This window comes from Abramis brama (genome assembly GCF_963993115.1).
Source record: "Abramis brama genome assembly, chromosome: 1".
Classification (NCBI taxonomy): Eukaryota; Metazoa; Chordata; class Actinopteri; order Cypriniformes; family Leuciscidae; genus Abramis; species Abramis brama.
In genome coordinates, this window is record NC_139963.1 from 46,748,154 (window position 1) to 46,892,332 (window position 144,179).

Consider the following 144,179-nt stretch of genomic DNA (forward strand, 5'->3'; position numbering starts at 1 on the left):
AAAAGGAATGTATACATTTATTAATATTGCTGTACCCTTTGTATATTCAAATAAAACGATAGCCCATAAAAAAAAAAATAATAGTGATGGATTTATGAGATAAAATTCACCTCAAAAGAAAATGACATTCATTTACAAAAATAAAGCATTTTAGGATCAAGGTGTGTTTGTATTTGACATTAATTTCAGTCAAGCATCTGGACATTTTACTTTTTGAAACATTTTGCTTCCCATTATTCACATTGACACATGATCATTAAAGCTTTCCAAAATAAACATGTAGTTTGTAAAATGAGGTTCGTTATGAATTTTAATTTTTTTCTGAACCCCATATTTCAATCTATTGTATTGTTTTTTCTGGATTAGACCAAAAACAATATTATATAGTGGCATCCAACATCTATAATAGGGACCATTTACATTTATAACACACAAAACATAAAAAAACAGCAGCACAAACAATTATATACAGCTGTACGTCACTTTCAGATATTATTGACACACTGACATGGATCAGAGTTTGAAGCAGTTGACAAGATGTCTTCGCAATGCACCTTATAAGAAAAAAAAAAACAGCAGCAACAAAGATTATTATTTATTATTGTGAGCATAACTTATCTAAAGCTAAAGAATTTTATGATCATTATTTCAATTCATCTATTCATTACTATTTATTCATATTAAATCAAAATTTAATATGAAAATTGTACATTTGGCACAATGTTGGCACAAAAATTGTACAATTGTTACAAAACAATTGGCTTACTTCATGGCCGACATGCATAAGTCAAGGCCAGGTATTTATAAGTTCCAACACAAGGTTCACCGAAAACTGTGTTTGATGCATGAAGAACACAACTCTTTCTTCCATTGCACCTGAATCATAGACAGAAAATAGGTACTTAGGAATAGCTTTAATGTTCCATAGACATAAGAAATATATTTCTTGTTCTTGTAAAATACTTAAATGAAATCGTGAACATTAACATATTTTACTGTTATCTGTCAATCTTACCGACGGGAAACCGTATTAGTGACTGTTCTTTTGCAGCGCGTGTTTGAGGTATGATAATATGGTATCCCTCCAACACATGTTGTGCGGTCAGTCCGTCCATAGTTGGCTTCAATAACCCTTATTGTTCCAAACGAACCTGACACACATAAAAACAAAGCAAATTGTAAGATTTAAGCACACACATGTTCAGAATTCTCCCCCACTGCTTCATGTCTCTCAAAAAAAAACAAAAAACTGAGATACTCACCACATCTGAGGGTGCCAAACCCTCCTTCACAGATCACACCTGCTTCTATTCCTGCAGAGATTATATAGTAAAATAACTTGAAATAAAATATTGTAGTTTAATAAAGTTTATAATAAAGTTTTTTTATATATATATATTTAAAACTAAATCATACATATAAATAAGTCAATTGGCATTCTTACCATGTTGACACAGAAACAACAGCACTGAAAATCAAAGTCAAACAGAAACAAGCTAAAACACTGAATTGAAGAGTTAAAATCATGTCAGTTCAGCCAATTTTAAATCATTACTTACATATGATCCAGCTTAGCTTTTGCACCAGCATGTTGAATGTGTGAACCAAAGGGAAACTCTGGAATTCTCTTAAGGAGGCACATGTGTGCATGGTTTTTATAACAAACACAGACTCATTATCATCTGTTTACTGTTGATAACCAATGCGGAAATGGGAGTTAACAATCTTGGAAATTTCGAAACAAGCAAGATTATAAAAAACAAAACTTATTTTTCTGCTAACGATTGCATGGATTTGTGACAATATTATTGTGACAATATTGCGGCAAGCGCTGAATTCCATCACAACACCATTAAAGATAAAAACCTTAAAGTCAAGCTTTATAAATCCATTTATAGAAATAAAAAACTACATGAGGAAATGGTGACAAATATTCGATTAATCTTTTGTTGATCGTTAACTTGGCTGATTGCACTAGCAATCTTTTATGATTCTATTGCAACCTATTTTACTGCTTTGTTTTGATCACGTTCAGTCACCTTCATGACCCAATTGAGAGTCCTGAAAATTTCCGGAAAAGTTGTTCCTGTTGTGGGATTGCAAATAACGTTTCTGTGCTAACATTTTGGGAACATTACTAAAGACCAGGCAACTCTGAATGACATTCTAATAATGTTACTGGAAATAAAACAGGTCAGATATTTTAAAGTTTGAGTTTTAAACACACTGTAGGAAAAATAACTGCTGCAATGAAAGCCATGAGTTTTAGGCTGTGGTGGCTCCCAGCATGTTTTGCGGCATGAATCGTGTCATATGATTCATGTGCTGATTCTTAATGCAGTTATGTCTAAAGATTTTTTTTTTTTATCCCACAGTGTAGGCTATTTAAAAATCCAAATTCAGAATGTCTGGGGCCATATTCACAAAACATATTGTAATATGTTGTCCAAGATGGCGGAGTAGAGGCACAGTCGCTCACAGCTCTCCCTGACTAAATTGCTAAAACAGCAAATCAAGATTTTCAAGCGCAGAACCTGTTTCAGGGTTTTCAAATTTTTTGCTCTTGTGACTTTAATCATGCCTGGGAAAAGGGGAAACACAAAAGAGTCGGCGAATTTATAGGCTGAAAACACTGACACCACCTCGTGCGGCGGACTCGGGGCGTCTCTGGAAGAAACTCTGCAAAAAAATGTTGCCGAAGCCGACAAAAATGCCAGAGATCGCTTTGAACGTTTGGAAAATCAGCTGGATTCTATCAAAATGACACTTGATCAACATTCCAAAGACTTGGATTCTCAGCGCAAGATTACAACCTCTCTACAAAAACGAAAGAAGCGAGTAGAGGAAGCTACTACTGAACATAATGACACCATGGAGAAACTTCAACATAAACTAGCTTCGATGGAAGACCGGAGTAGGAGGAACAATCTCCGAATTCTAAACTTGAAAGAAGGAGTGGCAGAAGATCAGGCCTTGGCTTACCTGGTGCATAGCCTTCCCAAATGGTTCCCTGAATTGGACAGTATATCCCCCGGAGCTCATGCAAGCACATTGCATTGGCCCTCCGCGCAAGGCTTCTGTTCCTCCGCGGACCATGATCCTGAACTGTCTTCGCTTCACCGACAGAGATCGGATTTTGGGATTTGCAAGGAAGTCACCGGTGACAGTAGACGGCCAAGCAATTCGCTTCACTGCTGACTATAGCGATGCCACCGCTCGGCGCAGACGTCCGTGCTTCCCTATAATGAATAGGGCTCGCACCTTGGGATTTCAAGCTTTCCTACTATATCCAGCCACCATCAAGTTGACACGCGGATCCGACCAAAACCTGTTTACTGAGCCAAGTGAGGCATCTAAGTTTATCAACTCCTTTGATTCACTCAACTTGGATGATGAGACTTAATTTTCGCCATGACTGTGTCACCACGGTTACGCTATCATGCTTGTTTTTGTTTACTTTACTTTCGTATGTACGGTATGATGCGATACGGTATGATTCCGTTCAAGGATAAGAGACGTCTACAGGTACAAGCTGATTTTGATTTTATGATTTTCTGATGAATTATCTGCCTTTTTACAGCTGGGAGGCTTGGCAATTTTTGGTTGGTAATAGTATGCTGTTTTGTTGTTCTATCACACTGAGATTTAACTTGTAAAATCCTTTGTGTATCTCCTTTATCTAGTAAAATGTAATAAAGTAATATGATTGATTAAGCTCAGCAGTGCTATTTTCAGGGGAGCGAGCAAAGGACACTTATTTGATTTGTTGACATTTTTGTTTTGTTTCAAAGCAAGATCTTATTTTATTTTATTCTTTTTTGTTTGTTTGTGTGTGTGTGTGTGCGTGTGTGTGTGCGTGCGGTTTGAATGTTGGTTTGCTCTCATATTCACCTTACCCCAATCACTACCATTATTGTAAATCAATAATGAAGTGCCTCTGGCATGGAAGTGTACCAAAGTCATTCCATTGTATAAAGGAGGGGACACCCAAAACATGAACAATTATAGACCTATCTCAATGATTAATAGTATTGTGAAATTTTTTGAGAAAATTATCTTCGATCAATTATCTAACTATCTTTCTCATAACATTTTACTATCTCAATGCCAGTCAGGTTTCAGGAAACACTTCTCAACTACCACTGCTCTTTTGAAATGTACAAATGATATTTTTTCTAGTTTTGATAACAATATGTGTACTGGTGCCATCTTCTTAGATCTTACAAAAGCATTTGATTTAGTTGATCATTACCTGCTCCTGGATAAATTATACTCAATTGGCCTTTCCCCTTCATCTCTTCTTTGGTTTAACTCATATTTCCATCACCGCCGCCAGTGTGTGTCCTTCAGGGGCAGTCAGTCGAATTTTACAGGTGTAGATAAAGGCATACCCCAGGGTTCTTTGCTTGGGCCTTTGTTATTTTCCATTTTTATAAATGACCTGCCACTCTGCTGTTCAGAATGTGATATTCATCTTTATGCAGATGATACAATTATATATTGCTCCTAAACCAAATATTCTCAACATAAATCATTCTTTACAACATGACTTTGATTCTGTACAGCAGTGGCTGTCATTTAATAAACTCCTGCTGAATAAATCAAAATCTTATTGCTTTTCCAGAAGATAGATGTAATAATCTTAATCTGCATTTTCTGGATTCTTCTCCTCTAGAGCCAACCGAAAAAATTAAATACCTCGGTGTTTGGCTGGAAACTGATCTTTCATTCAAAGCTCATGTACACGCTCTTACCAACAAACTTGACGTCTTAAAACATTATATCAATCGATAGATGGTTTTAACTTTCAGGTAAGGAGAAGAATAGTCTCTCAGTTGTTGCTACCTATTCTGGACTATGCAGATATTATATATTCTAACACTACTGCCACTTGTCTACACTCTCTTGATGTTGTATACAACAGCCTGTGCCGATTCGTCCTTCGCTGCCCCTATAGGACACATCATTGTGTGATGTATGAACAGCTGTCCTGGCATGGACCCTCAGCCAGAAGACAATATCACTGGCTACAGCTCATGTATGAGTAATGTATTCACTTTCAATATCCATATTATTTATCGCAATATTTAGTTCCTTACAGTTCACAATATAGTCTTCGTCACAACAAACGTATCTTCTTTACTGTCCCTAGAGTTAGGAGAGAAATTGGGAAATATGCTTTCTGTGTTAGGGCCCCTCGTGACTGGAACAACCTTCCAGCCTCCATTCGCTCACTTATGTCTTTTCCTCTGTTTCGAACTGCTCTGTTAACACATCTTCAGAATACTTGTCTATGTTTCTAGCATTTCATATTTAGCATCAATATATATTATGTATGTGTGTATATATTAATGTGTTTATATAATATATGTACATATATAGAGATGTTAATTTTGTCAGTTATATTTACTGTGTTATATGGCAATATGTTACACCAGTGGTTCTCAAACATCTCACACCAAGTACCCCTCCTAAAACGTGTGACCTCCATAGCACCTTCATGCTGAGTCCTAGACTAAAAATGTTTACTTAAGAAGGGTATAAAATGTGTCTAGTGGTATACATACCACATTTTGGGAACCACTGTGGCGTACTATACTCCATCTATGATGGGTGGGGAGGGGAATAGCGAGAGCTTGTGTGTGTGTGGGTGCGTGCGTGCGTGTGCATGAATGTGTGTGAGTGTGTGCGCTAAGGTTTTGTTGTATTATTTTTTATTATTATGATTTTTTTGTTTTATTTGATTGTATCTATGCTGCTGTTCTATGTTCTTTGGACATGATCCTGAGGACCCCCTTGAAACTCGATCATTGAGCCATTGCAACTCGATTTCTGTACACTAACGAATGCTTTCATCATAACTAACAGTGCAAACACAATGTAAATAAAAGATTAGTTGATTATTACGAGTCGATTGTCGCGTGAACTCGGCAATCGACTACTTTGGACTTCGACCGAAAACAGGATGTAAATACAGGTATGTGCGCTGGCTTAAATAACATCATTTTTATTCATATCTTTCACATCTACTGCAGTCAGATTCACCGTGTTCACTCTGAAGGAATCACTCACAATGGCTGGGCACTTGTAATGACACATCAAGGATGTTAAGAGGCTAAAAGCAGGTTTAAAACTTGCCCCATTGAAGTCAACAGGGTGCAGATTTTAAAAAGAGGATAACACGGTGTAGGCAACACCGATTTTTGTCGTTGTTCTCTGTATTGACAGCACTCCAAATTGACAAAAAAATGAGCTCAATGTTAAAATTGACCGGAGTTCTCCTTTAAGCTTAAACAAGGAAAAATATCTGCCAGTGGGGTCAGAAAAATAAACTTAATTCAAAGGGAAAACAAGATTATTTTTCTGACCCCGTTGAGAGATATTATCTCTTTTAACTGTAGTCACATAATTGTGATTTGGCTTCTCAAGTATCTTGATTTAAGGATGTTTAGATATTTGTACTGGAAATCAAGACAAAAGTACTGAGGAAGAAATTAATTTCATTTAATTCACAGATGGTCTGTAAATTATCAGTGTGTCAGACTGACTTCTGACTGAATTCTGTTGCACCAATCCTGATGTAAAAGCCCAGAAAGCTGTTGAAAACAGGGTGTTTCAGCCTCACACATTTTTGTTACCTTTTTAGCTTTATTTTAATAAACTGGTTTCTGGGATGGCAGATTTAAAGCGTCACAATCAAGTGTTTGTAATTTCAATGTGACATCAAACAGCCAACATCACCTGATCTCATTTTCTCATGGCTTTATTGCTAAAACAATTGTGCTTTATAAACACAAAATTATAGCAACCAGAGAAAATTTTATATTAAAAAGTCAAGGGTCAAGAGTCCAACTAAAGCAAACGCTAACCGCCATCATGGTGACTTTAAAATACAAAATATGATTTCTTTAAACCGGAAATTAAATAAAGTAAATCTGGTTAGTTTTAAGTGAAGCTGGTAATAAGTGTACGGCCATGCATTTCACCTTTTTGTTTGGCAAAATGACATCAGCAGAGGTCAAAATCTTGACATCAAATTGACATTGACACTTTGACGTCAGTATGACTTTCATTTTTGACCTATTTCGTGACGTCATTTTGACATCAAGGTGCCCGCTGGGAATTTATCATTTGTGTCAGACTGACTTCTGACTGAATTCTGTTGCACCAATCCTGATGGAAAAGCCCAGAAAGCTGTTGAAAACAGGGTGTTTCAGCCTCACACATTTTTGTTTCCTTTTTAGCTTTATTTTAATAAACTGGTTTCTGGGATGGCAGATTTAAAGCGTCACAATCAAGTGTTTGTAATTTCATCTATAAGCAAACAACTTTCTTTTGAATAAAGTGTATATACTATAGCAGAAAGGTGTCATGTGGATATTGTTTAACTCGTGTGTCTCCTCCTGAACACAGAATGAGGCCGTGTCTGATGAAACGCCACATAACCCATCAAACCAGAACCAGAATGCAGCAGAATCGCTTGAGTTGAGACCGATGTTAGACGCTCAAGAACAAGAGGCTCGAGACAGAGAGACACAGCCTGATTCTGTCCAACAATCAGTGCAATGAAGAGTGAATCTGACAGATTTATCCACTGTTTACTCCTCAGACATTCAGGGGTCAAGCCGAGGGATCAACTTTAAAATGTCTGAATGTCATTGCATTTCAAAAAGATATCAAATCAAGTATTATTTATTGTAAAGAGATGGACAAACTCACTTTACAATCCAAACACTAGACAGACAGAAGCTTTACTCTTAAAGGGATAGTTTACCCAAAAATGAACATTTGTGTCATCATTTACTCACCCTCATGTTGTTCCAAACCTGTACGAGTTTCTTTCTTCTGTTGAACACAAAAGAAGATTCTTTGAAGAATGCTGATAAGACGGTAGCCATTGACTTTCATAATAGGACAAAAATACTATGGAAGTCAATGACTCCTGTCAGCTGTCTGGTTACTAACATAATTTATATAATCTTATATTCTTTTATATACTTTATATTTATACAATATTGGGTTCATACTGTACAGTGTTTTCTTGATAAGGTGCTGGCATGGACGGCATTAATATGTCTCATGGTTGGAGTTTTCCTCACGTTGCTCTTCGGATCTTTATTTGAGTGTGTTACTCATTAACCTGCAGACCACGTTTCTGAACACGGAAATAAATATTACATACAGAAATCCAAGAATGTGCCATTGTTGAAGTTTACTTTCAGTAAATGCTGGACTGGAGCAAAAGTATTGAGTTGTGATTGTGTTCATAGCACATTAAAATCAACGAGATATATATATATACACTGCTCAAAAAAATTAAAGGAACACTTTGAAAACACATCAGATCTCAATGGGGAAAAATATCACGCTGGATATCTATACTAATATGGACTGGGTAATGTGTTATGAACGAAAGGATGCCACATCGTTTGATGGAAATGAAAATAATCAACCTACAGAGGATTGAATTCAAAGACACCCCGGAAATCTAAGTGAAAAAATGATGCAGCAGGCTTGTCAATTTTGCTGAAATTTCATTGCAGCAACTCAAAATGGTTCTCAGTAGTTTGTATGGCCCCCACGTGCTTGTATGCATGCCTGACAACGTCGGGACATGCTCCTACTGAGACGACGGATGGTGTCCTGGGGTATTTCCTCCCAGATCTGGACCAGCGCATCACTGAGCTCCTGGACAGTCTGAGGTGCAACCAGGTGATGTCAGATGGACCGAAACACAATGTCCCAGAGGTGTTCTATTGGATGTAGGTCAGGTGAGCGTGGTGGCCCTTCAATGGTATCATTCCTTCATCCTCCAGGAACTGCCTGCATGCTCTCGCCACATGAGGCCGGGCATTGTTGTGCACCAGGAGGAACCCAGGACCCACTGCACCAGCATAGGGTCTGACAATGGATCCAAGGATTTCATCCCGATACCTAATGGCAGTCAGGGTGCCATTGTCTAGCCTGCAGAGGTCTGTGCGTCCCTCCATGGATATGCCTCCCCAGACCCTCACTGACCCACCACCAAACCGGTCATGCTGAACGATGTTACAGGCAGCATAACATTCTCCACGGCTTCTCCAGACCCTTTCCTGTCTGTCACGTGCTCAGGGTGAACCTGCTCTCATTTGTGAAAACCACAGGGCACCAGTGGCGGACCTGCCAATTCTGGTGTTCAATGGGAAATGCCAATCGAGCTCCCTGGTGCTGGGCAGTGAGCACAGGGCCCACTAGAAGACGTCGGGCCCTCAGGCCACCCTCATGAAGTCTGTTTCTGATTGTTTGGTCAGAGACATTCACACCAGTGGCCTGCTGGAGGTCATTTTGTAGGGTTCTGGCAGTGCTCATCATGTTCCTCCTCGCACAAAGGAGCAGATACCGGTCCTGCTGATGGGTTAAGGACCTTCTACGGCCCTGTCCAGCTCTCCTAGAGTAGCTGTCTGTCTTCCTGGAATCTCCTCCATGCTCTTGAGACTGTGCTGGGAGACACAGCAAACCTTCTGGCAATGGCACGTATTGATGAGCCATCCTGAAGGAGCTGGACTGCCTGCGCAACCTCTGTAGGGTCCAGGTATCGCCTCATGCTACCAGTAGTGACACTGACCCTAGCCAAATGCAAAACTGGTGAAAAACAGTCTGAAAAGATGAGTAGGGAAAAAATGTCAGTGGCCTCCACCTGTAAAACCATTCCTGTTTTGGGGGTTGTCCCACTGTTGCCCATCTAGTGCACCTGCTGTTAATTTCATTAACACTAAAGCAGCTGAAACTGATTACCAACCCCCTCTGTTACTTAACTGACCAGATCAATATCCCAGGAGTTTAACTGACTTGATGCTATTCTCTGATTAAAAAGTGTTCCCTTTATTTTTTTGAGCAGTGTATATATATATAGAGTGAGAGAGAGAGAGAGAGAGAGAGAGAGAGAGAGAGAGAGAGAGAGAGAGAGAGAGAGAGAGAGAGAGATTTTATTTTACATAATAAATTGTATTTAAGTTTGTTGCAAATGTTAATGGTGCAAACCTAATGTTTTTGTTGTTGTTGTTGTTTTTTTGTCCCATGAATAAATGACTGCAAAAGTTTCATTGTGTTAACTTGCATTGATTTGTTTGTTTGGATATGTTGGTGTTTTAACACTGATGACAGAACTGATGCTGAAGATAAGTGAGTTCATTTCTGTTATAAAGAGAGTATATTTGCATATATGCATTTGGATAATGATTCATAATAAATATTTGTATTTTAATTCCCCAGTGAATGGCGAGTGTACAGTTGGTGATCTGAGAATCGTCTTTCATTTCAGTCTCATTTGCATCTAGTGAGTATAAAACTGGTTTTAGTACAATACAATATTGTCAGAGATACTATTATAGTGTTTGTTAATATGTTAAGCTAGATTTTGTTTTTATATTTTCTGTTTCATTTTAATTGTAGATAAAAGTTTTAGTAATTTTGATGTGTTTGTCATTTGTTATTATTTGTGTTAAAACAGAATAAGTGATTCAGTTTTAACACAAAATGTACAATTTGCTTTTGTTATATGCTAAATAGTATGCATGAGTATTCATGTTCATAATTCAAAAATAAAGACACAGAAGAAGAAAAAAAACTATATTCAATTGCCAAAGCATTGAAAGAAAAATAAATAATACAATTGCAGTGCTACGGTTGTAAAGACCCATTTAGGTGATGTGCTGAACCTGAGCTATTTTTGTCATTGTTTAATGTCTTTTTAATGTCTTTATATACATATATATATATATATATTTTTTTTTTTTAAGTTTTAGTTTATTCTGTTTTAGTTATTTTAGTACTTCAATATTGCGTTTCTCGTAAATTAGAAATGCTGGCTTGACAACTAGATGAAATAAAAGTTTTTTTTTAATATTTTTTTTTAATTTCAGGTAGTGTTTTTTGTTGTTGTTTTTTTTTTTGCTGAAAATGCATAAACATGTTTTTAACGATTTCTAAACAGTACACATGCATACATTTATAGATATGCATCCAGTTTGATAGCTGCTTCTGAAAACTCCATTCAAAACAAATATTCTGAATAAATCTAAACACACAGTATAAATTATAATGTGCTTTTAATAATGTGCTAAACATCTTTTGTGTTTCACAGAGAGAGAAAGTCATAGAGATTTCAGAAAAGTCAGAGTCATCATGCCATCTTTCTGTAAAGAATATAATCCACAGAATAAGAGAGGAATGCAGTGAAGAAAACCGCACGTCTGGATCTGGACAGGTTTGTGTTGTGCTTCATGTCCTGTGCTGGCTGATCAGAGAGCAGTGTTACAGTGTTCAGGCCAGTGTTTCCTCAGCTCTGTGTTCATGTAGTAATAGATCCACGTGATGAAGGGAAACACAGTGATTCCCACAGCAGTGCAGATCCTCACCGAGCCGACAGAACTCCTGCAGGACACACATGAAGATTCACTACAGAAACCAGATCACAGATCAGTCTGATAAAGGTAAAGTACACTGTGTTAAACACAATCTTTGAACATTAAAATATAAAACTTTATCAGATGGTTTATAGTACCTTCCTGAATGTCTGCACAGCAGAAGCCAGAAAACCACCAGCAGGAGTCCACAACATTCCCTAAGAGACGAGATTACACTCGGGATGAAGGTTTATTTCCGGGTGAATTATTAATTTATTTAAACACTATCATGTTGTTCCAAACCTGTAAAACTTTTATGATATTTTAAAGAAGCTTCATGACTTTCAAGCTCCAAATTGATGATAGTTAGATAGATAGTGTAGATAGATAGACAGAAAACACCATAAAGTTATATTCATAAATCCATGTTCAGTCATACTTTTATGTTCTGCAGCAGAAGAAAGAAACTCGTACAAGTTTTGAATGACATGAGGGGTGAGCAAAAGATGAAAGTGTGAACATGAAATTAACTTTTACTTCAAGACCAACAAAAATGAAGTGAAAAATGAAATCCTTTTTTATGTTGTTACCTTCCTTCTTCTTGCTGGAAAATATCTGTAATTCCCTCCTTACAAAGTTTCCAGCCCAGAATGAGTCCAAACGTAGAGGCTATCAGCACATGCATATCAGCGATTCTCCTCCATAATAATGACTCTGGAAAAGCACATAGCGGAAGGAGAATCTTCAACACTTTCAGCCCCTTTGATGATGTTTTCATTTACCGAAAATCTCACATTCAACCTGTTATTGTATATATTCACATGAATATTTTCCGGAAGTTCGCGCACGTGACACCATAGTATTACACTAGGTAAATTGTCAGTTAATAACCACTTAAATCTTGACCGAGGAAAATCAAAAGTGTTTCTGGTGACTTGAGGGTGAGTATAAAATATTTTTTCCTAATTATTATTATTTTGGACCAATGAAATGTATTTTCTGCTTCACTGCACTAGAGGGCAGCATCGCGTCTTACTGTGATCAATGGAAAACACTGTTTACCTGTTATTTGTTGATGACAGCAAATCGAAAAGCATAATCCAGCTGGAATAGCATAACCAACCTGCAAAATCATTATGAAAAAAACCCACATTAAAACACTTGTTTGTTTTATAGAAGTTTAACATGTTTCTCGGTTAAAGTGAATTCTTACCATCCACAAAACGGAATCTGGATCATTTATCTGACACAAACAAGAAGTTAATCTGATAATTAAATGGCCATCTTTATTACATTAATCAAGATTCATATTTAAAGATCATCTGCAGTTAAAACTCTTGTTTACCTGCACGTAAGTTGCCAACGAGAAAAACATTGACATGAATAAATTGCAAACTCTCCAGACGAGCTGAGAAGACGAGACACTGATCTTGTTCGTCATTGTTTATTCATTCCAATGAATTTATCTCCACATTTCTCTGAAACTAAACACATTTGAACTTTATATCATTTCCAGGATATGACGCGCAGCGGTGCTCGTAGAGCATTGTGGGAAATGTAGTTTACATCACACGCGACTCGTTAAATTTCAGGAAAGAGATTTCAGTTTCAGTCATTCAATAAGGCCATTTTATTTATTTTTTAAATATGGTTTCGCATTGAACTAGTAGTCTAATTCTAATCATACAGATTGCTTTTAAAAATAGATTCAACTCAAGATTTCACCAGCCTATTTCTAACATTTCTATTTGTGTAAAAACATAGGCCTTTTTACTCAGGCCTAAATTCATAATACTTTTAAAATGTAGCTGTTAATATTCTTGGGGTTTATAATACGACGACTGTACATTTTCTACACAGAGCTGTGCAATAGGCTATTATTAAATGTAATATTTGAAAAATGAAATCTTCTGTCTTGTAATGTAATTGATCACCAGCAGATGGAGACTCCAGCTCTCTTTGTCTTTTACAGCAAGAACAAAAGCCACTTAACGAAAGTTTTAAAGGACATTCATTCATTTTATTAGTGTGTATTTTTAGACATTGGTTGTATGTTATAGCAATAAGATGTAAAAAGATGTAAACATTGCATTTTTTACATTTGGAGTTTTGTACTAACAAAATCTGCATTGCCTTCTTGTAGGCTATAGGCTAGATACTTTTTACAGTAAGCAAAAACACTGTATCACATGACATTATATGGCGAGACTCTATTACAGACAGTTAAGCGGCACTTGATTTTTCAGATTTAGATTTTTATTTCATCATATTTGCTGGATGTTTTAGAGATTTACCTGTGTAAGGTCTGATTTCAGACACCAGACCCGGTGTCACATTTCACTGTTTGCTTCAATAGAGAGTTAAGTGGGGATTTGTGTTGTAAAGACACTCAAAAAAACACACACAATGGACTCCTGCGTCTGCTTACACACACCCACACCTACACACACACACACTCTCTCTCTCTCTCTCTCTCTCTCTCTCTCTCTCTCTCTCTCTCTCTCTCTCTCTCTCTCACACACACACACACACACACACACACACACACACACACACACACACACACTTTTAGATTATCCAAAACATGATTCAGTAGTTTTATTTAAAGAGCATTTCAAAAGCTGTAGAAGGGAAATCACAATATTTCAACACAATGGTCTGTGCGCCGAAGACTAATGCTTGTGATGATTTGAGGTGTGTCATGTTGTGCATTTGCATGAATTACATGTCAATCACAGAACACCTGCGGGTTCTATTCATGAATTATGCATGTCCATTTAGTCTATTATTAACAGACCCAACCGTTCTGCATTTCTATCTGTTCAGTGTTATACAGGAGGACAACATTAAAACCTCTCTTGAGAAACATATTAAACACTCTTACAAATAAAGGTTCCAGAAGGATTTTTTTTTTTTTTTTTTTTTTGCAGTGATGCCATAGAAAAAACATTTCTGGTTCCCCAAAGAACCTTTCAGTGATCAATTCTTATAAATTAACCCTTTTTTTTCTTAGTATGAAGAACATTTTAAAATTCAAAGAATCTTTTGTGGAATGGAAAGGTTCCGTAGATGTTAAAGGTTCTTAATGGAACAATCGATGCCAATGAAGGGCCTTTGTTTTTAAGAGTGAACCAGGTCATATTTCCTAGATCATAACTCATCTTATCGGTAAAAGCAAACAGGAAGATAAATAGTTTGGACTTTCCATGAAAAGAGTGCAAACGTTTAAAACATGGCAGAATGCGTATGCAAATTTACCCTGAATTAATCAGTAGTGGGGACCAAATGTTGTTTTGCAGTTGCAAAATATATTCAATAATCGCTACTTAAATTACAGCATTATAAAAAAAACATAACATATTAGATCAAAGTAGCGCCGAATCATCTTTGCGTTGCTGTCTGCGATCGCGTCAAGGATCAGACAAATTTCCATGTGCATCTAGAAAAGCGGTTGTTTTGGAATGTGCTGCGGCAAGTTTTTCCGTTTTTCTTCCATCTAGTGGTTTAGAGGAAAATAAAATCAAAGGTGCCTTTTACCCCGGTGCGCCTGTAACCCCGTTGTCCTCTACAAGTCCTGAGTACACACCAATCATCCTTTCTGCTGTCCTAACAGTCCATTGCTTTTCAGTTGACGAAGGAAGTACAACCTTTGCTGGGCCTTTTTGACAATGGAGTCAATAGGCTTTCGCACTGGGTAGTTCTGGGAACTAATGGTTCCAAGAGGAACATTTTCCTGGTTGCGTTCACACCGCCAGTAGGAACTCTGAAGTGACGTAAGCCCCGCTTGTTGTTGTGACTTTTATTTTGACGGTGCGGCGGACCTTTATTTTGACATCGCTGAAAACGCCAGTGCTCGCATTCTCAGTGTTCATTAGTTTACGATCTGTCTAACAACTCTGTCTAATACGTTATTACTGTTATACATAGAAAGTAGACAGTAATGAAAAGTTATAGCGTATGTCGTGTGGCTGATGTCCAATGTCGCTAGCTGAGCAGAAATGTTTCTCTTGGTCTCCTCAAAGTTGCGTTAGATTTTCTACTCAGTGTAAAGGTTAAGAGGTCAATCTATCACGGTTTTCCAAGTTCGTACAGTTAGTTTGTTGAGTAAATATTTAGGTTATAATCTGTGTGTTTACACAGCCTTTTTAAAAACGGCGGTTGCTGGTGTTTTGCATGCGATCGGCCAATCAGCGTACACTAACGGCACTGGTAGTTCCTATAGTGCTGGTTTAGACCGACTCTGAAGTAGGAGTAAAGTAGTTCCTCCAAAAGGAGTTCCTAGAACTAAAATCGTAGAACTAAAAAGCCCCAAATGTGATTGTCCCACTTCAGATCCTGGGGGATGGTGGTGCCCAGAAACCTGAAGCATGATGCTGAGCTGGAATAATGCTGGGCTGTTTCTCTGAAAGTCCACGATCATCTCCACTGTTTTGGAGTGTGTTCAGCTCCAGGTTGTTGCAACTCTTTATACTCCTGTCTGTAAGAAGACTCATCGCTGTCCTGGACGAGGCCGATGACTGTGGTGTCGTCTGCAAACTTCAGGAGCTCGACAGAGGGGTCTTTGGAGGAGCAGTCATTTGTGTAGAGAGAGACGAGCAATGTCCTTGTTGTGTCTCTCAATAGACCTCATGACCACAGATGTTTGGCTTTCCTTATCTTCTGTTTCCAGAAGACCTGGCACACATCCTCCTCACAGATCTGAAGTTCAGGCTGAGAAGCAGTAGGAAGGAGGTATTGATGGTTGTGTGGAGAGGCAGTCAAAGCGGGTCTGGGGTGTGAGATCTGGCTGTTAACCTGCATTAAACACATTCAGGTCATCGGCCAGGTGTTGATTCTCCACACTGCTGGGATAGGGATGAAAACCAGGAGGTCCAGATGGTTTTCATCTCCATCTGTGTGTTTATGGACTTTAGAGATGTTTCTGTGTTTGAGATCATAAACACACACCGAATGAAACTTGATTTGCATCTTGTGTGAGTCGGCGTATTCGTCTGTACAATCTGAGCTTTCCAGCTATTGTGAGACACCTGGGATTGAATGCAGAGGAATGTATATCGAGCAGATGTTCGGAGCGGGACGGTGAGGTCCGGGTTTCCTTCTCAAGTGCAGCTGTGTTTTCTGAATCTCTCCCGGGAGAGTTTGAGTCGGTCAGGACTTCAATGATAAATAATCATCAGAACATGAACTCTGAGGAATAATCCAGCTGTCATCTGAAAACTCATGATCTGTAAATAGTGTTTAAAATGGGCAAATATAAAGGAGAAACACCCTCATTGTGAACATGGTGTTGCACAATTCACTTCTCAGTTGTTTAGTTTATATCAGCTTAGTCTCAGACGTTTCTCCTAAAATTCCTTAAGAAAAATGTAAACATGAAAAAGTGTAAATCGACATCTTGTAAGAGTCTAGAGCTCTGAAATGAATATGGAGCTGCTCAGGTCATTTGATGAGAAATGTTTGAGATCAGATTGAGACTTTTGATTGCAGACTTTATCCTGAGCAAATCTGAGCTCAGTTTGAGATCTCTTCTGAAACTCTAGAGGAGAAACATGTGAGCATGGAAGCCCATTTTTGGCATTTATCGAAATTATGAGATCAAAAATCATAATTATGACATAAACATAACAATGACATAAGAAGTCTAGATTAATACAAAAGACAACATTCAAATTAAAATTAATTTAAAAAAAAATTATCCCATAATTATGGCTTATCATTTTGACTCATAATTTCAACTTTTTTATCTAATTATTACTAATCTCATAATTATGATTTTGTCTTATAATTAAGGCTTAGTATCTCAAAAAATACTGTTATCTTATAATTATGACTTTGTCTTATAATTATGGTTTAGTATCTCAAAATTAAATGTCTCATAATTATGTCATAATTTCAACTTTTTATCACTTAACTATGACTTTGTCTTGTAATTATGGCTATCTCAAAATTGCAATTTTATTCTGATAATTATAACTTATCTAATAATTTTGACTGTCATAATTTTGACTTTTTATCTCATGACTGTCTTATAATTATAGCTTAGTATCTCAAAATTTAAATGTTTTCTCTTATAATTATGTTTAGTATAAATAATATATTTATGAATATCAAAAATGAGATCAAAAGACATTATGACATAAAAAGTCTAAATGAATACAAAAGACAAAATGTAGATGTCATAATTTTAAACTTTTTGTCTCGATCATAATGGGTTAGTATCTCATAAATATGATTTACCAAAGCAATCAGTTTTTTTCTTATGTATCAGAAATGGGCTTCCAGATGACTATAAGCGGCTCAGCAATAACCAAAACTCTCAGTTTGATCTCCATTTAGTGTCATTACTAAAAGAAACTATTAAGATATTAAAGAGATCTCATTGTTGAACCTGTTTAAACAGACTATGAGAAATGATTCAGCTGTACATAGTCAAAAACGTGATATAAAATATGCATTTCCTAAATATATTGTGTTAATTTCAGTAATTTTGTGCTTGCTTTCATTAAACTCTCTAGATTCAGCATCGGCCATTGATTGATTGACCATTGCTTGAAACTACAGTGTGCGGAGCTGAAGAACTGGCCGCATGTGTGTGTGTGTGTTCACTGAAGCGAGGTAAATACACACTCACATCCACAGAAAGAGCCCACATGTGAAGGCATCAATGTTTCATGCACTAAACTGCCTCCTCCAGTGTCGAGCTTCATTAAAAGCTCTTTCAATAACGAACTCTTTCCTTGTCTTGTGTCTCGTCTCAGTGAATAACGTCGATCAGGAAGGTCCTGATGAAGATGATGATGATGAAGGTCTGTGCTGGTCCAGTCCTGTATGCAGCTGATGGACGCTTGTTGTGTATGAATGATTTACAGGACGTTCGCAGCACTTACAGCTATAAAATGGAGCAGGGCATCCCGTCCTGAAGCTCTTGAAAGCACTTTTGATTTTTTTTTTCTTGTAGTGTCCAGCTCAGAAATTCTCACTGTGATGGGAATGGAGTAGCCACACAAAACCCATTTCATTTCTGTGAATTCTCTGTCTTTTCTGGGCACTGCATGCTTGTCATCTTGTATTCGATCTGACAATGCTCTTAAATATTTCAGGGTGACCATTTACTTTGTGAAAATGCGCCTGAGAAGATCCTCACAGGCCGAACTGAGTTCCTTCCCAAACTCGCAGTCCCAGTCGGTTGAGCGGTTTTTCTCATAGTTATTTTTTTGAAGCCGTCGCATCGTTCTCATGTGGCATTTCCATTGTCCCGTTCACTTCTGGCTGTCTGGAGATATGGAAAGAAAACAATAAGCCTGTAATGAGCTCTGTTTCCAGCTCCCTACCTAGATGGCATTACCATACATAGTGCATCAGGACAGTCTGCTCTAAAAATAATATGTTACTGTATAAGATTTCATCTTCTAAAGCACATGCGTTTTTCATAGTGTAAGCAAATCAGAATGCATTGCATTGAGCTTGGTGACAAAAAAAAAACAATAACAAAAAAACAAAACAAAAACATCCAAAATGGTGGACGATTGTGTTTGGTTCATTTTAATGCTCTTTTGAGTAGCACATTGTTAGTTTTAGAACATTTAACTCTGTTGGAATCATATATTTTTTGCTTCACATGAGAGGAGCATGATTTATTTTGACATGCTGCCAATGTAGTGTGTTTCAAATCAGTCACTTATTAGGGTCTAGAGTTATTTCCATATATTTTAATATATAAATCTATCATTTTTAGAAGTATTTTACAATTCAAATATTAATATTAATACACTTAATATATTATACTATATTTTATATGTAATCTTTAATATACTTTATATCTATATAAAATATTAATTTAATTCATATATTATAATATATGCATGTATTTGTATAATTAATATCAAATATGTATTAATACATTCACTTTTTTCTTTTTAAATGTATGTGTACCTCCTGCACTCAATGCATTGTTGATTTTAGGATCTCCTTTTATGGCCCCCATTTTGAAAGATTTGAACATTTGGATCATATTTGTCTCTTATTTTACAATATTAAGTGATGTTATTAAGAAAAGATCATTGCATGAAATTAACTGTTTGACTAAAGACAAATGTGCAATTTTGCCTTTAACTGAATCCCCCGGACTACATTATTAGGTTACATCAATCGCAGTATAGGTCTTAAGGGTCAGATTAGGTAGACATGGCTCCTTTTACATAACAACAGCACATTTTAACACCATCACCTGTGCCGTATTTTGTTCTGATCGTACAGAGAATGCTGTGGACTCACGGTTTGACGCGGTTGGTGAAAATCTGTCGCAGCATGAGAGCGATGGTGGTCAGGACCATGATGGTGGTGCACATGACGTCTGTACTACAGTGAAACTCAGCGAACACAAATAAACAACCCTCAGGATTCTCACCGGGCAGAGGAAGTGAACAGGGGTCACACACACACACACACTTTCACCATGCCCTGCACGTGAGTGAGATTATGTGTCTGGATTAGCGCTAATCTTAGCCAGTATGAGTCGTGTTGGGGGGGGGCACCTGCTGCTGTTGATCAAGCGCTGACACAGCAGATTACATGATCACAATCAGACCAAAGTACTCTACACATGCAACAAAACCACAGCAACATGCAGAAATTTAGTCTTTACATTTCACTGTGTTGATAGTGTTCCAGAGAGTTGCTAGGGTGTTTTGGGTTGCTAGGGTGGTTTGGGTGGCTGCCAGAATATTGCTAGGAGGTTCTTGGTGAAATCTGGGTTGTTAGGTGTGTCAATAGGAGGTTGCTAGGTTATTTTGAAAGGATGCCAGAGTGTTGCCAGGAGGTTGTTAGGGTGTTCCGGGTTGCTAGGAGGTTGTTATGGTGGTTTGGGTTGCTAGGAGGTTGCTAGGGTGTTTGGGGGTAGTTGCCACAATGTTGCTAGGAGATTTCTATTAGGTTTTGGATTGCTAGGGGGTTGCTAGGGTTTGTTGGTGGCTGCCAGAATGTTGCTAGGAGGTTCTTGGTGTGGCTTGGGTTGTTAGATGTGTTACTAGGAAGTTGCTAGGGTATTTTAGATGGATGCCACAGTGTTGCTAGGAGGTTGTTAGGGTGTTCTGGGTTGCTAAGAGTTTGTTAGGGTTGTTTGGGTTGCTAGGAGGTTGCTTGGGTGGTTGTCACAATGTTGCTAAGAGGTTCTTATGATGTTTTAGATTGCTAGGGGTTTGCAAGGGTGTATAGGTGGCTGTCAAAGTGTTTCTAGGAGGTTGTTTGGAGGTTTTTGGTCAAGTCAAGTCACCTTTATTGATAGTGCTTTTTACAATACAGATTGTTTCAAAGCAACTTTGGGTTGTTAGGATGTTTGGGGTGGTTGGTTGCCACAGTGTTGCTAGGAGGTTCCTGGAATGTTTTGGATTGTTAGGGGGTTGCTAAGGGTTTGTGGGTGGCTGCCAGAGTGTTTCTAGGAAGTTGCTAGGAGATTCTTAGTTTGGTTTGGATTGCTAGGGTGTTCGAGGTGGTTCCCAGAGTGTTGCTAGGGAGGTTCCTATGAAGTTTTGAGTGGCTGCCAAGTTGTTGACATGGAATTAATAGGGATTTTTTTAGATATGCGTATAATAATCAGAGTGTTTCTAGGAAGTTTCTAGGATGTTCCTATGATATTTTGGGTTGCTAGGGTGTTTTGGGCGGCTGCCAGAGTGTTTATATGTGGTAATGGATTTGTTTTTGCTATGCAGATAATACATTAGATTACTTTATGCTGTCACCACAAATTATGACCCAGATGCAGCTTTTGTCCTTCTGCCTTATTTCCTTCCTGAGTTATTGCATGTCAAATAAGAAAGATATGTAGTGTATATATATATATATATATATATATATATATATATATATATATATAAATTGTTATTATTATTTTATTTTATTTTTTTGTCTTTTATCTGCAGTTTCTCAGCAGGAGAATGTCCAAATGTAACGTAATTTATAAGTGTTCTGTCAAACAATACCTACCTGTTGACTCTTCTTACTGTAGTTTTGGAGTTATGAGGCTTTAATTATGTGTGTGTCACTCAGAAAAAACAACAACTCTAAAACTGCCTTCAGGGCTTAAAGGGTTAAGCAACCGCATAGAAATCAATCACAATTTCTGAAGAAAACCTTGAGATCATGTTTAGTGTTACGTGACTGATTTCATGGGATCAGGGATAAAGTGAACTGCGCATTCATCAAACATGGGGCACGTTCAAGTTCAAAACGGTGCGCAACGTTTTGCTACGGTTTCCGGGTTGAACGTCATGTTTCCTGGAAACGGCGTGCACCGGTGTGCAACGGGGTTTGAGATACGTTTTCTCTTGTTTGGTGGGTGTGTCAGAACTGCAGTCTAATCAGCAGCAACATGTATATAAAGCATGCGGTATTAAAGTGAACTCGCACAATGGGTTCAAGGAAAGTAATTTACAAATGTGTTCGATGCAGCTCGGTATACACAACAACTGAGGATATTAGAAGACATGTTTGTCGAAAGTTTTATTGTAAAAATATAGGATATCAACATAATGATGTAGTTGTTTATATTTTTAGCTTCATTGCAAGTGTATGACATTTGGTATAGAAATAAACAATGGTAAGTGCTTTTCCTAAAAATGAGAAAGAAAATACAGGGTATTAAAACAGTATGAACTACAAATAAAGTGAGTATGTGAGGCTAAATAGATGTGTTTTAGTCTGAATTAGGTAAAATGTGTGCTTCCATTTCAGTTTCAGCAAGTGCAGTAACTGGGCGGCAAGTGCAGTAACTGTAACATTGGGCATATTTTGTAGTATTAAACACATATTTATACCGACTTCATCAGGCTCCGAAAATTCTTCACAAAGAACACAAAGAATGGCCTTCTCAGCTGCCATAGTTGTAACTCTTGCGTCATCAGAACAGTGTGTTCAACGCATCACCGTTTCTGTTTAAAAAACGTTGTGCAACGTTTTGTCGGGGCTGAACGCAGCCATGGTGTCAAGTCACAGTGACTCATGAAGCAGCGCAGATCGATCACATGATCAGATGTTTGAGGGGAAATGTGTCTGTCATTCATTTATCATTTGAATGACAATAACCTTCAAACCAGAGACGTTTCTCCAGACTCACCTGAGCTTCAGGCCACATTTACACATAGCTGGGTATTTAGAGAAACAAATATTCCCCCCCTACGTTTTCAATAATAACATCGTGCACACAACATCGTTTTCAAAAAAGTTGTCATTTACATCAACCCGCCGTCGAGGGCCATCATAATTATGCCAAACCTATGGGCGGAAGTGTAGGGAGAAGGATAAAGCCATGCAAGCCAATCCTCAGAATCGACAACAACGAATAACACGAGCGAATAAAAATAAAAATAATTTTTAATAAATTAAAAATAATCGTTTTCTGTGATAAAAACGGGGTTTTCGTGTAAATGAGAGGCCAAACCGCAGGGAAATATCTGTCTTCCCTTCGTGTAAATGGGGCCTCAGAAGAGATCTCAACAGTGTCTCAAACAGACCTCAGATTCGCCAACATATGAGGGAATGTTTCCAAGACAACAATGCGCTTAAAACGGATACGTTTTTCCTTTCAGTTTTCCGCGTACAGACAACACCATTGTCAAAACGATCCCCATTCACACGGATCCGCGAAAACGACTAAAAACGCTGTATTCTGCTGCCAGGCCAGTAGATGGTGATGAAACACTATAGACTGAACACGTAAAACGCATGTGCGTGACGTCATCGTCTTCAGAGATTCGCGTTTTTGTTGTTTACACAGAGACCGTTTTCAAAAACTTGCACTTTGAAACCCGTTTTCAAAAATTTGCGTTTTCTCACACCCAAAACGCTGTTGTCGTGTAAACGAGCGGCCAAAACGCATAAAAAGTTTTATGTTTTTAGTTGAAAACGGCGTGGTGTAAACCAGCCATCTCAATATAGACACAAACATTTATTTTCATTCACCTCACAGCTCTGACTCTTACTGGATGATGATAATGATGATGGTGGTGATTATGATGATAATGATGATTGTTGACCCAAATGTTGTTATTTCTCAGAAAAATCTGAGACTCAGTTTTGCTGAGTCAGCTTCACATGTTTGCTCACCAATCCCATACTGCCATTGTGTCAGAGTGTATACCATTACTCTTCTAACGTGCTGAATAAAGAATCAAACACACCTGAATTTAATTTTTCACATCATCTTGAATGTGCTTGTATGGTTCGGGTTTGATGGGGGTTGGAACTCAAATCTGCAGTACAGTCACTGTTGTTTTAGCTTAGTATTTAATAATAATTTGAAATTTACTTATATTTTTATATTTTCAGTTTTCATTTTAGTAGTTTTGTGCTTTTTTCATTTTTTTTAATACATTGTTGTTGTTTTTTTATATATAGTAGGCTATATAGTTTTTAAAAAGTTATTTCTATATAGTAATTTTTCTATTCAACAGTCTTTAATATTTTTAAACTTCAGTTTCAGTAATTTTAGCACATGAACTTAAATTGTATTTTATTTAAAATAAAATAAAAAGCAAACATTTCTAATTTTTGCTTATGTTTTTTTTAAGTTTAAGTTTTGTGTATGTGAGTTCAACTCGTTGTTTCTCTCTCTCTCTCTCTCTCTCTCTCTCTCTCTCTCTCTCTCTCTCTCTCTCTCTCTCTCTCTCTCTCTCTCTCTCTCTCTCTCTCTCTCTCTCTCTCTCATATGAAAGCTCTTCACACAGCGTACAGGGTAACATGCCATTCCTGGAGCAAAAATGGGAGTTTTTGGAATTGTATGTTCATGAAACAGGGAAGAATGTGGGGTGTGTGAAGAGGTTTCTTCTGTTTCTTCTGGAGTGTGTGAGACTCAGACTCGAACTGTCTGTCTGAAAGTGTTTGTGTGTTTTGAGTTACTCTCAGATTTCAGATGCTACAGGCCGTTTCTACATCTGTGTAAACACACACACACACACACACACACACACACACACACACACACACACACACACACACACACACACACACACACACACACACACACACACACACACACACACACACACACACACACACACACACACACACACACACACACACAGACACAGGTTTATAATGACATTTGTCCCACAAAGATCCGCTCATTTATCCGGCTCGTGGTTTATCTCTCTCTAACGCTCCTCTAATCACTCCGCTCTTGATAATGAAGTTTTCTCTCTTCCTTTGTAAAGTTTGTTGAGGTCAGAGGCTGAATGTGTGTGTGATTAGAGCCGTTCCTGTGGTTCGCTGTGGATTATCACACACGGACACATGCTGCAGGTTAACACACTGATAAAATGACTGAATTTAATAGAGATTTAATCACGTTCAGCTCACAGTAAACAGTGCTTGCTTTCAAAACTTGATCATGGTTACCATAGCATCCGTCAAAACACCACGTGTGCTTCAGTTCATGAACTTCCTGTGAAAACAATCCATGTTTGGTGGCTTTCAGTGCATGTCTGGTGCAAATACAATTAAATCAATACAATTAAAACATTCAAATGAAAATAAAATTATATAAAATACAATTATACATTTAAATATTTAGTTATATAATAATAATAAAAGTAAAAATGTAAATGTTAACATTTTAATAAAATAATATGTATGTTATTATGATGTGTATATATGTAGCCTATACAGTTAACAATGTAAATATTAAATATATTTTTATATAATAATATTACAAATTAAAATGGTTACAGTTTAATAATAATCTAATAACAATAATAAAACTAAGAATTGAAATGGTAACATTTTAATAAAATATGTTATTAAAATATTATGTATATATTTAAAGTTAATTATTGTATATATATAAAAAAACATTAATGTAAATTATAAATATTGTTATGGTTTTCTAAAATAAAAAGTGTATGACCAAAAAAAGTGCGAGACTCAGAGTTTATTTCTCTAATGTTTCAGAGTTTATTTCTGAATCAGTGATTATATCACAGATACAAAACATTTGGAGAAGTACAAAAAGAAAAGAGCTGATCTGCTTCAGTTCCACAGTCCTTGTTATTCATTTTGATCAGTTTTTTACACTGAGGAAGCGACCGTTACAAAAGCACTCGTCTCTTTCAAAAACATCCGCTGCAGATGAACTGGATATTTATCTGAAACCTCCAGCAGAGTTTATTTATAAGACTGAGAGATGTTTCATCAGAATTGCACATTTTTGTATCTGGCGGAGATGGTGTTTGTGTACGAGGCCATGGTTCATCTGGAGTATGTGTAAATATTTAATGGGAGCCGGACCGCCGAGAGCTTGAGATTTTCTGCACTGATTTATACGAGTGTTTGTTATCTGAGCTGAATAACAGTTGCTAGGGATCTGACATCGATAAAGTCCAGATAAAATAGCATGTGGGTCCATAAACATTTGTAAAGTTCACTCTCTCTGGGTTCTTTAGTTTAATGGTGTTTTGGTTCCTGATGATAATTAGTCTCGCTGGTTGTTCATTAGTTCCTGCACCTGTTGTGTTTCACCTTTATTACTCCACCTGTGTATTCAAGCTCTCAGTTTCCTTTGGTTGTGTGTTAGTTTGCTCCTGCGATCTCCTGTATGTTACTTTGTGGATTAATAAAGAATAGGGATGCACCGATATGAAAATTTTGGCCGATACCGATAACCGATAATTCTTTATATTTGAAAGCCGATAACCAATAAATTGGCCGATAAATCTAAATCCAAATTTTAATATAATTTTTGAGAGCCTGATTATAAAAACAAAAGTCTCACTAATAAAAGCCACGTCCCAAACACACAATTACGATGTTTTCATTATAATTGTACGTAGCCGATATGACAGACTTGCGCTGTACATGTTGCACTTTACTGTATTTACTGTATTTTCCTTTTCAAAGTGATTCCAATCATATTTCAAGCAATTCAGATCCATCATGGTGAACCTGAAGTGTCTCAGCTGAAGGAAATAATCCATTATTTATCGGTTTTAATGTATCGGGCGATAACATTAATAATTAACATATATCGCCCGATAACATTAATAATGAACATATCGGCCGATAACTTTAATAATGAACATAAATCGGCCGATAACTTTAATAATGAACATATATCGGGCCGATACCGATAACATTAATAATGAATATGTATCGCCCGATACCGATATGACGACCGATATATTGTGCACCCCTAATAAAGAAGTGTTTGTTTGGATTCTCCAGCGTCGTGCGATTTACAACAGCCACTGGTTATAGCTGTTTATATTCTACTTGTGCTCTTTTTCTTCCAATATTTCGAATATAGAAAGGAATCAAATATACATGTCAAATCTGCAGTAATCTTTGGTGTGAGTTATACAATTCTGCATGAATTCTCTCCTTCACTTTGCAGAGTTTTTGATGGATTCCCAGCCGACTTCAGCGTAAACGTTGTTCATCTGCCAGTACAGGACGCCCAAGAGTTTAGACCACGCCCCCTGCACCGAGGCTGGACTGAAGGATTGTGGGAAAGCTTCCACCAGCACCTCCAGGATCACTCCGGCCAGAATCTGCAGAAATGAGTTTGGGGTCAGTAAAACGATTAATACTTTTACTCAGTAAAAACACATGATCAAATATGAAGAAGCACAACTGTTTTCAACACTGATAATATTGGCATATTGGAATGATTTCTGAAGGATCATGTGACACTGAAGACTGGAGTAATGATGCAGAAAATTCAGCTTTGATCACAGGAATAAATTACATTTTAAAATATATTCACATAGAAAACAGCTATTTCAAATTGTAATAATATTTCACAATATTACTGTTTTTACTGTATTCTTTACTAAATGAATGCAGCCTTGGTGAGCAGAAGAGACTTCTTTTAAAAACACTTAATTTCAGTAGTCCACTTTAGATATTATTCTGACTAAGTAACTTCACAACTATGTCAACCAGGGTTCGGTTGCACCATATTGTAATTGCTAAATTGTAAGTTGCAATTTAGCCAAGTTATAACTTACGCACTACTAAATATTTTTGCATTGCACCATTAAACTTAGTTGAAGTGTAACTCTACGTATAAACTAAATATTTACGGCAGCCTCCGATCAGGAGTAACGGTTGGAATAAAATAGCAGACTGACTGAACTGCGTCAATAAGCTCTTCGTTTACGCAACGGACTTCAGTCCCTTAGAAATATATGATAATGCTAACATTTACACTCACTTACATTTTAAGAGAGAGAACATTATGTGAATAGATAGTTATTTTAGTTTAGCTCCAACTCACTTGCTTGGAAGTGTCTGGTAATCCTGAAACCTTACTATAAAAAAATGTGTTTGTGCTAATTTTATTTTAAGTTCAGCCAACTTGAAATGTGAATCTGTACTAAGTGACAACTTGGATATTTGAGTTGACTAAACTTACTTACTTACTTACGAACACTTACTTTTTAAGGGGCTTTTTACACAACATCGTTTTCAACTAAACACATATAACTTTTTATTTAGGTCCTTTTAGGTCCTTCAAGGTCGCATGGAGAGGCAAGCTATCCAGATCGCATCAGCTGACCACAGGGGTTCCCCAGGGTTCAGTTCTTGGACCCCTCCTCTTCTCCATCTACACCACATCACTGGGACACATCATACAAGCGCACGGCTTCTCCTACCACTGCTATGCTGATGACACACAGCTCTTCCTCTCGTTTCAACCAGATGATCCCACAGTAGCTGCACGGGTCTCAAGCTGTCTGGCGGACATCTCGGCATGGATGAAGGAACATCACCTACAGCTCAACCTGCCAAAGACTGAGCTTCTCGTCCTCCCTGCCAATCCGTCTCTACAGCACGACTTCACTATCCAGCTAGATTCATCTTCAATCACCCCATCAAGGACGGTCAGAAATCTTGGAGTAACATTTGATGACCAGCTGACCTTCACAGATCACATTTCAAAGACAGCTCGATCATGCAGGTTTGCACTGCACAACATCAGGAAGATCAGGCCTTTCCTAACTGAGCATGCAACACAACTTCTCGTCCAGGCCCTGGTCATTTCTAGGCTTGACTACTGCAATGCTCTTCTGGCCGGTCTTCCTTCAAGTGCAACTAAACCTCTACAGATGATCCAGAATGCTGCAGCTCGTCTTGTCTTCAACGAGCCCAAGAGGGCCCACGTCACTCCTCTGTTCATCTCTCTGCACTGGCTACCTCTCGCTGCTCGCATCAAGTTCAAGGCATTGACGCTTGCTTACCGATCTATCACAGGCTCAGCTCCCTCCTACTTTAACTCATTCCTACGAGTCTACATCCCTACCAGACGCCTACGATCAGTCAACGAGCGACGTCTCGTGGTTCCATCGCAGAGAGCCACAAAATCACTTTCCAGAACATTCTCATTCACAGTTCCATGCTGGTGGAACACTCTCCCCTCCCTCATCCGGAATGCTGAATCCCTGACAACCTTCAAAAAGCATCTGAAAACCCATCTCTTCCGTGAGCACTTAACCACATAAAAAAAAAAAAAAAAAAAAAAAAAAAAAAACCCTCCCCTTTCCCTCTAAAAACCTCACTTATCGGGCTTATGCTACTCTGAATAATGCCTGAACTTTGTATCTTGAGCACTCCTTGCGTAGCTTTGGTTTTTGCCTCTTCATGATGATTCGCTTAATCTAGTCCTGCTTTGTAAGTCGCTTTGGATAAAAGCGTCTGCCAAATGACTAAATGTAAAATGTAAATGTAAATGTTATGCGTTTTGGCTGTTCGTTTACACGACAACGGTGTTTTGGGTGCTTTTGGGTGGGGAGTTTTGAAAACGGGTTTCAAAGTGCACGTTTTTGAAAACGGTCTCCATGTAGACAACAAAAACCTCTGAAGACGATGACGTCATGCATTTGTGTATTACGTGTTCAGTCTAAAGTGTTTCATCGCCATCTAATGGCCTTGCAGTAGAATACAGCGTTTTAGTCATTTTTGTGGAGCGGTGTGAATAATGGGGATCGTTTTGACAATGTATGTCTGTACACGTGGAAAACTCAAAGGAAGAACTTTTCCATTTTAAGCATATCGTTGTCATCTAAACTTACCCTAAGTTGACACAACACTTTTTTAAAGTGTGGATCAGATGTTTTTAATTAGGGTTGGAGGAGCTAAACTCTGCAAGGCTGAGACCACTGTGACTTATAATGAGAGTTACTTAACAAGTAGTTGCAAAGTTACTCATAGTTAGTAGAATTCCTAAAGTGGACTATCGAAATAAAGTGTAACCCTTCTTTCCAAAACATTTAAAAATCTCCCCGAGCCAAGATTTGATGTTGTTTGTTTCCTCATACTCACTTTGAAGTAAACGGGATCCACCTTGTGTCTGAGCGCGTGTGATTTGCCCATCTGCTTGAAGATGGTGTTGAGTTTGTCTGCGTCGCGCAGGTTTTCCACCATCGAGTTGAGGGCGGTCATGACCCGCAGGGCGTGTTTCTTCAGCTGGACGCTCTGCCGCATCTCCTCGGGATCCTGCATGTCGCGGAACTGACTGAAGTACTTCTTTGCCGACGGGAAGTTCCCGAAGAACCTGGAGGAAACACATTTAGTTATGTTTACAACAAACATTTCCTTTCATCTGGACCTGCCATAAGATTCAAAGAGGGCATGTTATGCCCCTTTTCAAAGTCTTGATGTTGTTTTTGGCCTCTACTAGAACAGGTTTTCATGCTTGAATGTTCAAAAAACACATTATTGTCCTCATATTCTCCATTGTTGCAGCTCCTCTCTTCCCAGTCTGCCAGTAACGCTCTGTTTAGTTCCTGTCTCTATGAAGCCCCTCCTTCTGAAAAGCTCACTGTGCTCTGATTGGTCGGCTGGAGCAGTGTGTTGTGATTGGTCAAGCACTTTGAGCGTGTTTGGGAAAAGTCCCGCCCCTAATTACCATAACGGCCAGTTTCAACACAATACTAACTAACTCAACCAGGCTCCACCCCTTTATTCTGCGTATCAATTATTTAAATGAGGAATATTGTGACGTGTTCGTTCCCGGAAGAAACTCACGACTACAATGGAGGTGTTTCAGGGAGTTCAGAAACACTGACTCTGATATAGAGAATAACTCCCGCTGGAGGGACTTTACAGAGTTTTTTCATGCTCAAACAGCAACATTACACACTAAAGAAAGATGAACATGTACAAAAAGCATAATAGGTCCTCTTTAAAGTGATAGATTTACTCGTTCCAAACCTGTAGGATTATCTTTCTTTCTTCTAAATGTTTTTCTTGTACAATATAGTCAATGGGCAATTTTATTTTGTTCCTCAAGTTCGTCAAAATATCACCTTTTATGTTCCACAGATGAAAAAAAATTCATACAGATTTGGAACGGCATGATTTTTGGGTGAACTGCCCCTTTAAGAGACCCCAATAAAATGATCATGAATTAAAAATATAATTTTGTATTATTGCTCTGAAATAATGTGATTGTTTTTCATTTTTAGTTTTTAAGTGGTCCTGAATTGATTTAACAGACCTGTGTAAGTGCAAACACAGAAGCATTTCTAATCAGACTGGAACAGAAGATCCTCGTCATCATGTGATCAAAACAAAGTTGCAAATCTTCATTAATTTATGATTGTTTATGCATTTGATTTACTATAATAATCTCTATGTCTAGCTTTGTGATGTCACATTCACATTAGCAGCATCTTTGTTTATAGTGGACCATAAAACGGTTAAAAGCCAAAACCAAGTTTTGTTGGTTTAAAATGTTAGATACATTTATAAATTAAAGATTTGATTTAATTGTGATCAAATGTGTATTGAGAAGAATGTTAAATATATTTGACTTGAATAAAACCGAGTTAATTTTTCAGTGTACATTTAGCAGATATTTTAAATAAATGAAAATAACAAAGGCAGTGGATGATTAAGTTTCAGATTGAGGATCCAAACTTCCTTTTTTAACAAGAAATACATCAAAGCAGGGCTGTGCAACCGTTTCATGAGCTTCCTACAGATAAACCTATAAAAAGTGAGTGTGTGAGAAAGTGTATTTGGACCCAGCTGGACAGATAACCGTTCCTGAGATAATATTTAACCAACATTGCTGAAATTCTCCTCCACTTACTGCAATAAAAATCAGGGAATGTTTTTTTTTTTTTTACTCAGTTTTGTAATGAATGAAATGAGTTCAGACGCAGTTAAAGGGAGGTTTTGCACTCTTGACCCTATAGTGTGTGTGACTACCATGTCTGACCGTATGACAGGAGTTGTGTTTGTGACTCTGGTGTCTGTGTGTTGTTCCTCTTGTTCAGCAGAAGCAGCTCAAATACTCTATAATGTTTAATGTTTCTGGCTGTATGATTCTGTGTTTACAATCACCTAAACACATCAATCTCTCTCTCCATCACATTCAGGTGTGTGTTTCTGCCTTGACTTGATATTTTAGTATTGTGTATTTAGTTTTATAGTATTTATTAATATTTCAAATTAGCTTTTTGTGTAATGTGCAGTAGATAAAAAGAGAAAATAACCATATGTTTGACACTGCTGATGCTGAGTGTTATGGGTGGTTGCCAGGGTGTTGCCATGCAGTCACTAAGGTGTTCCTATTGGTTGTTAGCATGTTGTTATGCGGTTGCTAGGCAGTTCTAGGTGTTTGCAAGGTGGTTGTTTACTAAAAAGAATATGTAAGCATGAGTTAACAGTTCTGTGTCTCAGATAAAAGAGATAAATAATTCAGCTCCAAACATTTCTAAATATAAGGATCTGAAACATCACTAATATTCCCAGTGTTAGGTGACCTCTAGTCTTGAAGGCTAATGTAAGTGTTTGTTCTGGTGTAACACACTTCAGATGGTGGTCACTTGAAGGTTTCTGATCATGTATTTTCATCTACAGGCCTCAAACATGATGGCTTATTTTCCCAATAAGAGGCTGATCATAAATCCTTCAATCCTGAAGTTTAAAATGTCCTCAGGAAGCGAGTTACAACACCACTGCTGAAGTGTGCGATTGTCCTCAGGAGTGTTTGTTATGATTATGCGTGTAACGGTACGTCCTGTCCTTTTTAAACACACAGATTACTGTGTCATCGCCTTCAATTTCTTTTAAAGTGAATTAATATGTCTGAACTTGCATTATCTGACGCTCGCGGCACATCCCACATGTCTGAGATCCCTGTTACTAATGTAAGTGGTTGACGTGCGGTTAGATATCTGACATCTGATCATGATTTATGCATCTGAGATATTAGTCCTAGTGGCTGTTAGATTACAGCAGAACAAGAGTGGACTGGTTAACCCTCTTAAAAAACATTTCAGAAAGAACCAAATGATTTCATAGGAGGGTTGTTTCAAGTTGCTCAACAAAAGGGTGCATTGAGTTGTTATGAATGATTTAATGTTGGGTTCCAGATTTCAGACTCCTGCATCAAATTTGCCTGAATGATAAAAAAAGTATTTGAATGAAGCCCTTTTTGTGTTTTGTGTTGATCTTGTGTTGATCTAGTCCCACCGGCCCCTTCAACTGTATTTCACCTCAGAACTGAACCTTAAACCAAACCGCAACAGGACAGGAAGATCCGTCCCCTTAATTAGACACAGAGTCGAGTAAATGCCCACAGAAGAGACTCATCCTCACATGTCGAAGTCAAACAGCAGACAAAGGGAGCCGGTGTCTGCGCTGTCCTCCTAATGTGTGTCATTACTCATGTTTGAGTACACCAGCTCTTAACCCTTTGCTATGTGTCAGCGGCTGGACGACGAACAAAGGCACTTCAAATTCCCTGGAAAACAATCGTGGGGATCATAAACGGAGCTCGAGTTATGAAGACACTCTTAGTCCATATGCATGTGATAAGACAACTTTAAAGAGCCAGATCACCCATTACAATGATCATTACAAACCACACTGTGCGACACAGTGATGGGTATTGAATCGTATCCTTCAACGCAAGTAATAGAGGAATAAAACGTCATCAGCATGCGCTAGTGGTAAACAAATAGAGCAAGATGAATCGCACTTTAATTGGCAATTGTGTTTTAAATGCGCTGATAAAAAGTGGAGGAAGTTTGCAAATGGATCTTGAGGTAAGTAGTTTTACGTTTTAGTGCCATGTCGTGTTGATCAATACGTCATTTCATGTTGCATTTTTATTGGCTAGTCAGTCGACGTAGGTCGTAGCAGCAACAAACACACTGTGAGATGATCATGCTAAATTACTGACACTGTCTGAAAATTATCACAGGCTATCTATCTTTGGTCGCAAGACTGTGGCATTGGCCGTCTTTGAACCTCTCTCACATGACCACAGAAATCACCGCGACTGGTCATCTTTCGTCTGGGACAGCCCACAATCGTACAGTGTGTACCGGGCGTAAGGCACATTTATAAAAGCTGCTTAAATGTGCTGATTGAACTAAGGCCTAATCCTGGCTTAATCTAAACCCCGTCTGTGAAACCAGGCCTTAATGTCATTATTTAAGTGTAGATTGAATCATATGGTTTAATTTGGCTAGATTTGTCAAAATATCTCTGTTTTGTGTTAAAATACTAACAAATGAGTTTGGAAAAAGTATTATTTGAATAGTATTTATATGCTGTTTTAGTTTAAGTTTGATTTTGTCATTTTTTTAAAATGTTTCTAATAGCTTTAATTTATTTTATTTTATTTATTTTTCTCTTTGTGATTTTTGCCTTGTCGTCATGCTGCCCACGAGGCTATCGGCGCTGACTTGTGTTTCAGTTTCAGTACTTCAACTTTTTTAATTCCATCATTTCTAATTTTCAGTTAAGTTTTTCCCATAATATTCATACTTTATAATTTTTTTTAATTCAATTTTTTATCATTTTACTCAACAATAACAACACTGTTTGGGATGAAGTGAAGTGAAGGTGTGTTAATTATAACAATAACTATGATGTTGTAGTCTGTTGGTGTAGACCAGGGGTGCCCAATCCTGCTCCTGCCGATCGACTGTCCTGCACAGTTCATCTCCAACCCTAATCAAATACACCTGAAGCAACCAATTAAGGTCTTCAGGATCGCTTGAAAATTAAAGGCAGGTGTGTTTGATTAGGGTTGGAGATGAACTGTGCAGGACAGTCGATCGGCAGGAGCAGGACTGGGCACCCCTGGTGTAGGTTTAGTATGTCGGTGTGGATATAGTTATTGTCTGTTGGTGTGGACACTAACATAGTTAAGGTGGTTATCGTTGTTGGTGTGAATGAGTCTTAAATTGTAACAGTTTTATTTAAATAAGTTTTATTTTGGGGTTAAGACACACAGTTAAAGTGTGTCTGCTTAAGTGAGGTGTTTTGCCGTTTGCAACTACTTCCTGGCTGCGATCTGGTGCTTTTTGTCACCAACTATAGTCACGGACATGAAAGGGAAAGGGTGTCTTCTAGAGCTTCAGCATGCACTTGGGTTTATATAAATGGCTGATAACATCTGATTTATTCCACACTGACCTGCTAAATTAAAGCATCACAGAGCTTCCGTTTAAAGCACGTTCCCTCTGAGAAATGAGTCTAATTTCACGAGCTGAAAGAGTTTAATTATAAATCTTTATTGCAGCCCTTCAGGTGTGATCTCAGAGAAGATGTGAGCCGTTATCTTTAGAGAGAAACGACTGCAGTCTTCAAACACTGTTACAGATGAGCACAGGTCAGGAATGAAGAAATATGAGCTTCACGTGAGGCTTTCATGTGGTTTCATGATTCGCTCAAATTCCTGAACTTAAGAAGAAGAGCAGGATGTTCTTTACAAGGAGGAACAAGAGATGTAATAAAATACAAATGATGAGCAATAAAAGTCATTAAATCATAATTGCATTTTTTGGGGGGTGTGGTACTTGCACTAGTAGATCTAGTGATTGTCATGCAAACTAAGGTTAATAGGTTTTATAATATATTGATTCGCTTTAATTGATTGCTCTTTCTTTTGTTTAATGTTCATGGTTTATTTATTCCAGCTGTATTATAAATGATATTGAACTCTTTCGCTGTATTACAATCTTTTATAGTTGTGCCAGTAGATCTATAAGAGAGATAGAGTTGGCGGTGAAGTACATCGAATCAGTCTCTGATGAACTGATTTAAAGTGAAATAACAAACTATCGTGACTCAATAGATTAAGTTTCAGATATCTGGCCTGAATTCTCTTTGATTTGCTAATTTATTTTTAACTCAACATCTGTTGCTCACAAATGCATGTTAGTTTACTGAACTTTCTGCATTTGATCGTGTCATCCAAACACACTTTTTATCACGGAGAAATGCTGTCCAAGATAAATGTCCCGTGATTCCTGATTCAAGAATTTGTGATTTACTCTGATACACTGAGACTTGGGTTGGGAATACATAAACACAATGCATGAAGTAAATAATATTATAGCTTTGTTTGGGATAGTCTGCAGCATCAACATTAACTGTAATTTAATTAATGAAAACGTTAAGTGTAATAAAGCTTTGAACTGAATTTTTTGAAAAAGTTATTCGAAATATTTTAGTTTTAGATGATATCAACATGGCTGTCCTGATTTAGATATGTGTGTATGTGTGTGTGTGTGTGTGTATGTGTGTGTGTGTGTGTGTGTACTTGTACAACTATCTTTGTGAGGACCAGTTTGAGTTTTAGACCATTGGAGTGAGGACAAAGAGAGTAAAGTGTGGACATTTTGGCCGGTCCTCTCTTTCTGAGAGCCTTTAAAGGCCTGTTTGAGGGTCAAGACCTGGTTTTAGGGATAAGGTTATAATGAGGTTAAGGGTCGGTTTAGGGTCAGGGTTCGGGTTAGGCACTTAGTTGTGATGGGTAAAGTTAGGGTAAGCAGCTAGAGATTGCATTGTGTCAATGAAAGTCCTCATAAAGATAGATGTACAAGAATATGTGTGTGTGTGTGTGTGTGTGTGTGTGTGTGTTCACATGTAATGAAGAGTTTGTTGAAGATCACAAGTGTGAAGGAAGCAAGATAAGTTTTTTCACTAAAGCTGTGATCTCTGAACCCATGAAGAGCAGCTGGAGACCTCAACAAGGTCAGTATGTTTATCGAATCCCAGTCACACCTCAGCGCTACCCACAATCCCCCTGCATCCAATTTAACTTATTCTTTTCCATACAACATTAGTCTTTATTTATGGTAACATAAGCAGTGCCAGTGGGATTCGTTTTCACTTTCATGGGATGTCGCCATAGAGTTGGTCCTCCTGGAGTCACCTGACGTTCAGTGTTTTCATCACCAACACTAGGACGGTTCACCACTCGCTTTTTGGAGGGATTGAACCAGCAAACTTCAGATGACCAGCTCTGAACCTCTACAGCACATGTGGAAACGACTCGACTCTCCAAAAGCTGAAAGGTTTGTTTGAGAGTTTATCATCATCAGCTCAGTATGAAAACAATAGAGATCGATGGGAATTGATACCATAGACTTACTGTGGGAATACCATAGTACTTTGAAATATATCATGCTACTGTACTGAATGAGTGCCATTCAAAGTATACCTTGATATTACCATGGTAAAAAACATAGTGTTACTATGTACATAACCATGAAAGCACGTTGTTACCTGTCCCAAAACACTGTATTACCAAGGTACATGTTCAAAAAACATCATGTACTACCATAGTGCATATCAAAAACTAAGTATGGTGAATATATCCAAACATCCATATTATTACCATGGTACATGTTAAATTTTTTTATAATAATGTTAATAATAAATTGAACGATTATTGGTTCAAAGTAACTGCGTAAGCTTCAAGCTTTACACAACCATAGTATTTACTATGATACAAGTTAAAAAAAAAATATTTTACCAATAATACAGAATTACCAATTATAAATGCCAAAACACTGTGGTATTATCATGGTAAATGTTCAAGAACACTGTAATAACATGGTATGTTCAAAAAACAATGGTACATGCTCAAAAAAGGCAAAACATGGTTTTACTACAGTCTATATATAAAAATGGCATAACTATAGTAAAAGTATTACCTTGGTACATGTTAAAAAAAATTTGTGCAAACTATGGCATAACCATGGTAAATGTTCAACAACTATAGTATTACCATAGTACAAGTTAGTACATTTCCAAAAACTACAGAATTACAAATTATAAATGCCAAAACACAGTGGTATTATCATGGCAAATGTTCACAAACATGGTAGTAGTACCATGGTAAATGTTCAAATAAAATGATACTTCCATGGTCTATTTAAAAAAACAATGGCATAACTATGGTAAAAATGTCCAGAAAAACAGTATTACATATTACATACATTTATATATGATAAATGATCAAACAACTATAATATTACCATTGTACATTTGGTACATTTCCAAAAACTACTGAATTACAAATTATAAATACCAAAACACAGTGGTATTTTCATGGTAAATGTTCAAATAAAATGATATTTCCGTGGTCTATTTTAAAAAACAATGGCATAACTATGGTACACGTCCAAAAACTATATTATCACCATGATACAAGTCAAAAACACTGTGGTATTACTATAGTACATGTCTAAAAAGCCTCGGATAACCCAAGTAGAAAACTACAGTTGAAAGTGTTTTTGTGAATGACTGATGTATGCACCGGCGTACCTGATGAGCACAGCGACTCCAGCGTTCTCTCGGTTCTCATAGACGGGTCTCCACGTGTCCTGGATCACACACACGTCGTCCTCCGTGAGAGTCTCGGGACTCAGTGTGAGCTCCACTCGTCCGTCTCCCTCCATCCAGACGCTCGCTGAGAAACACTTGAGAGAGAGAGAGTGAGAGAGATGTGTTTTCTCCTCCTGCTGAGCTCTTTATTCTGCCTGTCTCTTCAAGAGTCTGATGGAGAGTTTCTGCTGAATGAAGGAGATCCTCCCACCCTCAACCCTTTATCTCTCTCTCTCTCTCTCTCTCTCTCTCTCTCTCTCTCTCTCTCTCTCTCTCTCTCTCTCTCTCTCTCACTCACTCACTCACACACAGTGTTTTTTTCTCTTAACTCACAATCACACCTTCCCCCTTCAGTTTACTTGATTTTTCTCACACTCCTGTATCCGTCTGTTGCCCGCCCACAGGAAAGACATTTGTTTCTCCTGGGCAGCGAGGAGATTAGATGAAGAGCAAACAGAGGCTTTTGCTTCTCAGATGTTTCGATCCCCTGTAGAGTTTCAGGCGAGATCTCGACTCAAATAACAAAGCCTGCAAACACATTGTTCTACAGTTTTGTTTGGTTTTATATAGTGGTAAAACATCTAAACATCCTTAAAACAAGATACTGAGAACTGAGAATCAAAAGTTCTTCCAAAAAAGTATTTACTTATTTCGTTCCAAACCTGTCGGACTTTCTTTCTTCTGTGGAACACAAAATTTGGATGTTTTTGAGGGTTTTTGAGAGTCAATGGAGATTTTTTTGGACCTCAATGTTCTTCCAAAAATAATTTGTGTTGCACAGAAGAAAGAACGTCTTACATTTCCAGGTATGGATGGATGAAGTGTTTCTTTATGGCGTTTATCTGGGCTTTGTAAGAGTCCACTGCTTTTGAACAGTACTGTATGTATTGAGTAAAGATGTGTGCAAGTGATTGCTCCACATTCATTCATCCCTCTGTACTCTTACTGGAGGGCAACTAGGGACTCATTTCGGTTCGTTCTTAGGAGAAACATCTGAGACGAAACACAATGGAGAATTCAGGTAATTCCTTCGTTTTTATCTTGAACAAACACGAGCACTTTGAGAGTGCAACTGACAGACTGCGTCTGTCACAGCTCAGATGAACAGCTGCTCATCCACTAGACTGTTTTATTACTCAGATTTTGCTCTTTTTTCAACTTTTCTGTAATGATTTATTAGAGTACAAACATTGTCTCAGATGTTTCTCCTTAAAGGTCCATCAGGAGGAATACAAACAGGCTCAAATGAGTTAATAGTTGAGAGTAAAGAGCAAGAGTAAAATGAGATCAGAAATGTTTGAGTTCATATGTACTGAGTTAGCATGATGAAGCTGTTTCTTTAGTGTTTATGAACTTTTAACTATAGACTGGTGGGTTAGTGGTGGGTGAGTGTGTACGTGTGTGTGTGTGTATGTGTGTGTACGTGCATGTGTGTGTGTGTATGTGTGTGTGTGTGTGTGTCACAGCAGGTCATACTCTTCACACACTTTCACTCTGATGTAATCTCAGAGGGAGGGAGAGATGCAACTGAGTTCAACAGGACAGAAAGACTGGTTTAATGGCAAGATGGATAGATAGAACGATAGATTTCTAAGAAAGGTTTAGTCAGATGTTGCTCATTTCTGGAGAACACCACACACACACACACACACACACACACACACACACAGAGAGAGAGAGCAGCTGTGTGTTTTGTGGGGTCGTCGGTTTAGTTTGACACCTGTCTGTCTATCTTTCTGTCTATCTATCTATCTATCTATCTATCTATCTATCTATCTATCTATCTATCTATCTATCTATCTATCTATCTATCTATCTATCTATCTATCTATCTATCTATCTATCTATCTATCTATCTATCTATCTGTCTGTCTGTCTGTCTGATTATCAGTTCTGTGTATTTGAGTGACTTCAGTAGTTTCCATACATTGCTTTGAACCTTCAGGCTCTGCTGTGAGTTTCTGTATCGGTCAGATGATGTGTGTCACACACATGCAATGTTAACAAAATGTCCAAAACACGGTCATTGTAAACCATGATTTTTTTTCCGAAGTACCACACAGTACTATGTAAATACCCTGGTTTCTTTATATTGCAGTCATTACAGTTTTTCTCAGTCGCTTTGGTACATTTCTCGAATCATCCTCGACATTTGCAAAACAGTAAGTGCATTTCTCAAAACAATTCGTACAAATAGCAAAACACCATGGATTACCTGCAAAAGCCAGTCTCTTGCTCAAAATCCTTAGTTCATCTCTCAAAAGTAAATATCTGTGTCACTGAACATGTCAGTGCCATCAGAATGGTAAGTCCTTGTGTCATTGTGTACGGATAAGACAGTCAAATTGCTTAGTCATGTTGTCAATAAAACACTGGACTCTGTTAGTGTTACCTGATGTAAACTATGGCAACAGTTTGGATGACAGTTACTGTATTGAAATGTACAAAACTGCGCTTCTTCTGTATGCCATATATCCATTTCAAAAGAAAAAATTGACACACTACTGGATATGATTCACAGTTACACATTTACTAGTGGTCTGACAAAAAAACACAAAATATTATTGTGATATAGAAAAGAAAAAGAAATAGGGGCACAAAGGCAAAAAATACAACATTAGAAAGACATGAGATGCAACTTTGAGCTATTTCAGAGAACTGGTTCCTCATTGATTGATCTACATTCTCTTCATTAGTTAAAGTCAAGATTCACCTGCACCATTCATCAATTCATGGCACATTTACAAAAAGTCTAATAGATTGTGTAGAAAATATGCTTGACAGTTTATGACAACTAGATCAACCATTTTGCATTCAATGACTTATACGATGAACTAATGACTAGATGTTTCGAGGGGTAAGACTATTGCACAGAGAACTATTTAATACATTTTGAGCAACATGGCATTAGCAACTGATAATGTAGGACACCGCAGACAGTTGTACATAATCAATTGCATGAATGTACCAAAGCAATCACAATTTGTTCAAAAGAATGAGAAACTGCTTTTATGATGTGCACAGGTGACTAGATGATGTGGAGGTTGAACAAGTCGTTTTGAGAATTTCATTTCTGATCTGAGAAATGCACCAAAGCGACTGTGAAAAACTGTAAAAACTATTGATATACTGATGTTAAAAAGTTTTGGGCTGGTAAGATCTTTGGTAAGAAAAGTGTATTTTCTGCTCAACAAGACAGCAATTATTTGATCAAAAATACAGTAATATTATGAAATATTATTACAATTTGAAATAAGTGTTTTCTATGTGGATATAAGTTAAAATATATCTTATTCCTGTGATCAAAGCTACATTTTCAGCATCATTACTCCGGTCTTCAGTGTCACATGATCCTTCAGAAATGACTCTAATATGAAGATTTGATGCTCAAGAAAACAGTTGTGCTGATTCTTTTTTTTTTTTTTTTTTTTTGTGGAAAACATGATACATATTATTTTCAGGATTCTTTGATGGATAGGAACATTTTGTAACATCATATGGTATTTACTGTCATCTTTGATGAATTAAAAAAAAAAAAAAAGTCTTACCCCAAGATTTGAACAAATTAGATTTTTAAATTATAATTTTAATAAATCCTCTTAGATATGAAAAAGCAACATCTGAGCAATACAATTATAAGGTCTTCATCTCAATCTGAACAGCTTAAAGTATGAATATCCTCACTGAACATAAACAACACAGAGAGAAATGTTGCATGAGATCATTGTTGAAAACTCACTCAAATGTAACGCTGGCCAAAATATTTCACATACATCACATATCATTTCTGAGGGCTTTGCTTTACTGAAACGTGTGTATGTGTGGGTGAATAAGGTCAGGAATAATGAAAGGCAGATGTGAGTTTGTTGAAGACACATCCCAGCCCTGAAGCATGTGACCCATTATTACAGATTCTTTACAGTATTTAAAATAATCCTTCTTTTCATACTCAGCTTCTGAATAGCAATTATACAGTCAGTCATATTTATGCTGAATATCTGGTTGTACAGCATGTTCTCCCCTGTGTCTGTGTGGGTTTCCTCCGGTGCTCCGGTTTACCCCACAAAACAAAGACATGCAACATAAGTCAACTCTAATAAGGATAAAGTGGTTTGGATGATGGATGGATAGACGGATGTTGTTGTACTTTGCCATTACATTTAAGTGCACTTGGCAGAACAAACTGAAAGGTGTTTAGTTATAATTGCATTTGCGTTATGTAAAATATTAGGTCCGCTTACAGCTATGTTTGAGTGGATTCAATTCAGCCTGTAAATATAAATTGTTCATGTAATAACTGCCTTCAATTTGCTGCTACTGCTGCCCTCTGGTGGAAGCTGGATGCAGTTGCACATGAGAGACATGCAGTGTGTCATTTTCATTATAAATTGCACTCATTCCTGTTGGGTGTCCTTAAAGTGGGTGTTGGTCTGAGGAGGAGTGGAGATATCTCTGATATTTTGAATTTGGACTGCACTACCTATTTTGACCACTAGCTGTCATTCTTACAGACTGCTCCTTTAACCCATATTAACCAGTACTTTCTTGGGTAAGTACACTTTAAGTACACAAACTGTAAAATATGAAATGAAAATGAAAAAAATCTTTATTTGAAACTATTGAAAAAGAAAGAAACACACAAATGAAATACAAACGAGTAAAAAAGAAAAGAAAAAATATAACAAAATAAACTAAACAAAATTTCAACATAATACTCAACCCGTTCAAAAAGGATATGTTGAAGCCCTATTATTAGGTCCTACCCCCAGTACTTTTAAAGACTGTTCCCTCAATTTAGAAATCTCAGAGTAGGCCTAATGATAAATAGGGAATGAATTATAAACTGTTAATAATTTATTAAAACACCTTTTCACTGTAAAAAAAAAAAAAAAAAAAAAACTGTTAAAAAACGGTCAGTGAGCTACGGTAGCCAAACAAAACCCGTAAAATTAAAGTAAAATATCCTCATTTAAATAAAGTGCAATAAACTTTAACAAAAACTTTTCTTATATGTTTTACAGAAAAACGTTGTTATTTTACAGATATTTCCTGAATTATTATGATCAAAAACAGTAAAATGATTGTAAAATATCCTAATTTAAATAAAGTGCAAAAAAAACTCCTACAGATATTTTCATTAAACTTTTTGACAGAAAAAGTTATTTTACCGATATTTCCTGAATTTTACTAACAAATATTCACTGGCGGTCATTTTGTTCAAAGACACAGGCGTGGCAGCCATCTTGTTCAAAGAGACATGGCGGCCATCTTGTTCGAGGACTCCTATCTATCTAAATGGCGGCCATGATGGCTGGAGACTCTGTTGAATGTCACATTCCTCCTCCACAATACCCACCGTAAAAGCAGAGCTGCTTACCGTTAGGGCATAATCCAGTAACTCACTCAGTGACCCTCGAGGACAGTTACAGATGAGTTTGGATTGTAAGTGGTTGCTGAATCCGTAGCAAAAAAAATTAATCAAAGCAAAGTCCGGGAGGTCAGTGATGTTAGCAATGTTCAAAAAGTCTCAGATGAGTCCCTTGGCGTAGTTGGATAAGGGTGACAGCAGGATCCATCTGTGGTCTGGTGTTCTGTGGTCAGATTGTTTCAGAAACAAGGAAGAGGAGGATCGTACTCGGTTACTAATGTAACCTCGGTTCTCTCTAGAAGAGGGAACGAGTATTGCGTAAGTAGCTTACGCATCGGGAAAGTCTTCTTTCTTCGAGATCTGAAGCCAAAAAATTATCCTTAATTTTGTATTCATTGTCAACGCAGTGCAGCAGCCGACAGACCTAGGCAGGCTAAATAAGCGTGCTCATTGGCTGCTCGGCTGCAACTGCTTAAGCCTATCGGTGAGCGCTCTGAACGCGGCAACCAATGAGGGCGCTTCGCGCCCTCCACACCCTTCTAACCGTCAGAATGGGCGTGGCCAGCGTGTATATATTCAGCGCTCACAGGCTAAAATTCTGGTTTTCGCAGTCTGAAGCGCAAAAGCTCGTGGCGCGACACGGCAGGTTACGCAATACTCGTTCCCTCTTCTAGAGAGAACCGAGGTTACATTAGTAACCGAGTACGTTCTCTTACGAGAGGTTCTCTCGTATTGCGTAAGTAGCTTACGCATCGGGAACCCTTTGTCAACGCCGTGTGCGCCGAGCATCCAGCCCATGAATCCCAGGGGAACCGGGGAAAACACTCTGCTGGGAAATGTGGCCGGTCGGAGAGACGGGCCAGCGCAGTACATGCACTTCATGCAGCATATGAAATAGAGCGGCGCGGCCGGTCTATAAACATAACAGTACAAACAGTAGGGCCGGCGGAGCGAGCCCATACAGTACATAAGCACTCATAAGGGTAGGAGAAAACGACATAGTCGGTCTCACATGAAGAGAAAAATTCCCGCGCGGCAGAGAATAATGCGGGCGGCCAGCAGCGCGGGCCAGCACCGATAACAGCGCGTAACGGGAAATAGGAAACAGAACGGATCAGCCGGTCTGAGTCAAACACTTCACCCTGAGTAGTTACCAGAATAGCGCCAGCATATGAACGTAGTCTGCACACGGGAGCTGGGCAGAGCATACATGTCACTTATACTGACAATATTTTTGCCTGTAGGGCAGGAACTTCCAGGTTATAAAACCTCACGAATGTTGACGGGGAGGCCCAGCTCGCCGCCATACAAATGTCGTGGATAGAAATTCCGCTGGACCAGGCCCACGACGAGGCCATGCCTCTAGTGGAATGGGCTCTGATGCCCAGAGGGCACTGCAGGTGTTTGGAGGCATAAGCTGCTGCTATCGCATCCACTATCCACCTGGACAAGCTCTGCCTCGAGGCGGCAAGACCTTTGGTGCGCCCGCCGAAGGAAACAAAGAGCTGCTTTGAACGCCTGAAAGCGGCGGAGCACGTGATGTAAACTCTCAGCGCCCGGACAGGGCATAGGAGGTTATCACTGTCCCCACTATCGGATGCTGGCAGAGCCGAGAGGGAAATAACTTGTGCCCTAAACAGGGTTCCAATCGCTTTGGGGATGTAACCGTGCCTCGGTCGGAGAATGACTTTCGAGTCATTCGGCCCGAACTCGAGACATGCAGGGCTAACAGATAGCGCGTGCAAATCACCCACTCGTTTGACTGAAGACAGAGCTATCAGAAAAACGGTTTTAAGCGACAGATACTTTAAATCCGCGGATTCAAGCGGTTCAAAGGGAAAAGCCTTTAGGGCCGCCAGGACCAAGGACAGATCCCACGAGGGAACCGAGGGGGGCCGCGGGGGATTCATCCGTCTAGCTCCTCTGAGGAAGCGGATAATGAGCTCATTCCTTCCCATTTCCCGGCCGCGCGTCGTCTCAGCGAACGCTGTAATAGCGGCTACATATACTTTGAGCGTGGAAGGGGATCTGCCCTTTTCCAACAGCTCTTGTAAGAAGGAGAGCACCCGCGGGACCCCGCATGCGCGCGGATCCAGGTTTTGAGTAGCGCACCATTTAGAAAACACCGACCATTTAGACGCATAGAGCCGTCTCGTGGAGGGGGCTCTCGACTGTGTGATCGTGTTCACGACCCCTTCTGACAGGTCAACGGGTATCCGTTGATCACCCATGCATGCAGCGACCAGCGCTCTGGATGGGGATGCCAGATCGATCCAGCGGCTTGGGAGAGGAGATCCTTTCTCACCGGGATCGGCCACGGGGGTGAGTGCGACAGCCTCACTAGCTCTGGGTACCAAGTTTGGTTTTCCCATCGCGGGGCTATAAGCAGCACTGAGTGGTGCGTTTCTCTGATCCTCGAAATGACCTGTGGCAACAGGGAGATCGGAGGAAAAGCATACAGCGGGAGGCTGGGCCATGTCTGGGACAGCGCGTCCTCGCTCTTCAAATTAAAACTTCAGGCATTGAGCATTGTCTTTCGACGCAAAGAGGTCGATTTCCGCTCTGCCGAATAGGCGCCAGAGAAACTGGACTGTCTGGAGGTGCAGAGACCATTCTCCCGGGGGAATGTTGTCCCTGGACAGTCTGTCTGGACCGACATTCAGGTGGCCCGGTACGTGCGCGGCTTTCAGCGAGCGGTAAGCCCACACGAGAAGGCGTTCTGTCAGCCTGCACAGATTCCTGGATCTGACACCGCCCTGTCGGTTCACATAGGATACCACGGACATGTTGTCCGAGCGGACTAGCACATGGTGATCCCGTATGAATGGGAGGAAGCGCCTGAGCGCGTTCTCGACCGCTATCATCTCCAAACAGTTTATGTGGAGGCATTTTTCCCGGTCTGACCATAGGCCAAAAGCCGGTTTGCCCTCGAACAGAGCGCCCCAGCCTGAGGTGGAAGCGTCCGTCGAGATAATTTTGCGGTGTGAGATAGCTCCCATTGTCACTCCCCGCTGGTACCAGTCGACCGCTAACCAGGGCTTCAGAGCTGAAACGCAGCTCTGAGTCACTCTGATGCGAATACCGCCGGAAGCCCATGCTCTGTGAGGCACTCGGGCATTCAGCCAGCGTTGCAGCGGGCGCATTCGTAAAAGACCCAGCCGAAGCACTGCTGCGGCTGAGGCCATACAACCCAGTAGCCTCTGAAATGTTTTGAGAGGTACGTTGCTGCCCGGCCGGAGGGACGCGGCCAGGCGTCGAATGCAGCGCGCGCGCTGTGTCGACAGGTGGGCCGTGTACTGATATACCTGACCGTCGAAGGCGAATCTCAAGAATGGCCTGTGACGGGGTATTATCAGGATCTGAAAAGCACGCGTCTTTTAGATCGAGAGATATAAACCAGTCCCTCGGGCGAATTTGCGCGAGAATTTGTCTGGTTGTGAGCATTTTGAACGGTCTTCTCATAAGAGCCTCGTTCAAACGTCTCAGATCCAAAATTGGTCTGAGTGCTCCGTCCTTCTTGGGAACGAGGAAATAACGGCTGTAAAAGCCCGACTCGCTCATGGAAGGGGAAACCGGTTCCATAGCCCTTTTGCACAGAAGTGTAGCTATTTCTGCTCGAAGTAGATGTGCTACTTCCCCATTCACTCTGGTCTCGATACGCGCTTGAAAGCGCGGAGGGCGGCGAGCGAACTGCAGAGTATAGCCCTGTTTTACTGTGCTTAGCACCCGTTCTGATGCGCCTGGAATAGTTTCCCACGCTTTTGCGTGTGCAGCCAGGGGCAGAATGGCCTCCGGGCTCCGATCGCCGCGCATCGCGGGCTCGAGAGCTCGAAACGGAGGGGCGGGCGCGGCGCGCGCGCTCTTGGTGCTTAGATACGGCAGATCGCACGCAGCGATAGCTGGCCGTTTTACACACAGTGTCCCGGTGGCTTTAGACGGGGAACATAAAGTGTGAGGCGCGACGCGCGATGGCGGCGTCGGGGCGAAAATGTTCGTTAGTATGTGTGAGCGCTCGAGGGCGGGCACAGGAGTTACATTCAGGGGCGGGCGCGGCGCGCGCGCTCTTGGTGGTTAGATACGGCGGATCGCACGTAGCGATAGCTGGCCGTTTTACACACAGTGTCCCGGTGGCTTTGAACGGGGAACATATAGTGTGAGGCGCGAAAATGTATGTGTGAGCGCTCGAGGGCGGGCACAGGACTCACATTTAAAACATGACCGGTCGTGCGAGGCCGTGTGACAGAGCGGGCAGTGAGTAGGTGTGGGCACGGAGAAGTGGACACGTGACCTACTTTTAACACTAAAGCGGCTTTTGCCTGCTTCATGAGAGTGGGCTCTGTGAGAGACACGGGATGTATAGTGCTTGTGTACAGGGGTGAGCACAGAACGTGGGCACATTCACTGTACTAGAAACACATACGGCGTCAGCCGTGCAACCAGACATTATGCTCTTTTGACATTTTTCTGGGTTGCCGTGAGAACGGCGGATGCGCGCAGGCGAGCGGGTAGATACCGGCTCGTTGACTGCGGGGTAAACAGCTGCAGTAGCCGTGGCAACGGGGACTGACAGAGCGTTAAGCTTCGACGGTGGTCCAGCCGCAGGGCTGCGGGATTTAACCGTCTTTTCTTCTCTCGTGTTTAGACGCTCAAAAAATACTCGAGCACCCTGAGAAGGTGTGGTGCGAGGGGCGGGTTCGCTTTCTGTAAGTAAGAAAGACTGGCCGCGAGCTCGGAGAAGCAAGCAGCATAAATTTTATTTTCCCCGAGAGCTGGGCTCGAACGCGGGTCTCTCGCATGAAAGCGTATGATTCTGCCACTGAGCCACAGGGGAATCACATAGGCTTTAAGTTAGCGCGAGCATATAAAAAGCGACCTCATGTGTCGCGTCGGCGTTCGTTTGCAGGCGAGCGTGTGTTTAAAACAGGCTCGTTTACTGCAATAGTAATATTTCCAGTCGCCTGAACTTAAGAGGGGACTGAGAAATGTGTGAGAATTGGCGGTTGTCCAGCCGTTGCGAGACTAACACACTCTCTTCTCTTTTCGCCGGTGAGTGAGGCGCGTACGCTGAACGCTGCTCGTGACCGTCCGCTTTGTCATCCCTTGAACGGCGCAATCTGCGCGGCCCAACGAGGGAGAGAGCGGGCTTGTTTTCTGTATGTAAGAAAAACTGGCCGCGAGCTCGGAGAAGCGAACAGCATAAACTTAACTGCCGCGAGAGCGGGGACCGAACTCCGGTCTCTTGCTTGACAGTCTAGGATTCCGCCACTGAGCCACAGGGGAGAATACATTAGTATCATGTCTTGTGACGGCTTTGCTTGCAGGCGAGCGTGTATTATAACAGGCTCGTATACTGCAATAGTAACAATTCCAGTCGCCTGAACTTAAGAGGGGACTGAGAAATGTGTGAGAATGGAGGTTATAGTCCAGGCCACGGCGGGACGAAAACACTCTGTTCCCCTTTCACCAGTGACGCGCGAGGACGGAGTAGCTTTCTTGTAACGTAAAGAGAGCTCAGACCGTCCGCTCCTGCCATCCCTTGTGAGCGGCGCAGTTTGCGCGGCTCGAACAGAGGAAGAGGAAACTCGCTCCGAGACCGTCCGCTCCTGCCATCCCTCGTGAGCGGCGTATTGCACGGCTCGAACAGAGGGAGAGGAAACTCGCTCCGGGACCGTCCGCTTCTGCCATCCCTTGTGAGCGGCGTACTGCACGGCTCGAACAGAGGGAGAGTACGGGTATCTATCACATTCTCCTCATCTCCTGACGCGGCGGCGGCGCGGGCAGAGCCGGCGGTAGAGCGGCCGGGAGGGAGAGGGCGAGAGAGAGCTCGAGGGAGAGGTTCCGGCGAGCTCCTCAGTCACAACAGTCTCCGGTGGTCGCTGCGAGCGGCGCTTCTTATTGCGCGGCCCGGCAGGGACAGGCGGAGCGACAGCTTGGTCGAAAGCTTCAAGTCGAGCCCGCAGGGTCGACATTGAAAGCTCTTCGCACTCGGAGAGTGCGGTGGCGGCGTGCCCGCGGCCCAGGCGGAGAGCGCAGAGAGGTGGCGGTCTCCGTTGCTGAGCGGGGCGCGGCACGAGCCGCAAAAACGAGGCGTTTTACAAAAACGCCTCGTGCTCTTTAGAGTACACACAGAAACAGTAATAATGTAAAGGATATGTCGCCGGATAGCGTAGCAGGCACGGATGGCTGAAGGCGGCGAAGACGGCCGGCTTCCTCAGGCGCTGTCCTAAGCTTGCTGGTCGCTGGTTTCAACGGCGGCGGCTCTCAAGATCCAGCGATGCGAAGAGCGTCGCTGAAGACAAGAAAATCAGAATTTTAGCCTGTGAGCGCTGAATATATACACGCTGGCCACGCCCATTCTGACGGTTAGAAGGGTGTGGAGGGCGCGAAGCGCCCTCATTGGTTGCCGCGTTCAGAGCGCTCACCGATAGGCTTAAGCAGTTGCAGCCGAGCAGCCAATGAGCACGCTTATTTAGCCTGCCTAGGTCTGTCGGCTGCTGCACTGCGTTGACAATGAATACAAAATTAAGGATAATTTTTTGGCTTCAGATCTCGAAGAAAGAAGACTTTCCCGATGCGTAAGCTACTTACGCAATACGAGAGAACCTCTCGTAAGAGAACCAAGTGCAGTATAGCAGTTTATTAACAAAATAACACAAAAACATCCAAGCAACAGGGGGCAGGCAAAAACCAGAGTAAACTCAAACAAGGGGTAAAACTAGGGATGGGTAGTTCGACATCCAGTGTTGACACAAGTCTCAAGTTTTTGACACACTAGTGCATCGAAACTGTCTTCCGGAGCATTGCTTGAAATGAGGCTGTCACATGACCTGTGGAAATGAAGCTTCGTACCTCACTGACACGTCACGCCAGGCTCAAAAACAAAGCGCGTCGATTGCACTGTCCCATACCCGCTATCCATTTAGTGCAATATTATAATTATATCCCTCATGCCTATATGAATGTAGCTTTTTTTAATGTGGTGCATTGTTCAAGTCAATTCACATTTATTTGTATAGCGCTTTTCACAATACAGATCATTTCAAAGCAGCTTTACAGAAAATGCATGAGTCCACATTACAATTGTTGTTTATTATTCTTGAACAGAAATATGCAATTGCATTTGTATTTGTATTTGTGCATTATTCATTGTTTGTGTTGTTTTGTACACTGAAAAAAATTATTCGTTAATTTTAATCAATTTTTTTGGTAAGTGGTTGCACACAATTGATTTTAGCTACATTTAAACAAATGCATTTAGTTGAACTAAAATGTATTAAGTTAAACTTAATGCATTTGTTTAAATGTAACTAAAATCAATTGTGTGCAACCACTTACTAATTTTTTTTAAATTAAATTCAACAAATCATTTTTTTCAGTGCAATTAAAAGACATTTCAAATTGGAAAGGCAAGTTGAAATAGCAAAGAGCTGCATTAAACCCCCTCGATTTGTTGAAGTTCTCAAAGCTGACATGACATCTGCAGGAAAATATGTAATTGAGGTAGATGTAGAGCCGTCTTTCAAATACTGTCAAGACTTTGCCTTTAGCACATATGATATAGACAAAAATGAAGATGAGAAGCAAGAGCCCACAGCTGAAGGGAAGAAGAAGACTAAGAAGGAGAGGAAAAGCGATGAGTCTTTTTTTTATAAGAGACGGCAGCAGCAGCAGGAATCTTATTACAGCTAATTCCTCAAAGGAGTATGAGCAATATGTTGCAGGCATACCACATAAGAGCCAGTTGAGGAAGGACGCTGAAGAAAAGCATCTCTCTGTAGTGAAAAACTGTGCGCACGGCTCTGAATTGTGTGAGATGATAACTGGAGGGACCCATTCTATGGACAAGACATACTTTGCATCATACATTGTGGTGGCTAACAAGTCTCATCCTGATCAGCTGGAAAACCTGGATTTCCTTCTTCACATGAAGAATCTAGTGGCTGTTCTGGATTTTGATCCACAATCCACTGAGAACGGCTTGAATAAGATGTTCAGTGTTCATTTTCCAGCATTCATAAGGTGAGTTTTCCGTAATGGATGTATTAATGAGGAAAACCCCTCTGATGCTGATCACTGGTTGACTGAGAAAGGATTCTCAGTGCGTGATGTTGTTTCTTTCATGTGCCAAAATGTGCAGCCACACAAGAAACTTCTTGTCATATTCTTGCTGTTAAGTCAGGTGAGCGACACTTTGACCCTTTGCTTGAAACCTTAAATATGTTTGTACAGGAGCTTAAGGGACAAAAACAAATCTTATGCATCAGTGACAATGAAACATCATACACCTACTGGAAGGATCTCATTAAGGGCCGATATAAAGTTGACATCTCTACAAGATGCATTTATGAGCTAAGTTTTGCTGAGGTCAATGGCACCATCCTCAGTCTGTGGTCAGATAATCGCAAATCAAGCCGGTTTCTGCCTTGTGGTGGTGGCAGTAATGTTGTACTATCAAAGAAAACTGAGCAATCCCTAGAAACGCTGAGTGTTCTTTGCGTGAACCAGTGTGAAGGAGGAAATGAGGACAAACAGCTACATGAGGAGAACTTTTATAAGGGAGGGAAAGGTGTCTTGGTGGTTCTTCTCAGAAAAGCCCGGGACATTGTCAGTCATCAAACGTGACAAATTAGACTACATTGTCAACACTATGATTCCAAACATACTGAATCAGAAGAGAGCTTGTGAGTTTTTCAACATCTACCATCCTCCAGGCTGTGGTGGCACTACGTTAGCCATGCATGTCTTATGGACACTGAAGGATAAATACCGTTGTGCCGTGCTGAAGGACACAACACATGATTATTCTACTGTAGCCGAACAGGTTGTGCAGCTACTAACATATGAGACAACAGAGCAACTTACACGACTTCCCGTTTTGCTCATGATCAATGAATTCCAAGACATTCACAATGTACTAACACTCCAACATCAAATTGAGGAGGAATGTTGGAACCAGAATTTAGTTTCAAAATCTCCACAAGTCATTATAGTCCGCTGCATGAGAGTTGAATCCTGTGAACAGTTTGAAGGAACTGGCAATGCAGTTTGCATTCCAAGCTATTTATCTGAGAAGGAACTGGAACTATTTGGGGAAAAGATGGAGGAGTTTAAGACGACCAACACAAACACTGAAACATTTTATTTGTCCATGATGCTAAAATCTAAAATCTAAAATTCTGGATATTTATGCAAAATCAGTTATTCTGTGATCAACAACATAAATCTACGTCAGAAATAAGAATCTTAATAAGTTCAGTGATCAAGTTCAAATGATGATTGTCATAATATAACCAACACCATCATATCACTTTTTTACTTTGTTCATCTGGCAGTTATAACTCAGATACAACAGACAAACAAAATCTAAAGTAAACATATAAGGGTCAAGAGCCCAACTAAAGCAAACACCCATCACCATAACGGTGGCTTACAATTTGAGATTTTCTCCTTCACTGATTCTGCTTGTTAACATCAGGTGTCTTCAGTAATGATCAATCATCACTCAATTAATCACTTAATTATCTCATTAACTTCAACACTCTTGAGTGTTAATTTAACACTCATATTTTAACACTTTACACTCTTGAGTGTGGACTCATATACACTCCCAGGAGTGTTAATTTAACACTGGAGTTTTTGCTGTGCAGCAATTGCCTTACTCAAGTCTTGTTGGGTAAAATTACCATTGAGGATTTGTTGAGAGAGAACCCTGAACTCAAGCAATATTGGGATGTATTGCAAAAGCATAAGTGCTTTCTTCTTCAACTAAAAGACACAATGAAGCAGCATTTTGATTTTTTCACAATTTTTTTGGTCAACTTTTTCGCAGAGGAAGACAAACAAAAAGAACTGACAAAGCCCAAGGTTTCCAGGTACTTTCAACAGTACACTGACCTCTTTTGTAAAATAAATTGGAGTGAGCTGGTCAAGAATGAGCACATGAACCGCATGGTTAAAATTGAGCAGACATGTGAATGTCTGGAGAGAAACAAGGGTGATTCCTATACAGGACTTCTAAAATATTTGAGTAAGAAAGACTCTGCGTCAACTCTGGAAGAGATCATCCAGCAGTATCATTTCATTCTGAATCTCAAGAAAGAGGACAGAAACACAATGGACACTGTCAACTTTATATATGCCAATGTAATTCTTTCTAACATCAACCATGAATCTCGGTGCATCACACCCTACCAAGACCTTTGTGAATTACTCTTTGAAACAATCACTCATGCCGGTGAGACTCTGACATTGCGCTACATCACAGTTTTGATGTTATGGCAAGAGGAGAACAATGAATTACCAACATTTGTGTCACAAATTAAGAAGTCATACACAAAAGAGCTGAAACCTGTGTCTAATGGAAAGAGAGCAGCGGTTCATTTTTACCTAGGGAAGGACAAAGGTTATGGTGGCCTGATTTCCCACAGGGATATTAACAGCTGGTTAGGATCAGGGCAGAACATTTCAACTCAGTGGAATAGTGAAAGAATTTGGAAGCAAGTGAGAGACCGTAAGAAGCTTCGCAGAGTTTCTGGTGAAATTCGCAACAATTTGATCTGGGTTGAAGATGTGAATGTTATGGTTGATCCAATGTTCAGAAGCCAGTTAAATAAAGAATATGGCACAAGAGTGACATTCTTCATCGGATTCTCAATGAATGGACCAGTTGCACTTGACATAGACTTCACATAGAAGGTTCACAATCCAGATCTAATGGATCTGACCAAAATGAATGAGAAAACTCACCAAAGCCCTGCAGTTGTTTCTAGACATTATTTACAGTAGCTTGCTTGATTATCTTACACACTTTCATTCTTCAATCATCTTTTAATAATTAATCTAGCATGTTTTTGGAATTTATTTGTTGAATTTCTGAATATGAATTTCAGAAAAGCAATGGTATTGTGTTATGTGAGAGGTTACTGAGAGTCTGGCCAATGCCAGTAATGCAACGACTTCCAGAGAAAACACCCGTGTTGTACTTCATTAATATTGTGTGTATTTCTAGGATTTATTAACATTTTTATCTTGATATATACATATTTTACTCATTTATATTCTTTATATTTCATTTACTTTATTTGGATGGCTTGTTTTATAACTTTATGTTCAATAAAGAATTATATTTAGCCTCATTCTGCCTTTGTGCAAGTTAGTATTCTCGGTAAATGCTGGAATGAACTAGGTTAAGAAATCGTCTCCATTCAAGGTCTTTAATCCCTCAGGCTTCTTAAGAAGCAGTAAATATCCTTTCCTGTTGTAATAGTGTGGAAAATTTATAATTCATCAAACTTTGTTAAATAGATGAGTTGCTTCTCAATCAGGTGCAGAGAGAGATTGAGCATGATACTGAGAGATGATCCATACTTCATTAAGGTGGGGAAGTTGGAATATTAATTTGACAGAGTATGGAAATTGTAATTGTTTACCCAGCGTTTAGTCTTTGTGCTTATCGAACGTTATAATTGCACTACTGCCCTGTACTGTATGAGTTTGACTAGAAAGATGTGTTGTGTTCTTTTGTGTTACCGATTTGGTATAAACCATTCCTCATTCATTCATTCCTTCCTTCCCTCAGTTCCCTGTTAATGATGAAGTTCGACGGAAATGGATTCAGGCTATCCGGCGTGATGTTATTGATCCTGTGACGATCTTTTCTCCTTCTCATGTCACCATTCACTAACGCGCCATTGCGTGTGTGTGACGCTCCAAATGTTCATTTTATTTTCTTTAGCCTTTTTGCCTTTGATTTATGTATTATGAAGTAGCTCCCCCTCTTTGTTTTTTTGTTGTTGTTGTTGTTTTCTGCTTGGTTAATATTTTCTTGTATATTGACAACATTTGTATACACATATATATTTTCTTTCCCCTACGAGAGTTTTGTATGTTTTTTTTTTCTTTCTTTTTAAAAAAATAAATAAATAAATAAATAAATAAATTCACTAACGCTCAAGTTCAACTTTATTAAGATCCCTTGCGGGCAATTTGTATGCAGCGTAGTAGAAACATAAAATATAGACCACAATATAAAACAAAAGAAATAAGAACACACAACAGTGTAGGCTACATGTACATTTAAAATACTAATATTTACCATTCTGAGTATTTAACAATCTGATTGCACAAGGGACAAATTAATATTTGTATTGTTTTTCATCTTTTGTAGTCTAGGAAGAGCAGAATAGAGAACCTTGAGTGCAAAAAAATTGAATAAAACTGACAGACTTCTTTTTGGTATTCACACCAAAACGCAGTTTATTGTCAATAATAGTCCTAAATATTTATAACTTTCCACACACTCCACCTTCTCACCTTTAATGAACGTATACTGTGAAGAATGAGCTTCAGTTCTGAAATCAATAGTCATGTCTTTGGTCTTAGATACATTCAGCTGCAGACAAGCATCACCGCACCATTTTACAAAGTCATCAACAACTGGACCATGACAAGTTAATTTTTTTTTCGAAGTTGTAAAGACTCTCTGATCCATTTTCTCTTGCCCAGGTATTTTTTTCTGATATGTTAACGTTAATATGTTCCACAACGATTACGTATTTCCGGTTATTGTGAGAAAGGTCTATACTGTTGATGATCCTGTTGTGTGTTAAATAGATGGTTATTCATGTTTAATAGTATAACTGTATCGCTTTAAACGTGCGATTGTGTCATATTTCTATGAGCAGTAGCCTATAACATCCGAAGTATCAGTTAATGTCCTATGTTAATTTTCATAAGTATAAGGACGCTTGTTAATGTTAATCTGAGTTTCACATAAATCTGTTTTGATGACACGAGTGGTTAATCTTTGCTGCACAGAGTGAAATGCGCGCCAGTAATCGGCGGTGCATTTTGGGTAATGTAGTTCATGACTTAAAGCACGTTATGTGTATTAAGGAGAAGAAACTGAAACTGTGAATTGTTACTTTGATGTTGTAATTCGCCTGCATATTAGAAATATGGGACAATGTAAATAACTGAGTGATGTATTTGCAGATTGTCGATCCAGAACAGATGAATGTAACACTGTCCCATTTTATGCTTGCAGGTATGAGTTGTTGTATTAATTTAGTTTCATTAATGTTTTATTAATTTTCAGAATTCATAAATCTTATTAATTCTACATAAAAAATATGCCTTTGGTGTTATGCATTTTATTAAATGGAACAATTTAAAATACTGTAAAGAAAATACATCTTGTAATATGTGAAGTTTGCGGGAAGCACTCTGAAGAGAGATTGTCGATCCAGAACAGATGAATGTAACACTGTCCCATTTTATGCTTGCAGTAAATACACAAAAGCGAAAAGGCATTGCTGGTGTTTCTCTTTATTTGGGCTGATCCTGTGGTGTGTCCAGCGAACTGCTACACTGTGGCTTGTCATAACACCTGTTTAATGTTTCTAATCAGGCTAAGGTTATTTAATAAATGCACTCCTGCACTACTCCTGTATCTAGTCATGTCAAGTCCAGTAAATGTTTTTATTGCTTTTCAGAATTATTTCAAATCATATTTACAGAAATGTGTTCCTTACAACCAGTTTTGGGTAAGTAAAAAAAAAAAAAGTAATCTACTAGATCCAGGCTAAAACAAATGTAGTTAAAATTCTTTAGAATGGTCCACTTTGTGTTTCTTAATTGATTGTCACCTGAAAGTCATTTGTTTATATTACCATACTATTTATTAAAAGACTGTAGGGTTTGAAATTAACTTTTTCACCCACCGGCCAATATGGCAAAAAAAAATGTACCGGCCATTCAGAACTTCTAATAGTGCTATATATTTATTAATTTATTATAAAATTTGGATTTCATACAGTATTATTCAATATTGTACAATCATCATTATTTAATCATCTTATTCAAACTAAATCCTGTCATCCAGCCATCTCCTCCCTTCCTCTTTCATCCTCATCATTTTCAACAAAAATGTATTTTAGGTGGATAGAACACAATATAAATATATAGGCCTACACCTGTTGAGTCAAAGAAGAGCCACTCGGACCCAGTTTGCCACTTGGTATTAAAACTTATAATTTTCTTTTCTTGGTTTCCTTCGTTGCTTGGCAGGTCTTTCCTTTTTTCTTTGCCGTTAACCATGACAAGTATCGCCACATTATCATGTTTTTTTAATCTTCCTATTGCTTCAAAGCAAATGAACAAGCGCGCAGTTATTTGTTGTGTAGTGACGTGTGTGTTCAAGTTAAGGTGGGCACACTGTGCGATTTTCGTCTGATTTTGAGCCGAATTCTGACTCGTGCGACTCTTTTTAGGGTCGGGCTGATTTTCAGCTTTGTCGTGTGTCGTTTGTCGTGCAGTGTTCGTGCAGTGTACAGGGGAAAACGAGAGGCAATAAACCTCTCCCATCCAGCAATCTGATGATTGGTTGGATGGATGGATTTCTGGCATTAGAAATTTTGAAATTCCTCAAATTCCTCTCCTCGTGACTATTTCGCACAGTTGAAGCAGAGCTATGAACCGATTGGCCTAAACTACAGAAGCTTAACAGTTTCATCTTTAATGCAGCAAGAAAAGGAAAAGAGGGAGATCTTTAAGTTCTGTAGTTCAAACTAGCTACAAATTACTGTTGCTTAACTCCAGTTCGTGTTGCAAAATGGATAAACCATACGTCTTCCAAGCCACCTGCGATGTAGAAGCTACCGTGCCTCTTTTATTAATTTGTAAAACAATGCTCATGTTAAACAAGCTGTTTTTGAAATAAAGTTGTTTTTAATTTTCTTTGATGACTGATTATTGCAGTGTTCAGACATAGGGCCTATTATATACTGTTAACAATTTTAATTATAGGCCTATAGGCTAATTCATTGTAATCGACCTAAATGTTTTTAGACAATTTTCAATGAGAAGTAAGCTTTTATCTAATCTTCGCAGCATGTCAGTTATGCGGTGATGCGCTATGAAATTATTGCGTGGCAAATTAATTATAATAGCCTATCAATTTAATAATAAAAGTAGCCCTTTCCTAATAATAATAATAATACAATAATACTTAGGCCTATCATTTAATACATGCATTGTAAATGCTAAATAGTACTCTTGATATTGATAGCTGATGCTTGTTTTCACAATATCTCTGGATACACGACATAAAAACGCTCCCTTATAATCACTAAGCTGTCACTCATCTTAATTCATCGCAATCTCACAAAAGTTCTGCTAACCGATTAAGCTGACTGTACAATGAATATCGTATTTAGCCTACATAATGTCTACACTTTTTTGTTACTATAACGAGAGGATTTGAGTGTGCAGATCTCAACATTGGACAAAGACTCTGGCTTTTTGAGTGGTGAGGGGATTCTAACTTAACTAGACCTACTTCTGATTGGCCATTGCGTTCAAGAAATCATCAGATATGTTTGTGATCGGATACATTGCTCAACGCTGCAAAAATACATAAAAACCACTTATATTAGTTACGATGCTCTCAAGAGCACAATCACCAAATCTGTTTATCGGTTTATGATGAGAGTATTCGCGAGAGTGCGAAATTCAGTCAGAATTTAGTTCAGCTCGCTCACTGAACAAAACTCTGTTGTTTCAACGATTACTAAACTTTATGCCTCTGAACTGATTGGCCATTGCAACGTGATTTTGTGTGATTGGTTAAAGTGCACAACGCTGTAAAACCGTGTAAAACACGTAAAAAGTATGATGCAACATAAGAAGATCTAGATTTAATGCCGCAAGCACGCAATCGACACTTAATTTAAGTGTCTAGATTTACTTTTACTTTTACTAGATTTAGTTTAAATGTGCAGGTGCATTTTTGTTCTAATCCCCAGTTAATTTTTAAGTTACGACTGTAACCCTTGTTCCCTGAGAAGAGGGAATGAGACACTGCGTCCCGTCGTCATACCTCCGGGCTGCCTGCACAGTCCCTTCAGACGAATAAGTGGAAGATATGTTCTCTAGGTGTCCTTTTATACGTCCTGGTCGCACTAGTAGTGACGTCATGGCTGTCGCCGGCCAATACGATTGCCGTGATTATACAGTACTTCAGTCATCAGTCACGCTGAGGCGTTCCCCAAAGTGTCTCAGTGACGCAGTGTCTTGTTCCCTGTTCTCAGAGAACAAGGGTTACAGTCATAACCCAAGATGTTTTGCATGTAATGGAATTTTTTTTCATAAGATGACTTCTTTTCACTAACTTTCAGCTCTGTTGCCATGTCTGGGCATAAATCCCCAATGCAAGAAAAGAAACTGCTGCCTTGGCAAAAACCAGTGCCATTATACAACCAATATTCCACACATAACAATATGACGGTAACATAACGTTAAGTCAACTCTAAAAGGAAATGTCAAACATAACAAAAAATTAAAAGCAGATATTTCAGACACAAAATTGCAGAAACATTTCTCTTAGTTCACCATTTATGCCAGTTAACAACATTGGTGTCAGGGAATAACTCAGGATCCAGTCGCAAATGCAGAAAAGTCAATTTATTTATAAACAGAGAATAATCAAGCAAGATGGTCAGAATCGTGATTAGAAGATGGTGAATGGCAGGCCTTGGCAGCAAGGAAACAAATGGCACAGAGAAGTGAAAAACAAAACTGGACGGGGGAAAAACAGCAGGCATGAACACCAAACGATCTGACAAAAGATAAGAGCAAACACACCACATATAAAGGCAGTACTGACGAGCTTCAGGTACGCAGAGCTGATTAGCTCATCGGCTAAGAAGCGTTGCCTAGCAACAGGTGACAGAAAACACAACAAGACAAGCAAGATGAACCATACAGACCTGCGCACCATGACAATTGGTAAAGTTTGTCAAGATCAATAAAAAAATTTGACCCACACCCAATAGTGCTAAAAAATGTGTCATAATGGAAAACATCTGGCAACTTTCTGAGAAGAATTCTCTTTTTCTGAGAAGAATTCTCTTTTTCACTCCCACCCCTCCCATAAAAAGGAGAAGAAGGAGGAAACAAAGATCGTACTTCAATCTTCCAACAAGGACACTTCACATGGGGTAAATATAACAGCTATTACTCTTTCAGCTTTCACTTATGTTTACTTGTATTCATTTAGTATTCATTTTATCCAAAGCGGAGTACAACAGAAAGACCATTGATCAAAGATTACAAAGTGCACGCATTTTACAGCAGAAGAAAAGGTAAGAAAATGGCTGATTTAAAAAACTTTCTGAAGTAGGCTAGCTTTTTATTAACCATTTGTTAGATAACATTGTATATTCATTCTACTACATTGTAAAGCAACATTACATGTACCATAAGTGTACAATCATTTTTAGTTTTAGTTTTTTTCATATTTTAGTTTTTGATGCTTAGAAGTCTGTTTGCATTTGGCTTGACTGTTATTTTAATCAGACTAGAGTAAAACAATACCAGGAAGGCTTACGAAACTGGGGCTGAAACTCTTAAAAATAAAGGGTGTGTCAGTCCTAATTTTAGGACTCCTACATTTTTGCTCTAAGAGTAAAGCATTTTAACACTAAATCTAGCTCTTAAATCTGTAAAACGTTAGGAGTAGTCAAGAGGACTCCTAAGTCACTAAAACCAAAACACAAACAATCCTAATGGCTGTTTCTGGCAATCCACCCAAAGACACTCTACACCATTGAGGCAATAACCTTTTCTTTCTGAACCTTTTCTTCATAAATGCAATAAATATTTTGATTTATAGATTTTAATCTGCGATTACATAACAAAGTTTCCTTTATGTACAGGCAAAATGCACTGAGTGATGGAGAATAAAAGTGAAATGGAGAAGTGGAAATGGAGAAGTTTGTGCTCCTCCTGAACTTTGTTTATAAAACAACATTTGTTGCTTGAATCTCTTAAGATGCAGACATGTAAGAGCCTGACAATTAGCTGAACATACTTGTTTAATTAGTGACACTATAGCCTACTTTTTTAAAACCTTTATTTGAATATGGCAACATGACACATCATTCTACAATATTTCTATGATTAAATCACTGACAGAGACCCTTCCCCCATCAGACAAATACTGTGTTCATAGTTAGTAAGAGTACTGACATCATCCATAGCAACGAGGTCAACCCTGCCATTACTCTTAGCTTAAGACTTTTCTCTATTTCTTAGTAAAAGTTGGTCTCAGCAGCTTTGTGAAAAGGTTTTAACAGGGAAATTCTTACCTAAGAACTTTTTTGCTATTTAGAAGAACTCTTAGTGCTAAGATACTTACTAATAAGCCTGTACTTTTACTTAAAATCTGTCTTTACACCTTTCACTTGTAACGGAGTAATATTTGACCCGTAGTATTTATACTTTCACTCAAGTAATGGAGTTGTGTACTTTGTCCACCTCTGGTTAAAGAGATGTGGAAGCAGTCTCATTTCATTTGTTTAAGCCAAGGCAAGGTTTGCATTTAATTTTTCACAAGAGCACTTCTTATCACTAACCAAATTCCTTATAATAATGGTTTAATGGTGTGTTCACGTCATGTCAGAATTGCTGCAGTTACGAGAATTTTTCGAGAGCTTTCTTCAGTTGTCATCTTGTAATTATGATAATTTCAACATGATGTGAATGCTTTGTTGCCATATTTGGAGAGGAATACTTATTTAAGAGTGTACACATAAATGGGTTGATAGGAAGTTAGGAACAAAATGCTGTTGTGGCAAACAATGACAGTGAAGTTACACATAAGTACAGCAGTACAGACCCATTCCTTCCAAGAATCTGAACTTTGATTTTACATCAGACTTGAACCCTTAATACATTTGTTCTGGCAGTAGATATAACCGCAATTAATCATCTGACAGCTTTCATTACAGAGAATTTGAATGAATGAATGAATGAATGAATGAATGAATGAATGAAGCTTTATTATTGTGTCATGCGTATGATACGCCCAGCCCGCATGGACTTACAAGACACCAACAAAGCAAGCATAAGTAAGAGGATTAATATACAAGATAGATATACAAAATAGACAGATCCAGGGTACATCGAATACATTGCTCCCCATATAATAGTAATAGAAATAATAATAGTAATAATACGTATGTATTCAAATACATGCATGTAATCATATAGCCAACACGTGTATTCTCATTTATTCACATAACCACCCATAATCCTACACATAACAAAATTAAATCTAATTAAACAAACTAGCTTGCCTTCTTTTCCAGGCCTTTGAAACAAAGTTTGCAAACTTAAATACATCATAGTTAAACAAGCATAATAATTTTTGATCATCAGCATTCCAAAATATTTCAGAAATTTGTTGTGTAACTTCCAGAAACAAAGATTCTCTTAGGTCATCATAATGTGTACAATACAAAAGGAAATGAGATTCACTTTCCACTTCACCAAGGTCACATAGCACACACAATCTGTTTTCCTCTGGAATATTTTTGAATCGACCAACCTCAATGGCTAGAGGCAAAATCCCACATCTCAGCTGTGCAACCAAGGATCTCTGGCTTCTAGATAAACGAGATGTAACATATAATTCTGGACTAAAATTATGTTTGATATATATGTTCTTAATTTTGGCTTTAATAAAACATTTTCAAAACATTTTTCTTCATATTTCAATAACAGCTTGTGTTTAAGCGAATTGACATTACAACTTAAATTATTTCTGTAGATATACAACATATCCACCTCCTCAAAAATTTAATAGATCTCCTTTACCCATGGGGACCTGTGAGCTTTACTCCACCTAAATCCTCTCTTATTTACTCTATCCTCTGCCATTCTGATTAGTCGATTCCACAATCGTATCATTTCACATTTTCTCTGTACAACTCCTGGTACCCAGCCCATATCTCCCTGAATTGCTAGGATCGGAGCAAATTTATGAACCCCCAAAAAACATCGTATGGCTCTATACTGTATGGTATCTACCGTTTTGGATTCTTTCAAGCCCCACACCCCTGCAGCATAATTCAGTATAGGAGAAACACATGCATCATAAAGTCGAGTACATGTAGAATATCCAAGATCCTTACTTTAGTTTATTGATAACTGATCCTAAGGCTCTCCCGCCAGAATCAACAATTGACTTAATACCAACCTCTTAAGTCAAAAAATCATCAAGAACAAAACCCAGATATTTATATGAACTAACATAGTCCAAATTGACTGAGCCATAGCTAAATATATGTGTACTTCTTTCAATGCCTTTCTTTCTAAAATGCATTACATGTGTTTTGCTTTGATTTATAGATAATCGCCACTTGAAACACCTCAGATTAACCACATTTAACATTTTCTGTAATTCAGACTCAGACTCAGCCAATAAGACTATATCATCCGCATATAGTAGAATTCCCAATTTAATACCATCAAGTAATACTCCTAAATTAGCATCCTTAATTTGTAAAGCTAAATCATTCACAAATAAAGCGAAAAGGGTTAGGGAGAGTACATCACCTTGTTTTACTCCAAAAGGTGTATCAAACCAATCAGTAAATAAATCATTAATCTTGACACTAGCAACTGTACCACTATACATTACTTTTTGTTTTGTATTGTTTTATAAAATTTTCCATCCACTCCTGCTTCAATTAGTTTAAAAGCAAGCAGCTCTCTATTAATCCAGTCAAAGGCTTTTTGAAAGTCAATAAAACATGCAAAGGTGGATTTACTTTCAGCAATTCTAGCTCTTATAATAGTTGATACAGAATATATATGATCGATGCATGCTCGTTTCCTTCTAAATCCATTCAGCTCATCAACAAGATACTGACCCATTTCTACTGTAAGTACTGTGTAAGCCTATAATTCAGTATATTGGAATACAATTTATAGGCTGTACTAAGAAGACTAATGCCCCTATAATTAAGGGGCATTCTGGGATCATTTCTTGATGACTTTGGAACGGGTTTAATAATAGACTTACGCCATGTTGATGGTATTATACCATGGTCAAAGCATGTCTTAAAAAGATGAAATAGGATCTCTAATAGCTGCAGAGTTTTTAAAGCTTAATTTGGGATCCCCTCTATACCGGATGCTTTCTTCAATTTTGCATTATCAATGGCCCTTTTAACCTCTTCCATAGTAATTTCATGATTCAGAAATATATTTGGACAATAATCTGGTGTATCCATAATCATCTCAGACTTACATTTCTTAACACGAATGTTATTTAAATGTACATCATCAAAACCTGGCGAAATATAATTTCCTGAAAAATCTTTGCCCCATTTTCTAATCACTATTTCTTTTTTATTTTCTGTTTCACCATTCTCTAATATAATTTCCATTGGAATTTTTTTCAATTTCTTAGGACCCAATTTGTTTATTTCTTTCCAAAATTGTTGTGGGTTATTATTTTTTAATCAATCTAACTGTAACGCTTGTCCTCTTCTAAATTGCCTTTTATAGAACTGTATCCTCTTATCAAAAATAAACTGAGTTTGTGTATATTTATCTTTAAGTTGTCGTCTAATCAATGGATTTTTGCATTTTAGAAATTCCTTTTCTGCATTTCTTTTATCGTTCCAAAGTTTTTTAAGTTCCGCATTCCAGTATGGCTTGGTCCTACCCACTTTCTGACATGTCTCCTTCTGACTTTGAAAATTAGATTTTGTAGGTAGATGTGTATTCATTTCTCTACATATTATATCACAAAATGATTTGTACCAATTATCAATACTACTTTGTATTTTCTTGCCTTCTTCTAACTTTGATGTACTGAACTTTTGATAATATGCAGGTGTGAGTGTGCTTTCAGTAGGGTAGATGGTTATTTTAAAAGAACTGCAATACTTGGAACAATACAGATTTGGAGAACTTTATATTGTTGCCTTGGACAGAAATTGACCACAAAGGATTAAGGTCTTATAACTAATTTTTAACTACTTCATCCTAATTTACATGCGTGTTTAGTTATATTTAGTTGATTCTGTTCCTTCAGGCATCAACAACTTTTTTCTTGTGTGCTACAATAAGCTCTTCAACTGTAATATAATATGCAGGTAAATTAGTTTAATTTCTTGTAACAATTCTTATGACAATCTTTCTTCTGTGGAACACAAAAGAAAATATATATATTTTTAAATCTTAAAATGTTTGGAAGTCAATTGAGTCTAATGTTGTTTGGACATTCTTAAAAATATCCTCTTTTATTACTGCAGGTTTGCATATAGTGTTGTTGATATAACTGGTAATTTATTTAATTATTCAAACTCCATTTACAAATGAAAATGTCTCAAAGGTCTCTTTGCTGCTGTAAGACTGTAAAACATGGGCAAAGAATAAAACAACAACAACAACGACCAACCATGTGAGAGTTGTTCATCACTTTTACAGTTGTGAAATGTCAGCTTGAACTCTTTCTCATTTGTTCAATCTATTTGGGTCCATTGAAAGTAAACGGGTTAAGTAGTGTTTCAAATGTCATTGTCTGTATTTGAGTAAATGTTATATTTTATATTAAACACTACACTCTGCCAATTCAGGTGATATGCAATATATAATTAACATATTCACACAACAACTGTTACTGTAAAAACAGATTTTTGTTATGGTAATATTTTTTCAAAGAAAATATATTGTCACGTTCGGAGTTTGGTTGGTGATCATGTATGACATAAATTCCTACCTAATTTCTAGTAGTTAACCTGATTAACAATGATACTTTGTTTTGATGCAATGCCATGTTTAATTAATTTTTTTTAATTTATTTATTTTTTACCAGAAAGGTTTCTGTTTCAATTATGGAAGCCTCAAGACATTTGGAGGTTAGTATCAGATGAAAGGTCAACACACACACACACACACACACACACACATATATATATATATATATATATATATATATATATATATATATATATATATATATATATATATATATATATATATGTGTGTGTGTGTGTGTTTATTATATTGGCATTTCACAACATGCCATGTCTTTGAATATTACTTATGCAGATCTGCGAAAGAGGTTAAATTCATGTATAGTGTATACTGAGTGCCCACAGCCCTAAACTAAACACAGTCGCCACTCTTCTGCATAATGGTAACCACAAAATTCTAAATCTGTCACAAACTGCTCCAAGACTTGGACGTGAGATCCAAATGCAGCTTTTATTTAAGGGCAATCCAAAGGCGTAATCCAAAGTACAGGCAAAGTCAAACACAGGCAGGCAGTCCGTAAAAACAAACAAACAAACAAACAAAACAGGCAGGGGTCAGAGGCAAAAGAGTAATCCAGGGAACAGGGCAAGAAATCTGAAACACCAAGAGACATGAAACCAGGGAGAATGCTCAGAAATGCAGTGTGACACAAACAAGACTTTGCAGGGAATGAATGAGTGTACAAGGTATAAATAGGCTGAGACTTACAGGGTAATGAGATACAGGTGAATGCAATCAATGATGATGAGTCCGGGCAGTGAGTTCTGGGAAATGTTGTTTATGAGAGTGACAATAGTCTGGTGTGGAGTGCCCTCTGGTGGCTCTCATGGGCACTCCAGCTGGTGACCATTACATAGCCCCCCCTCAAAGGAGCGGCTTCCAGATGCTCTAAAATAGGAGACACCGGCTCAGGAACAGGAACAGACACCGGCTCAGGAACAGACACCGTGGCAGCAGCCATCTCTGCTGAGGGCTAAGGTTCAGGCATGTCGGCGGCCATCTCTGCTGAGGATTCAGGTTCAGGCGTGTCGGCGGCCATCTCTGCTGAGGGCTCAGGCGACGTGGCGGTGGCCATCTTGTCCGGAGACACTGGCTCGGGGGCGGCCATCTTGTCCGGAGACACTGGCTCGGGGGCGGCCATCTTGTCCGGAGACACTGGCTCCGGGGCGGCCATCTTGTCCGGAGACACTGGCTCCGGGGCGGCCATCTTGTCCGGAGACACTGGCTTGGCGGACGTGACATGAACAGATTCTGGATCGGTGGCCTGGCTCAGGCGACGTGGCGGCGGCCATCTCTGCTGAGGGCTCAGGCGACGTGGCGGCGGCCATCTTGTCCGGAGACACTGGCTTGGCGGCGGCCATCTTGTCCGGAGACACTGGCTCGGTGGACGTGACGTGAACAGATTCTGGATCGGCGGACGTGATGTGAACAGCGGCGGCCATCTCTACTGAGGGCTCAGGCGACGTGGCGGGGGCCATCTTGTCCGGAGACACTGGCTCGGCGGCGGCCATCTTGTCCGGAGACACTGGATCGGCGGACGTGACATGAACAGCGACTGGCTCGGCAGGACTGACGTGGAGCGTAGGCTCGGCAGGGCTAACGTGGAGAAGCTCAGGCTGAGGGGATGCTGTGAGCTCATGGGACCCCTCATCCACAACGCCCACAGTAAAGAACAAGCCACTTATCCAAAGGGCGAGGTCAATATATTGACTTAAAGGGATACTCCACTTTTTTTGGAAATAGGCTCATTTTACAACTCCCCCAGAGTTAAACTGTTGAGTTTTACCGTTTTTGAATCCATTCAGCCGATCTCCGGTTCTGGCGGTACCACTTTTAGCATAGCTTAGCATACATCATTGAAGTGGACAAGACCATTAGCATTTCTCTCAAAAAAATGACCAAAGAGTTTCGATATTTCGCGCTGCGTCATATCATTACGCCTGCTGCACTCATGGTACAGCAGTAAAGTTTCTTGATTATTACGCAGGAATGAGAGTATAGTTCCTAGCCATATCAGCCTAGAAAATCGCAACTTTACATTTTCCGTCGGTCTTAGTGCACGACCCAGCAAACACAGAACGTTGGCACAACGTAGCCAACCTTCTAACAACGTTTTAACAACATGGCCAAAAGGTTGCTATAACTACGTTGTGTGGTGAAGGTTGTTACAGCGTTGTCACAATGTTGGTATTAAACCACCGTTCAGGGCCATTGCTTAAGGTTGTACCAACGCTGTCTTGACAACCACTGGACTACATAATGTACTCGTCACTGCCCTGAAGCGCGAAAATCAGCCTTTTAAATTCCAACCACCTGTTGTTGGGCTCATTGTGTTCTCATTCATCATCGAGCAAGGATACGTGAGTATTGCGTTTAGCCTACCTCAGCTATCAAACACAACCTACAACTTTAATTATAATGTGATTAATGTAGCATCGCTCGCACTGTTTAGTTTTTCGTTTGATTTTTCCGCTATTTAGTCTCATTCGTTTCTTTGCTCCTCTGAATTTGTGGATGTTTCCCCGGTGACACCTGCTTTCGGCTACTGTCCGCCATACAGACCCGGTTTTGTTCTTTAAATGTTCTGATCTGCCTTTTCTTTTTATGTTTTATTTATTATACTTAAAATAAATTTGTATATTCCTTTATTTCTTTTTTTTTTTTTTTTCACAAATGTATGACTTTTGGAAGTGCAATTTGATTATATGCAGTTTTAATAAAGTTGAATTAACGAAACCTTCTGTCATTTTTACTCTTCAAAGTGTAGGCTACACTTGCAGGTGTTGATAGCCCCATTAAATAATAATATAGATAAACAATAAACGATAAAAAGTATAATTATCTAACAAAATACACCATATAAAAATATTGTCAGAATGTCGTCTCTCAGTTGCTGAATGTCGCGCAGCAACGTTGCTACAGCCCTGTCACGTCTTACAATTCTACGTTGTTACAATGTTGCGAGCACGTAGACAGCGACGTTGCCATAGCAGAAATACAACGTGCCAGAGACGTTGCCACAACGTAAATGTGTTTGCTGGGGATGTAACTACAGAAGAGTCAAGTTTTAAATAGGAAAAATATCGAAACTCTTTGGTCATTTTTTTGAGAGAAATGCTAATGGTCTTGTCCACTTCAATGATGTATGCTAAGCTATCAAGAATTTGCACAAGAATTTGGGCCGGCCAACTCTCATGTAATCCTGAGACCATGGCCTGGATATATGCCCAAGGTTCCCACCACTCCTTTCAGGTATCAGGTGGTGAACCTGCAAGCGCTGCCCACGGTGGAGGCAGACCCAGCCCTTGCTCTACTCTGTCCTGTTCGCACTTTGTGCTTATACGTGGACCGCATGCAGAGCTTCAAGGACCTCAGATAAGCAGAGGTTGGTCCACTGGTTAGTGGATGCCATAGTCTTGGTGTATCAGGCTCAAGACCAGTCATGCCACCCCCCTGGAGGTTAGGGCTCACTACACTCGGAGCATTGCGTCTTCCTGGGCGTTGGTGCATGGCGCCTCACTGACAGACATTTGTAGAGCAGCGCTCTGGGCGACACCCAACACGTTTGCAAGGTTTTACAATCTTTGTGTAGGGCCTGTGTCCTCCTGTGTACTGGCTACAATTAGCTAGTAAGTTTTGGTTTGTGGCGTTTTGGTAGGGATCCCAATTCGGAAGTTCACTTCTGACATAACGTAGAACGTGACTGACAGGGAATGTCTAGGTTACTAATGTAACCCCCGTTCCCTGAAGGAGGGAACAGAGACCTCATGTCTCGTCACCACAATTGCTGTACCACTGCTGAACATCTCGGCTCCGAACTTAAATGAGCAAGCGCAGCATGTTTTCTTATATACCCGCATTGCAGGACATGATTCGCAATGTAAATCTCGCTCGCCAATGTCCATTGGCTTGTTTTGTTTACACTCGAAGGTGTTACATTAGTAACTTAAGACGGTTTTATGAATAGCTCATTGAATCATTAACTCACCCAAATCATTCAAAAACACAGAAACATTGGCGAAATAGAGCAAAAACATTGTTGTGTCTAAAATGTCATTTAATTTTTACTTTTTATTCATTAAACTGTTGTATGAAATCATGCAGGTAAAAATCAAACATTTGCAATCATGCTGATATTCGGAAAAACAGCACTCTTCCACGTCATGTTGCGAAACTAATGTTAAATATAAAAATCAAGAATTTTTTTTGACCCCATATCTTGAAGTTTACAACTCTGACTGGAGCACAGTGTATATTTTAAAACATGTAATTAATTTATAATGTTAAAATCATAGAGATTTGAATGATGAAGAAACGAGTGCAGATGCTGCCATGTTGATGAATGGAATTAATTAATCATTGCATACATCATCATAAAGATATTATGATACTGAAAAATTATGTTTGAGCTGTTAATTTTTAATGATTCTTTTCAGTCTCTCTCTTCTGATAAAGTGCAGCACAAACAACAACATGCAACGTCTCATTGCAAAATGAACTGGAATCAGATGTGTGTTTGAACTGAAGAGTTGGAAAACACTCAATACCATATAAGGTACAAATTCTACATTACTGCACAGGGAAAAGACTCTCTTGTAATATTCAAATGAATGTTTTATATAGTGTAACTGCAGCACATACCATATTACTTATGGTTCTACTGTATTGAAGTGTGTGTACAGTAAACCATTTGGGAAATACAATTTGGGAAGTAGTTATACCATGTGTGAACAAAGTCAGTAGGTTTTAATCCAATGCAATAACATTACCTGACATTTTTGGGGAAATGGTTGTTTTACAATATGCCTGTTTGCTAATGTTGATTTTCTTTCAGAATAATGAGATGGCTGTTTCATCTGAACTTCCAGTGGACATCAATGACTGGAATAAAGACCATGTGAGACAATGGATGCTTGATATAAAAGTGGACAAAGAAGATGCAGAGATTTTGTACAACCAGAGAATTAATGGAACTGGTCTTCTCCTCTTGGAGGAAGTTGATCTCTCTTGCATGCAAAGCCTATCACTGAATGCTAAAAAAATAATTATTCACAACATAAGTCTTTTGAAACAAAAGACTCAGCAGCAGAATGATGTGACGACTCAGTCTTATAGCTTGAAGCCTTACCCTTTCAACAGATTTAATGCTGCTCATAGGTATAGAGAAAACAGCAATCTAGATGTAACTGAAACGGGTCCTATAGACCTCATACAACCATGCCATGAATTCAAAGCATTTATCAACACAACAGAGGAGAATAGAATAAAAAAATACACATATGAGGTGATTCGATTTGCAGCAGCTTGTATGAACAGCCGTACAAATGGCACTATTCATTTTGGAGTGGCAGACAATCCACATGGACAAATTCTGGGTATCAATGTTCAGAACACAGATGTTTTTGATGTACAACAGTCACATGCAATTGAAAAACATTTCAAGTGGGAAAGGTCTGTTAAAATAGCAAAGAGATGCATTAAACCCCCTCGATTTGTTGAAGTTCTCAAAGCTGACATGACATCTGCAGGAAAACGTGTTATTGAGGTAGACATAGAGCCGTCCTCCATAGTCTGTGAAGAATTTCACTTTAACACTTATAATGTTGATAAAAATGAAGATGAGATGCAAGAGCCCAACGGTGCAGAGAGGAAGCAGAATGATGGCAAGTCTTTCTTTATAAGAGATGGCAGCAGCAGTAAGAATCTTATTACATCTGCTTCCTCAAAGGAGTATGAGAAATATACTGCAATTGCAAACATGCAACGATTGTCCCAGTTGAGGAAGGACGCTGAAGAAAAGCATCTCTATGTTGTCAAAAACAGTGTGCAAGGCTCTAAACTGTGTGAGATGATAACAGGGGGGACCCAGTCTTTAGACAAGTCACACTTTGCATGGTACATTTTGGTGGCTAACAAGTCTCATCCTGTTCAGCTGGAAAACCTGGATTTCCTTCATCACATGGATCTAGTGGCTGTTCTGGATTTCGATCCAGAATCTGCTGAGAGTGGCCTGAATAAGCTACTTGAAGAGAGAAAAATGTCCAATGTTCATTTACCAGCTCAGTATAAAGTTACAGGTGCAGTTGAAGACATTTTAAACAAGTTAAAGCTGACCAAAAACACAAGCTGGGTTTTCTGTAATGGAGGCATTAAAGAGGAAAACCCCTCTAATGTTGACAACTGGTTGACTGAGAAGGGATCTTCAGTGCGTGATGTTGTTTCTTTCCTGTGCAGAAAAGATGTGGTGCCTCGCAAGCAACTTCTAACCATATTCCTGCTGTTAAGTCAGGTGAGCGACGCAAACGACCCTTTGCTTGAGACATTCGGTATGTTTTTACAGGAGCTTAATGGAGGAAACCAAATCTTATGCATCAGTGACAATGAAACATCATACACCTACTGGAAGGATCTCATTAAGGGCCGATATAAAGCTGATATCTCTACAAGATGCATTTATGAGCTAAGTTTTGCTGAGGTCAATGGCACCATCCTCAGTCTGTGGTCAGAGAATCGCAAATCAAGCCGGTTTCTGCCTTGTGGTGGTGGCAGTAATGTTGTGCTATCAAAGAAAACTGAGCAATCCCTAGAAACGCTGAGTGTTCTTTGTGTGAACCAGTGTGAAGGAGGAATTGAGGACAAACAAAAACATGAGGAGACATTTTACAAGGGAGGAAAGGTGTCTTGGTGGAACTTCTTCTTCTCAGAAAAGCCCGGATCAATGCCATTCATCAAACGTGACAAGTTCGACTATATAGTCAACACTATTATTCCAGACATACGCAGCCGGAAGAGAGCTTGTGAATTTTTCAACATCTTTCATCTTCCAGGCTGCGGTGGCACAACGTTAGCCATGCATGTCTTATGGACACTCAAGGATAAATTTCGTTGTGTCGTGCTGAAGGACACAACACATGATTATTCTACTGTAGCCGAACAGGTTGTGCAGCTACTAACATATGAGACAACAGAGCAACCTACACGACTTCCCGTTTTAATCATGATCGATGACTTCCAAGACATCTGCGATGTAAAAAAACTCCAACTTCAAATTGAAGAGGAATGTTTGAAGCAAAACATTTTTTCCATGTCTCCACAAGTCATAATTATCAACTGCATGAGAGCTGAATCCCGTGAACAGGCTGATGATGCCGTTTTCATTGGAAACCGTTTATCTAAGAAGGAACAGGAACTGTTTGAAGAAAAGCTAAAGGAGTTTAAGAAAACCAACACAAACACTAAAACGTTTTATGGGTTCATGATTCTGAAGAACAATTTTTCCTCTCACTATATTCAGGGTATTGTGAAAAATACCCTGAAGGGCTTCAACTTCCAAGACAAACATTCTCAACTTTTTGCAGTTCTTGTCCTCCTGCATGTCTACTGCAAGAATGCATTGCTGTCAGTCTCTACATGTGAAGAGTTCCTAGGTCTGCAAACAAAAGCAAAGTTTGAAGTCGAAGATGGATTTGAGAAGTTTTCCACTCTTTTAACAAGATGCACAGCCTATTCCAACATTACCTTTGAGGGTGTGAGAGTTATACACTCAAGTATAGCTCAACACTGTTTGAAAGAGCTGTCAACTTTGTCATACAAAGTGACAAAGGCAGAAATCACTAACCTTCTGCTCACAACAGACTTGTTTTATGAGTACGCTCTGGGGAAACAAAAATTAATGCAGGATGTTCACAGCATGTTGGTGAGAAGGCAGTATTCAGCTAAGGCTGAAGACTCACTTTTTTCTCCTCTTATCCAACATATAATGAAAGAGACGCCAGGGATGGAAGAAATTGTTCTACACAATGCAGCAAAGTGCTACAGAAAGGATGCAGTAATATTCCAGCTCCTCGCCAGGTACTATTACATCAAAAAACAGGACTTTACAACGGCCATGAGTTGGGCAAAGGAAGCCAAAGACCTTTCAAAGGAGAATTCATACATATGTGATACAGTATCACAGGTACTTGTACGTGGGCTCAAGCATGCTGTTCACAAAGACAGAGAAGATCCCATCAAGCCAGATAGTCTTGATAGGTATCTTACAATGGCTGAGTCTGCAGCAGAAGCTTGCAAAGAAACACAACAAACTGCAAACAAAGAGGCCGTATCTCGACAGCAAAGACTAAAGGATTATAACACTTACAACACTGCTGGCCATCTCGGTGAACTTCAAACTGCAGCTACAGTTTTAGAAGTACTGCAAAAGACACCACTGTTTAACTGCCTTGGTCAAGTCCTCTTGGGTAAAATTACCATTGAAGAATTGTCAAGGAAGAGCCCTGAACTCAAGCAATATTACCATGTATTGCAGAAGCATAAGAAGTGTCTTCTTCAACTAAAACACACAATGAAGAATCATTTTGATTTTCTTGACAATTTTTTTGTAAATTTAGTACCCTTTTTCTCGGAGAAAGACAAACAAAAAGAACTGACAAAGCCCAAGGTTTCCAGGTACTTTCAACAGTACACTGACCTCTTTTGTAAAATAAATTGGAGTGAGCTGGTCAAGAATGAGCACATGAACCGCATGGTTAAAATTGAGCAGACATGTGAATGTCTGGAGAGAAACAAGGGTGATTCCTATACAGGACTTCTAAAATATTTGTATGAGGAAGACTCTGCGTCAACTCTTGAAGAGATCATCCAGCAGTATGATTTCATTCTGAAGTCAAAAAAGGCCAGACTGATGGACTTTATCAACTTTATCTATGCAAATGTAATTCTGGCCAACATCAACCCTGAATCTCAGTACATCATTCCCTACCAAGACCTTCGTAAATTACTCATTCAAATAATCAATCGCCCCACACACTTCAGTGAGATTCTGCCATTGCACTACATCACAGTTTTATTGTTCTGGCAAGAGGCCGGCCACACATTACCAACTTCACAAATGAAGACGTTGTACTCAACCTACCTGAAACCTGTGTCTAATGGAAAGAGAGCAGCTGTCCATTTTTACCTTGGGAAGGACGAAGGTTATGGTGGCCTGATTTCCCACAGGGATATTAACAGCTGGTTAGGATCAGGGCAGAACATCTCAACTCAGTGGGATGACGAAAAAATTTGGAAGCAAGTGAAAAATAGTAATAAACTTCACAGAGTTTCTGGTAAAATTCGCAACAATTTGATCTGGGTTGAAGATGTGAATGTTATGGTTGATCCAATGTTCAGAAGCCAGTTAAATAAAGAATATGGCACAAGAGTGACATTCTTCATCGGATTCTCAATGAATGGACCAGTTGCACTTGACATAGACTTTGATTCATAAAGTGCACAAGCCTGATCTAATGGATCTGACTGAAGACATGAGAATCATGAATGACCTTCTAGATTTCCAGTTCAAAACATTACGACAATCAAGTCAAATGAGCTCTTGGACCAAAGCCTGTAGTTGTTCCTAGACATTATTTAGGTTTGTTTTATTATTATATGCAGCGATCAATCTAAGCCAATCTTTTAATCATTAATGTTGCATGTTTTGGGGCTTTGTTTAGCAGAAATGCCTAATTGTGTTTAATGTGAATTCTGTAAAAGCAATGGTGTAATTATGTTATGAGTGATGACTGAGAGTCTGACCAATGCCAGTAATGCACTGACTTCCAGAGAGCACACAAGTACCTCTGTTGTACTTTTATATTTTTATATTATATTGTGTTTGTTTATTTTTCTTTACATACATTTTACATGCATCTTATTGTATTTTATTCATACATTGATATATTCATATGTACTCTTTACTTTAAGTACATATGTACTTTATCATATACTCATTATATTTGATTTACTTTTATGTTACTTCAATTTACACTCTACTCAAAGTGTCTGTAAAACAAAGGCCCGATTTTAATATGAAGGGATTTTCCATATTGTTTTTTTCACAGGTGTTTTAGATGTATTTTGAATCTATCCTTTGCATTTTGTTGTGTTTTAGGTTTGAAGTAAAATGTCATTGACAATTTTTTTTTCTTACAATGTACATGTGTTTCTTGAAAAATCTTGCTTTTGCTGCGTAACCATGTCTTTATTCAAGGTCTTCAAGGCCACAAGTCACTGTTAAGAAGTAGAACATTACCATTCCCTTTGCTTGTGATCATAACACTTCTTTAATATATTTCTGTTAAGACCACGGGTTATCCAATAAACTTATTTCTTATCACTTCCTTTTCTGGCTCCTGCATCTAGTCATGACAAGTCTGGATATGTGTATTTCTTTTCAGAATTTCAAAGCAGCTTTACCAAAAAAATGTGTAGTTGCTGATGCAGTGACAATCTCCTTGCAAAGTACATTAGCATATACATGCATGTAACTGCAAAGATTTTAGTTAAAGTCATGTATTTAATGAATTCACTATTACACATTAGGTGTTTGCAGTTTAATATTAAGAGATATTAATTTTCAGTGGACTCAAATTATGTAAGTTCACAGTACTATCAGTATAAATACTAGTTTTTGAACTCAAACTGTTTGAAGCAATCGGTTTCAAATGATATGACTTACATACCATGGCATTTTTATGGCAACATACTGTAAAAAAGGAGAGCTGTAAATTAACGGTAAAGGGCTGTAAATTAACAGTACATTACTGGCAACCACAGCTGCCAGTGGATTACTGTTATTTTACAGCACAATGTTTTACAGTGCACGCACAATTACTGGAATTTAAAGGTGTGAAGAAACAAATGATTAATAAACTGTTAGATGTAGATATGCACTGGGATTTGTGCGCTCAACATCTCTTCTCTTTGTGCCGTGAACTTTTCAATGTACTTTTCAACTTTCCAATTGTGACTCCACATTGTACTAATTTACATAAACCCCGCCCATGGGAACAAGCAACAAAGGGGGCAACAGTGTTGATAAGAAGAGGTGCTTTAGAGAAGAGGAGCACATGTGGGAGTCAAGCTGTCGCATCCGTCTTATCACATTTATTGCAATACAGTACGTAACACAAATGCAATAGCATGACATAAATGCAAGATGGCAACATAAATTATAACTGTAATTAAACTAAACTATACCTGTTGTATCTACATGCAGCATATATTCTCTGGCTCTAGGCATCTTACAACAGTTCCTACACAAGCGATTTATAAAGTTATCATGACAGAATATGCTAATCAATGGCTTGAAGATAGTTAACTCCACATCAGCTACATAAATTCATCAACTAGCCATTCAGAACAATTTCTGATATGTTAGTGCATGTCTGCCTTAAAGGGATACTCCACTTTTTGGGGGAAATAGGCTCATTTTACAACTCCCCCAGAGTTAAACAGTTGAGTTTTACCGTTTTCGAATCCATTCAGCCGATCTCTGGGTCTGGCGGTACCACTTTTAGCATAGCTTAGCATAGATCATTGAATTGGACAAGACCATTAGCATCTCTCTCAAAAAAATGACCAAAGAGTTTCGATATTTATCTATTTAAAACTTGACTCTTCTGTAGTTACATCGTGTACTAAGACCGACGGAAAATGAAAAGTTGCGATTTTCTAGGCTGATATGGCTAGGAACTATACTCTCATTCCTGCGTAATAATCAAGAAACTTTGCTGCCGTACCATGAGTGCAGCAGGCGTAATGATATGACACAGCGCCTGAAAATAGTCGACCCTATAGTCTACCGAGCTGGGGACAATTTTCAGCCGCTGCGTCATATCATTACGCCTGCTGCACTCATGGTATGGCAGCAAAGTTTCTTGATTATAACGCAGGAATGAGAGTTAACCCTTAATATGGCAAGACCATAAAGAGACATCAGAAAATGTATTTATTGATATTTATTGCTGTTATTAGGACACAAATAATACAACTTCATGATTTGTTTTTTTTTAAACAAGACTTTTATTTTTTATTTTAATAGTTGTATCCCCCAGGATGTCACCACTTTGGGGGTATAAATTCATTGGAAAAAGAATGCTTGTTTGGTAACACGTGCTACATCATTTTAGACACATTTTTAAACCATTTATTCTCTCATAACTAACTAAACACTAGTTGTAAAATTCTGTTGAACAATAATTATAATGCCTATTTATTATTGCCTACTGTATCATATTTTACCAAAAGCCTGTTGTGTCATCTTTGACATTTACAATAACATAAACAAATATGTATGAATAATCAAGTAAACCCAAGTTGCTTCAGTCCAGTAAATGTTTATCTTGCATTTACTTTATAGAAATAATTAATTATTTATGAGCAAAAAAGCTTTACTTGATTAAAAAAAAAGTAGGAGCTATCAATCAGAGGCCAGAATGCATGAAGTAGATTGAGTAAAACAAGTTTTTCAGCAAAGTTTTGGTCATATTGATCATTAAAAGGCCATATAAATTTTCCTATTAAAATTAATACAGTAGGCTAATATATTCATAAATAGGCATTATAATTATTGTTCAACAGAATTTTACAAATAATGCATTGCCAATCAAGCATTCTTTGTTCAATGAATGTATACCCCCAAAGGGGCAACATATCATTTAAGGGACAGATTATGAAAAATGTAAAAGTTAAATTAATAAAATTTCAACATAAACGTAATAAGCTAACGCTTAACAATAACTTTAGTCCCCTCCAAATATTGTAAATATGTGAAACATATCAACTTTTATCTGAAGGTGAGTAGATTTCCAACTACAGGTGGTCATTTTGTTTGCTGCCCGTGAAACCAGAAATAAGTATATAAATGGCTGCTATTTTGCATAAGTTTATTTGTAATTGCCAGAAAGAAGAAGTAATTCTCCAGTACAGAGAAGTTGATGTACTGAATCTATGCGAAATTCATGTTGCAAAAAGTAACAATGTAAAACGTTTTTAAAAGTAACTGGGCTAGTGAAAATGAGCCGTTCCTTAAATGATATTGTACGTTTTTGTATCACATTTTGAAGACATCAAATGCCATTTAATAGTATATTCTTTTCCTGTTTTTGTTTTTGTTTTGTTTTTTAAACAGGAGTGTGTTTGCAGTTGCAGTTGCCATTGCCTTTTATGAACCATAAATAATTAAATGAATTTTAATTTAATGACTAACTTAATTTCTAATAACATTTACAGATGTACAGTCTGTAGTAAGCAAAACAAGTCTTATTAAATAGTTCCCTAATCCCTCCATGTGTGAAACAGGTGTTGACATGAAATACCCACAAGAGCTCAAATTCCTAAACCGAAACAGCATATGAATTCTGTCCCTTGATGCGGTAAGTCAGACAAACATTTATTTCTCTCTTCATTTATTAGATAAGCATGATGGAAGGGAAGACCAGGGATGGTTGTGACACTAGTTGCTTTAAGTATTTTTTCACTATTTATCTCAAATTTTGATGTAATGTTCCCACATTTGTCTGTAACAAATTAAAGTTTGTGAATGTTATTGTCAAGTACAACTGTCCCCGCCCCAAATATTTGACAACCAGAAACACTGTGCATTTCAATAGGTCACATAGTTTGTTATTATCTGTCATTTTGACCATTTTAAGAATTACACCTTTTCAAGACTTGCATAAAGTTTGAGGGCATTTTTTATTCCCTAAGTAATTGAATGAGTAATATTCCCTAAGTAATATTCAGTGTTTTTCTTTTTGTAAAATAAGCCATTTTTTACCAAATATCTTGGAATATACTGATAAAGTGTTTAGTAAAGTTATTTTGTTTAATGTATTTCCATTTTTAAAATGTTTTCCCATTTGTGACAGTGAGAAATAGACAGTTGCTACTACAATTTAAACCATGGTTTGGTAAACTAACGCCTGGTTTGATAGGTTTCACTTGGTTGAATTCCAATGTAGAATGCGGTCTGTTATCAAACAGACCGCATTCTACATTGGAATTCAACCAAGCCATGTAATAAAAACTGTTAATAATTTATTAAAACACCCCTTTTCACTGTAAAAAAAACGCCCAATGACTGTCAGCTACGGCTGCCAAACAAAAAACGTAAAATTAAAGTAAAATATCCTAATTTAAATAAAGTGCAATAAATTTTAACAGAAACTTTTCTTAAATGTTTTACAGAAAAACGCTGTTATTTTACAGATATTTCCTGAATTATTATTATCAAAAACCTTCACTGCAAATTTTTTTTTAAAGGTCAAATGAATGTAAAATATCCTACTTTAAATAAAGTGCAAAAAACTCCTACAGATATTTTAATTAAACTTTTTGACAGAAAAAGTTATTTTACTGGTATTTCCTGAATTTTTACTAACAAATATTCACTGTAAAAAGTGAATCTCTTGCAGCTAACTACATGCATGATTTGCTGTGACTACGTCACTGCATCAGCATCAGCAACTACACAGTCACTGCCTGTTAAATAAAGTAACATGCAGCATATCATCAGTGTTTCTCTGCTCATCCTGGACTGAAGCACAGGCTCTACTCTTCAATACAATGGGGACCAACAAAACACACCATACAGAAACACTTTAAACCCCAACAGAACATTAAACACTAACAGATCTCTCAAGATCTCAGCATCTTCACTTATTACAATCCAGACTGTCAGTGTTTAATGTTCTGTTGCTGCCAGTCATTTGAATTAATTCAGGAAATATCTGAATTATAACAGTGTTTTTCTGTAAAACATTTAAGGACTTTTTCTGTTAATATTTTTTGCACTTTATTTAAATTATTTTACTTTAATTTTATGGTTTTCGTTTGGCAGCCGTTGCTGCCAATCATTTGACCTTTTTTAACCCCATTGTATTATACAAACACAGCAGCCAAAGAAACGCCAACGCAAGAAGAACTGGGACCAAGAGACCAACTAAAAATATATCCACAATGACCACATTTAAACTAGTTTTTAACCTTGTACGAAGGTTCCATGAATGTCTATCTCAGACGTGCAGAACACGTCAAAAAAAGACGCCATAAAGACTTTCATTCTGGCTCCTCAGTGGACGTCTTTTCAACGTCCGACTTTTGTGACAAAAATGTTGAAAAGAAGTCTTTGGACATTTTGTTTAGTGGGTCTTAAGACGCAGACCACAAGGTGGTCATCTTGTTCGAAGACACAGGCGTGGCGGCCATCTTGTTCGAAGACACAGACGTGGCGGCCATCTTGTTCGAAGACACAGACGTGGCGGCCATCTTGTTCGAAGACACAGACGTGGCGGCCATCTTGTCCAAAGACACAGTCGTGGCGGCCATCTTGTCCAAAGACACAGGCGTGGCGGTCATCTTGTTCGAAGACACAGACGTGGCGGCCGTCTTGTTCGAAGACACAGACGTGGCGGACATCTTGTTTGAAGACACAGGCGATCTTTTTTCGAAGACACAGACGTGGCGGCCATCTTGTTCGAAGACACAGGCAATCTTTTCGAAGACACAGGCGTGGCGGTCATCTTGTAAGAAGACACAGGCATTGCGGTCATCTTGTAAGAAGACACAGGCGATCTTTTTTCGAAGACACAGGCGTGGCGGCCATCTTGTTCGAAGACACAGGCGATCTTTTTTCGAAGACACAGGCGTGGCGGCCATCTTGTTCGAAGACACAGGCGATCTTTTTTCTCAGACACAGGCGTGGCGGTCATCTTGTTCGAAGACACAGGCGATCTTTTTTCGAAGACACAGACGTGGCGGCCATCTTGTTCGAAGACACAGACGTGGCGGCCATCTTGTTTGAAGACACAGACGTGGTGGCCATCTTGTTCGAAAATACAGATGTGGCGGCCATCTTGTCCAAAGACACAGACGTGGCGGCCATCTTGTCCAAAGACACAGGCGTGGCGGTCATCTTGTTCGAAGACACGGGCGATCTTTTTTCGAAGACACAGGCATGGCGGTCATCTTGTTCGAAGACACAGGCAATCTTTTCGAAGACACAGGCGTGGCGGCAAATCTTGTAAGAAGACACAGGCGTTGCGGTCATCTTGTAAGAAGACACAGGCGATCTTTTTTCGAAGACACAGGCGTGGCGGCCATCTTGTCCAAAGACACAGGTGTTGCGGCCATCTTGTTCGAAGACACAGGCAATCTTTTTTCAAAGACACAGGCATGGCCGCCATCTTGTTCGAAGACACAGACGTTGCGGCCATCTTGTTCGAAGACACAGGCGATCTTTTTTCGAAGACACAGGCGTGGCGGCCATCTTGTCCAAAGACACAGGCGTTGCGGCCATCTTGTTCGAAGACACAGGCAATCTTTTTTCAAAGACACAGGCGTGGCCGCCATCTTGTTCGAAGACACAGACGTTGCGGCCATATTGTTCGAAGACACAGGCGATCTTTTTCCGAAGACACAGGCGTGGTGGCCATCTTGTTCGAAGAGACATGCGTGGTGGCCATCTTGTTCGAGGACTCAGAAATGGCGGCCATGACGGCTGGAGACTCACATTCCTGAATGTCACATTCCTCCTCCACAATACCCACCATAAAAGCAGAGCCGCTTACCCAGTGGCGTAACGTGCCAACACCGGGCCCTTAACCCTCTGGGGACCACAAACGCGCCTGCGCGTTTTGCTCGTTTTTTTTTTTTAGCAATCAAAATAAACACTAAATGCTCTGTTAATTTTGATCTTTCATTTTCGTGTAATACATCAATCGATCCTGTTCAGTTTCTATTTTTTTTCTGTATACTCACAATAAAAATAAAGTGTTTTGCTTTTTGACAAATAAAGAAAAATTAACATGATGCGATTTCTGCCTTCTCTCTGTCAGTAAACTCCCATTTGAAACGCGTTCGAAAATGATCTATAACTCCGCAAAAATTCAGTCAAACAGGCAAACAGACCCACGGGCATAAAGCTTGAGATCGCATCTTTTAAATTAAGTCATTTATATAAAAAACAAATATTCTCAGCTTCTGTAATCTGTATAAAAAGAGAGCGACTCCTGTCGAGCTCATTAGGAGCTCATTCACAGTAATGTGACCACTCCCCGGAGAGCGCGTGCTATTCAAACGCAAATTCTGAGAACTATTTCAGAGCTGTGAAACGCCCACATCAGCTGTAAACAAAGCGCGTCGCGACTCCTCGCGAGTGAGACATTATAGCCTACCTTATGGAGAAAATATTCCTCAGAACAGTGCTGATGAGGAGCAATATCTCCTGAAATGAGGAGCAGATTCCGCTGAGGAGTGAGGTAGGCTGTTTTCTTTTCTCACGTGTGGAATAACGTTATGGAATAACGTTAGTGTAGGCCTATGTAAACCGCAAAAAGATGAATCGCATTTCTATAATATGACTCGCCTTTCTGTGAGATGAATGAAGGGGACATATTTGTAAAGACTGTTTAGCCTAAATATGAATCGCGCGTCTGTGTGTGAAAGAATAAACTGCTTTGCTATAGCCTACTGAGATGTGGAATATGTTGAAATAAAATGTATTTGTATAAGCAACGTATTAAACTGCAAAAAAAATACTATTTTTGTCAAAAATAAATTCATAGACTAAGATGTTAGATGTTCCAATGTTGGCTATATTCAAACTAATGAATACATATGATAAAATGTAGGCCTATAATCTTTTTTTTTTTTTTTTTTACAAAGAAAGAGTACACTTGAAATATTGTTGAAATTGTAATTATTGTTGTAATTGTAACATTTTGAATAAAATAGCAAAACATATTTACAAGAGAGATGTAAGCGAAATCTTAAATGGTCAATATAAGTCTTCTTCTAAATACATCTTTTGTCCTTGCATTGTGGCTCAGTCAGTTTCACACCTGAGTGAATGGCTCATTATACAGAGTGGGTGGGACATTCATAATCTAAGGTGTAAACTACTCCTCCCCCTCGCATATTGGCTTTCCAAGCAAAACCTGTTTTACACCATTTAAATCAATGTATTTTTTTTTTGTGAACGATAAAGCAAGACTATTTTTACATAATTTTGAAGCTAGAACTCAAAGGGACAACATCAATTGGTCAAAATTCTTGTGGACACATATTTAATATGTGTTTTGTGGTCTTAATTCAGCAACTTTCATTTTAATTTTTTTCAATAACCACGCATAAACATTATTCTCTTAAAAATACAAACATCTACATACACGTTGCTCGCATATTATGGTAGCCCTGTTTGTGCTATATAGAGTGAATTTACACCTTTGCCATTAACATGTTTATAAATAACTGAAAAAAGCACAAATGTCAAGGCATGTCAGAACATCTCAAGGACCCCAAAAACAGCTTGGTCCCCAGAGGGTTAAGCAGGATTATCAAGGCGGGCCCCCCTACTACAACACGTGATGACGCTACACGCACCAAAAAAAAAAAAAAAAAAAAACTGCTGGTGACAGCGCACCATAATAACACATTGTTACTGTTACTGTCACTGCTATATACACATAGGCCTAGGTCCAAATACATTAAAAAAGATGCTCGCTTACATTATATCTGCATTTTCCAGGCTTTCCTCTGTGCGAAGTTGTCGATCATATCCTTAAGATCCAGAGAGCGCGCACGGGCATTCTTAATTGACAGTATGGCTAGCATTAACCACGGAGCTGCTACTACCAATGGTCGCTTCAGGTGCTTTACTCGCTTCACTCCCTTGCTCCATCTCAATCTCGATCTCCCCCTGTGTCATCAGTTTGGATTGTAACTGGTTGCTGAGTCCGTAGCAAAAAAAAGTCAATCAAAGCAAAGTCCGGGAGGTCAGTGATGTTAGCAATGTTCAAAAAGTCTCAGATGAGTCCCTTGGCGTAGTTGGTCAAGGGTGACAGCTGGATCCATCCGTGGTCTGGTGTTCTTTAATGCAGATTGTTTCAGAAACAAGGAAGAGGAGGATCCAAGTGCAGTATAGCAGTTTATTAACAAAATAAAACAAAAACATCCAAGCAACAGGGGGCAGGCAAAAACCAGACTAAATCCAAACAAGGGGTAAAACTAGGGATGGGTAGTTTAACACCCAGTGTCGACACACGCCTCAAGTTTTTGACACACTAGTGCATTGAAACAGTGTTCTGGAGCATTGCTTGAAATGAGGCTGTCACGTGACCTGTGGAAATGAAGCTTCGTACCTCACTGACACGTCACGCCAGGCTCAAAAACAAAGCGCGTCGATTGTGCTGTCCCATACACGCTATCCATTTAGTGCAATATTATAATTATATTGTTCATGCCTATATGCTAAAGGCATGTAGCTTTTTTTTTAACATGGTGTATTGTTCAATTCAATTCACATTTATTTGTATAGCGCTTTTCACAATACACATAATTTCAAAGCAGCTTTATAGAAAATGCATGAGTCCACATTACAATTGTTGTTTATTATTATTGAACAAAAATATGTAATTGCATTTGTATTTGTGGATCATTCATTGTTAATCCACATTGTTAAAACACACAAAAAATGGTGCAATGAAAAATCACATAGGCTTAATTTATTGCTGTATTAAACATTCAATTTAGAAGGTGAAAAGCGAGTAAAAATGAAGAATAGAAAGTTTTTAATGTCATTGTATTGTGCAAAATACAATGAAATTAGGAAACTCTATCGCTACACATGCACGCACACACACACACACACACACACACACACACACATACCTTACAATGACATTAAAAACTTTCTTGCCAAATGGGTGGAACAGCAGCGAGTCAAAGCCAACAACAAGCAGGCCTACCCGCCCCAGTCCACAACCTTTGTGAGCGAAGGAGACAAGGCTCATAAGACCGGCATGGGGGCCAAGAACCCACCCTCTACCTTGCAGCGAGCCTCTGATTGGGAGTTGAGAGTGGACCTGAAGAAGAAACTTGTCTTCGCTCAGGATGTGGCAGTGACATCCCTCCGACCAGACATGGTCCTGCTATCCAGGAGCACGAAATCCATCATAATTGCTGAACTCACGGTGCCCTGGGAAGAGAGGCTAACCACGTCACACCAATTGAAAAAAGCCAAGTACCAAGACCTGGTCGACGAAGCCACTTTAAAGGGGTGGCATGCAACCAGCTACCCCATTGAAGTCGGGTGCCGCGGGTTCCCAGCAAAATCGGTGCGCTACTTCCTCCAGAAGATGGGCCTGGAGCCAAAACAGCTGAAGAAAGCCACCAGAGACATAGCTGCAACAGCCGAGTCCAGCTCAAGATGGCTGTGGCTGAAGAGAGCCCACAGTTGGAATCCTTCTACAGGTGAAGGCTAGGCAGTCTTCATGGCCCCACTCAGGCAAGGTGTTCAGGTTAAGGGGCGAAACACCTGAGACCCTGAGATCCCTGCTGATGATGTGGAAGGGTTCCAACAATGTGGATGCTCCAAGGAATACCATCTTGGAAGAAGATCTGCATCACCATAGTTAGTGTAGTTCCTACAGTGGCAGAAGCAGCTTGTGGCAAAGCATCTTTGATGTTTATTTCACCACATCCCAATAAACAAAACATCTGAATGACACAGTTGGTTTAGGAATTTTTATTTACCACCGATGGCAAAGTAGAGCACTGTGTCAAAAGCTTCGAAGCACCAACGGAGTTTGCTGTAAAAGCCTCACTGCTTCAGAAGCATTCGTTCGGCACATCCCTAGGTAAAACAGAACTGAAACCAACTCACACAATACATCCACTAAGGACAACACCAGACAAAGAACTTGAGAAACACGGGTATATATACACAAAAGAGGAGATTGGCAAACAAAACACACCTGGGAACAATCAGGAACTAAACAACAGGAAAAACTACAAAGGACTACAAAACATGGCACAGAACAGGAAATAACATAAAAGTCCACACAAGACAAGGGGAACACCAGGCAAGAATCATGACATAAATATATATCATTAATATTTTTTCACAGAATCTATTAACAACAGAACAAACAATAATAAAGAGATGAAACAGTCTCATTGCCATTTGTGCTACTCATTGCCATTTCCTGAGGAAATAGTTGTTTGCATGTAATGGATTATTTTTTTTTTTTTTTTTTCAGAAGATGACTACTTTACACCAGCCAACTTTCAGTTCTGTTGCCATGTTTGGGCATAAATCCCCAATTCAAGAAAAAACTACTACGTTGGTAAACAACAGTGGCATTATACAACAGAGATTCTACACATAACAATATGACAGTAACATATCATGCACTCTATGTTGAACAAAAACAAGAAAACAAGAAATTAAAATCAAACTTTTCAGACACAATATGATCAGATAGTTGGTTTTATTTTTGCTTCTTAATCAATGAAAATAGTTACACTGTTGTGTGATTCAGCGAACCTTCCAGTGCCGTTTTAAATATATCTTGTCCAGTCAGCACTGCTTGTTTCTAGCTAGCTTCAGGAACTCAGACAGACTCAGACTTACTTTTAGTTATTTTAGCCTCATGCTAACAGCACATAATCGCTCTGAATTCAGGACACACACAAACTTATGTCACATTCTTTTTTTTTAAATATCAACCTGCAGAACTCATTTACTGATTTGCTATATTATTTATCTATAGGCAAATCGTTAAAATTATACGTACTGCTGTTTTAAAATTTTTCAGTTACGCCCAAATACATAGTAAGGTCAGTTCTAAGAAATATACACACACACACACACACACACACACACGCACACACACACACACACACACACAGAGGAAACACACACATCCTGTATATATAAACTTGCTTTACTTCATTTATTTGCCTCTTTGCAGAAACCTTTCTCTATTAGTTCACCATTTATTCAAGTTAAAATAACAACATTGGTAAAGTTTGTCAAGATATATCTACAATTTCGGCCCGCACCAATAGTGCTGAAAATGTGTGATATTGGAAAACATCTGACAACTTTCTGAGAATATTTTTTTTCTTTCACACCCAGCCCTCCCATATAAAGGAGGTGAAGAAGGAAACAAATAACGTACTTCAATCTTCCATCAAGGACACTTTACATGGGGTAAATATAACAGATATTACTCTTTCAGCTTTCATTTATGTTTACTTATATTCATTTAGTATTCATTTTATCCAAAGCGGAGTACAACAAAGAGACCATTAATCAAAGATTACAAAGTGCACGCATTTTACAGCAGAGGAAAGGGTAAGAAAATGGCTGATTTAAAAAACTTTTTGAAGTAGCTTTTTGTTAACCATTTGTTAGATAACATTGTATATTGATTTTACTACATTGTAAAGCAACATTACATGTACCATAAGTGTACAATAATTAGCATATTTTAGTTTTTGATGCTTAGCTAAGTTTGCTTGCATTTGGCTTGACTGTTATTTTAATCAGACTAAAACAACACCAGGAAGGCTTACAAAAACTGGGGCCATATTCTCAAAATATCCTAAAGCTAAAAGTAGCTCCTACTGTAGCTTGCATATTTAGGAGAAACTCCTTAAAAATAATGGGCGTGTCAGACCTAATTTTACCCAGCTAACAGACTTTTGTTATAAGAACGTTCTCCAAATATTCAGTGTTGGTTCTGGGAATGTGAAAAATGTCCAGTTTTCTTGACGTTAGAGGAACATGTTTTAAATGGTATAATGTTCCTGAAACGTTCTTTCAAATTAATTTTGATTTAAAATTCAACATTATAGGAACGTTGATTTCTAACATTCCAAGAACATAAAAATATCCAGTTTCCTTAATGTTACTAGAATGTTATTTAAAGGTTAGTGTGATGTTCCTGAAACATTCTTTCAATCATCTTTCGAAAGAGTAATAAGAACACAAACTACAACTTTATTCAGACACAGCCTTAGATGAACTAAAGATAAAAGACATCAACTCTCTGAAGATCTGATTAAACAACTCCACAAACAGCATTACCAGCTTCACTTATTACTTACCAGACTGACTTTATTTCTGTCACGTCTACAGAAGTTCTTATTGAGAATTAACAGAGATTTAGATGTTGATGTCTTATTGAAAATGTTTAGTTTGAGGTCACCATCATGGTGATCAGTGTTCACTGCTTTTGGGCTCTTGACCCTTGACTATCATTAGGTTTGTGCTTTATCGGCAATTTCAGGTGTTCATGGAGAACATTTCTGCTTTGATAAAGCAGATCAACTTGTCTGCTTTAATAACAGACAAAGGACTGATGATTCAGTAGGGTGGATGGTTATTTTAAAAGAACTGCAATACTTGGAACAATACAGATTTGGAGAACTTTATATTGTTGCCTTGGACAGAAATTGACCACAAAGGATTAAGGTCTTATAACTCATTTTTAACTAGTTCATACTAATTTACATGCGTGTTTAGTTATATTTAGTTTATTCTGTTCCTTCAGGCATCAACAACTTTTTTCTTGTGTGCTACAATAAGCTCTTCAACTGTAATATAATATGCAGGTAAATTAGTTTAATTTCTTGTAACAATTCTTATGACAATCTTTCTTCTGTGGAACACAAAAGAAAATATATATATTTTTAAATCTTAAAATGTTTGGAAGTCAATTGAGTCTAATGTTGTTTGGACATTCTTAAAAATATCCTCTTTTATTATTGCAGGTTTGCATATAGTGTTGTTGATATAACTGGTAATTTATTTAATTATTCAAAATCCATTTGCAAATGAAAATGTCTCAAAGGTCTCTTTGCTGCTGTACGACTGTAAAACATGGGCAAAGAATAAAACAACAACAACAACGACCAACCATGTGAGAGTTGTTCATCACTTTTACAGTTGTCAAATGTCAGCTTGAACTCTTTCTCATTTGTTCAATCTATTTGGGTCCATTGAAAGTAAACGGGTTAAGTAGTGTTTCAAATGTCATTGTCTGTATTTGAGTAAATGTTATATTTTTTATTAAACACTACACTCTGCCAATTCAGGTGATGTGCAATATATAATTAACATATTCACACAACAACTGTTACTGTAAAAACAGGTTTTTGTTATGGTAATATTTTTTCAAAGAAAATATTCTGTCACGTTCGGAGTTTGGTTGGTGGTCATGTATGACATCAATTCCTACCTAATTTCTAGTTAACCTGATTAACAATGATACTTTGATTTGATGCAATGCCATGATTAATGTTTTTTTTGTTTTGTTTTTTTTTACCAGAAAGGTTTCTGTTTCCATTATGGAAGCCTCAAGACATTTGGAGGTTAGTATCAGATGAAAGGTCAACATATACATATATATATATATATATATATATATATATATATATATATATATATATATACATACACACACACACACACACACACATATATATATATATATATATGTTTATGTTTATTATATTGGCATTTCACAACATGCCATGTCTTTGTTGCAGAATGTGCATTAGTTTGTACACCAATCCATGAATAACTATAACCAATCACCTGTATCAAATTTAGGATTGTGAATATAAAATTTATTGAGCCAGTAACCAGTTCTGACTCTGAATGAGATTCACATTTTTACTTGTCCTGCTAAAATGTTCATTGGTCTCACCACCAAAAAAAAAAACTGTTTATAATGTGTTCACTTTACTATTTCCCCGCCATTGATTACATTTTCCAACTTTCCTTGTTTTCACTGTTATACGGAGGGGGGTGCTATGACACATCTTCTGAAAGAGTACTGAATCTCCTGATCAAAACACATGTGAAGAAGATGCAGAAACAAGCGATATCATATGCATATTTAAAAAACGCCATCACCAACATTAAACAGCATATAAATCAAAGCTGCCTAATGTTACTGAATCAGTCATTGAATGGTCGTTTGAGTGTAAACAAAACAAGCCAATGGACATTGGTGAAGTGGGTATGTAAGGAAGAGTGCTGCACTCGTTCATTTAAGCTTTTGCTTAATTGCTGAGCATTTGGTCGAATCTGCTCTGCAATAATCTGTACAAGTGTTCTACAAAACCAGAAGAAGCTCTCCAGAGAGTGTTGGTGTGACAGCGCGTCAACGGTGGTCACCACTTAAAGAGCATTTCCTATGGTTTCATTGCCATCTAAAAGAGTATTTTTCACACCGCTGCTTTCAACAGTATTGCTCGCTGTGCAGCGACCATTTCCATGTGAGCTTCAGCACTAAAATAGCACGGGTGTGACGATGCGTCTTTTTAAAGATGTCATTCCACCTGTGTGTTTCTAGATGCGGTCGTTTCCTGTCTTTGTCTGACAGTCATGATCGCTGCCTTACGTGTCTGGGCCGAAAGCACGATGAGGTGGCGTTTATGAATGAGTCATGCGGGAAGATGACATCTCGATGCTGCGGTCGAGACTCTGCTATGCCCCGATCTAGTTCCTCTGCCCGGCAGAGGGCTACTTTGGTAAATACACAGGGTGAAATGAGGATCACAGTGGGGGCCCCACCGCAGAGCGGCTTTCAACTCCTCACCAGCAGGCGGTTGGTGTTCGGTTCGAGGATGCAAGGCATCTGCTTCCCACCCCGTCTCGCTGGCTCATTCAGACTATCAGACTCGGCTATGCGATTTGGTTCGCCCGGTGTCCCCCAAAAGTTCAGCAGGATCCGGTTCACCTCAGTGGCGGACAAGGATGCTCCTGTTCTGCATGTGGAGATGGCAGTCCTACTGACGAAGGACGCGATAGAGCCAGTCGCTCCAGCCGATATGAAGATGGGGTTTTACAGCCTGTACATTATTTTCCCCTATAAAGGCGGTGGGTTATGGCCAATCTTGGATCTTCGTGTCTTGAATCAGGCCCTACACAAGCTCCCTTTCAAGATGTTAATGCAGAGACGCATCTTCAAATGCATTCGTCCCCAAGATTGGTTTGCAGCAATTGACCTGAAGGATGTGTGCTTTCATGTCTCGATTCACTCTCGACACAGACCATTCCTACTCTTTGCTTTCAAGGGTCAGGCACATCTGTACGAGGTCCTCCCCTTTGTGCTGTCCCTGTTGTCTCGCGTCTTCATGAAGGTCGCGGAGGCCCTTGCCTCTCTGAGGGAGCACGGGATTCGCATTCTCAACTACCTCTACGACTGGCTAATCCTGACCCACTCACAAGAGCGGTTGTGCAAACACAGGGACTTGGTGCTCATGCACCTCAGCCATCTGGGGCTTCGGGTCAACTGGGAAAAGAGCAAGCTCTCCCCTGTGCCGATAATCTCTTTTCTCGGAGCTGGACTCGGTCAACATGACAGCATGTCTCACAAACGAGCATGCTAAGTCGGTGCTGAACTACCTGAACACATTCAAGGGCAGAACGGTGGTTCCACTGAAACTATTTCAGAGGCTCCTGGGGCATATGGCATCCGCAGCAGCAGTCACGCCGCTCAGGTTGCTGCATATGAGAGCACTTCAGCACTGGCTTTACAGCTGAGTCCTGAGATGGGCATGGCAACGCGGAACACACACCGGGTGGCAATCACACCAACCTGTCGCCAGACCTTCAGCCCATGGTCAGACCTTGCTTTTCTATGGGCAGGCATGTTGTTGTCTCAATAGATGCTGGTCTCCGGCTCCTGGACAGGACCCAGACTAAATTGGTATATCAATTGCCTCGAGTTGCTGGCAGTACGGCTTTCTCTGCGCTACTTCGCGTACATCAACAATCCAGGTGGTCTACGCTCCCGTCGCATGTTGCAACTAGCCTGCCATCTCCTCCTTTGGAGTCAGAAGCATCTGAGGTCGCTTTGTGCCATTCACATTCTGGGAGAACTCAATCATGCAGACGATGAGCTCTCACGACAGTCCACGCTCCCGGAGACTCCATCCCCAGATGTTCCAGCTGATTTAAAGGTAGACCTGTTTGCCTCTCCGGACACATCCCAATTCCAGTTATTTGACTGCCTGATCGAGGGGATCCTCGACACGGATGCGCTGACACACAGCTGGCCTCGGAACCTACGCAATTATGCGTTTCCCCCAGTGAGCCTACTCGCACAGACACTGTGCAAGGTCAGGGAGGACGAGGAGAAGGTCTTGTTAGTTGCGCTATACTGGCCCAACCGCACCTGGTTCCCAGAACTGATGCTCCTCGTGACAGCCCCTCTCTCAAGACAGAGCTCCTGACTGTGCTCTCTTTTAATAAGAGGGTAGGGGACCTACAGGCATTTTTTAGTCTACGAATTGTGCCTAGAATTTGGGCCAACCAACTCTCATGTAATCCTGAGACCCTGGCCTGGATATATGCCCAAGGTTCCCACCACTCCTTTCAGGTATCAGGTGGTGAACCTGCAAGCGCTGCCCCTGGAGGAGGCAGACCCAGCCCTTGCTCTACTCTGTCCTGTTCGCACTTTGTCCTTGTACGTGGAGCGCACACAGAGCTTCAAGGACCTCAGATAAGCAGAGGTTGGTCCACTGGTTAGTGGATGCCATAGTCTTGGTGTATCAGGCTCAAGACCAGTCATGCCACCCCCCTGGGGGTGAGGGCTCACTACACTCGGAGCATTGTGTCTTCCTGGGCGTTGGTGCATGGCGCCTCGCTGACAGACATTTGTAGAGCAGCGCTCTGGGCGACACCCAACACGTTTGCAAGGTTTTACAATCTTCGTGTAGGGCCTGTGTCCTCCAGTGTACTGGCTACAATTAGCTAGTAAGTAGGGGGACCCACTCAGTGTCTCGCTTGTTGCGCCACTCCCCTCCTAGGATGGACTACTATAGCATTTATCTGCTCCACAGGTGAGACGCGGTGGAGGCATCTGGTGCTAGGTCTAGCACTTGTGTGTATGCCTAGAAGGTCAGCCCCTGTGCTAGACTAGGTGTTCATGTGTTGTGACCCTACGGGGGATCCCACATGTATTCTTCCACAATACCGCTTCCCTGTCAGCAAGCCCATGTCTTTCCCTTGGTAGAGCCCGCTCTGCCATCTTTGCTCGGTATTGACTTCACCCTAGCTAGGCTAGGTCTACCACAGAGAACATTCCATATGTAGCACTGCCCTTATGGTCAGACCATACGTGTAACTCCACATGTTACCTCCCTGCGGGCAGGATGTGGTCTCCGTAGCGTCTCTCTCTATTTAGAATAGGCATGCTTTCTCAGTGTTTTCCAAATAGTCTCACTGCGTGGGTAAGACGAAACAGCAGTGATCGCCTCTCTCTGCATTAAAGCCCTGTCCTTTCTCTGCCCCAACAGGTGCAGGGGGATTAGGCGGCTTACGTGGGGTGCTGGAAGGGGCAGCATTTGTGGCGTTTTGGTAGGGATCCCAATTCGGAAGTTCACTTCTAACGTAACGTAGAACGTGACTGACAGGGAATGTCTAGGTTACTAATGTAACCCCCGTTCCCTGAAGGAGGGAACAGAGACCTTATGTCTCATCACCACAATTGCTTAACCACCGCTGAACGTCTCGGCTCCAAAGCCCAAAACTTAAATGAGCAAGCGCAGCATGTTTTCTTATATACCCGCATTGCAGGACATGATTCGCGATGCAAATCTTGCTCGCCAATGTCCATTGGCTTGTTTTGTTTACACTCGAAGGTGTTACATTAGTAACTTAAGACGGTTTTATGAATAGCTCATTGAATCATTAACTCACCCGAATCATTCAAAAACACAGAAACATTGGCGAAATAGAGCAAAAACTTTGTTGTGTCTAAAATGTAATTTAATTTTTACTTTTTATTTATTAAACTGTTGTATGAAATCAGTCACATTTGCAATCATGCTGATATTCAGAAAAACAGCACTCTTCCACGTCATGTTGCGAAATTAATGTTAAATATAAAAAGCAAGAATTTTTTTTGACCCCATATCTTGAAACTCTGACTGGAGCACAGTGTATATTTTAAAACATGTAATTCATTTATAATGTTAAAATCATATTATAAAGATTTGAATGATGCCCAACCGAGTGCAGATGCTGCCATGTTGATGAATGGAATTAATCATTGCATTCATCATCATAAATATATTATGATACTGAAAAATTATGTTTGAGCTGTTAATTTTTAATGATTCTTTTCAGTCTCTCTCTTCTGATAAAGTGCAGCACAAACAACTACATTACTGCACAGGGAAAAGACTCTCTTGTAATATTCAAATGAATGTTTTATATAGTGCAGCACATACTGTAATGATAGCTGGGTTTATGGAGTAGTGGCAACCCTGCCTAGTATATGTTTGCGCATGTGCAGAGGGTGGGGAGTTGAGATTGGCATAGTGTGTGTGTGTGTGTGGCAGCACACCATTGTGAAAGAGCCTATTAAAGATAAAACTTACTCTTCAATTGATCTGGAGTCTGGGTAATTGATAAAGGAACATCCCGACTAAAACATGGTGTCAGAAGTGGTTTCAGAAGTGAAAGTTTGTGGATTACATATACACGTGTGACGAGAAAACAGAGGAGATGGAAGGATTACAGCCGCCTCCGAAGCGTCAATTGTCCGGTAATGTTGCAGAAAATTGGAGACGATTTAAGCAACGATTTCTTCTATATCTATCTGCGATTGATGGAGATCGTAAGTCCGAGAAAATGAAAGCGTCATTATTTCTTCATGTGGTTGGTGATGAAGCTTTGGAAGTATATAATAATTTCACTTTTGAAGAAGGAGAGATTTTGAAGTTGCAGCCGATAATGGATCAATTTGAAGCGTTTTGCATACCCAAGAGAAATGTTACTTATGAAAGGCATCGATTTTTCACGTGCATGCAGAAAAGCGGAGAAACAATTGATCAGTATGTTACGGAGCTCAAACATAGGAGTAAAACTTGTGAGTTTGGAGAGTTAACAGATTCATTGATCAAAGATAGAATTGTGTGCGGAATACCTGACAATGGATTGAGGGAAAGGTTACTTCGAGAACAGAATTTGGACTTGGAGAAAGCGCTTTCACTTTGTAGAGAGGCAGAGACTGTAAAGACGCAAGCGAAAGAATTGTTAAATGAGACCTGTGCTGTGGATGTTGTAAAGAAGTATCAGACACCCAGTGTAAGTGCAAAACAAGCGACGCAGCAGGAACGAAGCAGGATGGTAATTGATAAGCCTCAAAGAATGTGCGATCGTTGTGGGATGCAACATCCATTGAGACAATGTCCAGCTTATGGGAAAAATTGCAACAATTGTGGTAAAATTAATCACTATGCACGTTGTTGTAAAAGTAAACGAACATCAAGCCAAGTAAATGCCATTACTGAGTGTGAATTGGAAGAATTCTATGTGGATGTAGTAGCAGAAGGTGGAGGTGAACAGAAAGAGTGGACCGTACAACTGCAAATAAACAATAGTATAGTAGCGTTTAAGCTTGACACTGGAGCTCAAGTTAATATCATTTCTGAAACTGAATTCAACAAACTAAAGCCTCGACCAAAGTTGCATGCTGCTAAATTGAAAGTAACTGGATACTCTGGAGCGGACATACCAGTGAAAGGAAAATGTGTTGCAAAAATGCGATATAAGGATTTTCTTATATCGCATAGATTTTCAAGCTATTTTGGGCTTGTCTGCTTGTGAGAGGCTATATCTGGTGAAGAGAGTGCTGGTGGTAGAAGAATCAAAAGAGTCTGAACCCGAGTATGACTCAATCCTAACAGAGTATGGGGATGTGTTTAAAGGCTTAGGCTGTCTGTCAGAGGAGCACACAATCCAAATTGATGAAACTGTACCTCCAGTTATACATCCATGTCGAAAGGTACCGTTTGCACTTCAAAGACAATTAAAAGAAGAGCTGGATAGAATGGAGAGTTTAGGAGTGATACAAAAAATTGATCAGCCCACAGAATGGGTTAGTTCATTGGTGATTGTGGACAAGAAGAATGGAAAACTTCGAGTTTGTCTTGATCCTAGAGATTTGAACAGAGCAATTAAGAGAGAACATTTCAAGCTTCCTACACATGAAGAGATTATGTCCCAGTTTGCAAATGCCAAGTATTTTAGCAAACTAGATGCGTCATCAGGATTTTGGCAGTTAAAATTGGATGTTGCCAGCTCAAAACTTTGCACGTTTAATACACCATATGGAAGATATTGTTTCTTAAGGCTTCCTTTTGGAATTGCTTCGGCTCCTGAGGTGTATCATAAAACAGTGCACATGATTTATGAACACATGGAAGGTGTTGATACATCGATGGATGATATAATTGTCTGGGGAGCTTCGAAAGAAGAACATGATGCAAGGTTAAGAAGGGTTCTGGAAGCAATTAGGCATGCAAATTTGAAATTGAACAGAGAAAAGTGCCAATTGGGGGTGACTGAGTTAACGTTCTTGGGTGACATCATTAGTAGTGCTGGAGTGCGACCAGATCCCATGAAGATTTCCGCTATCGAACATATGCCAAGACCGAAATGTGTAAAAGATGTTCAGAGATTCATGGGTATGTTGAACTATATGAGTAAATTCATACCTAATCTGTCTGAGAAGATAGCTCCATTAAGATGGCTGACTGAGAAAAAGAATGAATGGGATTGGAACCATGAACAGGAGTCTGCATGGCAACATTTGAAAGTGATCTTAACTAAAGAGCCAATTTTGAAATTTTATGATCCCAAACGTTCTATTAAGATTTCAGCTGATGCTTCACAGGCAGGATTGGGAGCAGTATTGCTTCAGGATTATGATGGAACCTGGCAGCCAGTTGCATATGCCTCACGTTCAATGACTGATGCGGAGTGTAGGTACGCTCAAATTGAAAAAGAGTTGCTCAGTATTACTTTTGCTTATGAGAGATTTCATCAGTTTGTGGCAGGACAGTCTGTGGATGTTGAAACCGACCATAAACCATTGATTGCATTGTTCAAAAAATCCCTTAATGATTGTCCATTGAGAATCCAAAGAATGATGATCAGTTTGCAACGTTATGCATTAACTGTGTTTTATACACCAGGTAAATTAATGTTTGTGGCAGACACCTTGTCCAGAGCTGTAGACCCAACTACATCCTCGAGTGGAAAGTTGACTGAGGACATTCAAGCATATGTGAACATGATCGTGGAAGCTTTACCTGTTGCTGATTCCAAAATGAAATTGATCAACAAAGAGACAGAACAAGATCAAACACTCACTCAGGTGAAACATTATGTCATGAATGGTTGGCCAGAAGTGAAGCAAAATTGTGTTGTAGAAGTTCATGAATTTTGGAACTGCAAGTCTGAATTGTCTGTTTTTGATGGAATTCTGTATAAAGGAAATAAGGTAGTGATTCCGAAAAATCTGAGACATGAGATGTTGCACAAAATCCATGAAGGCCATTTGGGAATTGAGAAGTGTAAAAAAAGAGCTTGTGAAGTCATGTATTGGCCTGGAATCAATCAGGACATCACAACTGCAGTGTCCAAATGTCAGACATGTGCCAGATATCAATTCAATAATCCAAGAGAGCCACTAAAGTCGCATCCGGTACCTGAAGGACCATACCAAATGTTCACATGTCATGGGAAAAATTACCTCTTGGTTACGGATTATTATTCATTTTATCCAGAAGTGTGTGCGTTAAACACAACTACGGCAGAAAATGTGATTTCATGCCTGAAATCAATCTTTGCTCGACACGGAGTACTACCAACTGAAGTTTTTACAGATAATGGCCCTCAATTTGTTAATGCTAGTTTCCAGAGTTTTTCAAAAGACTGGGACTTCAGACATACAACATCGAGCCCATATTTTCCCCAGTCTAATGGACTTGTGGAGAAATCAGTTGGAGTTGTGAAAAGGTTGATGCAAAAGGCAAGAGATGGTGGAAGTAGTTTTTACATGGGACTGCTTGCTTATCGTAGTACTCCTCTTGAGGGTGGAAACTCCCCGGCATATCTTTTGATGGGACGACGTCTTCGTTCTAATTTACCTATGTCTGAGGATCTTCTCGTGACAGAAGGCAGTGAGAAAGTTAAAGAATTCAAAGAACAACAAAAGGCTAAGCAAAAGACCTATTATGATCAAGAAACTCATCATTTGCCTGAACTTCGTGCTGGTGAGGAGGTCAGATTTAAAGATAAAACTAATACCTGGAATCAGAAAGGCATTGTACTTGAACAAGTTCAACCAAGGTCCTATAATGTTGAAACTACAAGTGGTGTTGTTTTAAGGAGGAGTCGTCAACATCTGTTGAAAGATTTGTCAGCTGAATTAGAACAACTTGAAAAGACTGAGATACCGTTGAGAAGATCTGTTCGTGAACGGAAATGCCCTGATAGACTTATTGAAACATGCTGAAAGACTGTGGTGTAATTGGATATTTCAAATCATGTTTGTATTTTTGTATTTTGCTTAGAAGTTTAAATGTTTATCTTTAATGGAAGGTTGCAATTAATGTTTATTAGTAATGTCAAAAAAAAAGAAAAAAAAAGAAAAGGAAGATGTAATGATAGCTGGTTTTATGGAGTAGTGGCAACCCTGCCTAGTATATGTTTGCGCATGTGCAGAGGGTGGGGAGTTGAGATTGGCATAGTGTGTGTGGCAGCACACCATTGTGAAAGAGCCTATTAAAGATAAAACTTACTCTTCAATTGATCTGAAGTCTGGGTAATTGATAAAGGAACATCCCGACTAAAACACATACAATATTACTTATGGTTCTACTGTATTGAAGTGTGTGTACAGTAAACCGTTAAAACAAGTTGGGAAGTAGTTATACCATGTGTGAGCAAAGTCAGTAGGTTTTAGTCCAATGCAATAACATTACCTAACATTTTTGGGGAAATGGTTGTTTTACAATATGCCTGTTTGCTAATGTTGATTTTCTTTCAGAATAATGAGATGGCTGTTTCATCTGAACTTCCAGTGGACATCAATGACTGGAATAAAGACCATGTGAGACAATGGATGCTTGATATAAAAGTGGACAAAGAAGATGCAGAGATTTTGTACAACCAGAGAATTAATGGAACTGGTCTTCTCCTCTTGGAGGAAGCTGATCTCTCTTGCATGCAAAGCCTATCACTGAATGCTAAAAAAATAATTATTCACAACATAAGTCTTTTGAAACAAAAGACTCAGCAGCAGAATGATGTGACGACTCAGTCTTATAGCTTGAAGCCTTACCCTTTCAACAGATTTAATGCTGCTCATAGGTATAGAGAAAACAGCAATCTAGATGTAACTGAAACGGGTCCTATAGACCTCATACAACCATGCCATGAATTCAAAGCATTTATCAACACAACGGAGAAGAATAGAATAAAAAAATACAAATATGAGGTGATTCGATTTGCAGCAGCTTGTATGAACAGCCGTACAAATGGCACTATTCATTTTGGAGTGGCAGACAATCCACATGGACAAATTCTGGGTATCAATGTTCAGAACACAGATGTTTTTGATGTACAACAGTCACATGCAATTGAAAAACATTTCAAATTGGAAAGGTCTGTTAAAATAGCAAAGAGATGTTTTAAACCCCCTCGATTTGTTGAAGTTCTCAAAGCTGACATGACATCTGCAGGAAAACATGTTATTGAGGTAGACATAGAGCCGTCCTCCATAGTCTGTGAAGAATTTCACTTTAACACTTATAATGTTGATAAAAATGAAGACAAGATGCAAGAGCCCAACGGTGCAGAGAGGAAGTCTTTCTTTATAAGAGATGGCAGCAGCAGTAAGAATCTTATTACATCTGCTTCCTCAAAGGAGTATGAGAAATATACTGCAATTGCAAACATGCAACGATTGTCCCAGTTGAGGAAGGACGCTGAAGAAAAGCATCTCTATGTTGTCAAAAAAAGTGTGCAAGGCTCTAAACTGTGTGAGATGATAACAGGAGGGACCCAGTCTTTAGACAAGTCACACTTTGCATGGTACATTTTGGTGGCTAACAAGTCTCATCCTGTTCAGCTGGAAAACCTGGATTTCCTTCATCACATGGATCTAGTGGCTGTTCTGGATTTTGATCCAGAATCTGCTAAGAGTGGCCTGAATAAGCTACTTGAAGAGAGAAAAATGTCCAATGTTCATTTACCAGCTCAGTATAAAGTTACAGGTGCAGTTGAAGACATTTTAAACAAGTTAAAGCTGACCAAAAACACAAGCTGGGTTTTCTGTAATGGAGGCATTAATGAGGAAAACCCCTCTGATGTTGACAACTGGTTGACTGAGAAGGGATCTTCAGTGCGTGATGTTGTTTCTTTCCTGTGCAGAAAAGATGTGGTGCCTCGCAAAAAACTTCTCACCATATTCCTGCTGTTAAGTCAGGTGAGCGACGCCAACGACCCTTTGCTTGAGACATTCGGTATGTTTTTACAGGAGCTCAATGGAGGAAACCAAATCTTATGCATCAGTGACAATGACACAACATACACCTACTGGAAGGATCTCATTAAGGGCCGATATAAAGCTGATATCTCTTCAAGATGCATTTATGAGCTAAGTTTTGCTGAGGTCAATGGCACCATCCTCAGTCTGTGGTCAGAGAATCGCAAATCCAGCCGGTTTCTGCCTTGTGGTGGTGGCAGTAATGTTGTACTATCAAAGAAAACTGAGCAATCCCTAGAAACGCTGAGTGTTCTTTGTGTGAACCAGTGTGAAGGTGGAAATGAGGACAAACAAAAACATGAGGAGACATTTTACAGGGGAGGAAAGGTGTCTTGGTGGAACTTCTTCTTCTCAGAACAGCCCGGATCAATGCCATTCATCAAACGTGACAAGTTCGACTATATAGTCAACACTATTATTCCAGACATATGCAGCCGGAAGAGAGCTTGTGAGTTTTTCAACATCTTTCATCTTCCAGGCTGCGGTGGCACTACGTTAGCCATGCATGTCTTATGGACACTGAAGGATACATTTCGTTGTGCAGTGCTGAAGGACACAACACATGATTATTCTACCGTAGCCGAACAGGTTGTGCAGCTACTAACATATGAGACAAAAGAGCAACCTACACGACTTCCCGTTTTAATCATGATCGATGACTTCCAAGACATCTGCGATGTAAAAAAACTCCAACTTCAAATTGAGGAGGAGTGCTTGAAGCAAAACATTTTTTCAAAGTCTCCACAAGTCATAATTATCAACTGCATGAGAGCTGAATCTCGTGAACAGACTGATGATGCCGTTTTCATTGGAAACCGTTTATCTAAGAAGGAACAGGAACTGTTTGAAGAAAAGCTGAAGGAGTTTAAGAAAACCAACACAAACACTAAAACGTTTTATGGGTTCATGATTCTGAAGAACAATTTTTCCTCTCACTATATTCAGGGTATTGTGAAAAATACCCTGAAGGGCTTCAACTTCCAAGACAAACATTCTCAACTTTTTGCAGTTCTTGTCCTCCTGCATGTCTACTGCAAGAATGCATTGCTGTCTGTCTCTACATGTGAAGAGTTCCTTGGTCTGCAAACAAAAGCAAAGTTTGAAGTCGAAGATGGATTTGAGAAGTTTTCCACTCTTTTAACAAGATGCACAGCCTATTCCAACATTACCTTTGAGGGTGTGAGAATTATACACTCAAGTATAGCTCAACACTGTTTGAAAGAGCTGTCAACTTTGTCATACAAAGTGTCAAAGGCACAAATCACTAACCTTCTGCTCACAACAGACTTGTTTTATGAGTACGCTCTGGGGAAACAAAAATTAATGCAGGATGTTCACAGCATGTTGGTGAGAAGGCAGTATTCAGCTAAGGTTGAAGACACCCTTTTTTCGCCTCTTATCCAGGATATAATGAAAGAGACTCCAGGGATGGAAGAAATTGTTCTACACAATGCAGCAAAGTGCTACAGAAAGGATGCAGTAATATTCCAGCTCCTTGCCAGGTACTACATCAAAAAACAGAATTTTACTGTGGCCATGGACTGGGCAAAGAAAGCCAAAGACCTTTCAAAGGAGAATTCATATATATGTGATACGGTATCACAGGTACTTGTACGTGGGCTCAAGCATGCTGTTCACAAAGACAAAGATGATCCCATCAAGCCGGACAGTCTTGATAGGTATCTTACAATGGCTGAGTCTGCAGCAGAAGCTTGCAAAGAAACACAACAAACTGCAAACAAGGAGGCTGTATTTCGACTGCAAAAACTAAAGGATTATACTACTTACAACACTGCTGGCCATCTTGGTGAACTTCAAACTGCAGCTACAGTTATACAAATACTGCAAAAGACAGCACTGTTTAACTGCCTTGGTCAAGTCCTCTTGGGTAAAATTACCATTGAAGAATTGTCAAGGAAGAGCCCTGAACTCAATCAATATTACCATGTATTGCACAAGCATAAGAAGTGTCTTCTTCAACTAAAACACACAATGAAGAATCATTTTGATTTTCTTGACAATTTTTTTGTAAATTTAGTACCCTTTTTCTCGGAGAAAGACAAACAAAAAGAACTGACAAAGCCCAAGGTTTCCAGGTACTTTCAACAGTACACTGACCTCTTTTGTAAAATAAATTGGAGTGAGCTGGTCAAGAATGAGCACATGAACCGCATGGTTAAAATTGAGCAGACATGTGAATGTCTGGAGAGAAACAAGGGTGATTCCTATACAGGACTTCTAAAATATTTGTATGAGGAAGACTCTGCGTCAACTCTTGAAGAGATCATCCAGCAGTATGATTTCATTCTGAAGTCAAAAAAGGCCAGACTGATGGACTTTATCAACTTTATCTATGCAAATGTAATTCTGGCCAACATCAACCCTGAATCTCAGTACATCATTCCCTACCAAGACCTTCGAGAATTACTCCTTCGAATAATCCATCGCCCCACACCCTTCAGTGAGATTCTGCCATTGCACTACATCACAGTTTTATTGTTCTGGCAAGAGGCTGACCACACATTACCAACTTCACAAATGAAGACATTGTACTCAACCTACCTGAAACCTGTGTCTAATGGAAAGAGAGCAGCTGTCCATTTTTACCTTGGGAAGGATGAAGGTTATGGTGGCCTGATTTCCCACAGGGATATTAACAGCTGGTTAGGATCAGGGCAGAACATCTCAACTCAGTGGGATGATGAAAAAATTTGGAAGCAAGTGAGAAATAGTAATAAACTTCACAGAGTTTCTGGTAAAATTCGCAACAATTTGATCTGGGTTGAAGATATGAATGTTATGGTTGATCCAATGTTCAGAAGCCAGTTAAATAAAGAATATGGCACAAGAGTGACATTCTTCATCGGATTCTCAATGAATGGACCAGTTGCACTTGACATAGACTTTGATTCATAAAGTGCACAAGCCTGATCTAATGGATCTGACTGAAGACATGAGAATCATGAATGACCTTCTAGATTTCCAGTTCAAAACATTACGACAATCAAGTCAAATGAGCTCTTGGACCAAAGCCTGTAGTTGTTCCTAGACATTATTTAGGTTTGTTTTATTATTATATGCAGCGATCAATCTAAGCCAATCTTTTAATCATTAATGTTGCATGTTTTGGGGCTTTGTTTAGCAGAAATGCCTAATTGTGTTTAATGTGAATTCTGTAAAAGCAATGGTGTAATTATGTTATGAGTGATGACTGAGAGTCTGACCAATGCCAGTAATGCACTGACTTCCAGAGAGCACACAAGTACCTCTGTTGTACTTTTATATTTTTATATTATATTGTGTTTGTTTATTTTTCTTTACGTACATTTTACATGCATCTTATTGTATTTTATTCATACATTGATATATTCATATGTACTCATTTATCATAAACTCATTATATTTGATTTACTTTTATTTTACTTCAATTTACACTCTACTCAAAGTTTCTGTTAAACAAAGGCCCGATTTTAATATGAAGGGATTTTCCATATTGTTTTTTACAAGTGTTTTAGATGTATTTTGAATTTATCCTTTGCAATTTGCTGTGTTTTAGGGTTAAAGTAAAATGTCATTGACATAATTTTTTCTACTTATTTACTTATTTTTTCTTACAATGTACACATGTTTCTTGAAAAATCTTGCTTTTGCTGCGTAACCATGTCTTTATTCAAGGTCTTCAAGGCCACAAATCACTGTCAAGAAGTAGAAAATTTCCATTCCCTTTGCTTGTGACCATAACACTTCTTTAATATATTTCTGTTAAGACCACAGGTTATCCAATAAACTTATTTCGTATCACTTCCTTTTCTGGCTCCTGCATCTAGTCATGTCAAGTCTGGATATGTGTATTTCTTTTCAGAATAATTTCTAAGCAGCTTTACAAAAAAATGTGCCTTACAACCAATGTTGGGTAAAAAAGTAATTAAGATTTACTACAAATCCTTTTGTGTGTGTGTGTGTGTGTGTGTGTGTCACAGGAGGTCATATAGACTCTTCACACCCTTTCACTCTGACATAATCACAGAGGGAGGAAGAGATCCAACTAAGTTCAACAGGACAGAAAAACTGGTTTAATGGCCAGACGGATAGATAGATAGATAGATTGATCGAACAACAGATTTCTAAGAAAGGTTTAGTCAAATGTTGCTCATTTCTGGAGAACGCCACACACAAACAACAACAAAGGGGGCAACAGTGCTGATAAGAAGAGGTGCTTTAGAGAACTGGAGCACATGTGGGAGTCAAGCTGTCACATCCGTCTTATCACATTTATTGCAATACAGTACGTAACACAAATGCAATAGCATGACATAAAAGCAAGATGACAACATAAATTATAACCGTAATTAAACTAAACTATACCTGTTGTATCTACATGCAGCATATATTCTCTGGCTCTATAGGCATCTTACAACAGTTCCCACACAAGTGATTTAAAAAGTTATCATGACAGAATATGCTAATCAATGACTTGAAAATAGTTAACTCCACATCAGCTACATAAATTCATCAACTAGCCATTCAGAAATAGTTTCTGAACAGTTTCTGATATGTTAGTGCATGTCTGTCTGAGTTAATTGAAGCTGCAGTGCTAATAACAAGCTTGAAGCTCCGCCCTCTTGTTGAAAGTTGGCAGCAGTTCATTTGCATTTAAAGGGACACAAAAACGGGGTGTTTTTGTGCACCCTCAAAAAGTGACAATTTTAACATGCTATAAAAAATTATCTGTGGGGTATTTTGAGTTAAAACTTAACATTCACACTCTGGGGACATCAGAGACTAATTTTACATCTTGTAAAAAGGGGCATTATACCACCCCTTAGCACATCGTTCTGCACCCGGGATGTGCATAAGCGGTTTGTGCCGCTCTGTTTTGAAGAGTTTCATATTATAATGGTTTTGCGCACTGAAAGATTATTAAGCCTATTTTGTTCTGTCGTATCTATCATATATTTTTGTCCCATTAAAAAGCTATACAATACATTTAAAGTAAACATCTTTTAATCTTATATTATTGTATTGTATGTATGTATGTATCCAACTTTTACTATATTGCTGGATGATAATATAGATTGCATTTTTGTGATGATATAAACAATCACACAGTTGCTACAGTATGTTGTATGTTTTTGGGTGAGGTTGGATATATGTATAATAGTCATGTATAAAAGTCGTTATTAATTAAAATCTATTTGGTGATGTGTAAAAGTGACACTGTGTGTTCAGCTAAATAGGGTTGTCACTCCTATTATATTATTATTATTATACAGTGTTTAATAATATTTTGTACATCAGGGTTGTGCTCCATTTAGAACTGAATTGAAAATGCCTTTTAAATTGCAATTAAGTTCTTGAATCTGAATTGAATTTTTAAAGCTTGTCCCGATAAAGTTGGAAAAAGTGGAAGAAGGCTTATTCAGTCTTCCTGTTTCTCCACCGGTAGTTCCTCCCATCAGACCTGTGGTCTAGCATCAACTCATACGTTATGGTGGTTATGTCATTTGCACATTTAAAGATGATGTTGTGATGTTTTCAACACAGTCGTGTGTAATGGTACAGAAGGGATAATGCAAGTCTGTCTACTTCCCACACTCCCATTTTCCCATACTACACCCTAGAGGGCATTGTGGAGCACCTCCTGGTACACAGGTAAAGGAGGTGGAGGAGGAGGGAGGAACCATGCAAAGAGATGAAGTAAGTTTAGGTGTTGTTCAGGTCAGCACATTTTTGGACTGTTATCATCACCAAAACTCTTTCTGAACAACAACTACAAGAGGGAGCTGGCCTGGTGTCTCTGAGCGAGGTAAGATCACAGTCCCTCTACAGAATCCATAAAGAAGCTTTGAATATGATAGATGTGTGGATCATTGGATTGGATCATTTAGGAAAGGGGTGCTCAATCTGGTTCCCGGAGATCTACCTTCCGGCAAAGTTCAGCTTCAACCCTGATCAAACACAACTGGCCCAGCTAATTAAGATCTTCAGGAGCACTAGATAAATACAGACATGTGTGTTGGAGGAGAGTTGGATCTGAACTCTGCAGGTATTAGATCTCCACAATCAGGATAGATTTAGGATAAAACAGTGTTGTTGGGATATTTAGGGGGATGTGTGGCTGCTAATGCAAATGTCAGAAAGTCCAGTATCCAGTTGCACTAGTTCGCCCTTGATCTTATTTATTTATTTATTTATTGGACAGCTCTAACAACCTGTTTACATTTCTGTAATGTAGGCAGTGAAAGCTAACCCTTAAAATGGCAAGACCATGAGACATCGGAAAATGTATTTATTGCTATTTTCCATCTTATTAGGACACAAATAATACAATTTCATGATTTTTAAAAATTTTCTTTTTAAAACAAGACTTTTATCTTAAGACTTTTTAATATGTGTATCCCCCAGGCAATGTCGCCACTTTGGGGGTATAAATTCATTGAAAAAAGAATGCTTGTTTGGCAACGCGTGCTACAACATTTTAGACACATTTTTAAACCATTTATTCTCTCATAACTTAAACTAAACATTATCTGTAAAATTATGTTTAACAATAATTATAATGCCTATTTATTATTGCCTACTGTATCATATTTAACCAAAAGCCTGTTGTTGTAATCTTTGACATTTACATTAACATGAAAAAAGTATTAAAATAATTTAATATTTTTAACATAAAAAATATGTATGAATAATCAAGTAAACCCAAGTTGCTTAAGTTCAATAAATATTTATCTTGCATTTACTTAAAAATAATTAATTATTTATGAGCAAAAAAGGCTTTACTTGATAATAATAAAAAATAATAATAAAAAAAAAAAAGTAGGAGAGCTATCAATCAGAAGCCAGAATGCATGAAGTCGATTGAGGAAAACAAGTTTTTCAGCAAAGGTTTGGTAGGCTACAGTAGGCTAATATATTCATAAATAGGCATTATAATTATTGCATTGCCAATCAAGCATTCAACATGTCCTGGGGGATACAAATATTTATAGACAGATTATGAAAAATGTAAAAGTTAAATTAATAAAATATCAACATAAACATAATAAGCTAACGTTTAACAATAACTTTAGTTCCCTCGAAATATTGTACATATGTGAAACATATCAACTTTTATCTAAAGGTGAGTAGATTTCCAACTACAGGTGGTCGTTTTGTTTTTAAATGCTGCTCATGAGCTAAACAAAGAATGTATGAACACACAGCACTAGATAAATACAGACAGGTGTGTTGGAGCAGAGTTGGATCTGAACTCTAAGGCAGTATTCAAATGGGTTATTTTGTTTACACAGAGGAAATGGTGGTTTGCATTAAATGGAAATTTGATGATTTATTTTCCCTAACCAACTTCCTTAAAACAGTGGTTCAATGGTGCATTCATGAGATTCTGACTTAAAACCATCCTTGTAGAACTAATCAACTTGAAAATTCAGAATCCTCTGAGAAAGCAGGCTTCAGCATGATACAAAAGGATCATAAGGCCACATAACATGTACAAAAACGTCCCATGAGTCTGAACTCGGATTTGACAGCAGACTTTAGTCCAGCGAGTACATCTGTTCCTTCTGTACACTGTAAAACCCAACAAGTTAAGCTAACTCATTTCATTTGAGGAAACCGATTGCCTTAATTCAATTAAGTTTATAAAAAACAATAGTTATGAGTACTCTGAACTTATTTTAATCGAGTCCACTAAAACAGTAATACAAAGTCAAATTCAATAAGTTAAGCTAACTTATTACATTTGAGGACACCGATTGCCTTAATTCATTGTAAAACCCAACAAGTTAAGCTAACTCATTTCATTTGAGGAAACCGATTGCCTCAATTCAATTAAGTTTATAAAAACAATAGTTATGAGTACTCTGAACTTATTTCAGTTGAGTTTACTAAAAGTAGATATACATTGCAGTCAATAAATTAAGTGATTAATTAAGTGATTATTGATCATTAGTGATTAACACCTGCTGTTAACGAGCAGAATCAATGAAGGAAAGAGAAACACAAGAACTACAACTGACTTCCAACCACAGCCTTAGATGAAATCAACTCAAGATAAAAGACGTTTAAATCTCTAAAGATCTCAGCAGAGGAGGATTAAACCACTACACAAACAGCATTACCAGCTTCACTTATTACTAAACAGTTTTACTTTTGTCATGCGTCTACAGAAGTTGTTATTGAGAATGAACAGAGGGTTAGATGATAATGATTTATTGAGTTTCATTTAAAGACACCATGATAGTGATCCGTGTTTGCTTTAGTTGGGCTCTTGACCCTTGACTTTATAACACCAGTTTTTCCTCTGGCTGCTGTAAGAGTGTTTATAAAACACATTTGTTATGGCACATATGCCAAAAGAAAATATGAGCATGTGGTTGTGTTTAGATGATAAAAATCATCATTTAGTGACTTGATTCTCTGATCTTTTCCAGAGCCTAATCTCTGATTAGACAGGTGATGTATTACTTGTATTATTCATTATAATAGAACTGATTCTGCTGTAAGACCCATTGTTGTGACAATCAGATTTTAAACATGCTGACTTACACAGTAATCAAGAATAAGCATGAATCTCAACAATGGTGACCATTAAAAAATGATTTATGCCGCAATGCATGCTGGGAGCCATGGATAAGTTTTGTATTATGCTAGTACCCAGCATGCATCATTTTTTAATGGTCACCATTGTTGAGATTCATATGCTGATTCTTGATGTCTGTGTGAGTCTTAATAATGCAATACCTTTTCTGTGAAACTTTTTGTGCACAACTATTTGTAAAATCCTTCATTTTATCTGATGTCTCAACATGGCTAGCTGTTATGCTGTAGAATTACAGTTTTGAGTGAAACTAATATGTTGCCCTTTTAATCAGAGATCAGACTCTGAATGAAATCAGTGAATCAAGTCACTAATTGATGATTGTCATCATCAGTCCTTCACCATCAACACTCGATCAGACTTTTCCTTGCCTTTTGTGCCATAACAAATATGTTTTATAAACACTCAATTGTAGCAGCCAAAGAAAATCTTAAGTGCAAAAGTCAAGGGTCAAGAGCTCAACTAAAGTAAACGCTGATCTCTGTCATGGTGACCTTAAATGAAACTCAAATCATCAACTTCTAAACCTTTGTTAATTCTAATAAGAACTTCTGTAGACGAATGGCAGTAATAAAGTCAAAGTGGTTAATAAGTGAAGCTTGTAATGTTGTTCGTGGAGTTGTTTAATACTCCTCTGCTGAGATCTTGAGATATTTAATGTCTTCTTTTATCTCCAGTTAATTTTGCTGTGGCTGGAAGTCAGTTGTAGTTCTTGTGTTTCTCTTTCCTTCAGTGATTCTGCTTGTTAACAGCAGGTGCTCATCACTTATGCTCAATCATCACTTTATTATTCACTTAATTATACAATTATCATTCTGGGATCTAGAAATGTTCTATAACTCATTCAGTTTGAGTTTCCTTTTTCAGTCATTCAAGTTTCGGTAATATTTGAGTGCTGTGAACTCAATTGTATTTAGTTAATATTACTGTTAGGTTTTACAGTGATAGATGTAACAGCAATTAACCAGCTGACAGCTTCCAGTACAGAGAAGTTGATGTACTGAATCTATGCAGAATTCATGTTGCAAAAAGTAACAATGTAAAAAGTTTTTAAAAGTAACTGGGCTAGTGAAAATGAGCCGTTCCTTAAATGATATTGTACGTTGTTTGTATCGCATTTTGAAGACATCAAATGCCATTTAATACAGACTGTACATCTGTAAATGTTATTAGAAATTAAGTCATTAAATTAAAATAAATTTAATTCTTTATGGTTCATAAAAGGCAATGGCAACTGCAACTGCAAACACACTCCTGTTTAAAAAAACAAAACAAAAAACAGGAAAATAATATACTATTAAGCAAAACAAGTCTTATTAAATAGTTCCCTAATCCCTCCATGTGTGAAACAGGTGTTGACATGAAATACCCACAAGAGCTCAAATTCCAAAACCAAAACAGCATATGAATTCTGTCCCTTGATGCGGTAAGTCAGACAAACATTTATTTCTCTCTTCATTTATTAGATAAGAATGATGGAAGGGAAGACCAGGGATGGTTGTGACACTAGTTGCTTTAAGTATTTTTTCACTATTTATCTCAAATTTTGATGTAATGTTCCCACATTTGTCTGTAACAAATTCAAGTTTGTGAATGTTATTGTCAAGTACAACTGTCCCCGCCCCAAATATTTAACAACCAGAAACACATTTCAATAGGTCACATAGTTTGTTATTATCTGTCATTTTGACCATTTTAAGAATTACACATTTTCAAGACTTGCATAAAGTTCTTTTTGTAAAATAAGGCATTTTTACCAAATATCTTGGAATATGTTGATAAAGTGTTTAGTAGAGTAATTTTGTTGAATGTATTTCCATTTTTAAAATGTTTTCCCATTTGTGACAGTGATAAATAGACAGTTGCTACAACAATTTAAACCATGGTTTGGTAAACTAAAGCATGGTTTGTGGTTTCACAGACAGGGCTTAGATTAAGCCAGCATTAGGCCTTAGTTTAATTAGGACATCCAAGTAGATTTTATAAACATGCCTTAGAAAAATACATTACTGCTGTGCATCTTGAGACAAAACAATGGTACTGACTTTTTAAGATATGTCAGTGCAAGTTGCTTTAATTTGAAACAGCTCAAACATGCATTTTCAGTGGTGTGTTTTTTTTATTTTATTGGCTCCATTTTGGGGCGTGTTTACATTAGGCAGGTTTGGTTTGATTAAAATGAACACTGGTGCGTTTGCTTTGTCACCTTTGCAGGGGTCTCGGCTTGCTTCCAAATTAAATTGATTGTAGTTTGACTGATATATAAAAGCAACACGGACTAAAGTCATCTAAACAAACCAAAAACATGACGTGATGGCATGTCACAAGACACGACCCTAAAAAGGAAAAATTCTCAGGCGTATATATACAGCGGGGAAAATAAGTATTGAACACGTCATAATTTTTCTCAGTAAATATATTTCCAAAGGTGCTATTGACATGAAATTTTTTACCAGATGTTGGTAACAACCCAAGTAAGCCATACATACAAAGAAACAAACAAAAATAAGTTCAGAAATTAAGTTATGTGTAATAATGTGAAATGACACAGGGAAAAAGTATTGAACACATGAAGAAAGGGAGGCGCAAAAAGGCATGGAAAGCCAAGACAACTGCTGAAAACTTACAGTAATTAAAAAGCAATCCAGCCCCCTGTCAGTGGAAATTAATAACAGCTGGTTCAGTCCCAAATGATGACCTACAAAAAGGTCTCATTGCCAAGGTGTCACACAAGACACATCCCATGATGGGTAAAAGCAAAGAGCTGTCTCAAGACCTTCGCAACCTAATTGTTCCAACACATAATGATGACATTGGTTATAGGCACCATTCTAAGCTTCTGAATGGTCCAGTGAGCACTTTTGGGGCCATAATACGGAAGTGGAAAGACAATAATTTCACCATAAATTTGCCTCGATCAGATGCTCCTCGCAAGATTTCTGATAGAGGAGTGAAAAGAATAATCAGAAGAGTTGTCCAAGAGCCAAGGACCACTTGTGGAGAGCTTCAAAAAGACCTGCAGATAGCAGGTACTGTGTTCTCAAAGAAAACAGTAAGTAATGCACTCCACCGCCATGGCCTGTATGCACGCTCACCACGCAAGACTCCATTACTGAAAAAAAAGCATGTTGAAGCTCATTTAAAGTTTGCTGCACAACATTTGGAAAAGCCAGTGAAATACTGGGAGAATATAGTGTGGTCACATGAGAGCAAAATTGAACTGTTTGGATGCCATAATACACACCATATGTGGAGGAGAAATGGCAGTGCACATTACCCTAAAAACACCATACAACTTGGTGTTGGCTCTTGGACAACTCTTCTGATTATTCTTTTCACTCCTCTATCAGAAATCTTGCGAGGAGCACTGGTCGAGGCAAATTTATGGTGAAATTATTGTCTTTCCACTTCCGTATTATGGCCCCAACAGTGCTCACTGGAACATTCAGAAGCTTAGAATGGTGCCTATAACCAATGCCATCATTATGTTTTGCAACAATTAGGTTGCGAAGGTCTTGAGACAGCTCTTTGCTTTTACCCATCATGAGATGTGTCTTGTGTGACACCTTGGCAATGAGACCTTTTTGTAGGCCATCATTTGGGACTGAACCAGCTGTTATTAATTTCCACTGACAGGGGGCTGGATTGCTTTTTAATTACTGTACGTTTTCAGCAGTTGTCTTGGCTTTCCATGCTTTTTTGCGCCTCCCTTTCTTCATGTGTTCAATACTTTTTCCCTGTGTCATTTCACATTATTACACATAACTTAATTTCTGAACTTATTTTTGTTTGTTTCTTTGTATGGCTTACTTGGGTTGTTACCAACATCTGGTGAAAATTTCATGTCAATAGCACTTTTGGAAATATATTTACTGAGAAAAATGATGACATGTTCAATACTTATTTTCCCCGCTGTAGTTCCCATTCAGTCAGTCACATTTGATGTTATGTTGATACTGACATATTGGGGTCTCTCCTGGGAGCCCAATCACCTCCAAGTGGTAACAAAATGAGCCAATGAACATTAGCCAGTGAAATTTGCATGCCGAGTCACACCTACCCGGACATATATACCCGGGTATAAATAGGACCGGCATTACTCACTTCATTCATATTTTGCTTCGGAGCTGAGTGGTTGCACACTCTTTCCAATTCACCTCTACTAAAGAGTAAATTTCTAAAAGCAAAGAGCATTTAACAACAATTTTAATTGATATCAAGAGAACACTCCGAAAACAGCCATTTTAATTGATATCAAGGGAACACTCCGAAAACAGCAATTTTAATTGCTACTTTGCCTGCAGCTCAGAAAACAATGAAGGCACCTTTTACTGCCCGAAGCTGTTCTTCTGCCTCCTCCACTCTCTCTACCCTTAATGGCATGGCCGGCAAAGGTTATGTGGACATTATACAGGTGAAGCGTGCAATTGCGGTGCCTGTGCCACAAAGTGCCGCCACCTAGCAGAATCGTCCACGCCTCCTGTCCAAGGAGGGTAAGACGACATTAGCCCTGGCTGCTATGGCTTACACCACCAGTGGAAAGCTGCCTCCGCCCTGCATGCTATGGCCATCCTACAGATCCATCAGGCAAAAGCTCTCAAGGAGCTGCATGAGGGTATCCTCCAGGTGGCGAAAGTCACGGCGCAGGCCCTCAGCCAGACAATGTCCACTCTGGTGGAGTACCCAGTATGGCCCAGAGGTCTCACATTCTCTGCTTCCTCAGTCTCAGCCACACCCTCATTCATGACTGGCGGGGAGTCCGTATTTCGAGGACGCACCGCCTCCTCAAGCCTCCCTACCCAGTCCATCATGGGACCCACGGAGCCAGGTAAGTGCACCACACTCACCGCCTCTACTCCGGGATCCTGCACGTCCCGGGTTGCTGCCCCCCCGTGGGTACGCCTGTTGTCCCTATGGTGCCACTGGTACAGAGCTTGAGAGCCTGGCTAGCTCTCCCAGTCGGTCTCGCTAGCTCATTCGGACAATCAGACTCAGCTATGCGATTCAGTTCACCAGGCATCCCCCAAAGTTCAGCGTCCTGTCCTGCCTGATGAGATTACAGTCCTCCTGGCGTAGGATGCAATAGATCCTGTCCCTCCAGCCGAGGTGAAGTCAGGATTTTACAGTCTGTACTTCATAGTACCCAAGAAGAGCGGGGGGTTACGGACAATCTTGGATCTGTGTGTCGTGAATTGGGCCTTTCACAACCTCCTGTTCAAGATGCTCATGCAGAACGCATCCTTACATGCATTCACTCCCAGGTTTGGTTTGCAGCGATCTACCTGAAGGACGTGTACTTCCATGTATCGATTTTAACTCGACACAGACCGTTTCTTCATTTTGTGTTAGAGGGTCTAGCATATCAGTACAAGGTCCTCCCCTTTTGGCTGTCCCTGTCTCCCCTTGTCTTTAACAATGTCACGGAAGCTGCCCTTGCCCTGCTCAGGAAGGTGGGCATTCGCATCCTCAACTATCTCGACGACTGGCTCATTCTGGACCAGTCCCAAGATCAGTTATGCAAACTCAGGGACCTGGGGCCTCATGTATAAAACTCTCCGTAGATTTCATCCTAAACGTTTTCAGATTTATAAAACCATGTGTACACCAGAACCTGCAGAAAATTCCCTTTATAAAACTCAGACAGCAGAAGATCGTGCGTATATGCATCTCCACCCCGTCTCATATATGGAGCTAACAATGCCTAGTTTTACTGTACATACTCATCTGCAAACCATTTACATGCATATTCTTATCTACATGATACCATATTTAACAGTACAAAACAATAAACAAAACTATTTACTGTCACAATTTCAGAGAAAGTTATCAGAGAAGAGTTATTCTCAAACTTTTCCACTGGCCAAATAGTATTTTTAATTGCTCTAAGCAAATCAAATGTATGTCTTTTATATATAATTTATATAATATAATTTAATTATATATATATATATATATATATATATATATATATATATATATATATATATATATACATACTGTCACGGAGTCACCAGTAACACCTGCCACACCATCAGAGTCCAATCACCCGACTCCGCCCATCCGCTCGTTATCACCAGATTACTGAAGTCACCACACCTGCACCCACTCTTCACCAACACTTCATAAGCCCACACTTCCCTTCACTCTCTGTCTGGTCTCGTCAGAGAAACACTGACTCAACTCTCTGTACAATACTTTGACTCATCGGAATACCTGAACGTCGTATCTTCCTGCTTATTCTACCACCATTGGTCATCTGTGTCCGGTCAGTTCCTCCTGTGTCCACCCTTCGTCTGTACAGCAAGTATCCTCCAGTATTCCTCGTTACATTCAACTCAGTTCAACTGTTCCTCTGCAAGCTTGTGTGACATCTCTCATCTGCAAGATTCTAATAAACATCCACTTATCTGCATTCCCTGTTGTCTCTCTCTTCTGTCCGTGACAGAAGACCAGACCGACTGTATGCAAAGATCCGTAGGATCAGAAGAGGACCCTTCACGGACTCCTCAAGAAGCTCAGTCTCCCGAGGAGAAGGATCACGAAGAAGTTAGAGATCCACACCATCTTGGGTAAACCGCTGGGCCGTGGTCAAGTCTTTCATCAATCCCCCATAGTCTCACTTCACATTGGATGTCTTCATCAGGAGGAGATTTCATTTCTGGTGCTGGAAGGGTCCACTGCGGACATCATCCTGGGACGCCCGTGGATGTCAGTACACTCACCACAAGTCAACTGGACCACTGGAGAAATTATGCAATGGGGTGAATCCTGTTCTTCATCTTGTCTACTACCTGTTATCAAGATCTGTTGTCAGAAATCTTCTCCCGCTGACTTCCACTCTTCCTCTAATCTTCACCTTAACTCCACGTCAATCGAAAGTCCAGAATCCAACCATCTAACAGAGATTCCCCTTGAGTACCGGGCGTTCCAGGATGTGTTCAGCAAACAACAAGCGACACAGCTACCACCTCATCGGCCATGGGACTGCGCCATTGACCTGCTGCCTGGAGCCACACCACCCAAGGGCCGGATCTATCCACTGTCCATCCCGGAGCAGAAGGCCATGGATGAGTACATCAAAGAAGCCTTACAACAACGGTTCATTCGACCTTCCACTTCCCCTGCTGCATCCAGCTTTTTCTTTGTGGGAAAGAAGGACGGAGGCTTGCGGCCGTGCATTGACTACCGCGCACTCAACGAACAAACAGTAAAATTCCGCTATCCCCTTCCTCTGGTCCCAGCCGCTCTGGAACAGCTACGTGGAGCTAAAATATTCACCAAACTGGACCTCAGAAGTGCCTACAATCTTGTACGCATCCGAAGAGGCGACGAGTGGAAAACTGCTTTCATTACTCCATCAGGGCACTATGAATATCTCGTTATGCCCTATGGGCTATCCAACTCTCCATCTGTCTTTCAAGCCTTCATGAACGAGGTGTTCCGTGAGTTTCTGCATCAATTTGTGATCGTCTATATTGATGACATCTTAATCTTCTCCAAGAGCTTGACTGAACACCATCACCACGTCTGTCAAGTGCTCCAAAAACTCAGAGATCATCAGTTGTTCCTGAAGTTGGAAAAGTGTGAGTTTCACCGTACCACTGTTCACTTCCTCGGTTATGTCATCAGCCCAAAAGGGATCCAAATGGACCAGAGGAAGGTGGACACCATTATGAACTGGTCACAACCCACCACCGTCAAGGACCTCCAGAGATTCCTAGGATTTGCAAACTTCTACCGTCGATTTATTCATCAATACAGTATCATCAGTTCACCACTCACCTCTCTCCTCAAGGGCCGGCCCAAGTCTCTGTCCTGGAACCCAGCCGCTACGCATGCCTTCCAACAGCTGAAGAACGCCTTCTGTTCTGCTCCCATCCTGGTCCATCCCAATCCGGACCTCCCCTTCGTGGTCGAAGTGGGCGCCTCATCGACCGGGGTGGGAGCCATTCTATCACAGCAGCAGGGGAAGCCTCCAGTACTCCATCCATGTGCCTTCTATTCCAAGAAACTGTCCCCGGCGGAGCGCAATTACGACATCGGTAATCGGGAACTTCTGGCTATCAAGATGGCTTTCGAAGAATGGAGACACTGGCTGGAGGGAGCACACCATCAAGTCGAAGTTATTACAGATCACCGTAACCTCGAATATCTTCAAGAAGCCAAACGTCTAAATCCTCGCCAAGCCCGATGGGCACTCTTCTTCACCCGTTTCAACTTCCGTGTTACATATCGACCTGGAGGCAAGAACCTTAAAGCAGACGCCCTCTCCCGTCTACATGCACCTGAGCCCGAAGTGTCACCTCCAGAAACTATACTCCCTCCAGCCATTATCGTTAGTCCCATCGAATGGTCAATGGAGGATCGTATCCGGGAAGCCACCCGTTCCGAGCCAGCTCCGCCGGGAGGTCCTGAGGGAAGGCTATATGTTCCATCATCACTACGCCTGTCCCTCATGGACTCAGTTCACACGTCTCCGGGCTCTGGACATCCAGGCAGCCAGCGAACCCTCTCGCTCCTTCGTAACCGGTTCTGGTGGCCCACCATCGCGCAGGATGTCTCTCGGTACGTTCGTGGATGCTCAGTCTGTGCCATCTCCAATACTCCACGACGACTCCCCGAAGGAAAGCTGAAACCACTGCCCATACCGCGTCGTCCATGGTCCCATCTGGGTGTAGACTTTATGACCGATCTTCCACCTTCAGATTCACATACTGGTATCCTAGTCGTGGTCGACCGTTTCTCCAAGGCATGCAAACTCATCCCATTAAAAGGTCTTCCCACTGCCTTTGAAACTGCCAACCTACTATTCCACCATGTATTCCGTCACTTTGGTCTACCAGAAGACATTGTATCAGATAGAGGTCCCCAATTCATCTCCCGAGTTTGGCATGCTTTCTTCAGATTACTCGGAGTCTCAGTCAGCCTATCTTCGGGGTACCATCCTCAATCCAACGGCCAGACTGAGCGCAAGATTCAGGAGATCGGGAGATACCTGCGAACCTACTGCCACCAGAACCAAGGCAGCTGGAACCGCTTCCTCCCATGGGCCGAGTATGCACAGAACTCTCTACGCCAAGACACCACCGGTTTAACACCGTTTCAGTGCATACTCGGGTACCAGCCTCCTCTCTTCCCCTGGTCAGGAGAGCCGTCAGAGGTCCCAGCTGTTAACACCTGGTTCAAAGCGAGTGAGAGGGTATGGGACTCAGCACACGTCCATCTCCAGCGAGCAGTGCGAAGACACCAGAGCCAGGCCGATACCAGGAGAGGAACTACACCCCAGTACCAACCGGGTCAAAAGGTCTGGCTCTCCACCAGAGACATCCGTCTTCGCCAGCCCTGTCGTAAGCTGAGTCCCCGCTATATAGGTCCCTTCACCATCGAGAGGCAGGTCAACGAAGTCACCTACCGTCTTCACCTTCCCTCACACTACCGGATCGCACCATCATTTCATGTCTCACTGTTAAAGCCCTTCACTGACCCTCTTGTTTCTCCTTCCCCAGGACCTAATGGTGTTGACGTACCTCCTCCTCCCGAAGTCGCAGAGGAAGAATCAATTTACCGTGTGCAGGACATCCTGGATTCCCGCCGGCGGGGCCGCCTCCTGGAGTATCTAGTAGACTGGGAGGGATATGGTCCCGAAGAACGCTCTTGGGTCCCTAGGGACGACATCCTGGACCCATCCCTCCTCACCCAGTTCCACAACTCCCATCCCAACCGCCCTGCGCCGAGAGGTCGAGGCCGGCCCCGTCGACGGGTAGCGCGGGCGTCAGGAGCCGCCCGTGGAGGGGGGGGTACTGTCACGGAGTCACCAGTAACACCTGCCACACCATCAGAGTCCAATCACCCGACTCCGCCCATCCGCTCGTTATCACCAGATTACTGAAGTCACCACACCTGCACCCACTCTTCACCAACACTTCATAAGCCCACACTTCCCTTCACTCTCTGCCTGGTCTCGTCAGAGAAACACTGACTCAACTCTCTGTACAATACTTTGACTCATCTGAATACCTGAACGTCGTATCTTCCTGCTTATTCTACCACCATTGGTCATCTGTGTCCGGTCAGTTCCTCCTGTGTCCACCCTTCGTCTGTACAGCAAGTATCCTCCAGTATTCCTCGTTACATTCAACTCAGTTCAACTGTTCCTCTGCAAGCTTGTGTGACATCTCTCATCTGCAAGATTCTAATAAACATCCACTTATCTGCATTCCCTGTTGTCTCTCTCTTCTGTCCGTGACACATACTATCTTGTTTAAATATACACAAGTTCACACTTACAAATAAGTCAGATAGAATAAAAGCGTATTTGGCGTGCTGTCCGAAGAGAGGGCTCCGGGCTCGGTATTCGGCCAGAACCCAGAATACTCCCCCGTATTCCTGGCTGTGAAAGAATAAGCCAAGAGTGGGGAATCAGGGTGGTGGAGGGATGCTGAAAAACTGTCAAGAAATGTTAGGCGAGTTGACTGAGTGAATATATATATATGCTTCCTCTCATGCTGATAGGGTAGACTTAGTAATTGTTTGATTGGATTGATTATTTGAACGTGCTCCTCCCGAACTTTGTTTATAAAACATAATTTAAAACAGTATGCCACAGAAAAAGTCAAATCAATGCATCCACTACAAATATCTATATTTAAATTGATCTAAAAAAGTGTAACTTCAGTGCTTAACTGCATTGATGAGAGTAGCATATTTAAGGCAGGACACTACAGGTGAATAGGGTAATATTTTTAACTAGCAGATATCACCATGAAACTTTCCCAGTTGATTACCTACATTAAGGTGAGAAAAAAATGTATTACAAGTTTTCTGTAATTTAATGTTTAAATATGCAAATTAGGCCATATCTAATTAAATATGCGCTAATTTGCATATATTTAAAAAAACTAAATCTGAGTATCGGATAAAGCCAGGTTAAAAATTATTTTTTCATTGTGTTCACATATTAGGAAAAAAATTACAGAGGGATTTATGGATATCTACTTTTGTTATCCTGTAAATCAGAAAATACTGTCAATAGCCTTTAAAAAATGATTTTGCCATGTTTTTTGGAATAAAATGTTATATAAATCAGGCTAGGAATAATATATTTACAAATCCCTCTGTAAATGTCTTTATAATACTAGGTACAAGACTGGAAAGTGTGGTGTATATAGGTGCTACTGAAGTGGAGATTTCGGACTTGGAGTATGAAAGAAAGGTCATTTTGAGAAAATGGGCTTTAAAGATTTATCATCAGCCAATGAGATTGCGCATTCAGCCCTTTTACTTTCATGATTGGTTGCTGATAAAAAGGAAATTACCATATTTGGATCCGACAGGATTGTACAGGAGAGAGAGGGCTTCCTAACGGTGCATGTGATGACAGGGTGTCGGCAGTGATCGCGGAGCAGCATGTTGATTAAGAATGCCAACTTTTGTTGAATTTATGAGAAATCTACAGACGCAAACAGACAAAGTGTAATAAAATAAAGACCTAAATGTGTATTTCAGACTTTTTTTTCACCACAAGTCTGAAAGAAGACATGTTATTGAAGACAAATATCCAAAAATCTCAAAATTGACCAGTAAAAAAAAAAACTATGTTTTTGCCTGCCATATCTCGCCTTAATCTAAATGTGTAAATCAGATGTAAAACAGAGCACCACTAGGCAGAGTTTCCGCTAGAAAAAAATGGTGCCGGTCACGAGGTTTCGTTTTCCGGACATTTTGATGATATGCCGGTCAAATATTGCCTCTTAATTTGTCAAGTTGAGGAAAACTGGAGGCAGGCTATGTAACTTAAAAAATGACATAATCAGGCCGAATGCAACGTTTATTAGCCTAACTTTCAAATAGACGGAAAAAAACATGAACGTCCGATTGGCGTCAATCAACGCCAATTGTTTTTACTATGTTTTCACATTCATAGTTTAACAAACCAATCCCCCTTCCCCACATAGAATATCTGAAGCCTATTGTTTTTACTCAAGCGAACTTCCCAGTGTCTCTCCACAACTTGCAATGCGCATAAGCCGCGTATTGTTCTTCGCAAGGCGACTTCGCTGCTTCGTCTTGATCCGATTCTGCAGCGAGAACCCCCTCTCTGCAGGAACACTCGAGACCCATTTTCTACTATGGTTTTGTACGTTTCTTCATTCGGATCTATTTGCGATCCATTCCATTCTAAACGAAACAACGCAGTTTATATGCTTCGTCCTTGTTTCATTATTCATTAAGATAATAATATAATAAATGCGCGCATAATTATCAGTGAACTTGATAAATGTTGCAGATATGTTTTGCTATGCATGCACAAACAAATGCCTTTCAACTTATATGTGTGCAAAATTCAGAATAAAATGAATGTGCAGCAATTTGTACAAATAGAGAGTCTAGGTCTACTGTAGGTGTTGTAGCCATTAAATAAGCTCAGTTTAATATTTGTTAAAATATTATAATGTTATTTTTTAATTTATGTTGATTATGAAAAGTAAACCGCACGAGTAAGATAGGATGCGCAATATCGAGAGACATGGAGCGGGTCAGACATGATTTTGACCACTTAATTAAGTTTTGTTTTGTAAAAAGACTTTTTTGAATTGAATTTCGTTTTGTATAAATTGTATCTTAATTTTAATCATTTTTTTTATTTGATCTATTAAATCCAATCATTTTTTTTATTTGATCTATTAAATCCAATAGCCTGGATTTAATAAATAAGAAGCAAATATAGCAGACGATAGGCCTAATCATGCAGGCGCCCGCGCGGTCACTTGCATTGCTCGTGAACGGGAGCGCATCTCATCCTAATTTAACGAAACTCAGCGTATAGGCCTCACAGACATGAAATATATCTTAAGAAAGCTTGAAATGTCTTTTTAACAATTTAAAACGAAAAGAAATAGGCTACTCTCTGATTATGTAATCCATGATGTGCATTTCTCTCTATTGGCGCGTTCATATGGAGATGGCGATCGTCAACTTCATCTTTACAGCTGTTGTTGCTTTTAATAAATTAAAAATAATAGGCCTATCATTTTATTAAACAATAAATTAAATGAAATTGTAATTGTATTAAAAAAGCAACAAAAAAAATCTGTTTAGGTTTTTTTAATTTTTTTTACCTATGCTAATATACACATTAAATTCAGGTAGGCTACTGAGTCGCTGTCCTCAGTGCCCAGAAAAGCGCTGAAACGGAGATGAAGGGGAACCCGTTTTTATTTATTTTTTGGCTTATTTTAACTGGCCCATCCAGTTTTCTGGAGGCCCACCTACAATCAAAATCCTGGTGCCGCTAGTGCTTCGCAGCGGTCTGATATCAAGAAATAACAGACCGCATTCCACATTGGAATTCAACCAAGCCATGTAATAATGTTTAATAACTTTCAAACGGTAGAGCCTGTTCCTTTATAACATAGCCAAAGGTTGGTGTATTTTTGCTTTATACATTTTAGGCTTATTCTCAAATTGATTGTGTTGGGGGGGCGGGATTATTAGGCAATTTTAATCGGACAATTTGACCGGAGAGATTTAATTTTGTCGGACATTTAATTTTTTTTTCGGCCAATGTCCGGTAATTACCAGACAACGGAAACCCTGGCACTAGGTAACTTTTCAACCTTCATAATATATTTCCAAGACTCTTGTGATGGTACATCGACTTACAATTGGTTGAATGACACGTAGCCATAGCCTGACGGGGTCTGTATCGTTTTTAATCGTACTTTTAAACTTCGGGGTTCGGGTAGTAACCCGCGCACAAAAAGAACTACAAAATTCGACTGCTTTACGGCATAGGCTACCTCACTTCCCCAACACGTCCTCACATGCTGTTGGACTTGTAAGTATATTGCTTATATTGTATAGCACTCGGACAAGCTTTCACTCGTTGGTGTGAGCTAAAAAGCACCTGGCGTTCTTGTTGATGGATTAGTAACTTAGACATCTTCGGAGGCTAGCTGTGCTTGTTCGATGTCCGATGATTTGTAACACGTTGTGTTTATTCCCCAATCGAACTCGTGTAACTGTCTGTCACACGTTCTACCGTCCACAGCATTACTTGATAGACAAAAATAGGACAAGAATGAGCATCAAACAGAAACAACCCGCTTACGGGGTGTTCGAGGCGCACATACAATACAGACTGCCGACAGTTAAACAGGGCGCGCGCAACTCTTAAAGGGGACACACCTTATTTCCACTCGTTACAGCTTCCATCTGACTGAACAGGGACCAGTATACAGGGGGGAGGGGATCAGGCCGTGAGTGAAGAGACTGCTCTGCGTGAGTGGTATTTATGACAGTAACGTTAAATACAAGTAGTCCACAGCGACTCTAGGGGTCGTTGTTTGACCAAAACGGAATTCCTACCTAGTGGGGCTTTAAATCATTATGTTTACTTTTTTACTTCGGTCGGAGTGCCCCTAGAACAAGTGTCCAGGCATGTTGTTGTCACAACAGATGCCTCCACCACCGGCTAGGGTGCCGTATGCAACAGGCATGTTGCCTTGTGCTTCCTGGACAGGACCTCAACTGCAGTGGCATATCAATTGCCCCGAGCTGCTAGCAGTGCTCCTTGCCCTGCGCCGGTTCCGGACGTTGCTGCACGACAAGCATATACTGGTCTGGATGGACAACACATTGACCAACTGTCCGTTCCGTCGCATATTTTCTCAGAGACGGGGCACCATATGGCACCACGGACTTAAGTGACCTACCACCAGCGGTAGTTTATCACTTCAGCTAGAGCCCCCTTTATGAGACACACTTATGCTTTGAAATGGAGTCTGTTCTCTGAGTGGTGTTCTTCCTGACGGGAAGACCCCCGGAAATGTCCGGTCGGCTCTTTGCTTTTTTTCCTTCAAGAGGGCTTAGAGCGGAGGCTGTCCCCCTCCACCTATGTCTCCACCATCGCAGCAAATCATGATGCTGTTGATGGCAGGTCACTGGGAAAGCATGACCTGGTTATCAGGTTCCTGAGAGGCGCCAGGAGGTTAAATCCTCCCAGGTTGCACCTCATCCCCTCCTGGGACCTCTCTGTCATCCTTTTGGGTTGGGGGTTGGGGGACCTGCAGGCATTTTCGGTCAGTGAATCCTGCTCAAAGTTCCCTCGCGTTGCTGTGTCCCGTTCACACACTGCTGGTTTACGTGGACTGCACACAGAGCTTCAAAAGCTCAGAGCAGCTCTTTGTCTGCTTTGGAGGTCAGCAAAAGGGAAAGGATGTCTCCAAAAAGAGGTTGCTGGATAGTGGATGCCATCGCCTTGGCGTACCTGTCTCAAGGCGAGCTGTGCCCCCTTGGGGTGAGGGCTCACTCCACTCGGGGTGTTGCTTCCTCCTGGTCGTTGGCACACGGTGCCTCTCTGGCAGACATCTGCAGAGCTGTGGGCTGAACGACACCTAACACATTTGCAAGATTCTAAAATCTCTGAGTGGAGCCAGACTCTTCCTGTGTGTTGGGTACAAACAGGTAATGTGACTGGAAGACTGGCTCAGTGTCTCGCTTGCGGCACCATTCCCCTCTAACAGGGATACAAGAGCCTACATGCTCTTCAGATAAGTTCCCCATTTCCCCATTTGGAGCTCCTCGAGCATCTTTCGGCAGTCAGACATGCCCTTGTACTGGGAAAGATCCCATATGATGTGATTCCCTGCTCGGTATTGTCCACGATACGGTCTTTCCCTGGGCGGTTCTGCTCTGTCCTGCCTCTGCACTGGTATAGCTCCTCCCAGGCTAGGTAGGGCCTACCGCTGAGATCTTCCATATGTAGTACTGCCCCACAGGTCAGTCCGTATGTGTAACCTTCACACGTTACCTCCCTTCGGGCAGGGTGTGGTAAAGTGTTCCCCTCCTTTGGAATTGGCACAACACCGGCATTAAATACTGCTCTCAAATGCACTCTCATTAATGCATACAAAGAACAATGCCTGAGGTTAAGATATTTGTTAAATAATAAATTAGATTTCAATTGTTTCTTGCCAAACTCGGTTGTATGCCTAGCACGTAGCCTATACATTTTTCACTAATAATCTTTCTATTTCTTTCTCTCTCTCTCTCTGAGGAAGGGAGAGCTTATTTGTGTCATGATTCCTGTCTTGTGTTCCCCTTGTCTTGTGTGGACTTTTGTCATTTACTGTTCTGTGCCATGTTTTGTAGTCCTTTGTAGTTTTTCTCATTTATTAGTCTTCCCAGGTGTTTCTAATTAGCCACGCCCCCTTGTTATCTAGCTTAACTTGTTTGTCCCTGTGTATTTATAGCCCTTGTGTTTCACTTGTTACTTTGTCAGTTGTTGTACGTGTAATGGTTGCCTCTCTCTGTGATTCCCAAGGTTTTGTTCCTTTGTTCTATGTTCTCTGTTTTGTGTTACTTTATTAAATCACCCTGCGTTTAGATCCTCGTCTTTGCCTGCCTTTCTCAGCATCGTTACAATTTGCATATAAAGTAATGATATTACTGTGGAAATTCAAACAAATATGATGGATAAAAATATACCATGATTTAAATGGTAAAACTTCCCTATTTTCTTGTCAGGGTTATCTGTCACCCTATGTGTGGTGCTCATTTAGGTTGCCAACTACATAAAACATTTGCAAAGATTTAAATGCAAGAAGAGTGCATGTTGTATAATAATTTAAACAACAGATTCAGGTGATACACATTTCTTAATTTTATTATTTTTCTTTTTATGTTTAAACATAATCACAAATAGAAAATGTAACTATATGAATTGTATATGTATTGCGTTATGTGTATTGTATAATTTTCACTTCAAAATGTCCCAGGAAGGTAGTGGTAATTTATGACAGAAGTTTCTTCACTCTACCTATTTTGTAAGTACCTTAAAGTGTTGCAACTGGTTTTGTTACAACCCTTCCTGGTTTCCCCTATTACATCTACAATGATACACTTTGTTTTGATGCCATGTTTACATCTTTCTTACTAGACAGGTTTCCAATTCCATTATGGAAGCCTCAAGACATTTAAAGGTAAGTAGCATAGGAAAGGTCAACATATTTCTTATGGATATAATTTATAGTATTCCACAAGATACTGTCAAGACCGGCTCAAAGCCATGACAACTGAGTGGAGGACATAGTGAAGTTGGTTTGCAAGACTGATCATTTATTAACATCTGTAATGTCTGCCTGGTGCATGGATGTTAGTGTATACTCCAAAACTAATAACAAAGCAAGTTAAGTTAAACCAAGTTAAACTAAAAAAACAATCAAGAGCCAAAATCAAACACAAAGCAAAAAGAAGCAATCTCTCACAACACTAACACAGCCCAAGCTTTATAGAGGGAAGAACAGGTGGACATTGTTCCATTGATGAGCTGAGGAGCCACACCCACTGGCCGGCCGCAAGAAGAATAGAAGACCCGTCACAATAGCATGTCTTTGTTGTAAAAATGCATTAGTTTATACACTAACCTAGTAATAACCATTATCAATCACCTGTATCAAATGCAGGATTGCATATTATAATTAAACACAACAGTTTAAAAAAAAACATATATTATATATATTCCTGTTTGCTATAATGTTAATTTATTTCAGAATAATGAAGAGATTGCTGTGTCATCTGAACTTCCAGTGGACATCAAAGACTGGAACAAAGATCATGTGAGACAGTGGATGCTCGAAATAAAAGTGGACAAAGAAGATGCAGACATTTTGTATCGTGAGAAAATTAATGGATCTGGCCTTCTTCACTTAAAGATGTCTCATCTCACAGAACTACAACTGTCAATGAATGCAAAAATGCTGATTATTGACAATGTAGAACTTCTGAAACAAAAGACTCAGCAGCAGAATGACGTGGTGACTCAGTTATTTAGCTTGAAGCCTTACCCTTTCAATAGATTTAATGCTGCTCACAGGTACAGAGAAAACAGCAATCTAGATGTAACTGAAACTGGTCCTATAGACCTCATACAACCATGCCATGAATTCAAAGCCTTCATCAATACAACAGAAGAGAATCAAATGAAAAAATACACATACGAGGTGATTCGATTCGCAGCAGCTTGTATGAACAGCCGCACAAATGGTACTATTCATTTTGGGGTAGCAGACGAACCACATGGAAAAATTCTGGGTGTAAGCATGCAGAAAACGGATTATTTTGATGTACAACAGAAATGTGCAATTGAAAAACATTTCAAATTGGAAAGGTCTGTTAAAATAGCAAAGAGCTGCATTAAACCCCCTCGATTTGTTGAAGTTCTTAAAGCTGACATGACATCTGCAGGAAAACATGTTATTGAGGTAGACATAGAGCCGTCCTCCATAGTCTGTGAAGAATTTTACTTTAACACTTATAATATTGATAAAAATGAAGATGAGATGCAAGAGCCCAACGGTGCAGAGAGGAAGCAGAATGATGGCAAGTCTTTCTTTATAAGAGATGGCAGCAGCACTAAGAATCTTATTACATCTGCTTCCTCAAAGGAGTATGAGAAATATACTGCAATTGCAAACATGCAACGATTGTCCCAGTTGAGGAAAGACACTGAAGAAAAGCATCTCTATGTTGTCAAAAACAGTGTGCAAGGCTCTAAACTGTGTGAGATGATAACAGGAGGGACCCAGTCTTTAGACAAGTCACACTTTGCATGGTACATTTTGGTGGCTAACAAGTCTCATCCTGTTCAGCTGGAAAACCTGGATTTCCTTCATCACATGGATCTAGTGGCTGTTCTGGATTTCGATCCAGAATCTGCTGAGAGTGGCCTGAATAAGCTACTTGAAGAGAGAAAAACGTCCAATATTCATTTACCAGCTCAGTATAAAGTTACAGGTGCAGTTGAAGACATTTTAAACAAGTTAAAGCTGACCAAAAACACAAGCTGGGTTTTCTGTAATGGAGGCATTAATGAGGAAAACCCCTCTGATGTTGACAACTGGTTGACTGAGAAGGGATCTTCAGTGCGTGATGTTGTTTCTTTCCTGTGCAGAAAAGATGTGGTGCCTCGCAAAAAACTTCTCACCATATTCCTGCTGTTAAGTCAGGTGAGCGACGCCAACGACCCTTTGCTTGAGACATTCAGTATGTTTTTACAGGAGCTCAATGGAGGAAACCAAATCTTATGCATCAGTGACAATGAAACATCATACACCTACTGGAAGGATCTCATTAAGGGCAGATATAAATCTGACATCTCTACAAGATGCATTTATGAGCTAAGTTTTGCTGAGGTCAATGGCACCATCCTCAGTCTGTGGTCAGATAATCGCAAATCCAGCCGGTTTCTGCCTTGTGGTGGTGGCAGTAATGTTGTACTATCAAAGAAAACTGAGCAATCCCTAGAAACGCTGAGTGTTCTTTGTGTGAACCAGTGTGAAGGAGGAAATGAGGACAAACAACATCATGAGGAGAACTTTTACAAGGGAGGAAAGGTGTCTTGGTGGAACTTCTTCTTCTCAGAACAGCCCGGATCAATGCCATTCATCAAACGTGACAAGTTCGACTTTATAGTCAACACTATTATTCCAGATATACGCAGCCGGAAGAGAGCTTGTGAGTTTTTCAACATCTTTCATCTTCCAGGCTGCGGTGGCACTACGTTAGCCATGCATGTCTTATGGACACTGAAGGATAAATTTCGTTGTGCAGTGCTGAAGGACACAACACATGATTATTCTACCGTAGCCGAACAGGTTGTGCAGCTACTAACATATGAGACAACAGAGCAACCTACACGACTTCCCGTTTTAATCATGATCGATGACTTCCAAGACATCTGCGATGTAAAAAAACTCCAACTTCAAATTGAAGAGGAATGTTTGAAGCAAAACATTTTTTCAAAGTCTCCACAAGTCATAATTATCAACTGCATGAGAGCTGAATCCCGTGAACAGGCTGATGATGCCGTTTTCATTGGAAACCGTTTATCTAAGAAGGAACAGGAACTGTTTGAAGAAAAGCTGAAGGAGTTTAAGAAAACCAACACAAACACTAAAACGTTTTATGGGTTCATGATTCTGAAGAACAATTTTTCCTCTCACTATATTCAGGGTATTGTGAAAAATACCCTGAAGGGCTTCAACTTCCAAGACAAACATTCTCAACTTTTTGCAGTTCTTGTCCTCCTGCATGTCTACTGCAAGAATGCATTGCTGTCTGTCTCTACATGTGAAGAGTTCCTTGGTCTGCAAACAAAACCAAACTTTGAAGTTGAAGATGGATTTGAGAAGTTTTCCACTCTTTTAACAAGATGCACGGCCAGTTCCAACATTACCTTTGAGGGTGTGAGAGTTATACACTCAAGTATAGCTCAACACTGTTTGAAAGAGCTGTCAACTTTGTCATACAAAGTGACAAAGGCACAAATCACTAACCTTCTGCTCACAACAGACTTGTTTTATGAGTACGCTCTGGGGAAACAAAAATTAATGCAGGATGTTCACAGCATGTTGGTGAGAAGGCAGTATTCGGCTAAGGTTAAAGACTCCCTTTTTTCTCCTCTTATCCAGGATATAATGAAAGAGACTCCAGGGAAGGAAGAAATTGTTCTACACAATGCAGCAAAGTGCTACAGAAAGGATGCAGTAATATTCCAGCTCCTCGCCAGGTACTACATCAAAAAACAGGACTTTACTGTGGCCATGAGTTGGGCAAAAAAGGCCAAAGGCCATTTAAAGGACAACTCATACATATGCGATACAGTATCACAGGTACTTGTGTGTGAGCTCAAGCATGCTGTTCACAAAGACAGAGATGATCCCATTAAGCCAGACTGTCTTGATAGGTATCTTACATTGGCTGAGTCTGCAGCAGAAGCTTGCAAAGAAACACAACAAACTGCAAACAAAGAGGCCGTATCTCGACGGCAAAGACTAAAGGATTATAACACTTACAACACTGCTGGCCATCTCGGTGAACTTCAAACTGCAGCTACAGTTATAGAAGTACTGCAAAAGACACCACTGTTTAACTGCCTTGGTCAAGTCCTCTTGGGTAAAATTACCATTGAAGAATTGTCAAGGAAGAGCCCTGAACTCAAGCAATATTACCATGTATTGCAGAAGCATAAGAAATGTCTTCATCAACTAAAACACACAATGAAGAATCATTTTTGTTTTCTTGACAATTTTTTGGTCAATTTAGTACCCTTTTTCGCAGAGAAAGACAAACAAAAAGAACTGACAAAGCCCAAGGTTTCCAGGTACTTTCAACAGTACACTGACCTCTTTTGTAAAATAAATTGGAGTGAGCTGGTCAAGAATGAGCACATGAACCGCATGGTTAAAATTGAGCAGACACATCAATGTCTGGAGAGGAACAAGGGTAGTTCACATATTGGCCTACTAGAATATTTGTATGAGGAAGACTCTGCATCAACTCTTGAAGAGATCATCCAGCAGTATCATTTCATTCTGAAGTCACAAGAGGCCAGACCGATAGACACTGTCAACTTTATCTATGCCAATGTAATTCTGGCCAACATCTACCCTGACTCTCAATACATCATTCCCTACCAAGACCTACGTGAATTACTCCTTCGAATAATCGATCGCCCCACACCCTTCAGTGAGATTCTGCCATTGCACTACATCACAGTTTTATTGTTCTGGCAAGAGGCCGGCCACACATTACCAACATTTGTATCACAAATGAAGACGTCATACTCAACTGAGCTGAAACCTGTGTCTAATGGAAAAAGAGCAGCTGTCCATTTTTACCTTGGGAAGGACGAAGGTTATGGTGGCCTGATTTCCCACAGGGATATTAACAGCTGTTTAGGATCAGGGCAGAACATCTCAACTCAATGGGATGATGAAAAAATTTGGAAGCAAGTGAGAAACAGTAATAAACTTCACAGAGTTTCTGGTAAAATATGTGACGGTTTTATCAGCATTGCAGACAGAAGGGTTTATCCAATGTTCAGAAGCCAGTTAAATAAAGAATATGGCACAAGAGTGACATTCTTCATCGGATTCTCAATGAATGGACCAGTTGCATTTGACATAGACTTTGAGTCATAAAGTGCACAAGCCTGATCTAATGGATCTGACAGAAGACATGATAATCATGAATGAGAAAACTTTGTAGATTTCCAGTTCAAAACATTTCGACAATCAAGTCGAAGGAGCTCATAGATAAAGAACACAACGGTGTACTTGTTCCTTTAGGCATTATTTAGGTTTGGTTCATTATCATATTATACACAAATCTATCTAAGCCAATCTTTTAATCATTAATGTTGCATGTTTTTGGACTTTGTTTAGCAGAAATGCCTAATTGTGTTTAATGTCAATTCTGTAAAAGCAATGGTGTGATTATATTATGAGTGATGACTGAGAGTCTGACCAATGCCAGTAATGTACTGACTTCCAGACAAAACACCTGTTTTGTACTTCAAATATATACAATTATTTATTTTTCTTTATATACATTTTACATTCATCTTACTGCATTGTAGCGTCCGGACCAATCAGATACACACAAATTATTCATTATATTTAATGAATAATCCAGCAAACTCACTCTCCCAACAAAGGTCTATGAAACTTCCCCCAAAACTAACATCACAAGTGACGCTAACACACTGGCAAATCCCGGTGTCCTGTTACAGGACACATTAAGACTGATAAGAAGTTTTACGACCCCAAAATAACTTTTTCTTGATTTTCCTTTTATGTGGTTTGGTCTATGTATTCATTCTCTCTTTTAAACTCTCTTGGATTAATGTTTCAGACTTGCATATGGTTAACCAAAATCATATGTGTGGCATGTTTAGTCTCTATAAACTCCAATCTTTGTCCCCCATTTGTTAATTTGCATTCAATTTTGCTTACTTTGTGATGCATTAGTATTATAAGAATCTTGAAGATTCTTTTCTTAAACACCCAATGAAATTATTCAAATGTCCTGCTAGAACACAATGGATCGTAAAAATTTCCCTTCAAAGGGAAATCTTCTTATTGGCTCACACACCTCCAGAGGGTGTGACATCTTCACGCTTTGAAAATCACTGATCAAAAGATCACGCCTCTTAGTCTCTTACTCTCTTAGTCCTTTTCTGGAATCCTGATGTGAAGATGATGCTGAACTAGAAGATCTTCTGACTACCACTGGTTCTCTCTCATCAAGACCACATCAGCAAAGATCAACTGGAGCCTCAACATATTGCATCAGGACAGTTTAATTCAAATGGGTGAGACATGCAAGTATCGAACTTAGTCTCATTATTTGATACATTAAGTATCTTACCCCTTTTTAAGAAGGGCATGTTAGAACTAAACTGATGGTTTGCTCAAGGCTGTTGATCTGCTGAATTTTAAGCAATGCTATATAACTTCTTGCTTTCCTGTATTCTGCTTCAGCTCTCTTTCTCTTGGCAAACTGTATGCATGTATGTGTGTGTGTATGTTAGAGTATTTAAGTGTTTAGACTAGTTAATAAAATCTTGTTCATGTCACACATAAAGTTGTCCATGTCTCAAGCTCATATCTGGAGTCTCTATCATAGATCTTGACTACTTGCTCTTAGTAGTACTGTAAAGTAATAAAGACATTTCCCATGCCTCGCAAATGTACATTTCTTAGAATTAATAAACAATTAACACTGAGTGTTCACGGGACAAACAGGTTAATTGATTGTTATATTAATTTACAACATTAAGTTAATTATATTAACTGATCCAAATATTCATAACCAGTTATAACCAGTTATTATTGATTATTAATATTTCATAGAGCTTATTTGCTACAGCATTTTAATCATATTGATATATTCATATACATGTATTCATTTATCATATATTGTAGTGGCTGTTTGTCAACAAACAAAAGGAAATTAAACTTAAATCAAACTTTCAAACGACAACTTCTAGCACCCTGGGCAGGTGATGTACGCAGGCAAGAAATAAAATCAAATTCCAGGCTGGATTCAGGGTTTGTGGCTGGTTTATTTGTTCCAACTGAGCAAACAATACAGCATCTCTCGCGCTGGTAAAAAAAAACATATGCCCATCACCCAGGTGCTACAGGCCACCTCCTACTTCCTACCTATATTTACCTTTACCTGTGCCCACTACTGCCCTCAGGTGTCTAAATCAAACATTGTAGTTATTAAACTAACCAAAAATAAAGACTAAACATATAAATAAAAACAATTAACTAAAACAAACAAAAGAATATTACCAAAATATATATTACTAATGTAAGCAAAATCATAATAGTAAACAAATTAATTAACAAAATTACCACTACTGAAAGCAAACTAATGTAGCTCCAACACATATTCTTTATATTTTATTTACTTTTATTTTACTTTAATTTACACTCTACTCAAAGTTTCTGTAAAACAAAGGCCCAATGTTAATATGAAGTGATGTTCCATATTGTTTTTTTCACAGGTGTTTTACATGTATTTTGAATCATGTTTTGCATGATTGTGTTGTGTTTTAGGGTTAAAGGAAATGTCTGTAAACTGAACAGAAGAGGTATTGGTAATTTTCAGCAGGACATTAATATATTTTTCTACTGATTTTTTTCTTAGAATGTACATTTGCTTCTCGACAAATCTTGCTTTTGCTGCGTAACCATTATGTCTTCATTTAAGGTCTTCAAGGCCACAAATCACTGTTAAGAAGTAGTAAGTTTCTTTGCTTGTGATCATAACACTTCTTTAATATATTTCTTTTAAGGCCAAGGGCTATCCAATAAACTTATTTCTTATCACTCCTGCACTCCTCCTGCATCTAGTAATGTCAAGTCTGGATATGTGTATTTCTTTTCAGAATTATTTCAAAGCAGCTTTACAGAAAATTGTGCATTACAATCAGTATTGTAAGGCAATCTCCTCGCCATAAATTTAGGTAGGGCAGATTCTGGGTCTTAGCGCTACTTTATGTTAAACATTGTGTAAGCTTTATATTCTAATCGCTGAACACATCAGACACACTTTTGGCAGAATGTTAATGTCCTTGCATTATTCAGCCTGAGGGTGGCGCTCTAATAATTATTGACAGACTTTAGTAGACACGACAAAGCCATAGAATGCCATCATAGAATTGCCTTGACGTAGTATTTACCATAGATATCATATAATAAAGGCTAGATGTCTCGTCCGCGCTGCTGGCCAATGGAGGTCGACGTCAGCACATGGTGGCCATCTTACCACAGGGTGCTCGCTCACTCGTAACATGGTGCATGTACTTTTAAATAACCATAACTTGCTCAATTTTCAACCGATTTTCAAATGGTTTAGTTTGTTATAAACGTAAGAGATGTAGTTATGACACTGCATACATATGAATAATTATAACAATGGACTTCCATATGAAAGAATTATAGCCACGTTAATAACGTTTGTAAGAAACCAAAATCCATCAAGATTTCAGCGAGATAAGAGGATTTGTGTGCGTGCTGATCACTCACCTTAATTCACAGCTTCCCTGTGGTAAGATGGCCGCCGGTGATGCCGGAAGTGACTCCGCCATAAGATATCTAGCCTTTATTATATGATATCTATGGTATTTACTGCGTCCTAATGTTGTTTAAAATATTACAAGTTAGGAATTCCAGTGAGGATTCTCAGAACCTAATTCCTAATCTCAGAACAAACATAAAACAAACACAACAGAACTGCTGTATATAAAAGCTATTCACATGAGCACGTTTAAACTGAAGGGTTTATACACTCATTAATTTGATACTATACTCCACATAGAAAGAACAGACATGCCAACTAGTTACTGACCTGATGCAGTCATAGCCGAAGTGGACTGATATCGTCTTGGTCTGGAGCAGACTGTAAAAAAAGAGTGGACTGGACTGGAGCGAGGTTTAGCCTGTGTGAGGTAATGTCACGTAAAAATATGCGGGGCAGCCAGAAATCTGCCCCAATGGCTCTCTATGAGAGCGCGCTGCAGTTCTATTTTTCACCACAGATTTACATTGTAAGTGTGTGGGGCGCTGTAGAGCTGAGGAGGCTCATACGGGCTCATACCATAGGCTCATACAGACATAGACAGTATGGGCTAGACCGAAAGCCCTGCTTAGTATCATAAATACATGCCTGTTCAATCCATGCACTACATTTTAATAAATCCTGCTCACTTTACGAGTTAAAATAGTCTAGAAAATCCGACAAATATGATTATTATTATTATATATAATAATATAATTATATATGTATTAATTCAGTGTATGGTCTATGTTTGGATTAATATTTTGGTGGGGCTCTGGCTCATCTGCCCATACAGACGAGCCGCAGCTGCTTACAACCAATGTTGGGCAAGTAAGAAAGTAATCAAGATGTCCTACAAATCCTATTTAAAATTCTCTAAAATTGTCTGTATTTTTTCCTTTCTTTTTTTTCCAGTATATACACTCAACACAGTTTACCTCACTCTATCAGCAAGAACATTATTATTAACTATTGGAAAACTAATTACCTATATAAAATAATTTAATAGAAATTAGAGAATAATGGTTCCTCATTTGCAGTATAGCAAAGATTTGATGTGTACTGGTTTGATGTACATGGAGTACAATTAGCCTCACAAGGGGTCCAAGGTGGGTTTAGTCCATTTGTTTTCCTATATCAGGACATCCGAACTGCCCCCATAATTAAACTGCTAAATACTAAACAATGTTTTATTAAACAATGCAGAAAGGTTTATGTGATGAGTGAAGGCATCCCAACCTCGAGGATTGTAGCCCTTAGGGATCTCTGACTATAGTGTTGGAGCTGTTATTGCACCTGATTCTATTCTATTCTATTCTATTCTATTCTATTCTATTCTATTCTATTCTGTTTTATTCTATTCTATTTTATTTTATTCTATTCTATTCTATCAAAATCGCTCAAAGCCGCCCATTCACTACATATACATACACACACACACACACACACACACACACACACGTGTGTGTGAGTTTGTTTTCATGACAACTGAGGACATTTTTATGATAACACACCTGCAAATGAGGACACTCGGGAAAATAGGTGATATATGAGGACATTTTGGGTGTCCTCATTTTTCAAATGGCTTTAAAAACATACTAAGCAGTGTTTTTTTTTAATGTAAAAATGCAGAATGTTTCCTGTGATGGGTAGGTTTAGGGATAGGGGCAGTGTAAGGGGATAGAATATACAGTTTGTACAGTATAAAAACCATTACGCCTATGGAATGTCCTCACAAATCACATAAACATGGCTGTGTGTGTGTGTGTGTGTGTGTGTGTGTGTGTGTGTGTTAAACACTTTTTAGACTTAAGATGTACTTTTATTTTGTAATCCTACAAGACTCGTACTGCTAGAGACTTTTATTTTGTAATCTTTAGAGGCGTCTAAATCAAGGACCTCCACACAGGCAGCTGATGATACCGCCGGCTGATGCACTATTCATTTAATAAATAAATAAAGCAGTATTTTGTCGCGGCCCACAGGCTCGGATGGATCAGAGGATGTTTGTTTTTATCATTCTCAGTTTAATTTGACGAATGTCTGTGGTATCTAAGGGGGAAATGTGTGGATTTATGCTGTCAGAGCTTTAAATGAGGATCATGGCGTTTCCGGAGGGAGAATCACTCGAATCCTGGCTCAGTAGGTTACGTGCACTATTATCATTTGCATCTAACAATAGATGTACATAATATTCTTGTTGTGTGTGTTCGCTGCAATGCATCAGTCCCGGCTCGTCTGACGCGTTTGTTTGGCGTTTTCCGCGAAATTTTGAATCATACTATGATGAAGGTCTGCTCATGAAAATTAATTTTATCATATTGACGTTGCCTGGTAACCTTCTCAGGGCGCCCAATCACAAAGCCTACACGATATGTAAGCGCGAGCCTTCGCCATAGTAGGATTCGTTAATTCGCCAGCGCCCACTTACCAGCGCCTGCCTTCCAGCCAATCAAATACGGACACTGTACGAACGTCACGCCTCGTAATTAATATTCATGAGCCAATCCTTTCTTATAGTATGATTTATAAATTCATAGAGTGCGTGTTGACTGTCAGATCTGGCGATATTGCGTTCAGATTAAAGTGCAAAGTCTGTGTTTGGCTTAATATAGGATGAGTTCAGACCCAGAGATTTAGGATTTACAGCAGAATTCATTATTAATTATCCAGTTAACTGATGATTTTATCCAGTGTATCAAATAGCCTAGTACACTAACCATAATAATACAATGCTTTTAGGATTTACAGCTGGGATTATTAATTAACCATTGAACTGATGATTTTATCAAGTGTAACAAATAGTACACCAACCATGATAATACAACGTTTTTTTGCACATGCATCATGTAAATACAATGGTACATGAAAATGCTGTTATTAGCCTATACATTTATAGCACTTTTTGTAAAGGACTTTTCTTTACATTACTGATGGAAATATTGATATGCATCGCTGTGATTGTCCCTCACACTGTTGTGCCAGTGTATCACAGACACAGAGCTCAACGAGGCCGATTGTTTGGTCCTTATGGATGTGTGTGTTCTCCACAGACAAAGCCACACACCCCACCAACCGGCAGGAGGACTGGGAATATATTATCGGGTTTTGTGACCAGATCAATAAGGAGTTGGAAGGGTAAGCCTTCGTAATCCAACATGACTGAAAACTACAGATTCTCTGCTCTTTCTGATTGTGTGTGTGTGTGTGTGTGTGTGTGTGTGTGTGTGTGTGTGTGTGTGTGTGTGTTTATAGTCCTCAGATAGCTGTGAGACTCCTCGTTCACAAAATCTACTCTCAAGAATGGGAAGCCCTTCAAGCTCTGACTGTGAGTGATGTTTCAATGCTAATCCTCCATCACTGCTCTAGCATGAGTCTGTTCATGGGATAATGTGATGTTTCTGTGTCTCTGCAGGTACTAGAGGCGTGTATGAAGAACTGTGGGCGAAGATTTCACAACGAAATAGCCAGATATAGGTTTTTAAATGAGCTGATTAAAGTGGTTTCACCCAGGGTTGGTGGTTTTTCTATTATGAGTTATTTTTGTTGACCCAAATGTCAGCAGCCTGGTTCCCTTGACAAAATCCCAATTGGATTTTTCCATAGGCTTTTGGGTAATTGCTGAAAATAAGCTCTGAGACTAACAAAAGTTTATGATTCTTACACGTTTTGTTCGTCATGATAATCTTCACAAACTTTTATGAATTTTGAAGCCTAAAAATAATCAGCAGGAGTCAGAAGCTAAGCATGGGCTATAAATGAATTCGCCATCATTAAACTTTCAACAACGGTTTCCATGAAAGGTTTTAGTTATAATAGTTTGTAAGAACGTGATTATAAACACAATGAGGCTGTGAAAGCGACCTGTTCGACTGTTACAGACCTCTATATTAATCAGTTTTTTTCAAAAGCTTTTAAAAAAATCACAAGGGGAATTACTGATGTATAGAGGTGTAACAATATATCTTGTCACAATATATCGCAAAAATACATCAATATGTATTGTGGATAGTGACGATATGTATTGTGTATAATTCACCCAAAATTAAAATGTCTTTGTCAGAAAAAAAATCTAGTTTTCAGAGTTTTAGTGTCAGTACTACATTAACTACTGTATATAATGTTGAATATAATGTATAATGGGGGAATATTTGCGGGTTCTGATAATGCCAAATGTCTTGTTACCAGTAAAAAGTTGCATTATTTTAAATATATCTAGTCAGTGACAGAGTGCAACTGCAAATATATTCGTCTAAAATAATTCTGTATTTTCAGCTTCAGAAACATGAATATTGTTATTCTGGTGTCTCTATTGTCCTGTGCTTTGGGTTTCCAGCACCAAGTCCAAGCCCAAATTTACCTTTTTAATCAACAGTGCGTTTTTTTGTTAACCGTTTATCATGTGTCTTGGAGTATTGCAATAATATTGTATCGTGAGTTCAATATCGTGATATGAATCGAATCATGACATGAGGGTATCGTTACACCCCTACTAATATATTTATGTTTTAGAATAAAACATGAAAATATCTTGAGCTTATGTTCGCATTTAATCAAAAACCCATTCAAAAAAACATTTGACATCAGGATGATGGAACCAGAAGTGTAAAAATGTGGTTCTGGGTTTTTCTTGATTCTGGGTTTTATGGCTCATTCCTGAGCACTTATATGTCTAATATTAAACATGTGTTAAAAGCAGTGTGTGTGTGTGTGTGTGTTGCAGTACATGGGGAACAGTGTTTCTGAGAAGGTGAAGAATAAGATCATTGAGATGCTGTACAGCTGGACGGTGGCGTTTCCCAACGAGTCCAAGATTGCGGACGCGTACCAGGCGCTCAAGAAGCAAGGTGAGATTCAACTCTACTCAGCTTTATTTCTAGAGCACTTTCAAAAACCGCAATGGGCACCAAAATGCTGAACATAAAAATGACAAAAATAAACAATTTTACACAATTCTACGGACGGACTTTCTGGGGTCTGTCATGAGCGGTTGTGATTGATGTGTGTGTGTGTGTGTGTGTGTGTGTGTGTGTGATGATTTCTTCAGGACTCGTGATGTCGGACCCAGAACTGACGGTGGACAAAACCCTGATCCCGTCGCCTCCCGCTCGGCCCAAAAACCCGGTGTTTGACAACGAGGACATGGGGAAGGTGAGACTGAGCCTGATGGATCACTTCCTAAAAATGTATCAAGCCAAGGCACTCGAGAGTTAAAGTACATGTGTATAAAAAGCCTTTATTTCATTATGGCTTAGGCAATTAAAAACAGTTTTGAAATAACCAGACACCGACTAATGTCCTTTTGAGCAGCAATTAGTTAGTCATGTGATCACTTGATAACGTTATATAGAATAGTCACAATAGAGAAGAAATTATTTGACAAATTGCGAAGACATATCTCACCAAAGCATAATTAAACCCAACATGTTCCAAAAAAAAAAACAGGATATAATATAACAATGCACTAAAGTGTAAGAAAACAGAATCAACAATGTATTCCAGTAACAGAGGACAAAGATTTTTTTTTTAAAATTAAATTATAACTACAAGTCAAGTCACCTTCATTTATATAGCGCTTTAACAATATAGATTGTTTTAAAGCAGTGATAATTTACAGTGATAATAGGAAACTAAAGTAACAGAGATTGTTTTGGCTTTACAGCAGCTCTAGAATAAAGTTATTGTCCAGCTAAAGTTAGCTTTGATTGATTGGATTCTTCCATTGCAAAGATCATTAGTTATTAACTTAGGGGCTGCTAACACAACACCGTTCTAGTACAACATCACATAAGATATGTATGAAATATACAAATCAGAATCAACAACAATATATTCTCAGTCCAAAAACTTGGATTAAAAAAAAAAAAAATTTCAAAAATGATATACCCAGAATCAACAATTTATTAACAGTTCAAATGATACAACTAGAAAATAACACCAATCGAGGAAACCGTAAAGTCAAATTACAGAATCTAATTTGGTTGCTTTCAATGTATATATATCCAGAAAGACTCTGGATCCAGAAAGTTGCTGACTAGGCATCATTTCCTGCTTCTGAAAACATTTGAGTTTAACTCGATGTGGTTTCTCTTGATGAAACCACAGAAATGACTTTGTGCTCTTCTGTGATTTGATGGCAGTTGTTGGCTGAACTTCTGAGGAGCAAAAACCCAGAAGATCTTCAGGAGGCGAACAGACTCATCAAAAACATGGTGAAAGAGGTGAGAGAGAGAGTGAGAGAGAGAGACGTGACCGAGATGCTGTTCTGACAACGTGAAACACCATTTCCTTCTTTACACTAGTCACAACAAAGCCGTAGCTGTGTTTCTTGAACATTGAGGGTCCAAGCCAATTTTGATTTGTCTTTTTTTAAAGGATTTAAATTAATTTAAGGATATAAATAAAAATAAATAACTATTATTCATTGTAAAATAATGCATTTGAACTATTTGCAAATGATGCATTTATTTTAAATAAATGACAAATGTCATTTCAATAAACCTGAACCTAAAAACATTGTTGAGTCAAAGTCACTGTTTTTGGCTTGTTCTAGCTTTGGCTCACAATACAAGACATTTATTCAAATCTGATTTCATGTTGACCTTGTTTGTTCAAGGGTGGTTGCATCTGTGGTGGTGTGTGTATGAACTGTATTGAAGGGGACCTGTTTTAAAAGTCTTGATTTTGTCTTGAGCTCTACTAGGTTTTCATGTTTTAAAGGGGTGGTTGATTATGATTTCACTTTTTTATCTTTAGTTAGTGTGTAAGCTCTTCCCAGTCTGTCAGTAACGCCCTGTTTAGTTCCTGTCTCTATGAAGCCCCTCCTTCTGAAAAGCTCACTGTGCTCTGATTGGTCGGCTGGATCAGTGTGTTGTTATTGGTCAAGCGCTTCGAGTGTGTTTGGGAAATGTCCCGCCCCTAATTACCATAACGGCCAGTTTCAACACAATACTAACTAACTCGACCAGGCTCCGCCCCTTTATTCTGTATTAATTATTTGAAATAATGAATATTTATCATGTTTGTTTATGGAGGAAAACTCAAGACTACAATGGAGGCGTTTCAGGGAGTTCAGAAACAGTGACTCTTTCAAACTCAAACAGCAACATTACACACTGAAGAAAGACGAACATGAACAAAAACCATAATATGTGTTTAAAGCCAACCTCATGATAATGTTTTCAGTATTATTCGCACCCTGATTCTGGATCAGGCGTGACATGCATGATGTGATGGACTGAATCTGTGTTGCAGGATGAAGCCCGAGTGCAGAAAATGAGCAAACGCATCCACACGCTGGAGGAGGTGAACATCAACGTCAAGCTCCTGGGAGAGATGCTGAGTCAGTACGACAGGGACCGATCGTCAGACGCCGACCGCGAGCTCATCAAGGTCAGACCATGAGCACAACACGCAGCGTTTAGACATGAGCAGGCCAAGAAAGTGCGCTTTTAAAGAAACGACTTGTAACTGATACTAAAGTAGATCTCCTGAGCATCAGGTGGTTCAGCTCGTTCTGGATCATCAGCTTAGCCTGCATATTTCTCTACTATTTCTGCTGCAATTATGTCAAAGCAGCTTGTTTTTAACTTTTATATTATCCGAAACTGGGTGTATATTAAACATGTTTCATTTTGTGATTCTAGAAGTATAAATAACTGTATTGTCTTCAATAAAAATAATAGTTAGTGGGGGGGAAATGCACATGATCTTGATTTTTGGCTGGTTTGCCAGCTGATCAACCACCTAAACTTTAACCAGTTAGAAACCTCACGATTTAGATTCGTTCTTGCAGGGTAGCCACAGTTTACTCTACTGGGACTGAGACTGTGCTTAGTGCACTTCAAGAGTAGAGTAAAATATAATAGAGTGTAGAGTAGAGTGAAATAGAATAGAACAGAGTATAATTTAATAGAATAGAACAGAGTACAGTGTAGAGTAGAGTGAAATAGAATATAACAGTAGAGTGGAAAGGAATAGAACAGAGTAGAATATAATAAGGTAGAGTGGAATAGAATATAACAGTGTAGAATATAATAGAGTGCAGTGTAGAATAGAGTGAAATAGAATATAACAGAGTAGAGTGGAGTGTAAAGGAATATAATAGAGTAGAATATAATAAAGTAGAGTGCAATAGAATAGAACAGATTTGAATATAATAGAGTGGAGTGTAGAGTAGAGTAGAGTGGAAGGCAATATAATCGAGTAGAGTAGAGTGGTAGTAATCTTTATTTATCACCACATTGCCAGCCACAAATGTGCGGAATCCGTCAGTCATCCGTTATTGGTTGACCATCTTATTTCACAGAAGTCACATGACAGTAGTGAAGTAACAGTGAAGTGTGTTTCATATGTGTTTAAATGTTGATTTCACTGTGCTGTACTGTATCATTACAGCAGTTTCCTGTCTGTACTGTTAGAGCTTGTATAATTAGGTCGATGTAACCATGACAACAGCGCTCACATGTGACCTGGCGTCTGTGTCCAGGAGCTGTACGAGCGCTGTGACAAACTCCGACGCACCGCGTTCAAACTGGCCACCGAAGCGGAGGACAACGACTCCAGTCTGGGTAAACCACGCTTTACTCCCTCAGAGAATGATTAGGGCTGCACGATTAAAGGAACACGCCGACTTTTTGGGACTTTAGCTAATTCAGGCGAAGCACTGCTACTTCTACAGAGTGATTTACTCCTCACCACGGGGCTTCTCAGGCGCTGCGAGCAAATCACTCCACCCAAGTAGCAGTGCTTCGCCTTCTGAGAATATAGTTCCCAGTATGTATACGGTTAGAAGATGGCTGTGTCTCATGTGACCTTGTTATTCGTACATGCTGTGACTATACAAATCACAACATGTAAATAGGAAAATGTTGGCGTTATTTTGTATGGACTTATCTAACTCTGGGGGATACGGTGAATAAGCTAAAGTCCCAAAAAGTCAGTGTGTTCCTTTAATCGCAATGAAACCACACACGATTTGGCAAAGGCTGCGATTATTTTATGCGCAGATTCTCAGTGAAGCTGCTGATCGGTAGTAAATGCTGCTCCATCTGAACACCAGAGGGCATCTCACACACACACACACACACACACCACATATCCATCTGAACACCAGAGGGCATCTCACACACACACACACCACATATCCATCTGAACACCAGAGGGCGTCTCACACACACACACACACACACCACATATCCATCTGA

At 39.3% G+C, this 144,179-nt stretch overlaps 7 protein-coding genes, 1 long non-coding RNA gene and 1 pseudogene across 14 annotated transcripts in view; 5 read left to right on the plus strand and 4 right to left on the minus strand.

Annotated features, from left to right (window-relative positions):
* Positions 1-319: 319 nt before the first annotated feature.
* LOC311080774 (L-rhamnose-binding lectin CSL3-like) lies at positions 320-1,615 on the minus strand. The gene is made up of 6 exons (XM_084110901.1): positions 1,560-1,615; positions 1,445-1,468; positions 1,263-1,313; positions 1,016-1,151; positions 767-876; positions 320-554 (listed from the first exon to the last, which is right to left on the minus strand). Exons 1-5 carry the CDS (start codon positions 1,588-1,590, stop codon positions 768-770), a joined length of 351 nt encoding a protein of 116 aa, XP_083967027.1. The 5' UTR covers positions 1,591-1,615; the 3' UTR covers positions 320-554; position 767.
* A 9,316-nt stretch (positions 1,616-10,931) lies between these two features.
* Positions 10,932-12,931, minus strand: tmem220 (transmembrane protein 220). The gene is made up of 6 exons (XM_084138485.1): positions 12,730-12,931; positions 12,598-12,627; positions 12,447-12,507; positions 11,975-12,098; positions 11,543-11,602; positions 10,932-11,412 (listed from the first exon to the last, which is right to left on the minus strand). The coding sequence occupies exons 1-6, from the start codon at positions 12,823-12,825 to the stop codon at positions 11,280-11,282; spliced, it is 504 nt and encodes a 167-aa protein (XP_083994611.1). The 5' UTR covers positions 12,826-12,931; the 3' UTR covers positions 10,932-11,279.
* Positions 12,932-13,382: 451 nt separating this feature from the next.
* LOC311066135 lies at positions 13,383-19,830 on the minus strand. Its single transcript, XR_014603030.1, has 2 exons — positions 19,659-19,830; positions 13,383-18,657 (listed from the first exon to the last, which is right to left on the minus strand). It is a non-coding gene; the product is annotated as an uncharacterized lncRNA (long non-coding RNA).
* A 5,474-nt stretch (positions 19,831-25,304) lies between these two features.
* On the minus strand, positions 25,305-40,340 carry cygb1 (cytoglobin 1). Of its 2 annotated transcripts, none has more exons than XM_084087927.1 (4): positions 40,228-40,340; positions 37,953-38,107; positions 29,694-29,925; positions 25,305-26,920 (listed from the first exon to the last, which is right to left on the minus strand). In XM_084087927.1, exons 2-4 carry the CDS (start codon positions 38,084-38,086, stop codon positions 26,753-26,755), a joined length of 534 nt encoding a protein of 177 aa, XP_083944053.1. In that variant the 5' UTR covers positions 38,087-38,107; positions 40,228-40,340; the 3' UTR covers positions 25,305-26,752. The 2 variants fall into 2 exon arrangements, with proteins under 2 accessions (XP_083944053.1, XP_083944054.1); XM_084087928.1 differs by lacking the exon at positions 40,228-40,340 and adding an exon at positions 38,346-38,472.
* Positions 40,341-43,307: 2,967 nt separating this feature from the next.
* Positions 43,308-54,458, plus strand: LOC311081352 (sterile alpha motif domain-containing protein 9-like; annotated as a pseudogene). Its single transcript has 3 exons — positions 43,308-43,369; positions 50,757-52,531; positions 53,167-54,458. The product of its transcript is annotated as a sterile alpha motif domain-containing protein 9-like (transcript).
* Positions 54,459-60,312: 5,854 nt separating this feature from the next.
* On the plus strand, positions 60,313-76,151 carry LOC311091293 (sterile alpha motif domain-containing protein 9-like). 3 transcript variants are annotated; one of them, XM_084127135.1, is made up of 5 exons: positions 60,313-60,377; positions 60,455-60,521; positions 66,050-66,092; positions 70,428-70,546; positions 70,826-76,151. In XM_084127135.1, exon 5 carries the CDS (start codon positions 70,835-70,837, stop codon positions 75,257-75,259), a length of 4,425 nt encoding a protein of 1,474 aa, XP_083983261.1. In that variant the 5' UTR covers positions 60,313-60,377; positions 60,455-60,521; positions 66,050-66,092; positions 70,428-70,546; positions 70,826-70,834; the 3' UTR covers positions 75,260-76,151. The 3 variants fall into 3 exon arrangements, with proteins under 3 accessions (XP_083983261.1, XP_083983260.1, XP_083983262.1); XM_084127134.1 differs by lacking the exon at positions 70,428-70,546 and having other exon boundaries at positions 60,314-60,377; XM_084127136.1 differs by lacking the exons at positions 60,313-60,377; positions 60,455-60,521 and having other exon boundaries at positions 70,452-70,546.
* A 10,706-nt stretch (positions 76,152-86,857) lies between these two features.
* Positions 86,858-104,783, plus strand: LOC311067836 (sterile alpha motif domain-containing protein 9-like). 3 transcript variants are annotated; one of them, XM_084089984.1, is made up of 7 exons: positions 86,858-86,939; positions 87,734-87,808; positions 87,886-87,952; positions 89,154-89,214; positions 89,454-89,522; positions 89,931-89,973; positions 99,459-104,783. In XM_084089984.1, the coding sequence occupies exons 1-7, from the start codon at positions 86,895-86,897 to the stop codon at positions 103,872-103,874; spliced, it is 4,776 nt and encodes a 1,591-aa protein (XP_083946110.1). In that variant the 5' UTR covers positions 86,858-86,894; the 3' UTR covers positions 103,875-104,783. The 3 variants fall into 3 exon arrangements, with proteins under 3 accessions (XP_083946110.1, XP_083946112.1, XP_083946111.1); XM_084089986.1 differs by lacking the exons at positions 86,858-86,939; positions 89,154-89,214; positions 89,454-89,522 and having other exon boundaries at positions 87,471-87,808; positions 99,459-104,782; XM_084089985.1 differs by lacking the exons at positions 86,858-86,939; positions 87,886-87,952; positions 89,154-89,214; positions 89,454-89,522 and having other exon boundaries at positions 87,510-87,808; positions 99,459-104,782.
* A 19,994-nt stretch (positions 104,784-124,777) lies between these two features.
* Positions 124,778-131,630, plus strand: LOC311081357 (sterile alpha motif domain-containing protein 9-like; the record flags this gene model as incomplete). The annotated part of the gene is made up of 2 exons (XM_084111903.1): positions 124,778-124,858; positions 127,113-131,630. The coding sequence occupies 2 exons, from the start codon at positions 124,778-124,780 to the stop codon at positions 131,541-131,543; spliced, it is 4,512 nt and encodes a 1,503-aa protein (XP_083968029.1). The 3' UTR covers positions 131,544-131,630.
* Positions 131,631-136,851: 5,221 nt separating this feature from the next.
* The window catches only part of gga3b (golgi associated, gamma adaptin ear containing, ARF binding protein 3b), a 17,550-nt gene continuing 10,222 nt past the window's right edge, over positions 136,852-144,179 (plus strand). The window contains exons 1-9 of the mRNA XM_084092821.1: positions 136,852-137,115; positions 138,027-138,111; positions 138,229-138,301; positions 138,389-138,487; positions 139,697-139,820; positions 140,021-140,124; positions 141,114-141,194; positions 142,228-142,365; positions 143,462-143,543. Coding sequence (XP_083948947.1) covers positions 137,067-137,115; positions 138,027-138,111; positions 138,229-138,301; positions 138,389-138,487; positions 139,697-139,820; positions 140,021-140,124; positions 141,114-141,194; positions 142,228-142,365; positions 143,462-143,543 — 835 coding nt within the window. The 5' untranslated portion in view covers positions 136,852-137,066. The remainder of the gene's footprint in view (positions 137,116-138,026; positions 138,112-138,228; positions 138,302-138,388; positions 138,488-139,696; positions 139,821-140,020; positions 140,125-141,113; positions 141,195-142,227; positions 142,366-143,461; positions 143,544-144,179) is intronic.

What these genes read in the sequence shown, in the direction of transcription:
- LOC311080774 (XM_084110901.1), bottom strand. Translation starts at nt 1,590, where the DNA reads ATGCTGGTGCAAAAGCTAAGCTGGATCATAT. An exon ending in AAAGCTAAGCTGGATCATAT is followed by an intron (nt 1,469 to 1,559) that starts GTAAGTAATGAT and finishes TTTGATTTTCAG; the next exon opens with TGCTGTTGTTTCTGTGTCAA. An exon ending in GTTTGGCACCCTCAGATGTG is followed by an intron (nt 1,152 to 1,262) that starts GTGAGTATCTCA and finishes TATGTGTGTCAG; the next exon opens with GTTCGTTTGGAACAATAAGG.
- tmem220 (XM_084138485.1), bottom strand. Translation starts at nt 12,825, where the DNA reads ATGACGAACAAGATCAGTGTCTCGTCTTCTCAGCTCGTCTGGAGAGTT. An exon ending in CTGTCATCAACAAATAACAG is followed by an intron (nt 12,099 to 12,446) that starts GTAAACAGTGTT and finishes GTGCTTTTCCAG; the next exon opens with AGTCATTATTATGGAGGAGA. An exon ending in CTGTGCAGACATTCAGGAAG is followed by an intron (nt 11,413 to 11,542) that starts GTACTATAAACC and finishes TGTGTCCTGCAG; the next exon opens with GAGTTCTGTCGGCTCGGTGA.
- cygb1 (XM_084087927.1), bottom strand. Translation starts at nt 38,086, where the DNA reads ATGGAGGGAGACGGACGAGTGGAGCTCACACTGAGTCCCGAGACTCTC. An exon ending in GGAGTCGCTGTGCTCATCAG is followed by an intron (nt 29,926 to 37,952) that starts GTACGCCGGTGC and finishes TGTTTCCTCCAG; the next exon opens with GTTCTTCGGGAACTTCCCGT. An exon ending in TGGATCCCGTTTACTTCAAA is followed by an intron (nt 26,921 to 29,693) that starts GTGAGTATGAGG and finishes TCATTTCTGCAG; the next exon opens with ATTCTGGCCGGAGTGATCCT.
- LOC311091293 (XM_084127134.1), top strand. Translation starts at nt 66,069, where the DNA reads ATGGAAGCCTCAAGACATTTGGAG. An exon ending in AAGCCTCAAGACATTTGGAG is followed by an intron (nt 66,093 to 70,825) that starts GTTAGTATCAGA and finishes ATTTTCTTTCAG; the next exon opens with AATAATGAGATGGCTGTTTC.
- LOC311067836 (XM_084089984.1), top strand. Translation starts at nt 86,895, where the DNA reads ATGTTTGGGCATAAATCCCCAATTCAAGAAAAAACTACTACGTTG. An exon ending in AAGAAAAAACTACTACGTTG is followed by an intron (nt 86,940 to 87,733) that starts GTAAACAACAGT and finishes TTTCACACCCAG; the next exon opens with CCCTCCCATATAAAGGAGGT. An exon ending in AACTGTAATATAATATGCAG is followed by an intron (nt 89,215 to 89,453) that starts GTAAATTAGTTT and finishes AATGTCTCAAAG; the next exon opens with GTCTCTTTGCTGCTGTACGA.